Consider the following 123,245-nt stretch of genomic DNA (forward strand, 5'->3'; position numbering starts at 1 on the left):
ATATTTTAATATTTTAATATTTTAATATTTTAATATTTTAATATTTTAATATTTTAATATTTTAATATTTGAATATTTGAATATTTGAATATTTGAATATTTGAATATTTGAATATTTGAATATTTGAATATTTGAATATTTGAATATTTGAATATTTGAATATTTGAATATTTGAATATTTTAATATTTGAATATTTGAATATTTGAATATTTTAATATTTGAATATTTGAATATTTGAATATTTTAATATTTTAATATTTTAATATTTTAATATTTTATTATTTAAATATTTTAATATTTTAATATTTTAATTTTTTAATATTTTAATATTTTAATATTTTAATATTTTAATATTTTAATATTTTAATATTTTAATATTTTAATATTTTAATATTTTAATATTTTAATATTTTAATATTTTAATATTTTAATATTTTAATATTTTAATATTTTAATATTTTAATATTTTAATATTTTAATATTTTAATATTTTAATATTTTAATATTTTAATATTTTAATATTTTAATATTTTAATATTTTAATATTTTAATATTTTAATATTTTAATATTTTAATATTTTAATATTTTAATATTTTAATATTTTAATATTTTAATATTTTAATATTTTAATATTTTAATATTTTAATATTTTAATATTTTAATATTTTAATATTTTAATATTTTAATATTTTAATATTTTAATATTTTAATATTTTAATATTTTAATATTTTAATATTATAATATTTTAACATTTTAATATTTTAATATTTTAATATTTTTTAATTTCAATATTTCTGGAGTTTTTTTTGAAAAGGTCCAATAAACCAAATTTCCAGTTTTTGCTTTTTGGATGTTTTTAGAACTGCCTTGAGTCAGGGGTATTGAAAACCACCCAAAAAGCAAAAACTGAAAATTTGGTTTATTGGTCCTTTTCAAAAAAAACTCCAGATTTTAACTTTTAAATTAGGTATTTTCCAAGAGCTATGCAGGAAGAATAATTTTTTTAAATTATATAAATTTTTTATTTACATAAAACACAAATTTTTCATAAATGTACTTACCTCAAATAAATATTTAATGTTTTGAATATTTTAACATTATAATTTTGTATAATATTTTATAATATGTTAGTTCTTTAATATTTTAATATTTATTTATTTTAAATATCAGTTATTATTTTAATATTTTAATATTTTTAAAACTTCAACATTTTAATCTTTAAATATTTGGAATTGTAGAATATAAGATTGGATTTTTGGAGTTTTATAATGTTTGGAATTAGAGATTTTAAAATTTTCTCTCTCTCCCTCTCTTTCTATTTTCTCGCTCTTCCTGTTCCCTGCTATCTCTCTCTTCTCTTCCTCTCAATTCAACTTTTCTCTTTCTCTCCTACCCTCTCTCCCTTTCTTTCTCTCCCATATTTTCTCACCTCTCTCTTTCTCACTTTCTCTCTACCTCTCTTACTCTCTCCCTATCCTACTATCTCTCTCCTTTCCTACTATCTCTCCCTCTCCTACTATCTCTCCATCTCCTACTATCTCTCCAACTTTATCTCTTATCTCTCTCTTTCTTCATCTTTGCCCCTCTCACTCCCACTTTCTCTCTCTCTTACTTTCTATCTCTCTCTTCTATCCTCACCCTATCTCTCTCCCACATTTTCTTTCGCTCTTCCCTCCAGCATTCTCTCACAAACTCCCCTTTCTCTCCCTTTTCTACTTTCTCTCTCCCTTTCCCATTTTCGCTCTCTTTCACTCCCTCTTCTCTCCCACTTTTCTCTCCCTCTCCTCTTCTCTCACCCACTTTCTCTTTCTTTCTCTCTTTCTCTTCCTCTACCCCCACCCTCTCACTTTCAATCTCTCATATACACACGAGCACACACACACACACACACACACACACACACACACACACACACACACACACACACACACACACACACACACGAACACACGAACACTTTCACAAACGCATACATACACACACCCGCAACGTCCAACCAAATCACAAAAAGATAGATTTCATTCCCACAATCGCCACGGTCGCACAATCCCCACGGTTGGGGTCCGTTTATACTTCCCTTTCCAGCTCTTCCGCAAATATCCGTACCGAGATCCGTCCTCCAGAGCACGAGAGGGAAGAGGCGGTTATTTTAATTCCGCCGGGAGTTGAAGGTTCCGTCCTCCTCCTCCTCCTCTACCACAAGCACCCGAGCCACACTTCCTCTAATAAGGATGCTCCGGGTTCCGTTCTCCGTGCAGAACCGGAGAACCACTTTTCTTCTGCACACTTACCTTGCCAAAGTTCCGAAGTTTTTAGCAGCACCGCGGAACACCAACTCACAGCCACGAAATTATTTTGTTTTGACTTGTCAAAACGTGAATCGCAATTTTTGAACTAAAAAAAATACTAAAATTTAGGAATTTTTAAGAAGTACTTCAGTGTTCTAAAAAAATCCTAAATTTTAGGAAGAAAAAAATACTAATTTTTAGGTATAATTTGACAAGCTAGAACATAAGTTCAAAAAATACTAAAAATTAGGAATTTATACCTAATGTCCGTTTTGCGTGTAGAGGAGAAAATTGTGACGTCAGAAATGAACTCAAATCACTCAAAGTTCATTTTGTGAGTGACTTTAACATTTTGGCCTAGTTTGACAGTTACCTTGTCCCCAGTTTTCTGTGGGAGAGAAAAGGAGGCGAATACTTTATGAAAATCATACCTGTCAAAATTCCTAGCCTCAAAATTTTGTCGCGAGTTGCTTTTCTCCTCTATACTGGCTGGCATGAAGCAAAAGCTGGTGTAGAATCTACACTGTAGATTCCATGGACATTACTAACTTTAGCCGGAGTTGTTGGAGCAGCAAATCTGTCACAGACCAGAAAGGTAGCACATCCTGTGCTCCGGGTCGAACCACCATACGATCAAGTTCTGGGACAAGTTCAATCTCAACGCGCTGGTGGCAAGTTTGGCCGGGTTGGACGCGTGTGAGCTGGATGATCATGTGGCCATTCCTGGCATGGGGCCTGAGGGTTAGATCGACATGCCCGACAGCTTAGGAACGAATAACAATGGGTTCATTCTGGAATAGAGGAGAAAAGCAACTCGCGACAAAATGTTGAGGCTAGGAATTTTGACAGGTATGATTTTCATAAAGTATTCGCCTCTATAGAGGAGAAAATCGTGACGTCAGAAATGAACTCAAATCACTCAAAGTTCATTTTGTGAGTGACTTTAACATTTTGGCCTAGTTTGACAGCTACCTCGTTCCCAAGTTTTCTGTGGGAGAGAAAAGGAGGCGAATACTTTATGAAAATCATACCTGTCTGTCGTGACTTTCGCCCGATTTCCCTCGAATTTCAATAATTTCGGACACAAATAACAACACACGTCATTTCATGCCCAAGCAAAACACACGACTGATTTATTTCTCGTTTTCTCACGCACACATTCTCAACATCTCTCTCGGCTGACCTGCTCTCTCATTGCGCTACATGAACGCTCTCTCTTCTCACTCTCTCTCTTCTCTGCCACACTTATTCACTACATCCTCGTTCTTTCCTACTCTAAAAATTCAATCATATATTCAGATTAACATTAGCTTGGTGATCCTTTTATTCAGGAAACTCAGCTCATCTCAGAATTCGGCTTCAGCAGATGCTTCTCCGGTATCCTTGATCGTGACACATATCAGCCAGAACCCCAACGTCAACGTGGTTACCTGCAATTAAAGAATGAAAAAAAAACGACAACTTGGAAAGCTATCGTGTAATTAATTGATTGAATAATACACCTGGAAATATACCCTGCAATCTTCCCAGAAATTCTATTAGGAGCTCTAATACAAGTCGTATAGGTTACAAGCCTATCGTTTCTTAAATCATCACTTCAAAAAGATTGAAAATCTAAACAATTCCTAAAATTCTTTTGCTTCATCTTCCCTGAATCCAATCATAACCTTAAATTTAAGTTTTGCAAGTGATACCTATCGATTCTTAAACCGTCACTTTAACAATATTGAAATCTGTAAACAATTCCCAAATCTGTAAACTTCCCAAACATCGATAAAAAATTACCTCCTATTTAATCTTCCCTGAATTCCAATCATGAGCACGAATTTAAACCTGTCTATTCATAAATCATTTCTCAAAGATATCTGAAAAAAAAAGTCTTTTCAAACTTTTCCAACAATCGATAATATTTATCTATTAATATATCTTCTCTGAATCCAATTATAAACTCAAATTTTAGTCGTGTAGTCGTGTAGGTTACAAGCCTATCGTCTGTTAAATCATCACTTCAGCTTGTTCAACAATCGATAATATAATAATATACGAATTCCAATCATTGTCGTGACTTTCACCCAATTTTCCATGAATTTTGAATATTTTGGACACAACAATAAGCTCTAAATTAGGTCGTGTAGGCTATGAGCCTATCGATTCTTAAACCATAACTTTAACAATATTAAAAATCTCAAAATTCCATTCCCAACTTCTCCAATAATCGATAAAAAATATCTTTTAAAATCCAAACATGAGCTCAAATTTAAGCCGTATAGGTTATAAGCCTATCGATTCTTAAATCATCACTTCAAAAGATTTAAACTTCGTCAAAAAAGACCTACTTTTCCAACAATCGATTATATATCTTTTAATATATCTCCCCGAATCAAATCATTAACTCAAGTTTAAGTTTTAGCCTATCGCAATCATCACTTCAATAGATTGGAAATCTTAAAAATTTCTTACCCAGCTTGTTCAACAACCGATAATATACCAATACACGAATTCCAATCATTGTCGTGACTTTCGCCCGATTTTCTATTTATTTTGAATATTTTGGCCAAAAAATTAGCTCAAATTTAGGTCGTAAAGGTTATGAGAGTATTGATTTTAATTTATTTCTCAAACAATATTAAAAATCAGATTTTCTTTATTTCCAACTTCTCCAACAATCGATAAAATTTAAGTTACGGAAATTGCTTTCCGCATAATTGATCGACACCACCAACATCGTCAGCACAGCCGACAACAGTAACCCAAACTGCGAACAAAGCTAAACTGCGTTTACCTCGCCGCGATTAAAGCAAGTAGCTCGATTAATGATCAGTAAGCAAAACCTCAGTACCTCGTGTGTGAGGCTCTGGGGGACTTTTCGATCACAATAAAATCAGAACGTTTTGGACCGTCAAACTCAACACTTTGGAGTAAATAATTAAAAGAAACCACCCTTTCATAATGGACGTTTTATAACTTTTATATTTTACTAAATCTTCTCTGAAATCCAATCATGAACTCAATTTTAATCGTGCAGGTCATGAGCCTATCTATTCTTAAACCATCACTTCAACAATATTGAAAATTTGAAAGAAAAAAACTTTTCCAACTATCGATTTTTTTTTATTTTTACTATACCTTCCTTGAATCCAATCATGAGCTCAAATTTAAGTTATGTAAGTTATGAGCCTATCATTTCTAAAACAATCACGTTAAAAGATTGAAAATGTGAAAATTCTTTTACCAACTTTAATAAATCGATATCATTTATGTTATACTAAATCTTCCCGGAAATCCAATCATGAGCTCTAATTTAAGTCATGTAGGTGATTTAAAATTCTACCCTCTCAAGGAATTCACGCTAAAAAAACTCCCACATCGACGCTTTATACTCACAAAAACTCAAACATCCACGCGCTACCCTATAGGGTACTCAAGCTCAGAGATTTATCCTTCACGCTCTAACCTCACATGGGACTCGAAGTAAAAAATATATCATCTTCCATGCTCTTCCCTCGCAGGGGACTCAAGCCCACAAACTCAAAAAATTACGCTCTACACTCTCAGGGGACTCAAGCTCAAAACATCAAAAATCACAAGCTCAAAAACTTCAACGACCACGCTCTACCCTCACAGGGGATTCAAGCCCAAAAAGGCCAACAATCACGCTATACCCTCACAGGGGACTCAAGCTCAAAGTTTCTATAATCACGCTCTACCCTCACAGGGGATTCACGCTCAAAAGGCCAACAATTACGCTCTACCCTCTCAGGGGACTCAAGCTCAAAACTCAAAATATCACGCTCTACCCTCTCAGGGGATTCAAGCTAAAGAAAAATCATTTTCCACGCTCTACCCTCTCAGGGGACTCAAGCTCAACACATCAAAAATCACGCTCTACCCTCACAGGGGACTTAAGCTCAAAAACTCCAACAATCACACTCTACCCTCGCAGGGGGCTCAAGCTCAAATATTTATCATCCACGCTCTACCCTCACAGGGGATTCACGCTCAAAACTCAAAATATCACGCTCTACCCTCTCAGGGGATTCAAGCTAAAGAAAAATCATCTTCCACGCTCTACCCTCTCAGGGGACTCAAGCTCAACACATCAAAAATCACGCTCTACCCTCACAGGGGATTCAAGCTCAAAAGGCCAACAATCACGCTATACCCTCACAGGGGACTCAAGCTCAAAGTTTCTATAATCACGCTCTACCCTCACAGGGGACTTAAGCTCAAAAACTCCAACAATCACGCTCTACCCTCGCAGGGGGCTCAAGCTCAAATATTTATCATCCACGCTCTACCCTCTCAGGGGACTCAAGCTCAAAACTCAAAATATCACGCTCTACCCTCACAGAGGACTCAAGCTCAAAAACTCCAACAATCACAATCATCTTCCATGCTCTACCCTCGCAGAGAACTCAAGCTCAATATTTATCATTCACGCTCTACCCACACATGGGTCTCAAGCTAACGAGTCTGTTGGACTCAAAGATCAGCATACAGATCGTTCACAATTTTCTACTGATCAATATAACAAGAAAACCTTAAAATCGCATACGAAATCGTTGATAACTTTTATACAGCCTCCTAATTATTAAAAAAATTTAACCGCAAACTAACCGAACCAATATGGGCCACAGAAGCAGTCTAAACGTTAAGCAATAGCACAACATAAAGCAATTTAAATTATACATGATCAAATCTTATCAACGTTAATCTTGTTGTGAAACCGCAACAACATTCCAGAAATATTAGTCGTACGTAACTCTTCAATTCCAGCACCGGTACTACATCATCGAAAATTCCGTCCGACATCAGTCCGACATCGGTCCGACAGTAGTAGTAGAGTGATTACTATATAAAAGCCTTCGTGAAAATCCGGCCCACATTTATCTTTACTTTGTCCTTCTTACCTTAGCGGGGAAACGCTTCCACACAGATGGCGTCTTCTTTCTCCTTTTCACTTTTTTTCAGCAAAAGAACCAATTAAACACAGCTAGAGAAAAAAAATCGTCACTCTGCCATTCCCCACATTCGGTTGCAAACTCTTTGCTGCCGCCAAGGTCACAGGCGTCAGAATTTCAACACTGTTGCCACTCCAAGAAATCACCGACGCCATCATGGCGTACGGCAAAAATCTCGCAAACGCAGCTGCTGATAATTATCTTCTAAAACCACCCAAACACAGCTGAAGAAACTGAATAATAGCCAATCCGTTATTCCACACAATAAAGCTCGGCTGCAAATCTTCTGCTGCCACCAAGGTCAAACAAAATCCGACGCCATCATGACTGCTGCTGCACTGCAAACACATTCCGCCTAGTAACAACAAAAAAACGCAGAATTCACTTTATTTTCACAATATTACACTACACTCGCGATGGGAGCAATTGCTGCGCCATTGTCGTGACTTTCGCCCGATTTCCCTCAAATTTCAATAATTTCGGACACAAATAACAACACACGTCATTTCATGCCCAAGCAAAACACACGACTGATTTATTTCTCGTTTTCTCACGCACACATTCTCAACATCTCTCTCGGCTGACCTGCTCTCTCATTGCGCTACATGAACGCTCTCTCTTCTCACTCTCTCTCTGAATTTTGTTCATTTGTTGTCCGTTTCTTTCGAAGGTACACGCCGCGCGGCATTTCAGAATGTGCCGTAGGCACTGTTTCCAGCGATTTTTTGCATTCTTGGTGCATTATAAAGCATACCCGGCAACAATGCCATGCAATTCAAAGAAGAAGATCAACAAAAACAAAACCCGCAATATGGGATTTGACAGGGCGCATTTGCCGAAAGTGCGGTGCGTCGTTTCGAGGCTGGTATGCCGCGTGCCTTTTTCGGGAATACGCGCAATAACTCAATTTATTGTCGCCGCGGCACTAAACCGAATTGAGCAGGTTTAACTCTCGCGACGATTTTCTGTCGCGAAATATCTGTCAAGCATGTTTAGGTGATTTTGAATCAGTGTGTTTGCTTTTTTGTTTTGACGGCTTCGGATGTTGAGAAAAATTTGGCTGATTTTTTTTTCTGATTTGCCGAGGAAATGGAACGCTTTAGATTAAATTATTGTTCAAAATCTTGGTTTTAAGGTAGGAGAACTAGAACTGTTTCAATTGGGGTAATTTTTGAAGGTCAGTCGGTTTTCAGCTTCAGAAAAAGACGCAGCATGGAAAAAGTCTTGGTTAAGTTGCTGACTGCGGATGGATTCCGTCTGAATAAAACAAAAACAAGTGGCCATCATTGTCGAGGGCCTCAATCCGGTCCGTTGTGTCCTACCATCGGGAGAGTTTTGCTGATGCGGGTGCGCCGTAATTGTCTTCTCCAAGTTAGACATCATAAAATGGTCCATCTGGTTGATCGAACCCACGCTCACAGAACGCTTTCCGGTATATTTTCGTGATCGATTCCGTGCTCCGTGTGAGTCGCGGCGCGAGTCTTTTCGCAGCTCAACTGGCGACATTTCAGTTTGGTGCCGCGGCGAAATTTTGTTTTAGTTTTGCGTGTGACATTTGAGATACACTCAGAAAAGATCAACAGAAAATTGCTTCGCGAGATGAAAAGCACTCGCGCTGTTATTTCGATTTATTTCAAAAACCACAATATTGCTTCATTTCCCATTAAACAATGCAAGATTTGCAAAATATTCACTGTCAAGTTCAGAATTCTCAAAAGTTTTAAGGTTCCAATATGTTTTCAAACTGCACCTCTTCCTGATCCAGCGAAAAAATTCTAGCTAATTCTAGCGAAGCTGATCCAACAATCAGAAAGGATTTTCACTAAACCAAGTTTTCAAACGGAATCCAACAATAAAGACATCTTCTGGATGGATACAACCGCATCGACCCCACTAACAACTTCCATTCATAATTGTAAAAAAAAATACGATCTCGTTTAACTTTCTTAAGGTTTCTTGACTTTAACCCCAGGTCCTCAAAAGCCACACATTTTTCATTCTTGCAAAAAAAGTTAATAAAAAAGATTGATGATCGATCACAATACTCTCTACTTTTGGCGAACAGTAAATTGGTTCCTTTTTGACAGTTCAAAATCTGATAAATCATTCATATACGTAAATCATTTAGCATCAAATCGTGTTACCAGTGTTACGCGGAGTTTAATATTTTTTCTAATTAATTAAACATAACATTGGTTCTATCTTTCCACAGCCGGCTGCCTAAGATATAGCCATTTATATAACTCCATATCAAATAAACGGGAATTGTCTCAACAGCAGCATCCGATTGCTTGCCTTGAGAATAATATTTAAACTAATAAAAATATACGATTATTTGGGTCACATCATCATCTTCTATGATGAATCCTGACCATTACCCTTCCCTACTAACAAAATCCCAAGTAGAAGTAGTTTTCCAGCCCCCCCCCCCGTGGTGTGGATATCGTATAGAACCCATGCACCCTTGGTAGCAGCCTGCGCTAACTAACATTCCCGTCCCGTTCCCTCGAGATCTACAAACTGACATGGCGGGCGCCGTTGGTGGCCAATGACTGTTACCTATTTGCACACAATTCATGTTTCAGCGACCTTGGTGTTTTATCTTTTTGGCGCATTCATGCATGCTGTTGATAAAGAAAACACCACTAGATCGTTGAAGCGTATGATTGGTTGTGCTGATAGCATATAACGGTCCTGTTCAGCAACGGAGAAGGACAACCATGGGTGGTCTCTCATGCTCATGCTCATTAGGGTGTAATATGGTTGTATGGAAAAAAATAAAGTTGTCCAAATTTAGCGAGCACAGCAATTTTTCAGTTCCTTTTGGGGTCCTAAACAACTCCTCAAAGTTTGGGAACGATTGGTTTAGTCCTCACTTTTCGCAAAGCGATTCAATTTTCCATATAAATTTGTATGGGAAAAACCATTTTTTTGGATTTTTATATTTATAAAATCCACGTTTCACACTGTACTAAAATCGGATTCATATTCGAATGCTCTGGAATGTGCTCTACAACTTTCCCGAAGAGAGTATGGTGGTAACTTGCTCCTATAAACAGATACAGCGTTTTTAAAACTCGTCTAAAACGTGTTTTTTGATCGAAAATCACGTTTTAGACGAGTTTTGAGGACGCTGTATCTTCTTTCAGCGACAAGCTAGCACCATACTCTCTTCGGGAAAGTTGTAGAGTACATTCCAGAGCATCCGAATATGAATCCGGTTTTAGTACAGCGTGAAACGTGGATTTTATAAATATAAAAATCCAAAAAAATGGTTTTTCCCATACAAATTTATATGGAAAATTGAATCGCTTTGCGCAATGTGAGAAACCAATCGTTCTCAAACTTTGGGGAGTTGTTTAGGTCCCCAAAAGGAACTGAAAAATTGCTGTGCTGGAAAATCGATTTTCATATTACACCCTAATGCTCGTGCTCCCCTTTGACAGTTCAAAATTGAGGCCGTTTTGTGAACCACTATCATAGATTATTAATCAAGTAGATGTCCCACTAGGAATTTGCTCCATATACCCAGTTGGCGACACCCCTTTAGCGCTCCGAGCGCCACCACAGTCAAGTTACAGGTACTAAATTGCTAAACAAAATCGTAGCACTCTGCCCTTTTCGACCTAATGTTTCCTGACATCAAAAAATGCCACTAACTTGCTTTGTTTTAAAGGGTTTCCATGATACCAACGGAGGTGGTGGCTGTTTGTGGCGGTGAGTGAGTTGCAACAAACGATTTTCGAGAGGCGTAAACAGGGACTCTGCCGGGAACCGATGGTCCGTTAATGGTAAGAACAGCAACAAGGTTCTCCTATTTGATCTGTACAATTTAGAAAATCGTGTTCTCTTTTCAGTGAAGTCTGCACCAGCAAACTGGTTGCGCCAATTCATGGGATTCGCGTCGTTGAAATGTTGATGTTCGATATAAAGGACCAGGAGTTGATAGCGAAAATGGCGATTGACAAGGCCGCCACAGCAGTTCCCACCCCATGTGTCGTGTCCCAAACAACTTGAATGCAACCAGCCCCGTTCCTGGCAGAGTACCTCAGGCCCAAATAAAAGAGAAGTCGCACAAAGTTCAGTTATAATAAATAATACGCACAAAGTTCAGAATAATCAAAAAAATAGATTTTTATTTTATTCCCAAGAATTTTACATTGCATAGTATACATTTAAACCAATTGTGTTACACACAACTAGCAGTATTGGAACATGACGCTGATTTACTATCGTTTCGAACCAATTCAAAACATAGTTTCAAGATGCACTATTTTACGAGATCAGATGCAAAAGACGAACATTTCCGGTCAGGTTCGCCGTCGCACCTGTAGTTGAACACCGAAATCTGTTTTTTTTTTGTACAGGTGCCAGATGATTTGGGTAATCACAGCACTGAGCAAAAATCCCACGGTTTATCGAAGTGTTCTACACATGATCTGACCCTGCTGTACAGAGCACTCAAATATCAATCGCAAAACACTTGAATTTTGGGCACCAAAATATACTGTCAATTCAATAGCAAAACACTTGAATTTGACGTGTTGCGTCACATGAAATACAATATTATATTTATTGGTTTTAAATAGCTTTTCTTTCTATAATCAATGCATGTTTGCATGTAAAAGAAATGGATTTCGATTTTTTTTTAAATAAAGAAGATGTTGCGCAATTAAATTTTTTGGCTGCTTTTATTTTCTAACTTCAAGAACAACTTGGTGTGTAAAAATTTTGTAATTTTTTCATCCGGTTGTCCCGACACCACCACTGCTTCCTGGGAGGTTCCTCAGCGTCGGCGAGTGAAGCACCGGTGCCGGCGGAGATGGAGGCCACTGGAGAATCTTCTTGTTGATGCGGAATTCTCTTTGGTGGAACCGCGGTGGTTCCATCGACTCAAACTGTGCCTTGACCATCCGAATGACGCATAGCTTGGCCCCTGCATCCGAATCTTGCTTCTCACTGGAACCACTTCCTGGTACGGCATCTGCAGCTCTTTTGCATCCTTCCTGTGGATCATACAAAATAAATCCAAAAATCAAAACAAAACCCCACAACAAAAATTCTCTCTCCACTCACCAAATAGTTCGGAAAGGAACTTTATCACAAAAGTTGGCTTCTATCCGGGAATCCGGGAGACCAAGCCCTTCCGCTGGCCATACGGAGCCCGAGCCCGAGGACGCAGTCTTGTGGCGATGCTCATCTTCACGGTCACAATCCGGGCAGGCAATTTACTGGACTGGAACATGGCGGCAGCGAACTCACGCGGTCTGCGAAAAACGAACACACCGGACGGCCAAAACTTTCAAATGAGGAAACAAAGCAAAGTCTCATGAAGCTGTCGCGAACCTGCATTTCAAATCAAAACAAGATCAATTTCAAGTGTTTTCCTCATCACTTTGAATTGTTCAACACAGTGGGGCAAATTCATGAGCAAAACACTTGTAATTTTTGAGCCACCCGAATGAAAATAAGGTGTCAAAAAATACCAAAAAGTCAATCGCCAAAACACTTGAATTTAATAATGGATTGGATTGAAATTGATACACAAACAAATTAGATCTAAGATGCGGCTTAATTGAATCATTCAAGTGTTTGGGCACTTGGAAAAAAAGGGTGGCGTATTTTCAGTGAGGGCTTCTGTGGCAGGAGAAGCTTCTTTGGCGGGGCAGCATTTGTTCCCTTGCTTGTTCAGTAGTCGAGGTCTTAGGTTTGTCCGGATGTGTGACTGAACGTTGATTGCCATCCACCATGGATGGCTAGACAGACTTCCGCTTCATCGTTTCCGAGTTCGCTTTCACCATCATAGTTCTCCGGAATCTCACTAAGATGTGATAATCGAAACAATCTTTTTGATGGAGGATTTTTTTGTTATTTTTATTCCTCACCTGCTTTCTTGAAGAGCACAACACTTTCGATCTATTGACTGGAACATTCACGCCGCTAGAATCTGCATGGTAGAAACGGCACAACCAGCAAATTCATAAAACATTTGCGAAGGATGCTAAACTACCAGCAAAGAAAACGAAAAATAAAAATGCCTTTGTTTTGACATTTCTTGGAAACAGCAGATGCTAGTCGAAAGTTGCTTGGATATACCCACTGAGCATTGAACTGAAACTGAGGAGGATTTTTTTTAAACGTTCCCAAAGGGTAGATTAGTACCTGTGAATTGCCACCAGGTGTAATTTTGGCGTGGCGGTAGTGTCGCCAGCCCCAACAGCGGAGTGGCGTATCTATATATATTTAGTCTATGCCACTATTCAGCACCCAGAGAAGGAAGATAGGAAAGTGCGGTCAAGTTTGAATTCGGGGTGGCACGTCAGTTCGTCAGTGGATTGACTTTGTCAAACCAACGTGGTACAAACTAAAAAGTGTCAAAGGTCCGGTTAAGTGTAATTGGACTTTGTTAAATCTAGAGCAACGTAAACGAGAAATAAATTAAGAAATGTCAATTTTCCTCTTAAACATCTTTCCACAAAATATTTTTTTAAATTCTGGGCACCCTAAAGTGCACTCATTTGCTTTGCACTCATTTTCCTAATTTTTCTCCTAACTGTTATACAGCTGTCAAACAGGGTACACTCACGATTGAGCACTGATCCTGGACAAAGCTGTTTTGGATGTTCAAGGTAAGGCTAACGGCTGAATGATTTTCATTTTGCAAAAAACTAATACTTTTGCTTTCAATTTAAAAGTTTTTGGTAACATAATTCGTTCCTTCTAATATTTTCCAAACATAACGTATGTTAAAATTTCAAGGATCAGTCAATTCTTTCAAGAAATAAATAAAATATATTCCCACTCAGCCCGACCTCCCCTTCAACCTCACTGCATTTCCATATCGCACAGTTTCGTGTTCGGTCACTCAACTTCTTCACACACACACACACACTGCTGCTGCTGCCTGCCTGGCTCAACAAACGCGCCTTTTCTTCTCCAACCGGCATCTGCCACAAAATAAAGGAAGAAAAGCAACCTCTTTGGCGGTGCGCGCGTGTTTTCCTTCTGGAAAGAAACAGAATTCGATCGCGGAAGGCTTTGCCGGAAGAATTTGGTGCAAAGTTTGACGTTTTCCAGCGTGGCTTTCGTGAAATTTGTTTGATTCCGGCGAAAACAAGGCCAGGTAAGTGGGGGGAAAAGTGGTTCCATGTTTTTTGTTCTTGAAGATTCTCCGCCGCGGTGGCGGAGTCCCAAGAGTTTGTTGTTTTGGAAGGTGACGAAGATTTATTTTTTGTTTTTTTTTCTGTCTTCCGGCAGAGTTATGGACGCCATCAAGAAGAGGGGACGTCCGGGACGGAAAGCGGCCACCGAGGTTGAAGCCCCCGCGGAGAATCACGTAGTGGAGGAAACTGGCGGGAAGAAAAAAGCTCCAGCGGCGAAGGGGAAGAGCGCGAAGGAAGTGGTGACCGCGGTGGAGGTGCCGGAGAAGAAGGCTGGCCGCAAAGGAAAGGCCCCGGCCGTCGTGGAAAGTGACCCGTTGGAGTTGGATGTGGCGGAACCGGAACCGGTGGCGACATCGCCAGTGGCCGCCAAGGGAAAGAAGGGACGCAAACCGGCGGCCGCCAAGGAACCGGAGCCGGAACCAGTTGAGGAAGCAGCTGCACCCGCAGCCAAGAAGGGACGCGGCCGGAAGGTGGCGGAGAATGGCACGAGTTCACCGGTTGTCGAAGCAGCACCCGCTCCGAAGGCCAAGGGACGAGCGGCGAGGGCCAAAGAGGTGGTAGAAGAGCCAGAGCCGGAAGTGGCGGCGCCGGCCAAGCGAGGCCGCGGAAAGGCAAAGGCCGAAGCGAAGGAACCGGAGGAGGAAGTGATCGCATCGCCCGCCAAAAAGTCCAAACCCGGCAAAGAAACGGCCGCGGCGTCACCGAAGAAGGCAGCATCGCCCAAGAAGCCGGTTGAGGTGGAACCGGCCAGCGAAGAGGCAGCACCCAAAGAGACCAAAGGAGGACGGGGTCGCAAGAAGGCCGCGCCAGCACCGGTGGAAGAGAGTAAGTTGAACGTCGACGACGTGCCAACCGAGCAGCGATGCTATGAAATGGACTTGTTTTATCGAACCGTCGTTTTGTTTATTTTCAGAAGCAGCTTCCCCGGCCAAATCCCCCGCAGCGGCAGCAGCTCCGGCCAAACGAGGACGCAAGAAGGCAACAGCCGAATCTGAGGGTAATTAAGATCACCAAACCAAACACACTCTGTAGACGTTTCGCCCTGACCTAAACCTTGAATTAACACACAACCGTTAGTGTTGGCGAAACCGAAGAACTCTGAATCTTCGCCTCTTTTTTATCCTCTTCTTCTACTTATTATCGCTACGTTTCGCGCTTATTTATTCAGTATTCTTTCGCGTTAGTTAACGACCAAGTGCCAAACCAAATAAATGAAACAAAGACACACAGAGAGAGAGATTCGAGTGTAGAAAAGGACATTTTCATCTTATTACTTCGATTATAAGTTGATTGGAGAGCACCAAGATTGAACTGTTTCCATAACTAACCGTCGTCGTAACTTACAAGTTAAATAAAACACAGAAATTCAATAATACAGGAGAAACATTGTTTGGAAGGTTTTAACACTGATAGAATTAACACAACAAAAAAAAACAAACCTACGATACGGATTTTATATACTGAATAAAGGCTCTAGATATAATTCTGTAAAGAAAAAATAGTTGTCTTAACTCGTCATTCCAAATCTCAAAAAAAAAACTAAACAAAAATTATAGGTTGGAAAGATCGCAAGGTTAGTGAAATTTTCCTTATTTTTCTCTGTAAAATTGTTTGATCGTGTGTCCAGTGTGTGAACTATTTGAACCCTTTTTCCAAACTTCCCCAAAAAACGATTAAAAAGGTGGTGGAATTTCACTAATCTCTGCCTCTTTCCTCTTAAACTGCATGATTTAAATCAAAAACACATCTACTACCCTCCTGTTGTTTGTGCACCTGCATGCCTGCCTGCTGGAAATGGTTTGAAAATGTTTGCTTGTTATGTACTCAAAAAAATCATGAATTTTAGAAGTAACGAAGAAATTTCGTTCTATTTTTTTGTCGTTTTGTCATTATCATCTCTCTCTGGTGCGAAAACGCAGACAAACCGCCAGCTGCCGCTGTAAAGCCGGAAAAGCCAAAGAAAGCTACCGCTAGTAAGAAAAAGGCCGACCCGAAGACGCCCGCCGCCACCGTGCAGAAGGAGGAAGAGGACAAAGTAACGCCACCGAAAAAGGACACAGTTGATGCACCGGTTAATGGAGGTGAGTTTTGAATTTTTACCAAAGAAACCATTTTCTTTTACCAAAGAACTTTGTCGTAAGGGTTCTATTTCTGATGCGGTATCAATCCAGAAAAACGAAAATTGCTGCGACTCCTATTTAGATAGGTACATGAAGTCTCGTCCCGTGAAGTAGAGACGTGGTCTGCAACGCAACAATTTACATAGAAGATTCAATACTACGAGCAACAAAAAGTATCCATTCTAGGCCAATAAAGCTCGGCTCTGTGCAGCATTTAATGCTTCACCTTTTGACCTTCACAGATAAAAAAAATCAATTTCAACCCTGAGATATTTAAAACTCCGTTCTGACACACACTGCAAATTGCCGCTTGTGCGACAACTGGCCAAAGGAATTTAAGTCAGAACGCGTTTGACACACGTACATGCCCGACTACTGTAAACATTTTTCATTATAACTGGAGACTACGACTACCAAATTCAACCAAACTTCGAACCAATGCACAGAATGGTCAGCCAAACAAAATATGTTTGATATTGTTAACATTGTGTGCTCTGGTTTTTGTCCAGTAGGATGGCTCGAGATGGTCGAGAGCGAGTTGTGACGCTATAACCACGGCAAATAGTGTCCAGGGCATTCGTGGAAATACAATGTCCCCACGCTTTTTCCTCCCCTGTCGATTCAGAATTGTATTGTTGTTCGAACACTCTGTACTCAAACTCAACCAACTTCAAAACGAATCACGTCTTTGCGATACGGCTTTACACCCTTAAGCGGTATATGCACTTCGGAAGGAACCGGTCAAGAAAAAAAAATCAAATGGGCAACAGCGGCAGCGCAAGCAAGTCAGAGAGGGTGAAGAAAAGCCCGAAGAAATCACTCCCTCTTCTTTGTTCTGCTGTTCGTAAAGCTGTTTCTTAACCTCTTTCCTTTCGATCTGCATACTAGCCTTTACCAAAAATCATGATTTTTTGAGTTCCAAATCCTACTTTTCATACGATTTTTTGAGTTCAGGTACTACAACCATAAAAATGGTTATATGGGTTGAACTGAAAAAATCGTATGAAAAGTGGGATTTGGAACTCAAAAAATCATGATTTTTGGTAAGGGTGTACGCAGTAGGCCTTGCCGCTTTAATGCTTGTGATGCTTCAATGCATTTTAATGCAATGGCGCACTACAGATGTTAATAAATGACAAGAAGAGTGCTAGGCCTCATCTAACCTGAGGCACTCTCCAGGATCCCTTCGAAAGATTGGTTGCGCTAGGGTCTGATTAGATTAGATTAGTTTAAGAGCGAGTTTTTCACCGATGTGAAACAGGTCGTATCGAGGTTCTCCGATTTGGATGAAACTTTCAGGGTTTGTTTGTCTATACATGAGATGAACTCATGCCAAATATGAGCCCTCTACGACAAAGGGAAGTGGGGTAAAACGGGCATTGAAGTTTGAGGTCCAAAACACATGAAAATTCTTAAAATTGCTCACATTTCCGTAAAATTTCATCAATTCCAACTCTCTTAGATGCATTCGAAAGGTATTTTGAAGCACTTCAAAATGTGCCATAGACATTCAGGATTGGTTTGACTTTTTCTCTTAGGTTTTGCAAATTACTGTCAAAAATGGATTTTTTAAAACCTTAATATCTTTTTGCAACAGCCTCCAACATCCATACTTCCATAGGTCAAAAGATAGGTAATTTCATGCACTATATGCCTACGGAATTAACTTTTTGGCCAATCACAGTTTTTCTCATAGTTTTTTCGATTTTTCTATAACAAACATTTTACAGCGTTGGTTTTTTGGCCTGTAGGCCTCCAAAGAGGCACTTTTTGGTCTCAATTTTGACATATTCGGAATCCTCAGAAAATTTTACATTAGATTGAGGTGTTAGAATTTCGAATTTGATTGGAAAAAATGCCATTTAAAATTAATTAAAATATTATTTAGCAATTTGTCGAGTTAGGGCTAAAACAAGTTTTCGCCTACTTGATACAGCATTTGACGTATTGATCATAGAGTAAATAAGATCTATTTCTTTTTTCAAAAATGTTTTATTTAATTATTTTTTAAATCAAAATTACAACACCAATACTTCTAACTTACGTGAAATTGTCCGAAGATTCCGAATATGACAAAATTGAGACCAAAAAGTGCCTTCTTCTTGGCCTACAGGGCAAAAACAAACGTTGTAAAATGTTTGTTCTAGAAAAATCGTAAAACTATGAGAAATACTGCGATTGGCCAAAAAGTTAATACCATAGGCTTATAGTCCATGAAATTCCCTTACTTTTGACCTATGGGAGTATGGGTGTTGGAGGCTGTTGCCAAAAGTTATTAAGGTTTTGAAAAAATCCATTTTTAACAGTAATTTGCAAAAGCTATAAGAAAAAGTCAAACCAATCCTGGGTGTCTATAGCACATTTTGAAGGGCTTCAAAAGACCTTTCGAATGCATCTAAGAGAGTTGGAATTGATGAAGTTTTACGGAAATGCGAGCAATTTTAAGAATTTTCATGTGTTTTGGACCTCAAACTTCAATGCCCGTTTTACCCCACTTCCCTTTCCCGTAGACGGCTCATATTTGGCATGAGTTCATCTCATGTATAGACAAACAAACCCTGAAAGTTTCATCCAAATCGGAGCATCTCGATACGATCTCTAGAACAAACCGAGCAGAATCTATAAATACTGCCTCTTAAGAGCCAGATTTTCGCTAGGGGGCACGCTGCTCGCATCGATGAGCTCCGATTTTGATGAAACTTTCAGCGTTTGTTGGTCTACAAAAAATATGAACTCATGCCAAATATGAGCCCTCTACGATACGAGGAAGTGAGGTAAAATATCAATTCAAAATTTTGCAAAAATGTTAAAAATAATAGGCCAAATTTTTAAAACTCTCATAACTCAAGTTTGGCAATACGTAAACCTGCTCGCTTGGTTTCATTTGAGAGGTCTTTACATGCACTACAACTTCGACTTTGAATAACATCTGTCGGATACTTACCTCCAGAGATATTTACTTATTACTGAAAAGTCATGATTTTTTACAAAATTGTCGTATCTTTCTTTAAAACGGAGATACCACCATACCCTATGTGGCAAAATTGAGGCATGGCTAGTACTCTAAGTCTACAATAATAACTTTTTGGTACCTACGATTGTGGTAAAAAAATCAATAATTCTTTGAAAATCCTTTTTTTTTTAAATTAAATTTTACAATTCCATCAAACCCAAAACAATGTTTCGATATGAAATCGTTCTTGTTGAGTCTCAATTTTATCACCGAATATGTTTATACGCTGGAGATGTTAAATATGGCATAATTTGACATATCTTTAAGCTTTTTATGCCAAACTTATTCCAATAACTGAATTGAAAAAAATCAAGAAAAAAATAAAAAAATGCTTGTGAATACAAGCTTAAACTATTTTAAAAACTATTATCTTTATTGCTGTTGTAACAAGCAATGCGTTCGAAAAGAGATGCTGTAACTGGAGAAAAAGAGTTTTCCACACAAAAATATATTACTACAGAGCAAATTAAATCACTATTTGGCCCATTATGAACAACAGTTGGAAAGTTGAAAGGGCCCAATAACGAAAAAAAAATAAATTATGAGTTTAATTGCGAAAAACAACAAAAAATTAAAAGAAGGAGCGGCCGTGGCTGACTGGTTACGGTGTTCGCTTTGTAAGCGAATGGTTCTGGGTTCGATTCCCATCTGCTCCCAACGAGAAAGTTAAGAACATAGAAATCTGAAAGGATAAATATGAACGAAAAATCAAAGTCGCTCGAGACGGGGTTCGATCCTCCGTCCTTTGGATTGGTAAGCAAAAATGCTAACCACTAGGCCATGACGACTTGGTGAGCGTAGAAATTAGGAATACTGTTACAGAGAGCGAGTTGTGGCGCTATAACCACGGCAAATAGTGTCCAGGGCATTCGTGTAAATACAGTGTCCCATCCCAGAGGGTCCCGGAGTACCAAACCTTCTTAGCATGGTGCTCCCAACGAATACAACCAAATCTCGGAGCGTATGGTGGTGTGTCCCCACGCTTCTTCCTCCCCTGTCGATTCAGAATTGTGTTGTTGTTCGAACACTCTGTGCTCAAACTCAACCCAATTACGAGTCATCTCTGCGATACGGCTTTACGCAGTAGGCCTGGCCGCTTTAACGCTTGTGATGTTTCGATGCATTCTAATGCAATGGCGCTCTACAAATGTTAATAAATGACAAGAAGAGTGCTAGGCGTCATCTGACCTAAGGCACTCTCCAGGATCCCTTCGAAAGATTGGCTGCGCTAGGGTCTGATTAGATTAGATTAGATTAGAAAAACAACAAAAATTTAAAAGCATTTAAGCAGAGTTGAGGATAATGATGTGTTTTATCGTATCATCAGTAAAAGTACCATCAGTCAAGCTTTTTTAAATAGGAATTGAAACAAGTTGTCCACTTTTTGCAAGCGATTTTTCTCGAATCGCGGTTTTTGGTTTTGTGCCCTAATGAAATGTTTGGCTCGATATATCATATTTTTTTCAGGAAACGGCAGAAAAACAAAGTGGGCTCTGGAATTACACTTTATCTTATTATATAATGGAACAATATTGAATTTATCATACACTTATATCATACAAACTTTATTTATAAATTAAACTGTCATTAACGAAAAATAAAAAGAAATGATATGCACTTTACCTTAGTAAAGTTTATATTAATGCCCAATCTGATGACATCAAACCAAGTTCATATAATTAAAGACAGACGTATATACTTTCTTCCTAAAATAATAGTTTTTTTGAATGAAAACTGATGTAAAAAGTCTTGTATCAAAATAAGCCATATTTAACATCCTCAGCGTATAAACATATTTGGTGATAAAATTGAGACTCAACAAGAACGATTTCATATCGAAACATAGTTTTGGGTTTGATGGAATTGTAAAATTTAATTTAAAAAAAAAGGATTTTCAAAGAATTATTGATTTTTTTACCACAATCGTAGGTACCAAAAAGTTATTATTGTAGACTTAGAGTACTAGCCATGCCTCAATTTTGCCACATAGGGTATGGTGGTATCTCCGTTTTAAAGAAAGATACGACAATTTTGTAAAAAATCATGACTTTTCAGTAATAAGTAAATATCTCTGGAGGTAAGTATCCGACAGATGTTATTCAAAGTCGAAGTTGTAGTGCATGTAAAGACCTCTCAAATGAAACCAAGCGAGCAGGTTTACGTATTGCCAAACTTGAGTTAGGAGAGTTTTAAAAATTTGGCCTATTATTTTTGAACATTTTTGCAAAATTTTGAATTGATATTTTACCTCACTTCCTCGTATCGTAGAGGGCTCATATTTGGCATGAGTTCATATTTTTTGTAGACCAACAAACGCTGAAAGTTTCATCAAAATCGGAGCTCATCGATACGACCTCTAGAACAAAGCCGTGCCCCCTAGCGAAAATATGGCTCTTAACTTCACTAAAACTTGATTTGCCAAAAAACACTATTTTTTATTATTTGATATGGGACATCAAATGTCAACTTTTCAGAAATTTTCGGGTTGTGCAAAAAATCTTTGACCGAATTATGATTTTTTTAATCAATGCTGATTTTTGCCTCGAAAAATGAACGTCTTTATTCGACCTCTTAGACCCACCTTCACGTATACCTATCGACTCAGAATCAAATTCTGAAGAAATGCCTGTGCGTGTGTCTGGATGTGAGTCCGTGCAACGAAAAATGTACACACGATTATCTCCGGACTGGCCGAACCGATTTGGACCGTTTTGGTCTCATTCGATCCGTCTTGGGCTCCCACATGATCCTAGTTAATATTATGAAGTTAAGAAAAGTACTTCAAAAGTTATGCTAAAAAACGTTACTTAATCCACCCTTAGGTGGTTGGGAGGATCGAAGTAGCCATGCGCGAGATCGGACGTGAAATTTGTTCGGTGCCGAAAATTTGACGTTTTTCTTCGGTTTAGAGTTTTTTTTTTTCATTGGCAAATTCCAAGAAAGTTTCTGATGTTTTTTTTTCTCGGATTTGTTTGTGATGTAAGTGAATCTACATGCTGAAGACAAAAGTGAAGCTCTGCGAGATTTTTTTTGTGTGGCGTAACGGAAAGGATTTCCGTTTAGTTCCAGCCGTTCCGGCAAGGCCGGAAGTTGTTCACAACCCGTGGATGCCTGGATTCGATGATGTTCTAGTGAAGCAACAGCATCGTATACGATGTATATTCGGTTTGTCGAATGCATTGGAGACCCTTGGTGAGATCTTTCCATACGTTTTTTTTTTTGCTAGATAATTCATATTATATTCAATATATCAAATGAAATATCCTTCCTACTCCACCCCCTAAAATAATAATAATTACTTGCCAATTTTACACTTACACACCCAACCACAACTCATTCGGAGCGTTTGTTACGGTATGTCCACGCATCCTTCCTCCCCTTTTGATTCTGTGAAATGTGATCCGTTCTCAGAATCTGTCTCAGCGGTTAATGCAACGCAGTAGGCCTGGCCGCTTTAATTTTTGCAATACATGTTCGGGATTACACGAATGTAATGCAATCATTAATATTGACAAGAAAGGACTTGGGGCGTAATCTAACCAAAAGTTCTTCCAGGATGCTTTCTTCGAACTTGCTGCGCTTGTGTTCGATTAGATTAGATTAGATTAATCCACCCTTAGGTGGTTGGCGCCTTCCTCACATTTCAAGGGTGCTATCCAAAATCCAAATAGTGCGTTAGTAACACTTGAATGCTTATAACTTTTGATAGGGTTGTCAGATCTTCAATGTTTTGGACGCGTTGGAAAGCTCTTTTAAATACCTATTAAACGATAGGTTGCACGAGAGATCCGGACACTAGTCCGGACAACGTTTTTTTTCGACATATCTGAGATCCGGCCTCAAAAAAGCGTATAAATAACATTTAAGTGCTTATAACTTTTGATAGATTTGTGAGACGACATTGGAAAGGTCTTTTTATCACCTTTCTGAAAATGTATAGGATGACGGGTTTTCTTACAAAAACCACCCTTTTTACAATCTTCCGGACTTTCGTGAAAATGTTTTTTTAGCATAACTTTTGAAGTACTTAACTAAACTGCATAATTTTTAATAGCGACTTATGGGACCCCAAGACGGATCGAATGACGCCAAAACGGACAAAATCGGTTTAGCCAATGCAATGTCGAGATAATCGAGTGACAATTTTTTGATCAAAATCCCACCACACACACAGACAATTGCTCAGAATTTGATTCTGAGTCGATAGGTATCCATGAGAGGTCTAATTGAGAAGTTCATTTTTCGAGTGATTTTATAGCCTTTCCTCAGTAACGTGAGGAAGGCAAAAACGATTTTAGCTAAAGTCCGGAAGATTGTAAAAAGGGTGGTTTTTGTAAGAAACCCTCGAAGAAACCCCATTATGCTATATAATGTTAGAAAGGTATTTAAAAGACTTTTCCAACGCGTTCAAAAGATTGAAGATCTGACAGCCCCATCAAAAGTTATGAGCACTTAAGTGCTATTTATACACCTTTTTGATGCCGGATCTCAGAAATTTTGATGAAAACGTTGTCCGGATCTATCATGCAACCCATCGCTGGATAGGTAATCAAAAGACTTTTCCGACGAGCCCAAAAGATTGAAGATCTGACAACCCTATCATCAAATGTTATAAGTACTTTACTGCCCATGTTCGCATAAATGTCCCATATGCAAAAACAGCAAGCTGAGAAAAACGCTTTGAAGTTTGTCCCATACGTGTTAAGTTTTCGCGAAAAAACTGGATTTCCTCCTGATTTCTAGAACAAATTACTGGATGTTATAGGCTCTTTCGAAAGAGCACACAATTTTGAATCGCAACATTAGAGGCACGCTGGAATTAGATGCTGTTCCTCTTATTCTCTATATTTTGCTCTGAAAGTTCTGAACAGGTGTTTCCATAAAACTCCAACGTTCTGTTCAGGGTAGCTTCAATCTGAATCATCCAAACCGTACGAGCAATTTTCAATTTTATTCACTTGACGCCGTCGTGTTGATTCAAGTGCATGACCTAATGCAGCTTTATTTGAAACAGGCGAACTGACGCGCGTCACGAAAAGTTTGTTGATTAATCACACAAAATCGCTTCAGAAAAATCCTTCTTACCACTTTTTTTTTTCTTGTGAAACAAAAAGTAGCCAAGTGCTGAATTTCCGAAGTGTTATTTCTATTTATCTGTGAATTTGTTTACTTCTTTTGAAATTTGACAGCCCGCTACGCGTTTCGTTTCGTCGCAGGAAGCAGTACAAATCGTTTGAAATTAAATATAAAAGTGCTGCTCTTGGTGTTTTCAAAGTTTCTTTTAACGTGAAGACTTCCATCATTGTCATGATTTTTCGTTAAAAGATATAAATTTTGCGTCGCTTTCAATATTTTGACAAAATTCTTTCAACAAGTTGTTTAGAATAGTGCCCTACACATGCTGATTCCTTTTGGTAACGATTATCCCATTCCTTGTAAAGTAATGGAAATCGTCGTTAATCAATGATTGCCAACTAGGACGTCAATGACTGTGCCACAAAATTATATAAATTTTGAAGCACAATTGATTTAGATCAAAAATTCCTTCAGTGGCTTCAAGAAGGCAACAACCGGCAAATGTTGATTCCTTTTGGTGCTGAAATTCATTAAATTGAATTTAATACAGAATATTTATAGTGATGATCAAATTTGTTCCAAAATGATCAACGGCTTCACCTTAAATTGCCGTTGTTTCAGTAGGCTAGGTAATAGTTGTTAGTGTCAAATTTAAGAATTTTCCCCATCAAATTATGTGTACCTAAATTCCTATTGAATTCTTCACAATGTTTGACGAGTCATCCAAACAGAGTCAATTTGCTAGAATCCTTCCGCCAGGTAAAATGTTTCTGAAATTCAAATTAGGTAAACGATTTCTTTATCAATAAAACCAACCTGATTGTTGCGGAAAGTCAACATTACAAATTTCAAGATAATTGAAAGCATTTAAAGAATATGTTCAGCAGTACAGCATATTTCACCAACTCCACCAAACTGTTTCACCATTTTTCAGAAACGCCTAAAATGTCCACCCAAAAACGCTCGTTGTTTCAAAAGATATTGCAACGTAAGTTTGGTTTTGTTTGAATCCTATTTAAAACTCGAAGAAACTTGTTTGTGTCAAAAAATAACGAGTCATTTTTCTCTTTTCCGTTACAGTGACCCAGCGAAAGAAGAAAAAGACGGACGACGGCGGGGAGGATGGCGCTCCGAAGGCCAAAAAGACCAAGGCCACCGCAGGACCAAAGATGAACAAATCGGTCACGGACTACTCCAAGCTGAGCTTTGGCCACGAGGGTGGTGAGTTTAACGTGAAGATCTCTAGCTGGAACGTGGCCGGGCTGCGCAGCTGGGTCGAGAAGGGTTGTCTGGAGTTTTTGGAGCACGAGGCGCCGGACATTCTGTGCCTGCAGGAGACCAAGTGCACCGAGGACCAGCTGCCGGAGGAGGCACGCCACATCAAGGGTTACCATCCGTACTGGCTGTGCAAGCCGGGCGGTTACGCGGGGGTGGCAATCTACTCGAAGAAGATGCCGTTCAACGTCAGTTACGGACTCGGGGATGCCGAGCAGGATGAAGATGGTCGGCTGCTGACGGCGGAGTACGAAAAGTTTTACCTGGTTTGTGTGTACGTGCCGAACGCGGGCCGTAAGCTGGTCACGCTGCCGAAGCGGATGCGCTGGGACGAAAAGTTTCACCAATATTTGCGCGATCTGGACGCCAAAAAGCCCGTCATCCTGTGCGGCGACATGAACGTGGCCCACGCCGAGATCGACCTGGCCAACCCCAAAACGAACAAGAAAAACGCCGGCTTCACGCAGGAGGAACGGGACGGTATGACGAACCTGCTTTCGCACGGCTTTGTGGACACGTTCCGGCAGCGCTACCCCGAGCAAAAGGCCGCCTACACCTTCTGGACGTACATGGGCAATGCGCGTGCGAAGAACGTTGGCTGGCGGTTGGACTATTTTATCGCCTCGGAACGGCTGGCGGGACGCGTCGTGGACAGCGTCATCCGGCCGGGCGTGTACGGCAGCGATCACTGCCCGATCACGCTGCTGTTGAATCTTTAAGTTTTGCTATTGTTTTTCGTTTCTTTCCTAGCTTTTGACGCTCCCCGGACGATCGGCACTGCCGCGGTCAAGTTCGGTGACACTAACTTATACCTTATTTCCGTATTACCATTAACTATTATCTAATCGTATTGAATAAAAAAGAGTGAAGTGTAATTTATTTATTTCATTCTACTGAGTTTATCACAGTTCCTTAATATTTATTATTATTATTAATATAATAATATTATTTAATAATATTATTTATCACAGTTCCTTAATATTTGACTAAGTAAAATTAGTGAGTCAGGGGAATTTAAAAACACCCGTCAAGCAAAAACTGAAAATTTGGTTTATTGGACCTTTTCAAAAAAGAAACTCCAGCTCTTCGGGATTTTCGCGTATTTCTGATGAATGTTCCTGTTAGTCTGTCTCCAAGGATATAACGCAGATTTCGATGGATATTGAAAATGTTTGTGTAAATCTTGTATTTCCTGAAGAAAGAACAAAGATTTATGTCAGCGATTCTCAACCTTCTTCTAGGCCGGTACCCCCTACCATGTAAATCAAGTAGGCCCGGTACCCCCGTTGAGAATCGCTGATTTCGACGGTAACATTTCAAAAGGCATCATGTACATTTTGACACTTTCTGGGTTATTGCATATTCTGAAAGTACTCCTAATAAGCTACCTCTCCACCAAAAATGAGCAAAAGTTACTTCAGTAAAGTCTGTTTAATCATGATGTTAAATAAAGTAACATAAACAAAATCTCTGCCATCAGCAGTCCCTGTTTATATAGCCCTGTCAACCTGTCAAACAAAAGGCTACATAAACCTCGTGACGAAAAAAAAGCAACATGAACAAAGCGCCATGTACATTCGGCGAAGAAAAACGAATCATAACAAACCGCTCCCCTCAATGACAGCAGGGTGATATAGACGTTGATGATTTCAAAAGAAGTTATGTTTGTTTTTCTCAAATAAAATTACGGAAATAATGTTTTATTGAATTTGGATGATCAATTATCAATAAAAGCAACGTTTTTCATCGTTTGTTATCATTAGAACATCTTATTTTGCTTTAATATTAAAATGGGAATTGAAAATGGATGCTCAACATTGAAATGCGTTTTTCTCAAAACGCATGGTTTGTACATGATGCTTTTTGAAATGTTTGCGTCGATTTATGTGAATCCAGCTCGGTGAGAGCAATTTAGATTTCAGCGAAATTTGCGAAAATCGCGAAGATTTATCGCTTACTTTTTCAAAGGTCCTATGTACATAGGAAACCCATGGCGCATTGGTTGTTTTGAAAAAGTAATCTAGATTTAACCACCCTGGATTGGTTTATAATTAGGTTTTAAAGCGTGACGTCACGAGCGCACACGCACACACATTTTTACAGACACACGTGCAAGAAATGTAAACAGTGCAGCCAAGCTGTCAAATTTCTAACCTCAAAACCGAGTCGGCGTAAAACCTAATGGACGATGCGAAGATCTGTTCATGCGGACGAGCATGCGGAATGATTTGCTCCGTCTTCGACGGTTATACGGACGAAGGTCACCCGTTCCAGGATTTGGTTCTGGATGATCAAAAAGTCCATCCTGTTCAGGAGATTGCCGTTGTCTAAGTTCCTCTGCATGGACCCGACATTTTGGTAGCGGTGTTCGGGGCTGATTTCGTTATTCCTGTCAATGACCACCGAGACCAATGAACGGGTCTCGTCTTCGGCTGAACTGCCTGCGCCGTCCTTGGATGTCCTTGGAATGTCCTTGGAATAAAGAGAGTTACTAAAAGCACAGACAAACAGACGTAAATCTCTTTTTAATTCCATCAATCGGGAATATAACCAAAGAGTATTCCCTTCTCTCTGATATAACGGCTGATTTGAATTTAAACTTAGTTCTCGGATTATCCACCAGAATAGGATGACGCTGCAATCAAGGCACACTTTTAAATGACGTTTAAGCTAGCGCGCCAAAGTTCTGTTTTGTTTTTTTTTTCTGCTGCTACACTCAACCCCCGGTGGTTGGTCACTTTTTCGTTTGACACTTTTTTAGTTTGTACCCCGTTGGTTGGTCAAAGTCAAACTAAAAAGTGACGAACTGTCACTTTTTACACGGCGCCCACGCACACTATCAAAACAAACGTTTGGTAGTGTGTGTGAACTCCGTGTAAAAGGGGTGTCAAACTAAAAAGTGACCCCGTTCGTTTGACAACAGTTGGTGTCAAACCATCGGGGTTTGAGTGTACTTGAGTGTGAGGATGGACCAGTTTGGAGAAGATTGGTCGGTGGAATTTTTGGATCCGGACCCGGCTCCGGGTGTGGATTCCGCTGAATGGTCTGTTGAGCATTTAGATAATCCTCAATCCTTCCCGGCCGAACCGTTAGAAGAAGAGACGCCGGATTGGTTTGAAAGTTTTATCACAAAACACGAGCTACAGGATGAAGATATGCCGGATGCGAACTGCGGAAGTCTACTGCTAGACCGACACGAGCCACTGGACGAAGAAATGCCGGAAGCTACGAGTAACGATTCCGGTGTTCTGAACATCGGAAGATTCTTAGGCAATTCGAACAACGAGACGCCGTCCCTTTCAGCTGATTTTGATATTTCATCCGTCGGCATTGGTAAATTTCAACTAGATCTTGAATGAATGCAATTAGAAACTGAATTTGGTCTACATTATAGATGGTGTACCCGTGTACCCCAACTTGACCAGGTGAATGGGTTAGGCAATGCAGTGTCCACCGGAATCGCCTCGCCAACCTTGAGCACGCAAGAGACCGCGAGAATCTTGACTCCGTCGTGGTTCTCAAATCCGGCCTTCGTGAATGACGCGGTGTCCAGCGATGGCAGTTGCGCGACCCGGTCGACTTCGAGGACGCAAGTTGTTGTTGTTTATTTTATTAACGTGACTTTAACCTAGAGAGGTCATTCGTCACTTCGAGGACGCAAGAGACCGCGAGAATCTTTACTCCGTCGTGGTCCTCAAATCCGGCCTTCGTGAATGACGCGGTATCCAGCGATGGCAATTGCGTGGCCCGGCCGACTTCGAGCACGCAAGAGACCGTGATAATCTTAACTCCGTCGTGGTCCTCAAATCCGGCCGTCATGAATGACGCTGTGTCCAGCGATGGCGATTGTGCTTACCACGATTTCAGCAACTCGGTATTGACAACCCGGCCGACCTCGAGAATGTTGACTCCGTCGTGGCCCTCAAATCCGTCCCTCATGGATGAACCGGTGTCCGAATCGCCGATGTTGGTCTCCAGGAAAGCTGGATGGCAGAAACTGGCCACTGGTAAGGTTGCTGGTGCATCTTTCCATCAACCTCTGCAGCCTACACGAATGTTTCCTCGGCAAGATTTACCTAGTGCATGGCCGCAATCGGACGCGGACGTGGACCGTCTGCGTGAGTTAAGAATTTGAACTTCTTGCATTCTTCTCAAATGTTGGTAAACAAATGTAAATGTTAGTAAACAAATCTCCCTCCTCTCACTACAACAAGAGTGACCGCGTTCACTCACACACTAACCAATTCTCATATACAGTGATGCTTAATGCTAGTATTGGCCACCAGATCGAGCTACTAGCTAACCTTTTTCCATTTTTTTTTGTGATTGATGGATTTTCGTTAAATTTGTTCAATGATTTACGTCTGTTTGTCTGTGCTAAAAGTATGTCTGTATTTGACGGTTGCTAGACTAGTAGTTAGGGGAAATCTACCCATGTTAATCCTAATAAGCGGTCGTGTTTGAATGATGCTGGATAATCTAGAGTCTCCCTTGAATTTTACTAAAACCAAGTACACCAACGAGTAGAGCAAGTTTTTGTGAACATTTCTGTTTATTTTCACTTTCACTAAAAGTTATTCTATTTCTTTACCAAGCATTTAACAAAAAAAAAATCCCAAGGGTATTCTAATCGAGGCGAATGCATTGGGCCACGCCCATTTTTCTAATATCGGCTTAGTTCTTTTTTCTTCCAACACTCTGTCGAGTGTTGCCATTTGCGCTGACAGTTCAAACGAACACTCACGAAAAGTGGCATTTATAGGGAAAGTTTCCTGGCATCGCTGGCTGTGCTGGTGGTGGTGTTGACGGCCAGCCTTTGTTCTTTTTTGCCTTCGTCTCTCGCTCGGTTTTCTTCAGCCTTCGTTTGGAATGCAATGTGAAAATTGAAACGTCAAACGACTTGGCGCGTTTGTTTTTTTGATGGCGCTTGCTAATTTATTACATTTTTCGGGATTATTCTTCAAGTGAGTGCCTTTCTAATGATCAAAAGAACATGTTGCCGGTAGTTGGAAGCAATTTCATATCTTAAGCGCCGTGAAAAAGTAAGCGGAAGTGAAAAGTTAATTTTGGCGATATTCATTAAGCGTTTGAGGGATTCTCGTGTGTGTCACTGTGTGTGCCAACAAAATGATGAGAAGTGGTCTCGCAAAATACAAATTATGATCAAAAGTGCATTAAATGTGATCTTTTGGCCAGTAAGTGGCATACATTTGCGTGCTTACTCGAGGCGGTGCTGTTGCTGGTAAGTTTATAGCCCAAATAGTATTTTTGGAGCTTTAATCGAGCATCAAACTCTCCATATGACGAAGATAGGTGTTTGATTGGAAAGGGTAGATTTCCCCTATGTGCAGATACGGTTAGTCTTCAATGAATACTGTTCATGGCTTGCTGCGAATGCTGCGATCTTCTTCTTCATTATGGACTGGTACGCTGCCGCTCTAATCTAGTCCGTCCCATATGTAAACAGCAAGCCGAGAAAAACGCTTTATTTGTTTTTATTGGAGATCATCCGGGACCGTGGTGTAGGGGTAAGCGTGGTTGCCTCTCACCCAGTTGGCTTGGGTTCGCTCCCAGACGGTCCCGGTGGCATTTTTCGAGACGAGATTTGTCTGACCACGCCTTCCGTCGGATGGGGAAGTAAATGTTGGCCCCGGTCTAACCTAAAGGGTTAGGGAGTTGTCTCCCTGGGTCCTGCCTCGGTGGAGTCGCTGGTAGGCAGTTGGACTAACAATCCAAAGGTCGTTAGTTCGAATCCCGGGGTGGGATGGAAGCTTAGGTGTAAAAAGAGGTTTGCAATTGCCTCAACAATCAAGCCTTGGGACACCTAGTTTCGAGTAGGAATCTCGCAATCGAGAACGCCAAGGCAATGCTGTAGAGCAAATAATCTGTTCTAATAGGCGTGGTTTAATTGCACCTCTGCTCCAAGAGTTTTTACTCCCTTACAAACATCCTAACAATTGGTGCACAAATTACACTAGGGTGACCGTCGAAATGTTATGGCCGCAGATTCTTTCATTTCTTTTCGCAAGCGATACACCTTTTTTAAACGTTTTGTATAATACACATCCACCGAACTTTATTGCAAAGTTCAAACCATCAACTTTCCAAAACTTCACGCTTGTCCGTTAACCGGCGGAACCTCCTCCTGTAAATGATCCCAAAACGCCTGCGCCTTGCAGAAAACCTCCTCACTCTTTGCGTACTCACTGCCCTCCTGCAGATACATCGGCGTAAACTCGCGATACGCCAGGCAAACCCTTCGCTCACGGATGTCCTCCCGCAGCACGCAATGCTCCCACTGATAGCGCGGTGGTCCGTACATCACCAGCAACGATCGCCGGGGCATCGGAATCCGTACGACTGCGTTCTCGAACCGTTCCATCGAGGCATCGTCCGCCAGCTCGGTGATCAGTTTGTCCTGGTAGCGATCCACCAGGTGCAGGTTGTACCGGGTTGCGTTGCCTTCGGCACTGTACCGGGACATGGTCAGGACGGAATCGCTCAGCAGGTTCACCGTCACGATCCGTTCGCCCCAGATCCAGCAGTCGTCGATGTGCGGATCGATTGAGGCTCCCCGCTCGGGCGTGTACTCGAGCGAGCACTGCTCGATCGTCTGGAAGTTGGCCATCAGCGGAACCTGCTCGAACCGGTCCTGGACGAACTTGGAAAACTGCGGAAAGCCACGGAACTGGCCGAGCTGAAGTTTGTTCTTTTTAAAATTCGTCTTCGGTCCAAAGTTCTGCTTCCGCCGGCCACTCTGCGACCCGTCCCAGGGCATTTCGTCGATTCCCTTCATCAGCGCCCGTTCCTCGTCCTCGCTCACCCAGTCCAACGCAACCAACACTCCGGGATATTCCTCACCCGGGTGGCCATCGTGACCGCCCGCATGCGCTTCCATCACACGGTCCGTGTCCCATCCGGGATAGATTCGGTTGCAGTGCGGGCAGTACGAGTGCGCTTTGCAGGTCTACAAGCAAGAGTTAGAAATGGGTTACTGTTCCCCGACCCCGTATTGCAGATCTCACCTGAAACACGTCCCGGTAGTCGATTCGATCGATCGCAAAGTCCTTCTCGCACTGCAGACAGGTCCGGCGACCTTTGCAACCGCAGGGGCGTGGATGGTCCATGCTGGCCGATTGTGGGTGGGAATGCGTGCGGACTATCCGGATTGCACAAATCGCTGAAATTCAACCCAGCAAGCTAGCCGATGACAGTTCAACCTGTTTACCTTTTTGGAACGACAGGGTGACCCTAAAACAAGCTGTATAACAGTTTTCTAGCACACCCTTACCAAAAATCATGATTTTTTGAGTTCGAAATCCCACTTTTCATACGATTTTTTGAGTTCAGGTACTACAACCATAAAAATGGTTATATGTGTTGAACTGAAAAATTCGTATGAAAAGTGGGATTTGGAACTCAAAAAATCATGATTTTTGGTAAGGGTGCATACGACGATTCAATGACGGAGGACTACGGCATTATGCTGTATCCGGAAATATTTAATTTCAGCTATAATTCTGGAGTTTTTTTTAAAAGGTCACACCCAAAAAGCAAAAACTGGAAATTTGGTTTATTGGACCTTTAAAAAAAACTCCAGAATTTGTCTTTTAGCATAAATGACCTCTGAATGAATTTATTGTTTTATATATGGTATTTACTGCTAGGTTTGCTTACCTGATTCTTGTAAGATATGTTTATAAAATTTAGATTTAATCTTACTGTTGAGTTTTCTTGAAGGTGACGAAGCGAAGACATCACGGAAGACATATAGTTTGGAAAGTCTAACCAACATGTTCCTGCATTTAAAATTATAATTAGCATGTCTGAGATCGATCACAAATATTTTCAATTTTTGTGAAAATCAAATGTACAGCATCGTAAAAAGTTTTTTTTCGGCGAAAAAAAAATCTGTTTAATACTTGCATATTTTGAAAACTAATGATTGTAAAACAACTGGGCAAGTGTAAAATGCACTAATTAGAGTCAAGGGACATAAACATCAGAAAATATATGCAACGGCCTAAACTCAACGGCAACATTGCAGCTTTCGCCGCGCAAACTCTCAACGAAGCGTGCTCTCTTCTCTTTACTGCAATGAATGACCATCGTCTCCAGGGCAGGAAATCGAAGCACTGAATATCGGAGACAGTTTACGTCGTCAAAATGGAACAAACTATGGAATTGCATTCGCAGCTCCTTAACCAGCGGCGAGTGTTGCAAAATCCCCTCAAGAATTCCCTCATCAATGAACGAGTTTCCGGCAGCTTCGTAGCATTCCAGGTTCGGAAAGATCTTGGCGACGGCTAGCAGGTTCGGTCGGTTGTGTTCGGATATCTTTAACGAGCGAACGCTAGAGGAGCAACGGCTGTCGTCATCGGCTGGCCCGTTGAGATACGCGTTGCTGATGAGCTCAACGTGGTTCAACGATTTTATCGGCGTCAAGTCCGACAGTCGCGGCAGGGAGCAGGATTCCAGAGTAAGTTCAGACACGTTTGTTCTCTGAAGATCCGACAAAAACTGGCTTGTAAGATTGCAGCGACAAAGACTCAGGCTTCGCAAGTTTGTTAGGTTGCAGTCAGTTAACTTCAGCAGGTGATTCGCCCCGATAGGCATAAACCAACCGTCAATCCGAATCGTCAAACTTTCGATGGTCAGTAGCTTCATAAAGGAAAACGTTTTCTGGATTCCTCGGTTTACAATTGTGACTTGGAGCTTCTTAAGTTTCGGCAGAACTGAGATGATTTCGTCAAGTGTCTGCAAATGTGAGGTTGTGAATTTATTTGAAATTATGCATAAACATATGTATTTACCGAAAAGCCAATATTTCTTGAAATTTCCAGATCTTCGATAATGGGCTGCTGCTTGACAAACCGAAGAACATCGTCGGCGTCTCCATGAACAGCAAGCCGAACCAATCGCAAGTCCTCAATTACGACCAGCTCATCAACGATTTCCTTCGACACTCTGATCGTCAGTTCTTTCAGCGTTCTACTTGTGCTGCTTATAAGGGTGACGATTTCCTTCTTCAATTTCGATTTAGCACCACAGTAGTCAGGAAGCTTGAAAGCCTTAAGTTGCGGGCAAACCATTCTGCAGAAGCTTAGAATATTTGGCACAGGGTCAGTAATGCTCAGCTCATCCAGTTTGTCAAGACGAAAGTCGGGAACAACACTGCGAAACCTGTGTGATTCCACAATGAGCTTAAGCTGCTTCAGGTTGGGCAGTTCCTTCAACAGCCCGGTTAGCAGCACTTCCGTACCGCTGAACTCCAAGGTAAGCATGCGCAACGTCGTCCCCAACGGCTTTAGCCAGTTTTCCCTCGGTTTGTAAATTCCGATGAACTCAAAGTACATCTTGGCCCGCGTGTAACCGCCTCCTGTGGCCAGCAGGTTCCGCACCATCTTGCGATCATCCATGAAGTTGTCCGATGTGAGGGTGAGGATAAATTTGGACATCAGTCGGGACGAGCCCCTGATGATCTGGTCCCAGCTGCTGCAGGTGAGCCGGGCCGACCGGAGCCAATAGGCGTTCAGATTGCGGAAGATGAGCTCCCACATCTCCGGCGGAAGATCTGCCGCTGGGCGCGCTCGCTTCACCTCCGGGAACGCGTCCTCCTCTTCGACGCCGGAGGGGAGTTTGTGCTTCAGCGATTCCATCTGGCAGCGGTGCTCAAGTGGGTGCGCGGTTTCTGTTTGGTTGATAACAAAACACTAATGTAATTTCGAGCCAAACATTTCATTAGGGCACAAAACCAAAAAACGCGATTCGAGAAAATCGCTTGCAAAAAGTGCACAACTTGTTTCAATTCCTATTTAAAAAAGAAGCTTGACTGATGGTATTTTTACTTATGATACGATAAAACACATCATTTTCTTCAGCTCTGCTTGAATGCTTTTTAATTTATGTTGATTTTCGCAATAAAACTCATTATTTTAAAAAAAATCGTTATTAGGCCCTTTTAACTTTCCAACTGTTGTTCATAATGGGCCCTTTCTAGATGCAATTTCAAAGAGAATTGAAAGGGCACTAAAGCGCTGTCATCCGATTGTTGTGTTTTGTGTTGAATGATGTTTATGGGACCTTTTGTTCAGTTAGAAATAATGAGGAATTCAGCGAACATTATGTTAATTGGTGAAGTTTTGTGATCGAATGGTGAGAATAAGGCGTGTGAAACATAAAAATTCTTCAAATGTGTACTGAGCAGCATCCGCGGGACCGTATTAAATATTGTGTTTCGGCGAAGTTTTTTTCTGCAGAAATCTTTGGTGGAACGTAAACCAAACGTTGTTTTGAAGTGAATTAGTGTTAAGTATGTATGAAAAGTTCACTTTATAACATAGAAAGTTCCTCAACTACGAAAAACTAACGAAAAAGAAAAGGGTACATTTGAACTTTTTTTCTGGTTCGGAGTGAACATTCTTATGGGCCCTTTTGAGTTTTTGATTTTTTCAATAGGAAATTGTTTGTTGTCAATCTGATTCTTGGAGGGGATGTAGGGAGTGTACTAATGAATGGAATAGTGGAATAATCCCGAATGTTTACGTTTTGGTTTTGTGCCCTAATGAAATGTTTGGCTCGATTTCACTTCAAACGAAACAAAATCGAAATAGGTAATTTGAATTAAGCGCGTAAAAAATACCAAAATTTCGATGGATTCGACCGGTGGCGTTCCAAATTCCGTTGCTACCCTTTTTTGTGTAATCGCAGTCGAACTGAAAAAAATCGTATGAAAAAGTGCGAAAACGAACTCAGCAAAGTGCGATTTTCAGTTACAGTGTAAATCTGGCTGGATGTAGAACAAGGGGCTAGACATAAATGACGCTTGATTTGTAGAAATTCTATTTATCTAGGGGAAATATGCCCATTTTTAGCCTAATAAGCGGTCGTGTTTGAATGATGCTGGATAATCTGGATTGTTCCTTGAAATTCACTATTGCGAATTTCAGAGATTTTTAGACAATCGTGCAATTTGTGGAAAGCTTTCCAACAAAGTGCACACCTCAAACTACAGCAGAAAAAAACACACACCCTTGTTTGAAACTGTTCTAAAGTGGTCGAAAGCATCAAAGCTCTGTCGAGATATGCACCACTATCGAGAAATTAAAAAGAGAGATGTGAGCCGGTAACATGGAGTTAAACTTTCGCAACTGTCATGGTAAACTTCACAGAAGCTTGACAAAAAGATTAACTCCATGTTGTTTAAATTTCTCGATAGGCGAGCGGGGGGGAGAAGGGGTAAGATTTCAAGTGTGCAAATATTTGGTGTGAAGTTATGATTTGCAAGGGTGGAGAATTTGGTGCAAAGTGTGCAATAAAACCAAGTACACCAGCGAGTAGAGCAACTTTTTGCAAACATTTCTGTTTATTTTCATTTTCATTAAAAGTTGTGCTATTCCATTTAGAAGTATTTCAAAAAAATATTTCAAAAATGCATTCGAATCAGTCGAGTGCATTTTTCTATTTTCAGCTTAGTTCTTTTTTTCTTCCAACGCTCTTTTGGGTCTGCTTAGTGCTGCCAAAATTGATGAAATTTTAAGCGAACACTCACGAAAAGTAGCATTTATAGCGAAAGTTTCCTGGCAGCACTTGCTCACTCTAACAGGCGCTGCACCAGCATGTTGGTGGTGTTGGTGACCACCCTTTGTTCTTTATTTGCCTTCGCTTCCCAGTTAACTCAATCCGAATTCTGAAACGGAATCTATTTAGAATCGTATACAAAACCGGTTGTTGCGTTTGAAACGGAATTTGTGTACGATTCTAATTAGATTCCGTTTCAGAATTCGGATTGATTTGACTGGGTTCTCGCTCGGTTTTCTTTACCCTTAAGGCTAGTACGCTGATCGGAAGGAAAGGGGTCAAGAAACAGCTTTACGAACAGTAGAACAAAGGAGAGGGAGCGATTTCTTGGGGCTTTTCTTCACCCTCTCTGACTTGCTTGCTCTGCCGCTGCTGCCTATTTGATTTTTTTTCTTGACCGGTTCCTTCCGAAGTGCGTATACCGCTTTAGATTGGAATGGGTAGTCAAAATTGAAACGTCGAAAGACTTAACGCGTTTGTTTTTTTTGATGGCGCTTGCTAATTATTTACATGTATCAGGATTATTTTCAAGTGAGTGACTAACTAATGTGCAAAAGAATATGTTGCCGGTAGTTGGAAGCAATTTTATATCTCAAGCGCTTTTAAATCGTTGGCGCAAGTGAAAAGATATTGATGGCGACTTTCGTTAAGCAGTTAACCTCTCATCTTGCGTGCGGATGTATGTGCCGCCAAAATGATGAGAAATGGTCTCGCAAAATAGAAATTATGATCAAAAGTGCATTAAATTTGATTTTTTCGGCAAGTAAATGGCATGAATCTGCGTGCTTACTCGAGACGGTGCTGTTGCTGGTAAGTTTATATCTTAAATAGTATTTTTGGAGCTTTAATCGAGCATCATACTCTTCATATGACGAAGATAGGTGTTTGATTAGAAAGGGTATATTTCCCCTCTATCCTATTGATTCTTGCACTGTAACTTGGATTTAGCCCGCAATTTTTTCTCGCACTTTTGACGACAAGAGTTCAAAAAGCTAGGCAACCACGTTATGTTTATTTACCTTTTCAGTCGCAGCTTCCACCAACAGAACTTTTGGCACTTTAATAGGGCGACTGACAGGTGAAAACGAGCGAACAACCTCGGCTTGCTTTGATCGTTTTTGAAGAAAATTTAAATTTCCCAAGGCAGTTCGACAAGTTGCAATAGACAAATCCAGCGAAAGCTCAACGCTGCTTTTTGATGGTGAGATATTTGACAGCTCCCATACTAAATGTCTCGATTTTCATACTTTTTGTTAATTTTCTTCTAAAATAAAACACTTAACATATGAAAACTATATATTTTTGGTGCCCAAAATTCCTGCTGAATCGAATGGTGTACTTATCTCAATTGCAAATTTTTCGAACAGTTTTTATTTTGATAATATTCTAGACACATTTTGTGCACCTAATCAATCAATACTTTTATCATAAATAATCATTTTATTGCTTAAAAATTGAGTTTTCCTGAGCTCCCATATTCAAATACATGGAAGCTGTCATTTCTAACACCATTGGCCACCTAGCGGCCATTTCAAACTGGATACGTCTATGGTGCAATCGAATTAGGTTATACGCCGACTCGGTTTTTAGGTTAGAAATTTGACAGCTTGGGTGCACTGTTTACATTTTTTGCACGTGTGTCTCAGTAAAAATGTGTGTGCGTGTGCGCTCGTGACGTCACGCTGTAGAACCTAATAGCAATAATATCGAGCTGTCAAATCGCAACATGGAGTTAATCTTTCTGTGCAGTTTCTGTGAAGCTCTCCAAGGCTTTTCAAAAAGTTTAACTCCATGTTGCACGCACACACTCTCACTTTTAATTTCTCGATAGTGCGAAGACCAAGTTAGTGGGAATTGCGCAATATTTAGGGTATCTATTTATTTGGCCTTTCTACACTCAAAGTCAGAAGTATCCCTCAAAAGGGTACTTTCAATCCTCAAAAAGGATACTTTCCATCCTTTTTTAAAGTTCACCCGGCGTCACCCTTTTAAAAGGGTATAGAGTTATCTACGTGCGCATGTATTGCGTGTACGTACACGAAAAAGATTGAGGTTAAATTTTGTACCAGCCGGCAAAACAAATGGCGTGCTAGTGTGCGTGAGAGCAAGCTTAGATAACTCTATGTCAAATTCAGTACATTTTCGATACCCTTTTAAAGGGTGACGACGGGTGAACTTAAAAAAAAGAATACTTTTTACTTTGAGTGTACACTGTATTGCGCGTCCTAAGAAATATTAAATATTTAATCAGTTTTGGTGATTATCTTGAAGAGGTCCGTCATTTATGTCTAGACCCTTGTCCTACATCGAGTAACCTTTGCTTTTATTATGTTCTACGGAAATAATTGTCTTTGTATGCACCGGAATTTGGATCGTCAGTTGAAACCTTGGAAATTTTGGTAAGTTTTACGTGTATGATTGCAATTTGGTGGAAAAATTAAATGAAAACCACTGTTCAACCAAACAGAAACCTCGCACCCACTTGAGCACCGCCGCCAGATGGAATCGCTGAAGCACAAACTCCCCTCCGACGTCGAAGAGGAGGACGCGTTCTCGGAGGTGAAGCGAGCGCGCCCAGCGGCGGATCTTCCGCCGGAGATGTGGGAGCTCATCTTCCGCAATCTGAACGCCTATTGGCTCCGGTCGGCCCGGCTCACCTGCAGCAGCTGGAACCAGATCATCCGGGGCTCGTCCCGACTGATGGCCAAATTCGTCCTTACCCTCACAACGGGCAACTTCAAGGAAGATCGCAAACTGGTGCGGAACCTGCTGGCCACCGCAAGCGGTTACACGCGGGCCAAGTTGGAATTTGAGCAGATCGGAATTCACAAACCGAGGCAAAACTGGCTTAAGCCGTTGGGGACGACGCTGCACACGCTTAGCGTGAAGTTCAGCGGCACGGAAGTGATGTTGACCGGGCTGTTGAAGGAACTGCCCAACCTGAAGCAACTCAAGCTCATTGTGCGATCGCACTGGTTTGGTAGTGGTGTTCCCAGCATCCGGCTCGACAAGTTGGAGGAGCTGAGCATTACTGACCCCATGCCAAATATTCTGAGCTTCTGCAGGTTGATGTGCCCACAGCTAACGGTTCTCAAGCTGGATGACTACAGCAGTTATAGACCAGATTTGAAAGAGGAAATCGTCGCCTTTATAAACAGCACTCGTAGAACGCTGAAAGAACTTCAATTCCATCTGCCTGATCGAATGATTGATGACCTGGTCCGAATCAAGGAATTGTGCTTGGCCCGGCTTGCTGTGGACGGATGTGGGCGGGATATTCTTCGTTTTGTCGAACAGCAGCCCAATCTCGAAGAGCTGAATCTGCTGTGGGTTATCTCCATTGAGGTAAATATTTTGCTGTTACTAAGATCTTTAAATTAATTCCACGATTTAAATTTGCAGAACCTCGACGAAATCATCTCAGTTCTATCGAAGCTTAAGAACCTGCGGGTTGTGATTAGTGAACAAGGCAACCACCAGTCATCGTTGTCTTTGCGGAAACTGTCTAACATCGAATCGTTGAATATTTCTCACGGAAATTGGCTTATTCCGGCGAAGGAACGGCTAATCTTGACTGGATGCAATCTTACGAACCTGCGAGATCTTAGTCTTTCTCGTTGCCATCTTTCGAGCCAAGTTCTAACGGACCTTCAGGGAACTAACGTGTCCAGACTCACTCTGGAGTTCTGCTCCCTGCCACGACTGTCGGACCTGGCGCGGCTGAAATCGTTGATCCACGTTGAGCTCAACGAAAACGAATATTTCAGCAGGTCCGACGACGTCGACTCCACCAGCTCCAGCGTTCGCTCGCTAAAGATCGTCGACGCAGACCCACGAGATCTGCTTGCCGTCGTCAAAGTCTTCCCGAACCTCGAACGCTTCGAAGCTGCTGGAATCACGTACGTCGACGAAGCCGTCTTTGAAATGATGTCGCAGCACTCGCCACTGGTGAAGGAGCTACGATTTGGCAAACGCTGCTTTTTCAACATTCGCACCGCGGTCGCTCGCCTCCGTGCCCTGAAGACGATCAGTATTCAGCGCAGTGATTACGGAAGCGAAGACTACGCCGAGCAATTGCGCGCCGAAAGCTCCAACGTTGCCCTTGAGTTTTGGTAGAGTGTTCACAAGGATCTCTACATTCGAAGTTATGCCCTCTTTCTGTGTTATTTACTTGATTTTAATTTAAAGATACGCGAATAAACTGTTTCGTTTCACATCTAGCATTATTTTTAAATATTACCGAAAGCATTTTTAGAAAACGTTTTTTCACAATTAAGTCCTAAAATGAAGCTTAGATTGCTGATATTATTGTTTACAGCGATAAAGCTTATTTTTCTGAGTACAATGATCCTTTATACAACCACAAAGAGATTAAAATGGATTTTTAAATCAATTTTGAAAAGTTAACCTCGCGGTAGGAAAAGTTCCTACTTGACAGCTCGTTCCAAGGGGACCATAGTTGATCCATCGAAAACATGTTGTCTTGTCATTTTTTTTTTGCATTAAAATGAAAAATAGTGATCAGAAATGATTTTTGATCGTTTTTTTTTTACCGTTGTACATAAAAATTGACATAGGGCTTTAGTACCCAATTTGAACAGAAATTTCAACTTGATGTAGTAATACAACGCTATACTCAAAATCAGAAGTACCCTTCAAAAAGGGTTTTATCTACCCTTTATCTGTCATCCCATAGAAAAAAAACCCTTTTTGAGGGTTACTTCCACCCTTTTTTCAAGTTTACCGGTAGTAACCCTTTTCAAAAGGGTGACGACGGGTGAACTTGAAAAAAAGGGTGGAAGTAACCCTCAAAAAGGGTTTTTTTTCTTTGGGATGACAGATAAAGGGTAGATAAAACCCTTTTTGAAGGGTACTTCTGATTTTGAGTGTACAATTTTGAGTAAAAATAACTCTGAAATGAGTTGTTTGGTGTGAACGTGTAGCAATTGCATAAATTGAACATCGTCACGTAATCTCTAAATGCCCTTCTTGCTTTGTTTTGTATAACAGTTTGGACCTAACCTAACCATGAAGAAGTAAACAAATTGATAAGTGTGATGAAAGTGACTAAAAACATATATTTATTGCAAAAAATACCGGAAACAAAGTAAAAATACCATTCCGACAATGCAACGCTACACGCTGGACTTGAGCGCACTCTTCTCGGACCACCGCGCGAAGACCTTTGTCCGTAGAAGAAACAAGTGGAACCGGGTCCGGTGCCTCCAGGACCACATCCGAGCTACGTTCCAAATCGAGCCGGAATGCTACCTCACCAACGAGGCGGACGTCTTCTTCCCGGAAGCGGAAGATCTGGACGTGATCCAGGAGGGGGATTTGATAAGGTAGGAAGTTGTTTCAAAGTGCTGAAAATCGTCAGTCTCACCACGCTGAGTGACCGTAACTCACTGGCTCTCTTTTTTCGAACAGAGTTCGCGTTTCGAACAGTTGTGGCACTCAGCCGAAAAGCGCGCCAAAAAAGGTTTCCATCGATGAGGCACGTGCGCAAAACGGCAAGCGGAAGCACGCGTCGACGTCGAGTTCCGGGGACGATTCCAGCTCCGATTCCGACGATGAGACTCTGCCGAAAATATTTGCCGGGGTTGAGAAAACTTGCAAAAATAGAGATGACGAGGCGAAACTGGAAGCTGAGCCGAAACGCAAACGCGTCCGGAAGCGAAAGTCCAAGAAGAAGGTCGAAGAATCGCCACCACCGAAGGTGGTCGTCAAGACTTACGGCAAGACCAAGACGCCGCCGATCGTGGTGGCGAACGGGGACTCGAGTGGGCACGTCCGCTTTGAAGAGTCCGACAAGGACGAGAACGAAGTTGCTTCGGTAAAGGTTGAACCTTACCGTAACTTGAATCGAACCGTCACTCCACGAGTCGTGAAGGCGGTTCGCGTTGAAAACGGTCAGAGCTGGAACGATGACATTCCCGCCGTTCCAGAGTACGATAACGGTTGCGTAGAGGAAGTCAAGCAGGTCGTCAACGGGGCAAAGTCTCGTTCTCGCAAACCGCCCAAGAAATCCGTTGAAATCAAGCAAGAAACCATTCAAGCAGCCACCCAACCACAACGAGACCCTTCCCCTACCTGGGACACCGAAGTGTCCCAAGACCCCGGCAAAGAGTCCTTCATCGCCAACTACAGCGGCACCGAGTTCTGGGCCAGCCTGCGAGCCTCCGTCGAGAACTTCCCCTCCATCCCGTTTCCGAGCGCCAATGACGTGATTGCGTACAACGTTCGCGATTCCGGCGAATCTTATCTGGCGTTTGTGGAACACGTAGACGAGGGTGACGCGTCCCGGCTCACGATTCGCCGGCTGAACTGCAGCGATGCCGCAAGCACCGAATCGGCCACGTTGAAACAGCTGACGGAGATTCGGCTCGTCGCGACCTATCAGCCGGCGTAATCGTGAATCGTGAGCGTAAGCAGCTGGGTGAGGATTAGGGAGATAATTGATTGATATTTGTGTTGTGTATATTACGGTGTCTGCCAATCTGGCGAGTAAAGATGTTTCGAGGTGATTGCCAGAAAGTATGAGCTGTTTATTTTTATTGTGTCTGAACGTCCGAAAATGGCCCGCTTAATAGTTGTGTCTTTATAATTCAAAAGTAACCAACGAAAGAAGAAATTGGATTGGAAACTCGGTACTTGGAACGTACGAACTCTCCAAGATCCAGTACGTACTGGTCTTCTTCGCGCAAGAACATTCGGAAGCACCTGTCATCGGAATGGCAAATCGTGCACCCAAATCGATCACGTTTTGGGGGATTGTCGATACTTCTCGGAATGTTTTGAAAAAGTTGGTCGTCGTTGATCATGGCCGTTCATGTCAAATCATTTTTTTTTGTAGTTGTCTGCTTTACAACTTTGTAGAACATTGTTACGATCTAAAAATTAACCATGCAAAGTTAGAAAAAAAACTGGAAATTTTAAAATGAAAAAAAATGTTATAAATCTAATCTAATCTATTCGAATCAAACCAGAACCTTCGCACTTATGATGCCATTATTCAATTATAATAACCGATCGCCCCATGCACACAAACAGCGACACAAAAGAGACGAAAATCATCGCGAAAAAACAGGACTGCGCCCCCAGAAGCATTGCACTTATCTAAAATGAAAATTTTTGTTATAAATGCAAAAATGACCCTTCTGGGTTAATGTGGATTCGAAAATTTCATTAAATTTCCCTTAAAATGACATGTTCCAATTTTTTTTACAGTTAATAAACGGAAAATGGCAGAGTTTTTAAAACTTTTTTAGTGTTTTTTTCGATGAAAAATACGTTTTTTTTTCTTTTGAAAATTTGAGTACGCCATCAAATTGGGCCTCCAATTCTACATAAAAGTCCCTTTGACACCAAATTTCTATCTCATCACTATTTAAGGCTGCAAATTATTGAAAAACTCCTCTATTTTTTCGCATGTTCAAAAATGTAAGGGGTCGTACCGCACCTCCGTCACGAGATACAAAAAAACGGACCTCGGATTCGTGATCAGAGACAAAAGTTACCTCTTAGGACAAAGTTTCACGCAAATCGAAGAGGGGTCGGGGCTGTAGGGTTTTCGTCCTTCAAAATAATGTAAATAATATAAATATATTGACCGGGTAATAATAACCCGAAACAGACTATTCCTTAATGAAGCGTGTACTTGGTTTTTGACAGCGCATGAAAAGAGGCCCGTGTTTATGTTTACGCTGTGGACAGTTGAGAGTGAACGTTTGACGTGTAAGTGTGAGTGTGTTTGAATTTTGCTAGAACCGGTTGGCGGAATCCGGATCAGGACACGACGGAAGCGGACATGGGGTCAGTGGGTGGTTGGGAGGTTTATGATCGGCAGCGATGGTGCTCATTCGTGGCGCCACGATGGATTGAACGCGTTCGAGTGTGGATCGGCCCATGTTGTACTCTGCATGATTTGGACTCCGAATCCTGTAGAACCTGTGTGTGTAGAACGAAATCAGCTTGCACCTTTTATCGTTCACTTCCATTCCGTTCTGAACGCACCAGCGAGGCAGCACGTTGATGTCATCCTGAAGACAGCAACGGCCGTCGTCAGAATCACCAATTAGCCCGAAGATTTTGAGGTCGTCGGCGTGCAGCAGCTTGCATGACTGGAAACGGGAACACAGGTCATTGATAAACAGCACGAAGCAATCAACGGCCCGAGATGGCATCCCTGTGGAAAGCCGAGAGGGATTTCGCAGCAGACCGAGAGAGTACCAACTATCTTCACATAGGCGGAACGGTTGACCAGGTACGAGTAACCCAGGCAGATAGGCCAATCGCTGCTAGTTTGGCGATAGTCAGCTTGTGGGGGTCTCGATCGAAGGCCTTGGCGAAATTGATGTAGACGGCATCAACTTGTTGACGCTTCTCCATCCTCCGGATTGTCCAGTTTGTATAAGCCATCAGTTTGGACGTCGTAGACCGCTGTTTCTTGAAACCGAGCTTGCTTTTTTCTACAATGTATTCTTTATGTAAGAACTGTCATTTCTACCACTGGAATCCGGTGCAAAAAAGCAAAAACTGCTCGAATGGAAGTGCCTTATTGAAACGAATGCTTGTGACGGAACGTGCAAGCGAGCTGCAACAGTTCTTGACGACAGATGGAGTTATCCGATCCGGTCCCGGGCCTTTTCCTGCATCCACCGAGCCAAGACCCTTCATGACTTCTCTTGGGGAACCGAGAGGTTTTGTGAGTTGTGAACGGTTTCGAAAAATCGTGCTAATAGGTTGACGGCTGCCTCCGGAGAAGTCGATTTTTCTTCGCGATACGACAGCTCTGTGGGTATTTCTTCCACCTGCTTCCTCTTCTTGACATACCACCAACAAATTCTTCAGACTGGAGATTGTCCAGGACTCTTGCGATGTAATTCTGGTAGCTCGTAACCTGTTGCTAAGCAAACTCAGTGTTTTGTTGACAGTTGACAGATAAGACAGCTGTAATGACAAGGTGGAAGGAGCACTTTAAACAGCTCTTGAATGGTGAGACGCGAGAGGAAGTCGTCGAGGACAGGATAAACATTGAGGATGATGAAATAGCTTTGAACCCGCCTACCTTGGAGGACGTGGCTTAAGCCGAAGAGAAGCTAAAGAACGGCAAATCTGCGAGAGAGAGCGGACTTCTGCGCATTTGGTGCGAAGATCAGCTTCCGACCGACTGGTTAGACCAGCGATTCTCAACGGGGGTACCGAGCCTACTTGATTTACACGGTAGGGGGTACCAGCCTAGAAGAAGGTTGAGAATGGCTGGGTTAGACGGACTCGTCACCCCACGTCTTCAACTTAGCGTACAAAGTACTCTCCGGCATCCTGTGAAGCAAGCTGAGACCGTTGACCGATAACTCTGTCGACGAATACCAGTACGGTTTTCGAGCGGGTCGGTCAATTACGGATCAGATGTTCACTCTGCGACAAATCCTCAACAAGTTCCGGGAGCCTACAACCTGCAATACAGACGATTTGTTTATCGACTTCAAGGCGGCGTACGATTCAGCCCAAAAGAAATGAACTTTAGGATAGAACACGGGAACGAAAACTAATAGATCGGGAAATCGGATTGGCCATCAACATTGCCAAGACCAAGCATTTGGTTGCTGACAGAGCGCGTGGCAGTGCAGGTGAAGGTGTTTCGGAGGTGGAAATAGATGGGGAAAGATACTCGTGACGAGCAACAACGATGTGAGCTGCGAACTGAAACGGCGGAAAAGTGCTGCAAACAGTCCCGCAGCCTTAGAACGTCTACAAAAAGTACGCTGTACAGGACATTGATCTTGACCTTGATACTCCCTGCGGCTCTTTACGGTCACGAATCCTGGACGCTAAAGGAGGCTGATCAGAGACCACTTGAGGTCTTGCAGCGGGAATCCTGCGTTCTATGTTCGGTGGCAAGTTAGTAGGAGACCGGTGGCGCAGGCGCATGAACTTCAAGTTGTACCAAGACTACACACACGCTGATATCGTAAAAGTTATCAAGTACGACAGGCTGAAGTGGGCTGGACACCAGAACCAGAATGTCGGACGAGCGGGCGGCTAAAACGATATTCAGCAGCGAACCTGGACAGTAAAAACACAGGTCTAAGAGTTCCAACATGTCAACCCTTTGAAGTGCACTTATCTCGCTTATCTCTGTTCAAAGATTTGCTACTCGCCCTCAAGTGTGTGCGTATTGATTCAGCTTGATTGATCGGTCAACAACGCGATCAAACCATATTGACCGACGCCGAGAGGGAAGCGTGATATTTCACCCAAGCACAAACACAAACACTGCAAACGCGTTTAACACGAATAATTAGTGTATTTTCGATTCGAATGCCCTAACTCTCATCATTGCCTGATGTGTTCAGTGTCCAGCGTGCGCTGTCCAACGTGTCGAGGAAAACAAAAAATGACCACACGAAGAAAAACCTTCCAAGCGGATACTACAAACATTACGGGAGGAATTTTGGGCCCTAATTTCGAATTAAGCAAAAAAACGAAAACATTGCAGACCGCGCGTATCGAAAGGCAAACTCGTGTTGTTTCCTACTGTGTTTTTCTTCTGTTATCTCTCTTTCCATTAGTGTAAGTGTACATGGGACTGTTTTGTTTAACAATTAGATAAAGCAGGTGTGTTTGTGTATTTTTTGTGTTTTTTTTCTCTCTTTCTTTCAGATGAACATACAATTACATTTTAGTACTCTCGCGTAGCCCTCCTACTCCCACGTCTTATTCGCTATGCTTGGTGATGAACGACTGCAGCTTTTCGGCGTTGGCTCCGGCAAACTGGTCCACGACCTCCTTGTTCTTGATGAACAGGAACGTCGGCATGCTGGAGATGTTGTACTTGGCGGCGAGGTCCTCGCACTCGTCCACGTCCACCTTGATGATGACGATCTTCTCCGAGAACTTGTTCTGGAACTCGTCCAGCTTCGGGGCGATCACCTTGCACGGGCCGCACCAGGTGGCGAAAAAGTCCACCACGACCAGCTTCTCGCCGGCGGCCTCCAGTCGGCTGTCAAAGTCAGCCTACGAGATGGAAACAGGAAACAAAAAGAAACAGGGTTAGTTATTTGTTTACAGATGTTTGGAAATTTTATGAAAAGCATACAACATTGTAGATCCGTTCTTGGAGTATTCTTAGTCGTTCTCCTTTAATTTATCGAAGTATTAAGTTTATTGAAGTATTTGAAAAGAGTCTTAAGTCATTTTTTGCAAAATCATTTCTTTTAATAGTGAGTACAAAATAAGTTTCAGACTGCAAGCCTTATTTTCAATTTTTTGAACAATGAGTACAAAAAAAAACCTTGAAAAAAGTATCACAAAATTCATGAAAATATTGAAACGTTGCACCTATTTTTGATGAGTATGTATGTATGTATGTATGATCCCCATACCCGCAGGCAACTTGGTCCTGGAACACATGTGAGCGCTAGGTGAACAATTCGATCATCTTTTACTCCGTAATCTGTACACCCACGTGCATAAGTTTTTTTGCACGAATTTTAGTGCTACAAATACCGGCGCATAAAATAAAATGGTTTCCCTCTTCCCACCCCAAGCGCCGGAAATTTGTAGCGGGTGTAGGGACACTTTGTCCCGCCCGTGTGGATCAATCGGACCGCGCACTGGACTCACAATCCAGAGGTCGCCGGTTCGAATCCCGCGGCGGGCGCTCTAAAATTCTTTGTGTAAATATGGGTATTCGGCGCCGTCGCTCCGTGCCATACTTTCATACACTTAGGAGCCCAGGGCGGCGAAGTCCTTGTAGATAAAAGGAAGACACTAGTGGTTGGTACTAGCAATGGTGGCCGACAGCTATAAAGTCAACTTCGTAGGGACACTTTGCATAGATCTTGCACCACACGAACGACAGCTACCGGCTTGACCTTAGAAGTTTCCGGACGATGGCCATCACTAAGCACACTCAATCAAAATATTGAAGCAAATTCTCGTCCACATCCAGCAGTACTTGAATGGCGTTGGTTCAGTAAGGACATTTCTGGTACACGGGGCAGGAACAACAGGAACGTTTCATTGATGGCCACTTCGTAATTGCCTCAGCTCCCATAGTTGACACTTCGCCGAAAAGGACAGCAAAGTCTCCAAAATTATACAAATTTCACTCTTTTTAAACGAAATTTAGGGACCAAAAATGACAGAGGAAAAAAAACGCGTCCTGTCGCACGCACAGTTTACTTCGATCACCTCCGTTGCACCTATTTTTGATGAGTGCTCTCAAAATTCAAAACAGCATAGCACCCGTAGTTGCTACTCCGTTATTGACCATGACCATCAAAAATTGCTCCAGGGACCACGGATGAAAAGATGGAACCAATCATTACCACTTCGCAACTTGCTGGTCAATTACGGCGCCGGTCACGACCAATGGTAAGATCACGGGAAGGTGGATACACAGAGAACAGATGTACATCACTGAACAAAAAGCATCGAAAAACGTGTGTAAAAATTCAAACCAAGATACGTTGAAAAGAGCTAGGGTGTGCATCATCCGCCTAGATAGCGCCACTTCAAAAATCATGATGACCTACAGTAGCAGAACGTTGGACCATCCATTCACTGCACAAAACATTCCGAACGAACGACATCAGACCAATGTCTGACTGTCCTTCATCGTAGGGTATTTTAACCATTAGTGGACCCCCTAGTAGAGCCGAAGCACATTTTTCACAAATTTTCAATATTTTAAGCACTTTTTCATAATTTTTTGTACAAAACAATGAAATCTGAAGTATTTTGAACAATTTTGTCTATTTGTTTCATCCGTTTTTTTGTTTTTGAGCAGAAAAATAGCCAATTGAAAAAAAAGTTTTTTTTGCCTGTTATGGACCCCCTTTTCCTATAGTGGACCCGGGTCCATAATCCGATAGTGGACCCGGGTCCACTATAGGCAAACTGTTATTTTTATACCAAATTTAACCGATAATTGATGTTTTGATGCATGGTGTAGGTCTAATGAATGATATAATGAATAAACGATGGATTTTGCTCACTTTTCATCATAAACAAATATGTTTTGTTAACAAATTTGGCTTTAAACAATCAAAAACCTATCAGACATTCAAACACATTTATTTCCGAAAAAAAAACAGAGAAAACGTTTCAAAAACCACTGTAAACATAAAAATAATTTAAAACAAGTAATCTTGATGCAATTTTTTTCATATTAATTACATAAATGGTTGACCGAAACTAAACAATAGATTTGGTTACAGTTGCTGATAAAACCACGCATGTTTATTGGAAAAAAAATGTTTTGTTATTGATTTATTGTTATAAAATATCATTTCAAACTGCAATTATGATGCTTCAGTTAAGTACAATTAACTATAGTTTTGATTAATTATAAATTCTTACGGCTTCAGCATTTTTGGTACTTTTAACATGAAAACAGCTATATTTATACTCATAATTGAAAAAAATATGCGTTTAGGTTGATAACAACAAGCATTTATTGTATGTTTTAGAGAAACTTTTGCTTGAATACACAGTTTTCATCATTTTTGAAGGTTTAATAAACAGGGGTCCACTTTTGGAAAAGTTTGGATTTTCGTTGTCCTATATTGGACCCCCCTAATTTTTGCTCGAAAATTGCAGTTTTTTGCTTTATTTTAGTAAAGATCCTTAAACTTACATTATTTCGACTTGCTGAAGTTAAATAATCAGTCAAAAAATGAATGGATGGTTAATTCAATCATAAAATATAAATGCAGTTTTGTTGTGAAAATGCTAGTGGCCATGGCTGATTTCAGATGTCGAACTCAAAACACTTATTTTGGTGAAAAGGACAATTCAATGTCAGTCAACATTGTTCTAAATGATGCTGAACATGCCAAATAAAAGATTTGTAGACAACAACACGCTTGAAATTGTGATTTTATTGAATTTTTCACCAAAAACCCTTCAGAGGGTCCACTATAGGAAAGGGGTCCACTAATGGATAACGTACCCTAGGGGTACGATTTTACGCGCGAAAGAAAATAACAAAATCAGCTGTGAAGGTAAACAAAACGAAATCAGAGTTAACATGTGGAAAGGTACTATTTTAAGCTATCAATCAAAAAAATAATTTTTAAACAAGTTTTCTGCTATTTTTTTGTTAATGTTAATTCATTTTTGCATTATTTGCAGTCAATTGAGATTGTACTGAAATGAATTTAGGTTATAAACGAGGATAATATTATTTTTCTGAGGAAATTATTCAGCCATTCTACATTGTTAAGTCAAACAATCTCAACTGCGACGGTGGCGCCGCCAAGCGTATCCTTTACACCCTAATTTCTTTGATGCAAGATTGTATGCAACACATTTTGTGAGTGCTGCAGTGTTTACACACAAGTTCGAGCCTAGATGTACATCTGTTCTCTGTGGTGGATAGGAATGTTAGCCCGACAGAGTTGCGTAATGAAAAACGCTAAATCGAAAAAAATCGTATTTTTTATTTTCTTACTTTAAACACCAATTTCGAGATCTGCGACCCCATTTTAGTCAAATTTGAATGGTTGATTGCATTTTTCAATATTTCGTCATCGCCATTTTGGCTGCCATTTTGGATTTAAAAATTCTAAATCACTTTAGAGTTGTTTAAGGGTCATACTAAATAAGAATTTTTTTTTCGTGATTCTATTATCAGAAGTGAAATTTTTCTTAGGCCTTCGGATAATCGAGTCTGGACCAGGAAGGTGCTGTGTCCTATCCCTCGCCTAGACCAGACCAAAATCCATGATAAAGCTGTCAGACCAAATCTGTCAGACCAAAGAGCAAAAAGTAAACAATCTTGGTCTTCGACGTAGGTGCACACAAATCAAGAAAAGAAAATTTGAAAAAGAATTTTATTTTTTTCCATTTCAATGACTGGTTTTGGACTGAAAAATTTAATGTACGCCAGAAAATGATTAAACAGTGTGGCGTCCTGTACACCGATAATTAAATAAGCAGATAAAAGCGGTTTACACCTGAACAATCTTGAAATTATTTATGCGGATTTATGATTCCTCTCGTTCCATCATTCCCTTGGTCTGGACCAGTCTGAATGTTACAGAATTTATAACGCGGTCGTTTGCGAGATGGACCAACTATGGTCTCAGCAGTCGTATGACAGAAACAAAAAAAAAATAATAACACCGTCGCTGTAAAACGTCAACTTTATCTTCAAGCTCTTCTGCCAACCATCAGCTTGCTTGGATGCATAAAGGAGGTATTAGACCATAAACATCAGAAAATTGTCAGTGGAGCCAGTTCCTGGCATTTTGATCTGTAATTTTTGACAGTTAACCTCGCAGTTAACCGGCCGTGCCGAGGCGTCATAAAAAGGTTGAGTCATGGCTTAGAGCAAAAGGTGTAGTCTTTTATTAGTCTATGTATTAGACTATGGTAAACAAACAAACTCACATTTTTTTCGTGAGTTCGGCCAAACATTCAATACTACGTCCTTTTGAAATGTTAGTCTTGATATAAAAAATTGAAAATATTGTAAAGATCGGAAAATTTCACTATTGTTTCATATTTTAACTTTGAAAATCGGAAAATAGTGGGTTGAGCGGGTGAGACTTAGAAAACATCAATTTTCCTGTTTTTAATCTTTGCATGGCAATATCTCAGCAACTAAGGGTCGTATCAACAATGTTCAAAGAAGCAAAATACAGTTTAGACTCGATTATCCGAAACCTCGATTATCCGAAGGTTTGTATGAGACTTCGGATATTCGAATCACAAACAAAAAGTTTTTTTTTTCGTATTTCGTATTTCGAACATCAAATTTGAGTTCTGCGACCCAATTTTAGTCAAAATTGAATGGTTGATTGTCTATCAATTTAAAAAATGGATCTTTTAAATATTTCATTCAAACATTGAAATGAATTTTCTTCTAACTGTTTGCTCTGGGTTACTCTGTGGTTAATGGGCCATACTTAAGCTCGACAATCAAAATTAAGTCATCGATTTTTTTTTGTATTTCGATTTCCCGATGTTTTGATTATCCGAAGTGAAAGTTTGCCTAGGCCTTCGCATAATCGAGTCTGGACTGTATAGAGAATTTTCCCAGCCTTTCAAAAATATTTTTTTTGCAAAAGTGGGCAAACATGGCACTAATTTAAAATAATGAATAATCTGCGACTATGTCCAAAAAGTTTCCTAAAAATGGCTATAACTTGAAAACGGTGCACTTTATCAAAATTTCACCACAGTACTTTTTGTTTGCAAATTCGATTTTACATCGAAAAATGAAGTTGAAAAACTTTTGCGACCAATATTTCGTTTTTTTTAAAAAATCAGTATTGATTCAAAATTCATAACTCGATCAAAGATTTTTTACCCGATCTGAAAATTTCTGAAAAGTTGGCAGTTGATGTGTGTGTGTGTGTGTGGTCCAATCCAATACCCGCTAACCGGTAGCGAAATTATGGGAAAGTATAATTTGTATCAGACTGTGTACATGCCGAATGCTGATACAGCTTATCTCAGTCCCGGGTATTAGGTGGTGATAGCCCTCGCGCTGCTTCCAACGACCCATTTCAGAATGACAGAGCTCCTTGCGGTCCAATTCCGAGGTCGCTGGGCATTGTTCGGCCCCGCCTAAACATAGAAGCAAGCATCTGAAGGAAACTCGATCTATATTTAGACTTCCAATCCCCTCAGGCAAATCAGGGATCAGCGCGTATTTAATAATATGAGAAGAAGAGATAACATGTTTCAACACTACGGATCAATTCACTGCTAGAGTGTAAACCTTCTGATGGCCGACTGCTTAGCGTCCCAGACCACCACCAATCCAAAGGTGTGAGTTCGAATCCCACCTGATTCATTTTAGTTTTTATTCATATTCAAATTCCTGATTTCAAATTTCAAAGGTACCGACCGGGATTTGATCCCTGAACCTTCTGCTTGGGAGACAGAAGCCGTAACCATTAAGCCACGGAGCCGGTTGAAAGGGACGGGGTTCTCTGTATGGCTTTTTGCGAGATGAGAGCAGAGGACAACAATCATCTCAACGTTTCCACTTTACCCGGGCTAACGGCCGGCAGTTCCAGTTCACGCTGATTTCCCTTCATATGTTAAAAACCACTTATGATTTTGGCACATATTCCGTTTGTCAGCGTTTCCTGTCATTACTGGCGGGAAAAATCTACGTGGAATCAGCTGTGCAGACCTCATGTGTGACAGGAATGCAGGTTGAGCGACTCCCACGGGCTTCTGAAAAGTTGGCAGTTGATGTCCCCTAAAACATATTAGAAAAAAAAAAAATAGTGTTTTTTGCAGATCAAGTTTTAGCGACAAAAAGTGAAATTAAAAATAACCAAACAGTTTTTACCGTGTATATGTTTTTTTTTTCAGTGTAGTCCTTATCCATACCTACAAATTTGCCGGAGACACCAAATCGATCAAAAAATTCCTTCAGAAGATACAGATTTTTGAATTTTCATATATCATTTTTGTATGGGCAGCAGCCTAATTTGTATGGAAAATGATATGGACAAACTAATGATGCAAAATGGCTTCTTTGGGCATACCGAAGGCACCAACAAAGTTTCAGCCGGATTAAAAAATACAGAAATCAAAATTAAAAAAAAGACCGATTACGTAGAGAATTGCTTACAAACGAACAAAGCAGGCAAGCAGTTTGTTTGCAGCGAGTTTGTTCGTTTGTTTGCCATAGTGTAATACCGCCTTGAGCGTCGCGACGCCTACCTCAATCTTTTCTTCATAAGCACTAATTGCTGTAGTAAGATTACGAATATGTTGAAAAAACACCAAATTCATATAACTTGAAAAAAAAAATGGAATTTGTTTTCTCTAGATCCTTTAGTTAAAAAAAAATAAAACCATTTATGTATGTGTCTGAAGAATAAATTGTAAAATTTCCAGGGAAAAAAGGACTAGAGAGCAACAAAGATTACTAGTAGAAAATGGATAGTTTCACAGAATGCATCTGCTTCCCCGATCGCTATCTGAGCAACCGTATTCTTGGGAAACATAATAACGCTTTGAATTGCATTACTGAGAATAACAGTCTGTTTGTAGAATAGTCTAGAAATATTTTGTTTTTATATGGTGATTACCCCTTTGAAACCTGATCGAGAAGTAATCACAATTGATGTAAATAAGTTCCAATTGGCACACACTGTGCGGGAATGCATTTGTCTGTTTATTCGTCAAGTCCTCTACTGAAATAATGCGTGTTTATTCACGATGGGTTTTCCAACAGTAATTTGTGGCGTGTCCACCAATGTAATCCCGGTCAGTTCTGTGTCGCCATGCACGGTACTAGTCTTGGTACCCCCAAGGTGTGCTAATACCAGCAAGCCAACGCAACCTGCTGCAAAACCTCACACAGTGACTTTAAACGACTCAAAAGAGCGCATGAAAGTGGAGGGAAGAAAAATCAATGTGATGAAGTCACCTCTGCAAAAAAAAGCCGAACCAAACGGCCACTCGCCTTCGCCACTTGACTTGTGCTAATACAGGGAACCGAAAACACTGCTAGTCAATTACTAACTTAAACTAACCCGACCGCACACTCTCCATAAGGACCGGAAGCAAACGCAAATAAGTTGAGCAAACAAGTTGGTATGGCTTTATAAGTACATATAGGGATAACTAAACTTTTTTGGACCAATTATCATAATGCATCGATTTAGTGAGGTCATCTAACAAAATTTGTAGGAAAAATATCCAGGTCACGGAGACACTCACATGTCCCCCCAATAATCTGATTCTACAATGAAACAAGCGAAAAAGGATGAGAACGTGTCCTTGTAGTGGAATGAAAAAAAGTGTGTGACCTGCAAGAACGAAATGCCCCAGCAAATCGTTGGTCATTTTTATGCTCTGATGTGTTTGAATATTTGCGTGTTGATAATCGCCTTGCAGGCAAGAATCAATAGTTGGGGGTCTAGCGGACTCTCCTAGCGTCTTTTTTTTTCATTTTACCCTATTGAGGAGTTTACTAGTTTTCTACTTTGTGTCTTTTGATTTGTGTTTCTCGTCTAAAATTTTATGTTTTTTTTTTTAACATTATTTAATTTTATATTCTACTTAAGTCTTTCCTGTATTTGTGAGCGTGATCTTCTGCCTAATTTTTTGTTTCTTTCTTTTCGAGAAATTTTATTTTCAATGGTTTGCACAGAATTTTTTTTTGAAAGGTTGAAAATTTGGTAGGTTTAATATTACCTCTTTTTTGAGTTATATTACATAATATTTTTTAGATGTAAACCAGATGAAGATTAATCAAAAACCGATGAAAATTCACCAGTTCTTTATGCAATATTACACTTTTTTTTACACAAAATCTGTCACCATTCCCTGATGAATATTACCATAGTTTCTTTTTCTATGTGCTTATAAGATCCTAAATAGAGCTTTATGACGTTTCGCGTACGCACACTAGCGCACCATTTGGTTTTGCTGGCTGACAAAATTTAACCTCACTTTATTTTCGTGTACGTACACGCAATACATACGCACGTAGAATGCTCTATCGAGAAATTAAAAGTGAGAGTGTGTGCAACATGGAGTTAAACTTTCTGTGAAGTTGCTGTGAAGGTTACCATGGCACTTTGAAAAGTTTAACTCCATGTTGCACGCACACACTCTCACATTTAATTGCTCGATAGGGAGACTGGTCGAAGTGACAGACACGAGTTTGACGTACACAGTAAAAAATTGTTTAAATTTGGAAGGTTGAATATTACCTCTTTTATAATGTAATTTTATCTCAATTTAGACTGAAAAAGCGACATTACAACAGAAAAGTGGTAAAATTACACATTTTCAGAGGTAAAATTATACATTTTTTCTGTCATTAAAGATGTACCCCTTTCCAGATGTAATATTACTATTATTTTTTTTTCTGTGTATACAAACGAGCATTTGCCTTTACGCCCAGCAAAACTCATCAGTGTTGCCAAGATCAAAACATACTTTGCCAGATCGATTTAGCAAACTAAGACCAGTCTCCCTATTTAGGGTCTCTACTTATAAGTTCTTATTGACAGAATTTATTAAAAAAATAATAACTTTAGCAATTCGATGCCTCTGTGCTCTGGTGTGCTAAGTAGGTATAGGAATTCCAACAAGCTTTTGATATATTTAAGCTAATTTTGGTATGATTCTAATTCTGGTCATATTTTAATTTGTTCTTTTAGATTTAAAATCATTATGAACGAATAAAATCGACTAATCTGCACAGAACTCTGTGGCATCGATTTGTTGCCTACTTTGTTTGAAAATTGTGAAAAAAGTGTTGAAAACCCAAGCATACTCGCTTGCAAAAAATTGCTATCTATTGAACAGCCGGGTCCGGTGGCACAGTGGTTAGCGTGGTAGCCTCTCACCCCAGTATGGCCTGGGTTCAATCCCAGACGGACACGGTGGCATTTTTCGAGACGAGATTTGCCTGATCACGCCTTCTATCGGATGGGGAAGTAAAACGTCGGTCCATTAGCGTAAAAGAGGTTTTGAGTGACTCACCACACACAACATACGGACGCCTAGAAATGAGTGGAAACTTGCAACAGAGACCGCTAAAGACCCGGGGGTCGTTAAAGTGGATTTTGCTTTTTTTTAACAGTTTGTGATATTTTGTAAAATTTTCAATTACAAGTTTCAAGTACAAATTTTCTTCACAAGTTTTATTAAAGATTTGTAAAATGTCACTCAGTTTCATGACAACTATGAATAAATCTATCAAGTTTTGCAATCGTTTTGCTTTCAAGATATATTTGTCGTGTTCAATGGAAATTAACCTGAGAACCAAGGGCCCTGATTGCTCCAAAAAGACTCAATCACTCGCGAACACAAATCTAAGGCGACAAAAAACTGCTCTGACCGTTTCCTACCGTTTTTCACTTCCACACCAATCGCCACCGAATACTCTCTCTTTGCTCTCCCTCTCATTCCAATCGGGTAGTACAGCGAATGGATCAGAAATATCGATTACGCTCTATCGTTCAAAGCTGACTCGAAATAGTCTGCGATCGGTTTTTTTTTGATCATTTATTAAACAGCTTAAAATCAATGTTATCAACAAAAAAAAATGCAGTTTTGTTAGTAACAAATCATCAAAGACACATTTGACAGCCATTTCTACCATGTCAAATATAAAATTACGGCAAACTGTGGCAGTACAGGCCAAGTGAGCGCCTCTCTGGTACTTTGATAGATTCTCTCCTCTCTGAACGTATTCGTGTGTGACTCGGGTCGACTGACGGAGTAGGCAAAGAAATTCACGAAGTATTTGTTTTGCTGTGTGAAGCGATTGGCCTAGGCGCTGGCAGGTAGCGTGTCGTGTTCGCTCGCGAACGGTTGCGCGCTCCGGTCGGCAAAGATTCGTTCGGCGATGAGTGGGTGACCTTTGATCTTTGAGCCGAAAATCAGGACCCTCGCTGAGAACTCGTCTCTCTTTAAAAAGGAAAGTTGATAACAACTTGGAAAACTCAAACAAACATCAAACAATCATAAAATGATATGTATTTTTGAGCTTTTTATTATTTTCACTTTTTTTATAAACTTGTTGTTAAGTTTTTTATTTTTACTAAAATTGTCAATATTTTGTTTTTTTTTTTAAATTTATTTAGAAATTATATTCGGCGGTAGATGTTAACTTTTACATAAACAGTTTTCGGAAATATGTGGGTCAAAAATTCCTATTATTTGAAGTTCTGGAAAAGTCGGGAATTCGAAAATGGGATTTGAGTGGCCATCCTGGATTTGGAAAATTGTTAAATGACTGAGTAGTGTCTTAATTCAAAAAATAAGCTTTGCTTTAGCAATCAAATGATGCTAATTCAACGGATTTTATTTTGCTTTTGACTCTTTACGCATATTTTTTACAAATTCTGTACTTATTTTTTTCTATCCTAAATTAATATTTATCAATGTGCGACGCATATATTTTTTGACGGGGTCGATTTTTCGAAAAAAAATACCAAACTTTGAAGGTCTGTACCGAACTCCAGGGTGCTCCAAATTTCAATGTTATATATACCAAAAGATGCGCAAGGATCTGGCCTACACGCCAATGATGTTGAAAATAAACGCTTCAGTGGCCAAAATGCCTTAAAAAGCGACAAAAATCTTTTTTTTGCGGGTTAAATCCCATTTAAAATTCAAATGCAAAGCGCCAGCTCCTGTTACGACCAATCATGCTCATATTTTGAATTTGGGCTTAGTATGCCCACCGGAACAAACCCTCGAATGCCCACCAAAAAGTCATTTTTGTTACACTCTACTGTACAACCTTAACCTAGGGTATAAATAAATTGATCTTTACTAAAGAAACATTACTTAATCCACCTTTAGGTGGTTGGTGCCTTCCTCACATTCATACACGGAGAGACCGTGCCCAGAAATTTTAACAAGTAAAATTGTTGATTTTACTTTCGTAAATTTTAACATAAACGTACTTGTTACTGCCAATATTCCGTTAAAATAAATAAAATTTAGTATTAATTTAATAACCTGTTTGTTGAAAATGCTAAAGGCAAAAAGCTAACAGATTTCCCGAACTCGAATGAACGTGCTCGACTGTTAGCTTTGGTTTTAGGAAAATCAAAAATTTTGTTGGTTGAATATAATTTACATTTGGTTGAATATTTAAAAGATGAACTTGGGTTTGTTTACGTCTGTCATTTGAAGTCAGGATTCGAACGAGAGCGGTCGATTTGTTGAGTTTGTGTTGTTAATTATGAAGTGAGAAGATGTGAAAGGTGAAAATTACACTATTTGGCTAATGTTGAAGTGGCAAATCATAGTGTTGCAACTGGGGAGGTGGAATTGGTGAGTTTGTTTGTTGATGATTTCTTTGCAGGTGATAAACTATGAAGAGCAAGAGGACGACCTTCGCCATGAGGACCTCCAATGCGAGTGAGTTGAACACGTTAGAAGAATGTTTGATGGAACGAGAGGGCAAAAGAAGGGAAATGCGGGCCGACTCTTCACGGATAGAGCAGCCCGGGCAAATTTAACAAAATGTTGGTTAATCCAAGTAAGTATGGGTTTATTTTTGCACAATAATTTATCTTATGTGATTCTTATTAGAAAACTGAATCATTAAAAAGCTTCGTGCTTACGACGGATAAAATCTTAATGAACCATTATTTTTTCAGAATCATCAATTATAAAATACATAGAAATGCCATGTGTACGCAACATAAACACCATAAAAAATAGAGATGAAGTAAAATATAAAAAATATATATAAAATATAAAAAAGAAGATAATTATTATCTTGAAAGTTTTGTTGCAATACGACTGCTCAATAAACTGGTTGGTAAAACTCAAAATATTTTTTTCAGGAATCGGAGTACGTTGAATAAATTGAATCAAATGCAATGAAAGTTTGTTGCCAAAAGTAATTGTTAAATTAATGCAACCTTGGTAAGTAGCATTATTGATATTTCTTCTTTCCTCAATATAATTTCATTTATTTACGTTCCTTTTTTCAGTTTATAACCGAAATTAAGAATTTTGTATTAAATTACTAATACATTTAACATGTCTATTTGCAGCAAAAGGTTCACTTTAGTGAAAATTCTGTTTCCAACCACAAGAAAAATAACTAAACCTGAGACCATTGTAGATGATGATGACCTATCGGATGATTTCACAGTGATGGTAAGTGGATACAATACTTAATTTTATACAACATAATAAAAATATAAGCTTAAAACATGGTGAAAATTTTGCTCGATTTCTATTTTTCAGGAATTCATGTTAAATTAAACATCTTTTTTAAATATGTTTACCAAAATTTGTAATATGCTTTTTCATTATTTTTAGTTTAATGCAACGTAATTTTTTAAAACATTAATCAAACTTTACATGTTTTATAACAACAGTTAAAAAAAAGTTTTGTTTTGATGCTTTTTAACAGTAACTTAAAAACTTCATGCAAAAAAAAACAAATTAGTACAAAACGTTAAATTTTTAGGCAGAATTTCTGAGGCATTATTACAAAATTTACTGCAAATTCAATAAAATATTGCTAACAACAGCTAATTATTGACTACATGTACGAATATTTTTCTGTATTCAAGTAAGACAATAGTTAAAATATAGCTAGAAATTCGGCCCAGCCTATATCGCTAGATAATTAAAGAAAATATATATCAACACTTACATAAGTTATGTCTAATTAAGAAATGTTTTGTTATAAAAAACTAATAATTTGCTGCATGCAAAAATATTTCGGTTGAAACAACGAAAAAAAATTGTTGAAAAATAGTTGAAAAACATTTCCCAGCCAGTTTTTAACAGAATATTCCACAATATTTCAGCTGAAAACAAGAAATTTTTAGTTAATTTTCTGAAAAAAATATTCTAGCAGTCGACTGCTAGAATTTTTTTCGGCCATTTAACCAACAAAAATGGCAATTCCAAGTATTTTTTTAGTTAATTTTAATTACCGGTGGTCAGCAATTTCGGGTTAGCAAAATCAACAATCGATTGTTGAAAAAAAGCTGTGTAAAAAAATAACCCATACTTTTAGTTAAATTAACCAAGATTTTCTTAGATTTGCCCCGGCCGGTCTCTCCGTGTATCTTCTCTTGTGTAATATCTTGTTACACGTCCTATTTTTTTACAAAGGCTTGTCACAAAATCGCAAACTTGTTATAACATTTAGCCAAAAAAGAATCATTCGCCCTAAAAAATGTAAAATAATTTGAGCATCATTACCCATTTCTTTTGATATGATTGTCAGAGCTTCAATGTTTTGGGAATCCAAATACACAAATTGGAACAACTGGTGAAATGGATCGCTACATCAACATACCCGTCAAAAATGGTATAAATTGTGATCAGACCACAAGTCGAATTGAGCCTTACAATTAAGATTTAAGTGCTAATAACTTTTGTTAAGGTTATCAGATCTTCGATGTTTTAGGCTCTTTGGAAAGGTCTTTCAAGTAACAATAACATAACGAAACGGGTTCTCTTATAAAAACCTCCCTTTTCACAATCTTCCAAACTTTAGGCAAATTTTTTTTTAGCATAACTTTTGAAGTACTTTTCTAAACTTCATAATATTAAGTGCTAATAACTTTTGTTAAGGTTATCAGATCTTCGATGTTTTAGGCTCTTTGGAAAGGTCTTTCAAGTAACAATAACATAACGAAACGGGTTCTCTTATAAAAACCTCCCTTTTCACAATCTTCCAAACTTTAGGCAAATTTTTTTTTAGCATAACTTTTGAAGTACTTTTCTAAACTTCACAATATTAACTAGGGTCTTATGGGACCCCAAAATGGATCGAATGAGGCCAAAACTAACCAAAACGGTTCAGCCAGTCGGGAGATAATCGAGTGCATATTTTTGGTGCACGGACTTACATACATACTACACACGCACATACATTTGCTCAGCTCGAGATTTTGAGTCGATATGTATAAATGAAGGTGGGTCTAGGAGGTTAATTTGAGAAAAATCATTTTTCGAGTGATTTTATAGCCTTTCCTTAGTAAGGTGCGGAAGGCAAATAAGAGGTCTAAAATATTTAGCTTTAGACCTCTGTTGCTCTATGAAAACAAGTTCACATTTAGAATTTCACTTGTTAATATCAACTGAGAGTCAATAATTCCAAGAATTCCATTCTCACAGTCATGTTAAGTAGCCCTAGTTAACGACTCCGTGTATACAACAACAAGTGAGTAGTGACCCACAACTTATGAATGTTTAACCACGCTGGACACTGCAGCAAAACTCCGCACAGAACGACACAAACACGCTAGGTCGGTGTTGGTCGAACGCGCGCGCGGGCTTCCACAGCAAAAGCGAATGTTTTCTGTTAAAGTGTGTTTGTACGATTCGAAGTCGGTCGTCGTACACACATTATTGGGGTGGTAGGTACACACCGTGGTATGGTGCATTAGATAGAGGAGAGTCAGATCTCTGGCTGGTAGGCTTACACACAAACACATCGACGGAACCGGCCAAAGTGGCGGGCCGGATTGTTCCGTCCTTGAACATTCCTTTACTAAATTTTGTTGTTCGTTTAGCAAACAATTTGTTGAAATTGGGTAATTTAACTAAATTTGATCAATTATCGACCGTGAGTCATTTTCAATTGTTGTTCAAGCTTCCCCTGGTTCGGGGGAATCCGGCAGGGGTGGGTGGGGCAAACCAGGGAGTGAGTGTGAGGTAGAAATCTTGAGTTTTTTTTGATAAGGTCCTATAAACAAATGTAAACATAGAGTGTATCCCGCTTACTCCGATGGACTTTGACATAAGGTGTGAAAGGGATACACTCAATGTTTACATTTGTTTATAGGACCTTATCAAAAAAAAGTCAAGAAATGATAATTAAACCCTGCTGAAGATCGAACAACGACGACGACGACAAATGACCTCGTGCCACGCCGCGGAGGACGTCTGTCTGTGTTGGCGCGATAGAGGAGTGCCGAAATATGGTGCGTGGAAGTGGCGCTTATCTTCCGTGGGAAGAAGCAAATTTGGTTACCAAGCTAACCGCAAGTGTTGCGGTTAACCTTAACTCTCTGATTTAAGATAACCATGACTTTAGCAGTCAGAGTTTTTCCAGAAAGTCACGATGACAACAACACAAAGTCTCGTGAGCTGACATGAAAATTAGCGTTGCTTGACGTCGCCTGTACTCACAACGCTTGGGATTAGTCATCTGGCCGGAATTACACAATATCTCTCCCAGATACAACTAATTCTAAGTACAGCTACTTACGGCATCTTTCACGACGTACACCATGTTTGCGGGGAGAGTTTAACTTTCTTTTGCGCGAAACCGAAGGGAATTGAAAACGAAACTTCACTTTTTTCACGGCTGGTGAAGGGGGATGTAGAAAAAACACTGAAGAAGTAGGCACTGACACGTAACACGCGTGTTCACCGGTCGACTGACACTTGGGCAATGGATCGGGCCGCGACCGGGCTTCGCGGCATAAGTAGGCAATGACACGGCACAAACGTCGCGGCGGTGGCGATGAGAGCGGGGGCGTCCACAAGTTACGTCGAAATGGACATTGATTAGCGGAGCTAAAATGATATGCTTATCTTGAAAGTTTCAAAATCAATGCAATACGAAATGGAAAAAAAGTTTAAAGTAATCTAGGGACGACCCCGCGATTGATTCGCGATACGTGAATTGCGTGTAACGGTATTTGTACGCTGGTTCGTTGGTGTGCATGTGAGCGCGTTTGCGCGCTTGGGCCGTCCATTGACGAGGTCATGTTGCGTTGCGAGTACAAACTTTGTTCGGTTTAAATCGTTTATTTTATATTTTTTATAGCCAAATATGAGCTTTCATTCTGATTTATTATTAACGTTCAAAAAGCCGCTTGTTGGTTTTTAAATTCCCGTTTATCAATGAAGTCATTTAGGACAGTGTTGCAGTTATAACGGAAATCAGATGTTTCACATAAACATACTTCCGAACCGTGATTGTCTCACGAATACACACACATAGTGTTAGTTTGTGAAACCACATGGTGGTGTCGCTTCACTGATGTTGCATGCAAGTTTTAACACAGGGAAAGTGTGATTTTTTGAAACATGCTTTAAAACGCAAAACGTATTTAATAATATTTATAATACACAAGCTTTTCCCGGCAAACTTAGTCCTGCTCTCTTTTTTTTGTATTGTTCTAATTTGCTCTCCGTTCATCTATTTTTGAGGTCTCAAATTATTAAAAATCTAGTTTTGATGCAATTTGTTCATTAAAAAATACTTCGCAATTTTTTTGTTAAAGGTTTTAAAATATAATGAAAACAGAAGTCTAATCAACTGAAAACACTCTAAAATGCATTTTTCTGCATTGATTATCATATTTAGCATGTTTGGGCTCGTTTAAAACTGTTTTGATTTTTTTGTATGAAATTACGATGTATGAAATTACGATTTTTCGTCAATACTCTGATATTTTGGAAACTAATGATTGCAAAACAACTGGACAGGTGTATAATGCATTTTAAAACAGGTATTTCATTGCAATGTTGAAACCATGGCATGTAATTTCAATTTTAATGTTTTTTTTTTATTTATTTTTTACTTTTTTTGTTTAATGGCATTTTTCCTATTCCTTTACAGAGCCAAATCTAAATTAAATGAAAATCTCTTCAATTTTTTACTCTTTCATTAATACTTACAACTATTTTTATCATTTTGTTTTTATATTTTAATTGATGCCACATTTTATTTTTTATCACTTTATCACCGATTTGATTTGCCTGCTAAAGTGATTTCTCAGTTATATGCAATGATAGTCATTTGATATATTATAAGAATATCCAACCACGCTTAAATCTAATAGTTGAAAATAGTAGTATATGCAACAAGTTGCAAATAGAGGATATTTTTAGCACAAGTCGTACATTAGGTTCACCGAGTTGGATAAATACGAAGAGCGCTGAAAAAATCAAGTTTTGCAACGAGTTCCATACAACATTTTTTGCAATTCCGAAAAACAACCATTGAGTTAAATTTTAAGTCAAATTTTCATGTTTTTTGTCAATAAATCGATTAAATCAAAAAAAAATTGAAAAACGTTACTTTTCGAAACAAGTGCTGAAAAGTTCAACTTTTCAGCACTCATTTCAGTGCTGAAAAGTAGAACTTTTCAGCATTTATTTTGACGGGACCACAGACGAAAAAGTTTCTGAAAAAAATGATTTCTAACTACATTATTATTTCGCAACTCTAGTAATGTTCAAAGCATTTTGTGATGCTTTTGCCATTTTTTTGAAAATCCGGCTTAAAATTTGAATTAGGTATATTTTTTTTTTATCTCGACCAGAGTCGAGGGACAACAACTTTAAATTAAATTTGTACCAGCATTATCAACAGTACACACATTGTTGCAGAAAATAACACCCAATAGCATTAAGTCCGACGAATCATCATCAATTCGCATAAAAATATCTGGTTCGTAATATCCCTAGATGTGTGATTTTATCTAAAGATCTTCACACCTAAAAATCCGATGGTGAAAACGCGTGCAAAAGCATGCACATAACCTTCGTCATAAAGACACTTAATATTACTTAAGAGGTTACTTACATGTAGAAAATAACAAAATTTTATATTACAGAAAATTTACTAAATCCTCTTAAAAGATCATTTCTAGAGTTTTTTTTTATAAGGTCCAATATGCTATTGTGTTTCATATGTTTATAGGACCCTATTAAAAAAAACTCTAGATTTTCAATCAATCCTGAAAGTTTCATGACTGTCAAACTTCCCAAGTAACAATTTTAGTTTTGTTGTAGTTTTGAAGAGGTTGTACAGAATACTTCGGAAAATGTATGAGAGATGCTTTTTTGTCCCACATGCTGAGTTAAATACGAGTTAAATAAGCAATAAAGCCAAAATGGACCATTTTAGGAGGTTAGCCAGAGCAAAATGAAGAGTTTCATAAGACAGAATAATTTTATTGTATGCTTTATTGATGCTTTAAAGAGCTCTACAAGATACGAATAATGCTGTCTAGCTGGGAAATAAGTTTTGTTGTAGCCTGAAAGAATTCTTAAATTCTTATAACAGAACAAAATGCATTTTCAATTACTCTGCAAGGAAACCTAAAGCCTGTATCGTAGACTGAAAAGCATGCATAATTATTTTGTTGAAGGCAATGATTCTTCTTCTAAATGGAATCAGAAAATACTTTTGGTCGACAATAATTCACAAGTCAATAATATTAAAGCCATAAATATCACTGATTAAATCTCTCATGTAAAGCACTGTAACGGTAATGCAAAAAAAAAAATCATCGAACATTTTTTTGAGATAGTTCGAAAAAAATGGTACGCGCCTTCTCAAATCATTAGAAAAAGTTTGTAATTTTACCTGAAAAAATCATTTAAGCAAGGTCATTGCTCAAGAATTCAACATGGCTACGCCTTTCAGTAACATTATTCTTTAGGCAATATGGCGAAATTTATTAAATGTACTTTTTCTTGTTTGAAACTGTTTTAAATTCATTTCTTCTTTAAATGCTCTTTCTCAAAACTGACTAGGAATAACTTGTTTTGAGAGTGATTTATTACGGTTTCAGTCAGGATGATGTAGCTTTTTGGTGGTTTTTATTCAAGATTCAATCGCCTAAGCTGAGACCGTATCGCTTGCCTGTCATTAATTACTGCAAAAAGATCCGACTAGAGAATTCGCCAAAATTTCACAACAATTCAATACAAAAACAACAGCGTTTGTTCGTTGTAATGGAGTTTTTATTACATAATATACACTTACCAAGCCACTTTATATACAATTCATTGGAAACACAATTACCATCACAGGTTGATAAGCGCTGCACTGTCCTAACGAAAAGCTTATAGTTTCACCTTTTCATCTTGTAGTTGATTATTCCTTTGACCCCACCTGTGCAACATACACTGGACAAATAATATTACTTTTTAAACGTTTAAATTATCTGTGAAACAAAAATCTTAACTGAAATCAAAGAAAAACTCAGCTTAACTCATTCAAACAGCACCAGCAAATTGCAAATGACAGCGCGTAGCAATACACGGCATAAAATCTGGATGGTTTTGTACAAGAAAACTTGCAGAATTCAAAGTTTTATCAATTTCTTTTTGAAAACCATTAGCACTTTAAACTGTTCTGATCAAGCGTTGAAGGTTTTCATTAAAAAGTCTGCGAGATTCACTCTACAAAACAAAATGTGTAAAACGCCATGTTACGATATTATAAATTGCGAAAAAAAAAAACATAATTATGTAACTAACAGGATATTGATGCCAAATAAAATTACTATTACTATTAATTTCATAAAAATAATAATAAGCAACATCTGCACAAGCACCATTTCTGCAATAAACGAATTGTTCACAATAAAAAATTCTGGAAATAAATCGGCAATTCGGAAATCATTTCGTAGAAAAAAAAAACACAAACAAAACCACCAATTTATTCTTTTTATTATTCTCAGCACACTTTTTTAAATTTTTCATTAAGAGATCACTTGTAACTGCACTTAAAAGCAAAAAAGATCAAAACAATTCGTCTCCTTGCACTGTGTTTCTCGTTCTACAACTGAATAAATTGAAGTGACAGTTCAAATCCAACAAGATTGGTCAAATTCCTTATGAAGACGAAAAAGGTTTATTGCAGACTTCGTCAAGATAATCAAGCTTCGCCATGTATTCTTCAGGAAATCTCAAAGTGTTACTAAAAAACTGAATTAAAATTTCTAAATAGAATTCCTAATCAAGTCTGGAAGAAACCTTTAAAATATGTTGAAGGTTACGCTAGATGAAAACCTGTTGGCTTTCATAAAAGTTTTTATAAAACATTGTTGCATTTAATAAAACTGTTTTAAAACCATATAAGAATATTCAGCATTTGAATTGTTACTTGGGGTAACCTTCAACATATTTTAAAGGTTTCTTCCAGACTTGATTAGGAATTCTATTTAGAAATTTTAATTCAGTTTTTTAGTAACACTTTGAGATTTCCTGAAGAATACATGGCGAAGCTTGATTATCTTGACGAAGTCTGCAATAAACCTTTTTCGTCTTCATAAGGAATTTGACCAATCTTGTTGGATTTGAACTGTCACTTCAATTTATTCAGTTGTAGAACGAGAAACACAGTGCAAGGAGACGAATTGTTTTGATCTTTTTTGCTTTTAAGTGCAGTTACAAGTGATCTCTTAATGAAAAATTTAAAAAAGTGTGCTGAGAATAATAAAAAGAATAAATTGGTGGTTTTGTTTGTGTTTTTTTTTCTACGAAATGATTACCGAATTGCCGATTTATTTCCAGAATTTTTTATTGTGAACAATTCGTTTATTGCAGAAATGGTGCTTGTGCAGATGTTGCTTATTATTATTTTTATGAAATTAATAGTAATAGTAATTTTATTTGGCATCAATATCCTGTTAGTTACATAATTATGTTTTTTTCGCAATTTATAATATCGTAACATGGCGTTTTACACATTTTGTTTTGTAGAGTGAATCTCGCAGACTTTTAATGAAAACCTTCAACGCTTGATCAGAACAGTTTAAAGTGCTAATGGTTTTCAAAAGAAATTGATAAAACTTTGAATTCTGCAAGTTTTCTTGTACAAAACCATCCAGATTTTATGCCGTGTATTGCTACGCGCTGTCATTTGCAATTTGCTGGTGCTGTTTGAGTGAGTTAAGCTGAGTTTTTCTTTGATTTCAGTTAAGATTTTTGTTTCACAGATAATTTAAACGTTTAAAAAGTAATATTATTTGTCCAGTGTATGTTGCACAGGTGGGGTCAAAGGAATAATCAACTACAAGATGAAAAGGTGAAACTATGCTTTCGTTAGGACAGTGCAGCGCTTATCAACCTGTGATGGTAATTGTGTTTCCAATGAATTGTATATAAAGTGGCTTGGTAAGTGTATATTATGTAATAAAAACTCCATTACAACGAACAAACGCTGTTGTTTTTGTATTGAATTGTTGTGAAATTTTGGCGAATTCTCTAGTCGGATCTTTTTGCAGTAATCAATGACAGGCAAGCGCTACGGTCTCAGCTTAGGCGATTGAATCTTGAATAAAAACCACCAAAAAGCTACATCATCCTGACTGAAACCGTAATAAATCACTCTCAAAACAAGTTATTCCTAGTCAGTTTTGAGAAAGAGCATTTAAAGAAGAAATGAATTTAAAACAGTTTCAAACAAGAAAAAGTACATTTAATAAATTTCGCCATATTGCCTAAAGAATAATGTTACTGAAAGGCGTAGCCATGTTGAATTCTTGAGCAATGACCTTGCTTAAATGATTTTTTCAGGTAAAATTACAAACTTTTTCTAATGATTTGAGAAGGCGCGTACCATTTTTTCGAACTATCTCAAAAAAATGTTCGATGATTTTTTTTTGCATTACCGTTACAGTGCTTTACATGAGAGATTTAATCAGTGATATTTATGGCTTTAATATTATTGACTTGTGAATTATTGTCGACCAAAAGTATTTTCTGATTCCATTTAGAAGAAGAATCATTGCCTTCAACAAAATAATTATGCATGCTTTTCAGTCTACGATACAGGCTTTAGGTTTCCTTGCAGAGTAATTGAAAATGCATTTTGTTCTGTTATAAGAATTTAAGAATTCTTTCAGGCTACAACAAAACTTATTTCCCAGCTAGACAGCATTATTCGTATCTTGTAGAGCTCTTTAAAGCATCAATAAAGCATACAATAAAATTATTCTGTCTTATGAAACTCTTCATTTTTGCTCTGGCTAACCTCCTAAAATGGTCCATTTTGGCTTTATTGCTTATTTAACTCGTATTTAACTCAGCATGTGGGACAAAAAAGCATCTCTCATACATTTTCCGAAGTATTCTGTACAACCTCTTCAAAACTACAACAAAACTAAAATTGTTACTTGGGACGCTAGATGAAAACCTGTTGGCTTTCATAAAAGTTTTTATAAAACATTGTTGCATTTAATAAAACTGTTTAAAACCATATAAGAATATTCAGCATTTGAATTGTTACTTGGGTTTGTGAGCGTTTTTCTCTGAACACTGAGTTGATTTATGGGTGCCACGATATCTCGAGATGGGATAGACCAAATTGGCTGACATTGGGGGTGAAGACGCGTAAGATATATTCTGTGTGCATGACGAAGTCTGATTTTTAAATTTTGCTTTTCAAAACATTAAAAAAATCAAAATCTGGTGATTTTTTATATGATAAACATTAAAATATTTTTATCTTTTTTTCAAACAAACTTTTTGAAAATCGGGCTTCGTCATGCACACGGGACCATTTTAACGAGGCCTAACCAAAATTTTGAGCCGATTTGGTCAAAGCTGTATTGAGATATCGTGGCACCCGTTTTTTGAAACTGCCAACTTTAAATAGCTATATCTCGGCAAATATACAACCAAATGTCTTCAAATTTGTATTATTGATAGATGAAAATGTATATTTTAATGACCAGAAAACAGATTTAAAAAAAGTTTAAGTATGTGCTCAAACCAACCTTTGCAATTTTTGCAGATTTGCATGTATGAAACCCCTTAAACACAAAAAAAGTTGCAACCGACGGGATTCATACGCAGCATCATCAATTAGGACTGGCGCCTTAGCCTGCTCGGCTACCAGACCGAGTGGAAATGGACAAACGCGAGTGGAAAGGATAAACGCATATATGAGCATGACATCAAGTAGGTATCAAGTAGGTTTCCCATACTGGTGGGCTACATATTTCATGGTGTAATATTACATAAAATTTCATAAAATGATGTAAAATTTATTTTACACTCAGGCCTTTTACACGCAGCTGGATTACTGTTTTTTTTGCTGTGTTGTTATTGATAATTTCGGAAACAAATCAAACAAGCTGAAATTTAGTTTTAATCATTTTATTTGCGTGTTTGTGTTTTTCTATGTACAAGTACTTCTACGTGCATTTACAGAAAGTATTTAAATTATAACAGGTTAATTTTATTGCTTCTTTCATACCCTTCGTATCTCACCATTAATCACAGTTATACTTATACTTACGTTGCTGAATACGTTCTTCACATTTAACTTTATAATACCTCAACTCTCACATTCTTCGAATCACTCACTTGCTTGCTATAGCTTTGTGCAAGTACTTAACTCTACTTTCAACTTTCAACCTTAAACCTACAGCACTCTTAGCCACATTTTTAATACTTTTCCGTGTTGGTGAATCCCTGGTTGTGCTGCCCGTACACCATCGAGATGCCGTCCTTGCCCGGCTGCAGGTTGAGCGTCGAGTTGGTGGGCAGAATCGGCTTCGGGTTGAAGTACCGCACGTACAGGAACGTCCGCAGCTTGTACAGGAAGAACATCAGCACGTGGGTCATCACCGCCAGGACGATCGTGCCGACGACGGTGACCATGGACTTGCCGGGCGATCGCCAGTCCAGCACGTTGTAGATGAAGGGGCGGCCTTTTCTGGAAAATTGAGGAAGAGAAAAATTTAGATGGTAAAAAGTTTGAAGATTAAAAAGCAGGTTATTTTTTTTATCACAAAAAGGGAATGTCAACTTCCTTTGACTTCGTCAAAAATCAAGCAGTTTCCTTAAGTATATGTTTCTAGGTTGATACAGCAGATCGTGCGATGATTAAGCGGATGTCGATTAAGGTTTAATGAAAGCTTGTTGGGAGAAAAATCAATCCACACTGGCGTGACTTATGCAACGTCCTTTCGATGGAGTTTATCACTCTGCCTAAGTAATTGATACAGTAAGACACACACAGTTGGAACTGGTTTAGTGGGGTTGATTATCACGCAATTATGAATTTTCTAGAAGCTAATGATAGAGAAAAGTCTAAAAGAGGCTCCAAGATTATGCGCGAATGCGATTATGCTGTGGACTGGGTTTTACGGAAGTGTTTACATTTGGTTCAGTTCTGTTTACTATATTGAAAAATAAAATAAGGTTATCACACATATTGTACAAACAGTCCCAGTTTTTGCGGTGCTGTACATCGAAATTTTATTCAAAAAAAAAATCAAAATATTGCAAATATTAAGCTAATAAACGATAATTTTAGATTGTTTTCAGTTGATTAGACTTCCATTTCCATTAAAATTTTGAAGTTCTAAACAACTTGTAGAAGGAATGTTGTCAAAATATTGATAGCAGCGATGGAAGAATCATTATCAAAAGAAAATCTTTGAACGTTCATCAGGAGAAAAAATCCAAAGGGAACATGGATCTCCTCTTTCGCGCACGAAAGATCGGTGAAAGGAATCAAAAAATCATCATCTTGATTTTTCGGCGGAACCAGGGCTTGCGAAATTTTGACTTTGTTTGTGATACACAGAAAAAAAAATGATGGTAATATTCATCAGGAAATGGTGACAGATTTTGTGTCGAAAAAAATGATGAATTTTCATCAGTTTTTGATGAATATTCATCAGGTTCACATTTTTACACATTTTTTATGTAATATTACTCAAAAAAGAGGTAATATTCAACCTACAAAATTTTCAACATTCCAAAATTCAACTTTTTTTTTTCTGTGTAGCTGACAGAACACTCCAATCGTCTTCACCACGACAACCTGATTTTTACATTCTAATTTCGTTCGTTTCACACACAAAGGAATGAGTGCTACGCAAAGTCACTCACACAATCATTGACTTCCCTCCAGGAGAAAAATCGCTTAGAGAGCGGTCGTTTGACATTCTACCGAGATTCCGATTATCTCTCCAATAATAGCAATCATATGACTCCTGTCACCACGCAGCATACACTAGGAAGAGAGAGACAAAAACGAGAGAAAGAGAAAGAGCACGATGTCTCGTTCGGGCGGCTGCTTGAGTGGTGCTCATTTTTCGTTCGTTTCGTCTTCGTGTTTACGTTCATCGACTGTCGCCAAGCAATGACGGTCATGATAGCCGTTGTGTGTCAGCGATCAAATATCGTTTTGGGAAATGATCACTGACAGAAAGTTCTATCGAATATCGAGCAGTCCCGTTCAGTGATAGATCCCTTTTCAAGCATTGGACGGAACATCTTTTTACTACTACACTTGCAAGCAATGCTTGAAAAGGGATCTATCACTGAACGGGACTGCTCGATATTCGATAGAACTTTCTGTCAGCGATCATTTCCCAAAACGATATTTGATCGCTGAAACACAACGCATATCATGACCGTCATTGCTTGGCGACGGTCGATGAACGTGAGCACGAAGACGAAACGAACGAAAAATGAGCACCACTCAAGAAGCCGCCCGAACAAGACAACGTACTCTTTCTCTTTCTCTCGTTTTTGTCTCTCTCTTCCTAGTGTATGCTGCGTGGTGACAGAAATCATATGATTGCTATCATTGGAGAGATGATCGGAATCTCGGTAGAATGTCAAACGACCGCTCTCTAGGCGATTTTTCTCCTGGAGGGAAGTCAATGATTGTGTGAGTGACTTTGCGTAGCACTCATTCCTTTGTGTGTGAAACGAACGAAAGCAGAATGTAAAAATCAGGTTGTCGTGGTGAAGACGATTGGAGTGTTCTGTCAGCTATCACAAACAAAGTCGAAATTTCACAAGCCCTGCTTGCAAGTGTAACGTCACACGTCGAAAAATGACCTGTCAGTATTTCTAGATGGACAATGTGTGTAAACAAAGCGAAATAAATAATCTTAAGTGGTACTGACAAGGAAATTCACAAAAAATCATCAACAGATTGATTTTATTGGAGAAGTTCGGAAGCGATTTTCTTTAGCGTGATTTGCCTCCTCTCTCTTTTGCGGGCGAAGAAAACTCGCAAGCGAAAATGTTTGTTTTTGCGATTATTCCATCCCTGATTGATAGCGACGTAAAATGTATATCTTTGAACGAAAAATCATGGCAATGATGGATGTCTTCACGTTAAAACGGTTTAGTCAGTGCCAGTGTTGTAAATGAGTGATAGAAAAAACTATCAGTTGATAATTCTTGAAGCTGAAAGCTTTTTGACGGACTTTTGAGAGTTGATATCTTTGAAGAAATGGCAACAACAATTATCATTGGCCGATCAAACAAACAATTTGTCAAGAGATCGACCATTAACACCGTCTTGCAATACCTTTTGAGGAATTTGCACAAAAACGCTTCTGTACCATCATACACCGGTAAAGTACACCTCCGCATTAAGCCCCATTATCGCAAATGTCCCATTATTCATTAGTCTTTCACGCCTTGAGGCATCGCTCGTTCGTTATTAGTCGCAGGCTTCATTAGATTAAGGAGGCGGCCTCTTTCTACACTTCACGTGCCCATATCTTCGCAGCGAGGATCTCTGACAAATTTCTCATTACCGTTAGTTACATAATTCAGCACGACTGACTGTGTACGAGTCAAGTCGTCGTTGTCAGAGGTGTACAGAAAAGTCTAGAGGCCTGGGCCAGGATTAAGTAGCACACACCCAACATCTACAACACCGATCAGCCCTATTGAGCACAAGCCGTACAGCGGTGTTGTAGTGTAGCGAAGTTGATTGCCCTGGGTCTTATTGGTGTGATTAGTTTTAATTTTTACACTGGAAAACCTACAGCTAATGTTAGAGAAATTAGTCGTTTAACGAGAACGGTCGGTTGTTGAACGCATTCTGCTTCCAAGCATCATAAATCAGCTGGCTATCGGTTGAACGAACGCACTTTTAGGGTAAATTGACACTGGTTCGACATCCGTACTCGTTAGAAATGAGAGTTGACTTACTTGTCGGTGCCACCGCACAGGAAGTACACCACAGAGAACAAGCAGAACAGCAGCCCGAAGCAGATCGGCTGAATCACGTGCCAGATGCGGACCGGATAGGCCACGATCACCAGGTCCAGCAGCATGAACACACAGTTGGTGGCGTGGATCAGGATGTTGTTCGCATCGACGACCATTTCGGCTTAAAGGAGGAGAAGAAGATTAGGAATTAACGAATTTCAGTTTATTTTCAAAATATTCTCGTGTCATTGATCAATTGGAAATTACAATTAATTGATCAGAAATAACTATTGTTTCAAAAATATTTGATTTTCGTTGAAATCGGTTTTCATTGCTGTAGAAAGTGAAAAGAGCGTTCGATTTGATGACATGTTAACAAATGGATTGTTCCAAAAATAAGTTTAGAAATCTTAGTCAAAAATCTTCACAATTTCTTGGAAAATTGAAATGCAACTTATAACTTTGAGGCCATTTGACCAACAAGTATTCTTCGAGCTGCAATTTATAGAAAAATGGCCAAGAAATTCACTAACAAAATATGTGTTTGGGCTTAAATTTAAACATATTTCAAAAACATCAAAATAGTCGTGTACGGTATACCGCAAACAGTTTGTTTACGAAAAATAAATGTGTATTTTTAAAGAATCTGGTACGTTGCACCGAATGTCGTTTCACCGAATGGACATTTCGCCGAATTAAAAAAAAGATTGAAATTAAAGGTAAACAAAAATATAAAAACACCAAAATTACCAAAAGCTAAAACAAAGAACGATTCATGTTTGAAAGAATGCAATAACTCACAGAAGTACTCTTAAACCTTTCTTTAGTACCTTTTTTTTTACTTTTTTTATCCTTTTGTTTTTCTTTTTTCCTTTTTCGTTTTCTCTTTTTTTTAAATTCGGCGAAATGTCCATTCGGCGAAACGACCTTCGGCGAAATGTCCATTCGGTGAAATGTCCCGCACCCCATTTTTAAACGGTCAAGCACAAATTAAACAATTTTTAATTTTTGTTTATTTTGGAAACCGTAAACTGGGGTGACATTGACAAGTTTTTTTTCGAATGCGCCAACAGCTCAACATTTTGAGTGCTTTAAGTGTGTAAAAAGCGTCAAAAGCTAAATTATAAAAAAATGATCGTATAGGGGTCATTCCACCTGAAGTGTGCCAGAAAACATGCAAATTTGAAAATTACCATCTCCGATTCTGCTCAAATTTGGCAGAGCTGTTGAGACTATCAAAACATGCAAAAATCCCGAATTTCATCCAAATCGGACCACCCCCTCCATTTTTGTACCCTCCCAAAAAATCGACTTTTTGGCGATTTTTGAGCGAAACCTCTATATTCAAACTACAATAACTCAGGAACCACACATCTTAGAGGGTCGGTCTTAGACTCAATTTTGATGGAAATCGGACGTAGAATCCATTTCCGTGATCAAAATTTAGATTAAAATATTTTTTTCTACCTGTATTGCGCAATTGAAAACTTTAAATGGTCGTATCTCAAAACAGCCCTATTTATTTTTTAAATTTGACCTCACCATCGTATTCCCCGTCCAATTTTACATAAGAATCACTTATCGACAGAAATGAATATGTTTCGTTCCAGAGATATCGAATTTTAAAGTTTTAAGTATTTGAGATTACCTGTATTTGCTTTATCTGCCGCATCTGCTAGAAGCACTCGGGCGCGCTGATCAATAACTGCTACCTGTGTATTTATTGAAATAAGATTTCATCCGAAATAATCATTAGCAAATTAGGCAAAAAATGAATATACACCAATGTAGGAAACTGCTGTATAATCTTAAATTAAAAAAAAAAAACATAGTATACGGTGAACTTGTGTGCTAGCCCACAGGACAGAGCAAGAACGACACGCAATACAGGGCAGAATGAAATTCCCGCAGTGCTAGCAGGAAATTGCAATTGATCTTGTAAGTAACACGTTAGAAAAAGTTTACGATACATTATCGTGTTAAAAATTATGAATCAGCATGAATAAAACTCTCGTGGAGCATGATTAAGGAGGAGGATTTCTGAAAAATATAAAACTGAAAAATGTAAGAAAATCACAAAGATTAATCTGATTTATTATCTGATTAAGATCAACTTCAGTGGTGTTGATTTCGACACCGTCCGAACAATAATCTTTTTTTTTGTTTGTCAACCATTTAGAAATCTTGGAAGACGATACAGGTGCTGTCCACATGTATCAGAAGTATATGGTTTTGTTTTTGAAATTAAATGTACCAGAATTGAAAAAAAACATCAGTTATTCAGATGAAACTGGCTCACAATATAAAAATCGCTTTAATATGATCAATCTTTCAAATCAGATTTTGGGGTTTTTGCTGAATGGCACTATTTCGCTACCGCAAATGGCAAAAGTTCTAGAACCCATGAGAATTATTTCATCTACTACAGGCAGCTCTACATTTGTTCTCGCTTCAAATAAAAGAAATAATTTGATTAAGTGGGAAGGAATGAAGAATAAGGAAAAATATGAAAACAATAGAAAAATGATTTTATTTTTGCAAATAAATATTAAAAGTTCAAATTTTACTTAATATGGTTCAATGACAGTGTGATCAGGAAAAACAGTGCATTCCAAATTACCCAATAGATTTTTCAAGGTATTGATTATCTCAAAATCGTATAAAATTATAAAAATAATTCATCTTACAGAACACCAGGTAGTAATTATTGATCAGCACGACTGAGTGCTTCTAGCATATGCGGCGAGTGTAGCTAATTTAGGTAATCTCAAATACTCAAAACTTTAAAATTCGATATCTCTGGAACGAAACAAATTCCTTTCTGCCGATAAATGATTCTTATGTAAAATTGGACGGGGAATACGATGGTGAGGTCAAATTTAAAAAATAAATAGGGCTGTTTTGAGATACGGCCATTTAAAGTTTTCAATTGCGCAGTACAGGTAGAAAAAATATTTTAATCTAAAATCACGGAAATGGATTCTACGTCCGATTTCCTTCAAAATTGAGTCTAGGACCGACCCTCTAAGATGTGTGGTTCCTGAGTTATCGTCGTTTGAAGATAGAGGTTTCGCTCAAAAATCGCCAAAAAGTCGATTTTCTGGGAGGGTACAAAAATGGAGGGGGTGGTCCGATTTGGATGAAATTCGGGATTTTTGCATGTTTTGATAGTCTCAACAGCTCTGCCAAATTTGAGCAGAATCGGAGATGGTAATTTTCAAATGCTGTTCCGCTTCAGATGGAATGACCCATAGTTAATTTAGCAAAAAATCATTCAAATTTCTATCAAGTCACCCTTGGCTATCAATGTCATCCCAGTTTGCGGTACTTTTTACTAAAAAAAAAATCAAAAACCCCGAAATGGTTATTTGGATCTTTGGATCTAGAAATATTATTTCGCTAAAACTAAAAATCATTCTTCGAGTGATTTTTTGTAGAAAATTGGCCTACAAAGCAAAAAAAAAGTTGAATTTTGGAATGTTGAAAATTTGGTTGCTATGAAATTGTCTAAGAGGCATTGAAGATTGGACCTCTGGTTGTTTGAAATTGAAGTTTTCAAAGTCTCACCCAAACAACCCACAATTTTCTAATGTCGATATCTCAGTAACTAATGGTCCGATTTCCAATGTTAAAATATGAAACATTCGTGAAATCTTCCGATCTTTTCGAAAACAATATTTTGATTTTTTTTTAATCAAAGCTAACATTTTAAAAGGGCCAAACATTCAGTATTAGGCCGTTTTGAAGTGTTAGTATTGATTTAAAATTTGTTAAAAATATTGTTTTCGAAAAGATCGGAAAATTTTACGAATGTTTCATATTTTAACATTGTAAATCGGACCATTAGTTGCTGAGATATCGACATTAGAAAATGGTGGGTTGTTTGGGTGAGACTTGGAAAACATCAATTTTCCTGTTTTTAAAACTTTGCATGGCAATATCTCATCAACTAAGGGTCGTATCAACAAAGTTCAAAAAAGCAAAATATAGAGAATGCTCTTAAAAACTGTGACTATTTTCAAAAACGTAGCCTAAAAATGGCTTTAACATGAAAACGGTGCACTTTATCAAAATTTCACTAAAGGACTTTTTGATTGCAAATTTGATTTTACATCGAAAAATGAAGTTGATAAATTTTTGCGACCAATATTTGGATTTTTTGAAAAAATCTGTATTGATTAAAAAATTCATAAGTCGGTCAATGATTTTTTGCACAACCTGGAAATTTTTAAAAAGTTGGCATTTGATGTCCACTAAAAAATTTCAAAAAAAAAAATAAAGATAGCTTTTTTTTGCAAATCAAGTTTTAGTAACAAAAAAAAAATTTCAGTGTAGTCCTTATCAATACCTACAACTTTGCCCAAGACACCAAATCGATCAAAAAATTTCTTTCAAAAGATTCCGATTTTTGAATTGTCATACTAGAGTGTAACAAAAATGACTTTTTGGCGGGCATTCAGGGGTTTGTTCCGGTGGGCATACTGAGCCCAAATCCCAAATATGAGCTTGATTGGACGTAACAGGAGCTGGCGCTCCGCCCTTCAATTTTAAATGGGATTTAACCCGTAAAAAAAGATTTTTTCAAAAATGTCAATTTTTGAGGCATTTTGGCCACTGAAGCGTTTACCAAAAACATCACTGGCGTGTAGGCCAGATCCTTGCGCATCTTTTGGTATATATAACATTGAAGTTAGGAGCACCCTGGAGCTCGGTACAGACCTTCAAAGTTTGGCATTTTTTCGAAAAACCGGCCCCGGCAAAAAAGATATGCGTCGCGTCTCGCGACGCCCGAGACGCCATTTGATTTTGCTGGGACCGATTTTTCGAAAAAATGCCAAACTTTGAAGGTCTGTACCGAGCTCCAGGGTGCTACAAACTTCAATGTTATATATACCAAAAGATGCGCAAGGATCTGGCCTACACGCCAGTGATGTTTTTGGTAAACGCTTCAGTGGCCAAAATGCCTCAAAAATTGACATTTTTGAAAAAATCTTTTTTTACGGGTTAAATCCCATTTAAAATTGAAGGGCGGAGCGCCAGCTCCTGTTACGTCCAATCAAGCTCATATTTGGGATTTGGGCTCAGTATGCCCACCGGAACAAACCCCTGAATGCCCGCCAAAAAGTCATTTTTGTTACATCCTATTGTCATACATCATTTTTGTATGGACAGCTGCCAAATTTGTATGGAAAATTTTATGAATGAACTAATGATGCAAAATGGCTTCTCTGGGCATACCTAAGGCACCAAAAAAGTTTCAGCCGGATAAAAAAATACAAAAATTAAAATTTTGAAAAAAGACCGATTCCGCAGAGAACTGCTCATTCGAAAAATACTGTTGTTATCAGGCCAAAGCAAATTTCATTTCAAGTTTTCTTTCAAAATTGTCATGTATTCTAAATATTGTATGCTGTTTGTTTTTGCATTTTTATTCAATTTGGACATGTTTTATTGTTTTGGAATTATTGACTACAGATCTGGAAAGGTGTTTAACCAAAGAAAAATATATTTTTCATGAACTCATTGATGGCTGAAAATTAACAGATTTTTTGATGAATATTGTACATTTAGTGCAAATAACCAGTTCTGATTAATCTTCGTTTATCCATGAAGCATTATGTTTTACTTATTTATTTTCTTTTGAAACATAATATAAAAGCATACATTTTCTTCTAACTCGTCAACATTTGAAATGTAAGTGTCGAGTTTTAAATAAAGAAAATGTAAATTTATTTCACACCCAATCAGCAAATAACCTCCGCAGACAGCAACCACAAAAATATTATGATTAAACATCAAACTTGGCTTTTTCATCGTTATAACTCCAAAATTCGAAGTACCTACCGTTGTGCAAAATCGCCCAGTAGATGATCGTGATGCAAATCGACAGAATCAGCGTGATGTTGTGCATCATCCAGTACACCTTGAAGGCACGTGGCATTTCCTCGCAGTTGCATATTTTATCTGAAACAACAACAAAAACAATACATTTAGAAGTAGTTTACTTTAAACGACCTTTTTGAGGTTAATTAATCGTGTGACATTTTCCCACGCCCTGTATAGTACAGCGTTAGTCGCCTCTCGTTTCGTCCAAGTCTTTTTTCGCGTGCAACAAATAGCTATAGTTTTCGTCGCAAAAAGGTGCAAAGTTTAGCAGTTTTCAAGGTGCAAATTTGCGATAATTGACATTCAGGTGCAGCAGGTGGCGAAGAACAATGACCGAGCGGGGATACGAATGAGTTCCGCCCGACAAACTCGAAGGACATCTCCGGATCTTCCCACGTGACGAGACAAGATTGTAAGCTAATAAAGCGAGCCCATCAAAGAGCCTCTTTCATTGCGTTTGGACCGAGTCGAGCTCTGTTGAGTGGTTCGTCCGGGGTCATCCCAAGTACTTCCCTACCCTTGGGGGTTGGTGGTCACTTCTTTGTTGGGTGATAAATTGATACACGCTGCGGTTTGAGAGCAGAGTAAATCAAACATGTACCCTTTGCAAGACCCTCTTTAGGAGGTAAGATAACCATCATCCGGTCCAAGGTTTCGAATCGATTCAAGTGGCCAGGCCATCTCAGGTTATGTAAATATGTCGCGACGGTATTGTGCACTGTGGCCTTTGGCCTCAGCATGTAACCCGTGGTGTGATTTGTTTTTGCTCAATTCCGCACCGTTGTTAGCGGATAACGACCACTTTGCGCGTATAAAAGCGAGATTTATGGTCGCAATCAATCCGTTGAGTTCGCTGAAAGTGATAACCCAATTTCGCAGCGTCGTAGGTTCTCACGCGGGTTTCCTTTCCAAAAAACAAAACAACGCAAAAATAGTTGTGCAAAACCTTGACAAGTCATCGCTACGAAACGTTTTTTGCCTGAGGCCAACTTCTATTCGGAATAATTCAAATCAGACTCTCCGAAACGAAAATTTTGTCACAAAAGGTGAATCTCCAAGTTTTGCAAAATCCCAAAGCACGCGTGCCTGGGCGAGTTGACCTAGTTCGGACTATATTTTTGTGGCGAAAAGAGACAGATTGTCGGCCAAAAATTTATGCTAAAACCGTTTCGTGAGCCCCAGGCGGGGTTCAAATGGGCGACCCGAATGATCTTTTTCCTCTCCCGGCGGAGAGGTGACTATAGTTCGATGGGCATCGACGACTAGTGTTTTGCGAAATTTTGCGAAGATATTTATTGCTTTGAAATGTTAAACTTAGTTGTCATCCTTGTTGTTGGTGTGGGGTTGGGTGTTTTCTAAGGCAGATCTATAATAGAATAATAAAAATGAATTACCAAAACATGAACAACAAAATTACGTGAGTTTTTGATTTAAATTTGGAATCTTCAAACATCAGCAAGTTATAATAAATATTTAATTTTTCTATTCGTTTTGATGCAAGAAAACAAAAAGTCTTAAAACAATAAATTTGAATATTTGGAGAGTCTTACCCTCGATAAAAAAGGCTCATGTTGAAAAAAATGCGAAAATGGTTAATAACCAATGGATAATTTAAATTAGAGAACTGCCCATGTTACTAAAATGCAAACACTAACAAAAAATGTTTTGAAAACGGGTTCATAACTGGCTGTATTAAAATTAAAATTAAAATTTTATCATTGTTTTTTGACATTTTTGGAACGATAATTAGGCCGTTGCAAATATTTTTGAAAGTTTATGTCGAAACCCCCCCCCCCCTCCCCCCCCCGATACTTAGGAATTTTGGCAACTAATGATGGCAGAACAACTGGACAGGTGTATAATGCATTTTTTAATACTTTTTTTTATTCAAATGTTGAAGCCATGGCTCGTTAATTCAATTTTTAAACTCTTTTATTTTTGCCCCCCGTCCCCCTCAGAGTCGAGGGACATAAACTTCAAAATATATTTTCAACGGCCAGATGTTAAAAAACTATTATTATGCATGTTTTCATTTTATTATTTAATTTAATTTGAATTAATCTATATATTTAAAAAATTACGACGGTTTTGTTCGAACGCGAATCAGTTCAACACGGAGCGTCGAATCGAGGTGCTTTTTGTTGCGTTGGGTTCGTATAAGCCCAAGGAAGGTTTATATGCTAAAAAATTGTCACTTTGGCCACTCTGGGACCGATTCCGGAAATCGGCGGGTTGTATGGGAAAAGTTACGTAAACTCAAATTTAGATCACAGGAGGCTGAATTAGCAAACAATCAAGAAACGTCAGGAAATCAAAAAAGGGCAGGACGAAGTTTGCCGGGAAGAGCTTGTTTTGAAATAAATAAACTGCTTATGTTTTGTAAATTAAAACACTCATAAAAATACATTTTTAAACCTAATTATCATTCCATATATGTATGTATCCATATATGTATAATAAAGTTATAAAATTGAAAAAATGCAGTCAGTGGAGGTGAGGTTGGGTCAAAGTTTTGTTTTACGGATTACATAAATGTTTGAAAATTTCCATTTCCATTGTTGTAGCATTAGGGTGTAATAAAAAAAATCGATTTTCCAGCCCAGCAATTTTTCAGTTTCTTTTGGGGTCCTAAACAACTTCCCAAAGTATGAAAACGATTGGTTTTGTCCTCACTTTGCGCAAAGCGATTAAAATGTCGATGGAAAATTGTGTGGGAAAACCATATTTTTGGATTATGATATTTATAATATCGACGTTTCACGCTGTAAAAAATCGGACTCGTATTCGGTTGCTCCAGAAAGTGCTCTCCAACTTTCCCGAAGAGAGTATGGTTTTTACTAGCTCCTAAAAGAAGATAAAGCTTCCTCAAAACTCGTCTAAAACGTAATTTTCAAGGATAGACAAAAATGTATAACAAAAATAGCAATCCTATTTTTATACTGAAATTTATTTTCTATACATTCCCAAAGTTATTATTTGCTTTACAATTTAACTCGAAATTTGCCATTTGTCGAATTAATTTAAAAAACGACATAATGTCTGATAAGGCTTGATTGATTGTACTCTCATGAAAACACCACAGTGATCAGAGAATCCGTAACTATTAACAATTTTTCGAATCTCATACAAAGTTATTTTTAACGGCCAGCTCCCATTGGAAACAAGTATGGACGGGTTTTGGAAGTATATTAAATGGATTCTTTTGATTAAAAATTAAAAAAAAATAAAACCTGATTATTTTTGACGAATTTTCAACACTACCCATTAATGTTTTATTGTCCCTTGGCAATTTTGTCATTTTTTAGTTATTCGAACCAAATGCTTCTTTCATTATAAATTTCCGAAAAAGATTTTTTTTATTCAATAGATTGAAAAATTCCACGATACTTGAATTTTTTGACTTTGGGAATCTTACGCATATTCGCTAAGCTATCGCTACATAAAAATGCAACGCAATTTTAATTGACATTTAGAATATTGAGAAGCAATTGTGGTATCTTGCACCTGCCAAAAGATATAGAGTACTAAAAACTGGTCTAACACGCGATTTTCGTATGGCGTCATCCATAAAGTTTGTCACGCAAAAATTGGCAAAAATTTACCCCCCCCCCCCCTCTCCCCCCTATGTCACACTAGAAGACCTGGCATAACATTCAAGTATTAAAAAATCTTGAATCTGTTTTTAACAGCTTTGTATCTAATAAGTTCAAACCATTAACATCAGTTTTCTCATAAATACCCTGCTTTCAAAGCATCGAGCCAGAATTGATAAATTTTTAAAGTTCAAGCTGAATAAAAAATAAAATTGTAGCTATATAATCAATCATAAGAAAAAAGTTGTAGAGAAGTGCTTCACATTAAATTGTGCACAATTCGAATTAATATTCAAACAAAAAAAAAAAAACTAGCGAGACGTCACAGTCTCGCAAACCCCCTCCCCCCCTTCGTCGCATCTTGTCACACCAACGGTAACCCCCCCTCCCCCCTAAGAGCGGCAAATTTTTTTTTCGGATAATCGATGCTTCGGTTAATCGAGTGGGGACTGTACCACGAAAAGTTTTTTTCTGGCGAAAAACAAATTTAGTGAATACTTTGATATTTTGAAAACTAATAATTGCAAAACAACTGGACAGATGTAAAATGCAGTTTAAAACCCTTTTTTCATTCAAATGGGAATACATTGACTAGTATTTTTTTTAAAATTTTTTGCACCCCACCCCACACTCGATTTTGGTCTGCACAGCTTTTATGGTCGAACTAATGATGCAAAATGACTGCTTTGGTTTTAAAAAATAACACAAAGTTTCATCCAACTAAAAACTACAAAAAATAAATTTCCAATAATTTGTTCATTCTTGAGAGAATTGCTCATAGGAATTTTGAGCGAACACAAGCAGTATGTGGTATAGTGCTATAGCGGGTTGGCCAAAATTGGCGTCAAAAATTTTGTTTTACTTAACACTTGTAGCACCAACGGGGTCAAAACTTACGCGAAGCACCAAGGGGGTCAAAAAAGTAGGAAATGCAACTTCATCCGGCTGTATTTCGGCGAAAACTCAACCGATTTGGATTATTCTTTTTGCATTCGATCCGGAAGGATGTCAAAAATCACCTACAACAAGGTAGATCCAAAACAGATGCGTCTACCCTAAGTGACAATGGAAAAGGCATTTCCAACTTCTTTTTCCAAGGGTTCAAAGAGCCGGTGTATTCTTCTATCCTTATATGATCAGCAGATGACCTCAAAGTAAGCAGAGAACAATTTCAAAGCAGGGATACTGGAGGCTTCAGTTATGAAGGTCAAGCAGCACTTGGTCTTTCCTCAGGTGGTAATTCTCAGTCATAAACAATTATTATTTTTCAACGATTCTTAACAAGTTAATCCACCAGATCATATCTGACAGTCTTTTTACATCGTTGATTCATAAATGGCCATCGGTGTCTTTAGCAACACCACACAACACCATCTTGCTTCCTCTTCCGCAGTGATCTCAACACAACTGCTGAGCTAAAGTACCGTCCGACGAAGCAGTGCAATGCTTGTAGGTAATTATCCAATTTTCCAATTGTCCAGAACCGCTGAGATCCGCAGAAAAAAAGACATCATCCGCTGTCGTGCAACACTTCTTGCGGTAATCGACGATCCTCGCACCTTGCCATGTTTCTTTCTTTACGAATCGATTGCCGATTGCCGAGCTACTCGACAAGAACCTTGCCCGAAGCTTGAACAGCTTTTTTTTCGTGTGTGCAATTTGAGCGTTCTAGTGTTTGTGGAAGTTACGCTGTTTTTGCGATACAATTACATAATGGTTTGTTTCTTGTGCTTCCTTTCCTTTCGCTTCCATCTGGTACTCGATATCAAGATGTTGTTTTTTCCGTGTCTTTCGTTCAAAGCTTTATACTTCAAACAGCTTCTTATTCATCAGGTGATTGAGCGCTTTTCGGCCTTGAACTTGTTACCGGCTTCGTTTATTGTGCCGCCATCGCCTACTACTACTACGACTTCATTGACGTCTGACTGCTTTTTTTAGTTTCCTAGCCACCTTTCTTGTCCCCACAATTTTGTTTTTGTTTTTATCTCTTCGCGCGGAGTCCACGACGACCTAATGAATATTAATTGCCGGTGCAAACACTGAAAAACCACTGCGAAAAGATGAAAAACAATCCGTAAAACTGTTTCCACTATCAACAGCTCAAAAGTCGCGTGATTCAAGTTCAAGCTTGATGCCACCACAACATATGCGAATGGATTTAGCCGGTTGTGCCTGTTGTAACGGTCAATGTCACGAGGCTTAGCGTTGAGCTTTGCGGAAGTGGGCAAGTAGTAGTAGGTAGAAACGGTTCTGCCGAGCGCGATACAAGTTTTATATCAGTCATTAGAACACACGGCGCACCACGAGGTCACGAGGCCAACAACATGTTGGTGCTAATTCTGAATTAGCAGCGACTTTTTATTAGTGCAGGTTGGAGGGTGGTGGCACTATGAATGAAAATCAACCGACAAGGTTCATTTAGCGATATAACTGTTCATTAGTGTACGGAAAAAGTTTAAGGAAGTTTGGGGGTGATAAGTGGGTCTAACGAAGATTTTTCGAATCGTGAAGGCATCCTAAAAATATATCAACTGATGATGATTCAGCATTCTTCAACTTTATGCTTAATGTGCATGTTTTGTAATATGAACCGATATCACTTCACGTCCGATCGGGCTCAAATTTGGACTGGGCGTTCCTTGGCCGAAATTATTAGACCCGTATTTTTATATTAGCCCTACGCCGTACTAGACTGGTTAAAAAAAATGGCAATTACGCCGATTTTCGCAAGAATCACAATTTTCAAAAAAATCATACAGCAATTCCATTTGAAAAGAGCATACACTGAAAAAAGTTCTCCGATCAGGACCGAAAAATCATATCTCGGAGTCCTGCTAATGAACACCTCCCATTTTTGAGTATGTTACGTAGAATTGTCCAAGGAATTCGATAAAAATATTTTCAGACATAGGCTCTTTGGTCCAGACACCGTCAAAACGGAATTTAAAAGTTTCATTCGACCTTTTAAAATATTATGCTGAAATTAAAAGCAAACTAATCATCCTTCATTTGCGTTCAAGACAACTAAAATCGGTTTAAATGGCGTGAAGTTATGATTTTCTTAAAATGTCGTTTTTGCGAAAATTGACGAAAATGTCAATTTTTTTGACCACCCTAGCACGGTTAAGGTCACCCTAATGGCCAAACAAAAAAATATGAGTCTGATTATATTGGCTAGGGGACCCCCAGAAAAAAATTGAGCCCGATCGGAGAACTTTATTTCGGTCAAACGGAATTGCTGAATAACTCTGCGCCATTTCAACCAATTTTAGTTCTCTTAGACGCAAATGGTTGGGCTTTTAGAGAAAAAAAGTTTGGAGTTTCAAAAATCTAGCCTTACATTTGAAAAGATCGTATGAAAACTTGAAATGTGGGTTTGGAGGTCTCGGACCCAATAAGCTTATTTCTGATTTTTTCGGATTTCTCAGAAAATTTTATATCACAATATAGTGCGTCCATCCCGGGAATTCCCGGGACAAAATTCCCGGGATTTTTCCAAAACCGGGAATTCCCGAATCCCGGGATTTCTATGATTTGTCCCGAGAATTCCCGAAATTGCAAAAAAACACAAATTTTGTTCTGCAATTTCAGATTTGGTTGAGGAAATAGATGACAAGTTGAATATTTAGTAATCGATAAGAATTTTGAAGCATTCAAATTTGTATTCGGCATATATTTGGAGTTTTCTTTTAATCGGCATATATTTGGAGTTTTCTTTTAAAGGTCATACAAACAAAATTATCAATTTTTGTTTTCTGGGTGTTTTTGAATATCCCTGACTCAAGGTGGTTTTAAAAACACCCAAAAAACAAAAAAAAATTGTTTATACGACTTTTTCAAAAAAATTAAAAATAAAACCTAAGATATCAACATTTATTTGGCTTATTAGGGAAAATCGTTAAAATTTAAGTTTACAGATCCGCAAAATGCCTAGCGCTTTAAATATTTTCTATTTAATTTATACTTTTAAAAGACTGGGTATTATATTCACGTATATTTATGATATTAAATTTGAAAAAAATATATCATATTACATTATTTTTCTTCAAAACCGGAATCTAGGGCAAATCAGGACATATGTAACGAATTAAATCAGCTATTCAAGCCATTTTTTTGCATAGTGTTTTGAACGACTTCGGTTAAAACAGGAACAAACGAAAACAATCAGTTTACCGATTTCCAAATTTATTGCTCTAAAATCTTCTGTAGCTATTTAGACTGTAGTCCCGATTTTCCCTTGTTTTTTTACAATTTCAAAGAAATTTTTATTTTTTTTAGTCATGTCATATAGAAATATGTTTATAAAATAACAAGCCTTACCCGAAAAACTTCGTCTTTTCCTTTTTTCGTTTTTTGACGTTTTTAACTTTTTCCTTGTTCAGCCTCCTATGATCAAAATTTGATTTTACGCAACTTTTCCCATACAATCTGCAGATTTTCCGGAATCGGTTCCAGAGTGGCCAAAGTTGCCACTTTTTGGCGCAAGAACCTTCCTTATGCTTATACGAACCCAACGCAACAAAAAGCACCTTGATCCGACGCTCCGTATTGAACTGATTCGCGTTCGAACAAAACCGTCGAAATTTTTTATATATATAGATTATTTAATTTGAATCACATTGAATAAAAATGGTACTTCATGGAAAATATAAAGCATAAAAAAGTACAAAAACGATCAATTTTTAATTTCTTTTAAAAACTGTCATTCTTTTTTAGATTGAAGTGTAAATTATAACCAATTAATATAAGTGAGCTATTTCTATGATTTTAAACTTCTAAAACATAAAAAATAATATGAAAACATACATTTTATGACTGTTTCAAAAATTTGCCGGGATCCCGGGAATTCCCAGGATTTCAAAAATATGTTTCCCGTTTTCCGGGAAATTCAAAACCCGGGAAAATTGGACGCCCTCACAAATCACAAAATGATGAAGTTTCATTAACAGTATTCCGACATATGATTTTATGAAAAAAAAAAAAACTGCGCAAAATGACGAAAATGGGAAAAAAACAACTTTTTTTTAAATAAAAATGCGATAGCGTAATAATTTAAATTTCGAGTATTTTTTTTTTCGTAGTTCTGTGAAATGTTTAGTACTATTTCATAATCATGACTATTTGTAAAATTTATTAGAACTTGTAAATTCAAGAGCATTATTAAAGTGTTTTGATAATCAGTTTAAGTTTGATTACGAATACAGACTAGAATCTTTTAAATACCCATTTGGAGATCCAATTCCACCTTGAAAATACAGGAAAAATACGTATTTCATATAGCTTCAGTTAGGCACTGGGTGGTTCTTAACCGCGACAGATGAACAAATCATCAGGCGGGCAGTGCAAAACCGGGACAGGACTGTACTCTGTTAATGACAGCTATCAGGAATATTGTAAAAACTAAAGTTTCAAATATTACCAACAAAGAGTTACATTCAAACTGCTTTTATTACTCGATTCGTGCTAGCTTGGATGATATTTTTGGTCATTAAAAGAGTTTTTGGCTTATCTAGACACCCGTACAAACCGCTGGAAAAGATTTTTTTGCAATTCCGTCGTGAAACTACTTACTTTTCCTGTCATTCTTGAACGACGAAATAGCCAACTTTTCTGTACCAAAAATAACAGAATCGAATAGCAGCACTTTTCAAAATAAATGCTGAAAAGTTCTACTTTTCAGCACTGAAATGGGTGCTGAAAAGTTGAACTTTTCAGCACTTGTTTCGAAAAGTAACACTTTTCAACATTTTTTTGATTTAAACGATTTATTGGCAAAATACATGAAAATTTGACTTAAAATTTCACTCAATGGGTGTTTTTCGGAATTGCAGAAAATGTTGTATGGAACTCGTTGCAAAACTTGATTTTCTCAGCACTCTTCGTATTTATCCAACTCGGTGAACCTCGTTGGATAAATGTACGACTCGTGGTGAAAAAATCCTCTTTTTGCAACTTGTTGCATAAACTACTAGTTTAGATAGGTTGAGTTTTGATCGAGAACCAGCGAGCTTGCTTTCTAGTTCATCAAACACTTAATACCAAATCATACATATTCACTATCTATCATAACAAATCCCTCACACGCCCATGCGTCATTAGAACCCATTATTTCCACGTCAAGCCCATTGCCCTCACCAGACCCGACTTAAAAACCAATCAAAATTTTGGTCACGCGCACTGTTTGCTGTGCCAGTGCTTCCGTTTTTGGCTGTGGAATCACCAATGTATGCGCTTCTTCGTTGAGCATCGCTGGATTCCTCCGGCTGGTGTCGTTAACCGGCTTAACCCACTTCCTGCCGAGTGCTGAGGCCACCAACGGTGCTGGGAATCTTTGGGATGTTAGATTAGTTTTTTGTCGCTTTGTATAAAAATTATCATTAACCAACATGAGAAGCTTGAAAGAACGTTTCGGCTATGGGGCGGTGAATGGCTGAGCCTAACGACTGGTTACCAGCGAATGAGCGGATTAATCGTTCCGGCGTTCCACATTTCATGGTAATTTGGTTTTGGCTTACACTGTAGTAAGGTTAATTCTCTCAAAGTTGCAGGTTTAGAATGGTAAAGCTTGTCTGGCTGGTGACGAAAAAATAACACGGACAACGTTCAACAAATGGGGCATTGTTTGCCAATTTCGAAGCACTTTGCAATGGATTAGTAATTGTTATTTTTTTCAGGGGGCGTTTTACTGTTTCGTACACCAAGACCGATTAGCAATGATTTTTTTTGTTGAAATATGTTTTAAGTATAGAATGCAATTTTAGTTTTTTAAAAATTTCCCATAAGATCAAAGTTTTCAGTTCCTCGCTACTGATAAACACAAGCATGACTTTGCGGATTGCTAAATTCACATCGTTGGTTTATCAGAACAACAATCGGAATAATTTAACCGAGCAACTGTCAGATCAATCTAGAAGCTCAACAACAGCTGCTGTTTGCAAAATAATTGCTAAATACCCCCAGCCAGTAAATTTCCCAGAATTCATTTCTAACTGCACATTTCCAGCTGATGTTTACCGCAAATGTTTCGCCAATTCTTCCAAGCCAAGGTGGTTCACATTACGGTCATTCACACAGGCAAGTGTACAGCACAATCAAAGTCTATGCTTATCAAAAAACTCACCTGAATACTCCGGGTGGAAGTACCAGCGGGCGACGAGGGCCGCACCCACCAAACTGGTGGCCATACACATCAGGATACCCCAGTGGGTCAGATAGATGAAGTATTTGGCCCAGTCCTCGGAAGTTACGCTGACCACGATCGAGTTGGTGACGACGGCGGTGAAGAAGATGGCCAGTGCTAACCGGTACAGCAGGAAGATGGTGGACTTGGTGCGGGATTGCCACTGAGGATGGATAATTAATTATTATGAAATTATTTTTATTTTTATTGCAATGATGTTAAAGTGTATATTTTCAAATAAAATTATCACAAAAAATATATTTGTCTAAAAACGGAAAGCACTGACCTTTGCAGGTGTAGGTCGAATTCTTGAGTTAATTTTTCTGTCTATAAAATTAAAGTTTTGAGCAAAATCGATCAAAACAGTGCTTTTAAAATTGTTGCTCTGTATATCAAATTTCAATTCTAAGTAACTTTGTTAGCCACTTTTTCTTACTCATTTCAGCGAAAACAGAATAAAAAATTAATTTGTAAGGTCATATCGATCATTACCAAATAACCGTTTCATTTGAAAAAATCACAATTATATGTTTTGTTTACTTTGTTTACTAACTTTCCATAAGGTGTTAATTAATTTGAGGTTAAGTTAACAAAAAGTTTCAAGTTTGATCAAAATTCATGGAAATTTACTTTTTCATAAAAAATATGTGTTTTCCAACAAAAGCATTTTTGTAGCATGCATTTTCCGAATCAACTTAAATTTTAATCTATTGAAAATGCCTGGAAATTTGTTTTTTTCTCGAATTCTGTTTCAATAAAATTTGAAATTTAGATAAAAACCTACTGTTTTGTGAAATATTATCCAAAGAATCCTGTAATACATTCGTTTTTTTTTGTTTCGAGCTCACTTTGGTTGGAATAAATTTATTTATTTATGTTTTCATAATAAACGTTAGCTGACTTTTTAGACTAAATTGACTATTTTAGGTTTACTTTATACACTTTTCATACAAGCTTAGTATTGATTCATATTATAGTTTGCACCCGGCTATCAATGTTACCTTGGTTTACGGTAGATTTTAATAATATATTTTTCTGAAATTCGCTTCAAAAATCTTCTTGAATGATATTATAAATAAAAATCATACATATATGAACAATATTCTGCATGATTTACTAGAAATTGTTCAAACACTTGAAGTATTAATTATCTGTTCAAATTCAAAGTATTATTATCACCATAAATATCGTCAGTGGGGGAAATTTGATGAACTCTACCTTAAATGACAATTGTTTGAAAATTGACCCAATCTCACCCCTTAGAGGTGGTGACATTGAATCAAATGAAACTAAAATTATGCTCAAATAAAAAAATATGGTAAAAACAAGACACCTAACAGTGTTTCTTGTTGGAAGGAATCGTATTGACATGCTACAATGTTTGAAGCAGAGATTTTCGAACATTTAGGTACTTTTCGAGCAATTTCAACAAATACATCAAAAAGTTGATTTTTCGAGAGTTAATTTTTGGCCAAAAACGTACCTGAACTTTTGACAGTTGCCAAAATGACAGGATTTGTTCTAGCAACGAGTCATCTTAAGATGTCCCCTTAGGGTGGGTCACAAAAGCAAAAAGTTGAGCTAGATTGGATAGGCGGGCAGAATATCATAGTTTTATATCCACAGAAGCTCTCCTCAGCCAATTCGGTTAAGAATTCGAGGTGCCCACTCGATTTCAATTTTGTATTGGATTTTGGATCCGTTAGTATGGGGAAAACGACACTTTTTTCTGTGCGAGCTGTTTATAGATTTTTTTTATGGGGAAAAACTTTGTAGAACATCGCGAAACGATCTGAGCAGAACTGGCTTAGTTATAAGTGGTTTAAGTCAAATGGTTTTTCCAGGGTTAACCTCAGGAATGAAGTATACTGCCCCTGATCGCATAAATGTCCCATATGCATTTTCATCGATTTCGAGTTATTGATGCAGTTTGGTTCAAAATTGTGTGCTCTTTCAAAAGAGCCTATAACATCCAGTACTTTGTTCTAGAAATCAGGAGGAAATGCAGTTTTTTCGCGAAAACTTAACACGTAGCCTTATGTGTGGGACAAACTTCAAACGCGTTTTTCTCAGCTTGCTGTTTTTGCATATGGGACATTTATGCGAACATGGGCAGTATAGCCTTTTTATCAAAACGGTCACTATGATCAAAGAAACAAAACTGTCTGACAGGTGAAAAACTTGTTTTCATTTGTTGGAAACACAAACTGAATTCGTGTCGAAATTGAGGTAAGTGTCGATAATTTCCGGAGGATTTTCAACTTTTTGACCATCAGTTCCTTCCTTCCTTTCTTTCTAGCCACGGTTGTGATAAACGAGCTTATGGAAATGGAACAGCGTAGGGCCGGGTTGGCAGTATGGCGAGAAAGGAGATCCCGATGAAACCAACCTGGGCGAAGGTTAGCCAGGACGACCGGTTCGCGAATACCGATGGGGGCAAACAGATAAAGCCATCTCCACACAATATTATGCCAAAAAAAAATCAAAGAGATCAGGACAGGTGCGCCGACTTTGGGGGGGCACGGAACCTTTTGCTCCTCCAAATGTTAACCCTTTCCCTTGGCGAGATAGGCTGTCCCCCATGTGCAAAGGGGGGCAATTTTGGATTTTTAGGACAATAAAGTGTAAAAAGTGTCGTTTTCCCCATACTAACGGATCCAAAATCCAATACAAAATTGAAATCGAGTGGGCACCTCGAATTCTTAACCGAATTGGCTGAAATTTTCAGGAGAGCTTCTGTGGATATAAAACTATGATATTCTGCCCGCCTATCCAACCTAGCTCAACTTTTTGCTTTTGTGACCCACCCTAATGTCCCCTACATAACCCTTTTAACAGAATTTAGTTTCATTGAGAAGAACCTGAGAAATGGTAAAATCCGTAAAAAATAACTTTGACCCAATCTCACCCCAGACCCAATGTCACCTCCAATGACGGTACTTTAAAAGTTGCAACAATATTTAATTGCAAAAAAAAAAAAAAAAGATTAATCTTAATGCTTCCACATCATGCAACAAGTCCATTTCTTGTCAATTTAGAAAAATCAAAGCGACACTAAAAAGTTCTCACTTCAATAATTTGTTTTTGTTTCTCTTTTAAACTCGAACAGATGAATTGGTATTGTATGGAAAACATTACATTTACATCTGAAAAAAATAAAATTGTGTCAAAAAAATCTTTTCGAAAATCTTGTTTCGTAATGGAATCAATTTAAAATGTATCTTTGGTCAAACTGTTTACAAATTTGTATTAAAATTTTCAAACAAGGTTCGGATAAAGCTATTTATATTATTAAATTTTAATTTCTCGTTCTTATTAGATAACACTGAATTTCAGGATAAATAACTAAGTCAATGGTTAATTGTATCCACTTGTGATTGAAAGAAAATTGGGATTAACATTTTGAAAATGTAAAGATTAAAAAAAATTGTTGGTTCATTAATCTTTTCTAAACTCTTTAAAAATTGAGCCTGTGCAGTTAGTCATATATAAACTTGTTTCTTTTACAAACAAATCATTAAAGCATTCGTTAAATAAAATGTCTAAAACTCACTTAATCCCACTTGTCTAAGATGTTTCACTTTTCTTGAATTGCATATGACTCAATAAGGTTGCAGTTTTTGTTAAAATTTACAACGAAATACAAAAAATAACTTTTGACAACTTTAATACTGTAAGCGCAAAAGTAATTGTTGAAACTGTATCATTGAATTTCATATCGTGTTGATTTCTACGTTTTTATTAGGTTAGCTCAATTGATAGAACTTTCAAAATGAGAAACAATGGTTATCACATCTCAATAAATGGGTAAAACTTTTTTTTTTTTTTGCTAAGAAAATATATTCTAACCTAGGTGTAAAGTAAGAAATTGAGGCTTGGTATGTTTTCAAAATTCTACTCACTTAATCCTTCTTTACTTACTTGCGATTTGACAAACTCCTCCGCCGGCAGGTGTCCCATGCCGCAGTTCCTGAGCCTGAGCTCATCCTTGCAGACGGCCACGACCTTGCTGGGCATGGTTATCGATTAGGTGTTAACGTTCGACCCACAGGGAACAATCACTCACTTTGGCGCCACTCGTAATTACGATTAATCAATCAGCCAACGACGCTTCGAAACACGATTCGCGACATTCAAAGCTTATGCATGGGTCTCTTCAGTGGGTCATCTGTAAAGTAACGGAGAAACGGACAGCACACCGTTAATCGAGCGTTAGAATCGAACTAATTTAGTGAGAGGAAGGAAAAAAGTCGCGTTGGTTAGTGTTTGTCGCGCGGCTTTTCGGCACGAACTGAAATCGATAACGACCGAGCGAAAAAGCAACGTGTTGGAATGGAGAACTGTGGCACTTCTAGCCTAGAAAAGTGCGACATCCATCAGCTTCGCTGAAACACTGGCCGAGAACGTGCGAGTGAGTGAGGGAGATAGCCAGGTGGGGGTGAACGTTTTGTTCTATGGAGCGTAGAGCACGGTGGGGAAGTTGCGCTCAAGCAAGGTTACCGAGTTGTTTGATGCTTCAATGCGTTTTATTTATAATTATAAGAATTTTTGCTCAAATTCTACAAAAGCTGGATGTTTATTCCCAAAATTTACACAAAGATTTTTCTGCCAAATTCTACCGAAATCAGAACATGACAGATTTTGAATTTGCAAAATTATGATTTTTTTTTCTTAACAAATGCCCTTACTCTGATAACGTTTCTCTTTAGAGCAATTCTCTGAGATTTCGGTAATTCTATTTTTTTGTATTTTTTAAAACGGCTGAAACTTGTTTTGGTGCCTTCGGTATAGCCAAAGAATCCATTTTGCATCATTAGTTTGTCCATATAATTTTCTATACAAATTTGGCAGCTGTCCATACAAAAATTATATATGATAACTCAAAAATCTGTATCTTTTGAAGGATGTTTTTTGATCAATTAAAAAAAAAGATTGATTTCGTAGAGAACTGCTCTTTATCAAAATATTTGTGGTTGCAAATTTAATATTGCATCTAAACATTTTTTTAAATTTTGTTTGATTTTATTTTCAAATTAAAACAAACCAATATTTTCTCAGAAAATCATATCTTCGGACCAGATTTGGCACCATCCTACACAATTGCGTTAAAATACCTTTTTAAGTCTCGTAAAATATATTTAAAAAAAACCTAAAATAAGGAAATAAGGATTTTGGGCGTTCATTTTTCAGTATTACAAAGTCAAATAAATAAATTGAACATTTTTTCAAGTGTACCTTATTTTTCTTCTTACTCGCCTTTGAATGCATTTTCGAGACTGAAACTCATCCGAAAAATAACACAAAAAAACTCTTTTGATTTTCTCTCAGTGAGTGTTCTCTTTGTGAAGATGTTTCATCGATGGTTTACATAGAATTACATGTCCAAAAATTGTCCCCATTTTCCCGCTTTTCATTAACACAACGCGTATTTGATACTCATCAACGCGGAAATGTTTCTTTAATTACCGTACAATTCCATAAGCATGAATCAAGTAAAAAGTCGAAAAAAGTGACAATAATTGCGAGTCCGCCTCGAGCAAACGTTGAAAAAGTTAATTGCCACATTTCGAACCAGAAAGATTGCTCGTCATTTATGACAGGTAGGCGATAGGCCAAAACAGCGGTGACTTATTGATAAAATACTCCAAGCGGATTGTTATTAGTTTATTGTTTTTAGTTAAGAAAAGTATTGATTTTTCTACTGAACTCGATTGTTTTCTATAATTAAAAACAATAAAAAAAATTAGCTGAATTCTACCTAAATTTTTCATGATTTCAAAAAAAGTTCATTTTTATTACTGCTTTTGATAATGGCAACTCATTACGGAGTATATATTTACGCGTGACTATCTACCATATTTGCGAAGGTGACGTTGGATTTATGACAGTGTAAGGTATTTGATTATACTGCGAGTGATTGCGCAGATAAGTGCTTGTTGAAGTTAAAGTGTGTGATAAAGAAAGGGGGATTACAAATGTGCTGAGTCAAAGCAATTATTTTCTTAAATATTTTTATAAGCTTGCTTATAGTTATAACTTTTATTTTCAGAAACGCAAAACAATTCAACTGGGAGTTTCACGAGACTGGTTTCTATTTCCGAAGAACACCTCCAATGCATAGCACGTGAACCACTTATCGGATTTGTTTTTGTAGTGTTTCCGAAGAAAGAAAAACGTTATAAGGTGTCGCGTTAGGTCACACTAAAGAACTCGTTACATAATTGTTTGATTCTTACAGGACTAACTGTGAGCAAATCGATGCCCCTGTGCTCTCTTATGCTAACTAGATACACAGAAAAAAATATCATGGTAATATTACATCTGGGAAGGGGTACATCTTTTATGTCAGAAAAAAGGTGTAATATTACCTCTGGAAATGTGTAATTTTACCACTTTTCTGATGTAATGTCACTTTTTCAGTCTAAATTGAGGTAAAATTACATCATAAAAGAGGTAATATTCAACCTTCCAAAATTACAGCTTCCAAATTTACATTATTTTTTTCTGAGTAGGAAAACCAACAAGCTTAGTACAAGAGAGCACTGAGGCATCGAAATAGGATATAAAACGTAAATTTCAGTACAATGAAACACTTAAGATTAATATTCTTGATCATTCACAATATCCTGCTTCCGTCAATCTAAAACAAAACACTCAACTTTTCTGTAAAAATACAATTGAGTAAAGTTTACTCAGGTGAATCAGTGAAAAAAAGTCAAACCCCAAAACAAAAGATATGACGAACAGAGGAAAGCAAACAAAACAAACTGATTGTGGCTTGAGGAGCACTTCATGAAGTTCGACATAAGGTATTTACTGATAAAAAATAACTAAAATGTTTTGTTTGTTTTTTTTTTTTGTGTACAATACCTTTGAAACATATAGCTCAAAAGGGTGTTTTTTACTTCAAAAAGGTTTTTTTTTATTTTCGAGCAACCCTGTTTCTCGGATGCCCAATTCCATCCAAGTATTGATGTCGTTTCATTGGCATTCGTCTCACGCAAATTTTGCACGATACGATTGTTGTTTGGGTCGCCAAAAAATAATAATTAGCCATTCAAACGGGCGATGACACAAAACTATACGATATGCATGAAAAAAAAAAGAAAAAAAAGATAAAAGAGAAAGTTTCCGTGCTCATGATGGGAAGAGTGTTTTTTGGTTTGAAAATTTATTATGATGACCATAATAAAACTGAATAAAGAGCCTAGTTAGACATTTAATTAGGAATTTAATTTTCGTTACCATAATCTTGCTGTTATATTATGTGACTTTTGATTACCAATTTTTGCTTGCTTATGTAATTATTCAAAAGCATTAACTGCCCATGTTCGCATAAATGTCCCATATGCAAAAACAACAAGCTGAGAAAAACGCATTTGAAGTTTGTCCCATACATAAGGCTACGTGTTAAGTTTTCGCGAAAAAACTGGATTTCCTCCTGATTTCTTGAACAAAGTACTGGATGTTATAGGCTCATTCGAAAGAGCACACCATTTTGAACCAAACTGCATCAATAACTCGAAATCGATGAAAATGCATATGGGACATTAATGCGATCAGGGGCAGTTAAGCTTTTGATTATGTTTTTGCAAACTAAATTTACATTCAATTTCTTTCACTGATTGTGAAGTTCTTTCGTATGCACAAAATCAACCACGACAAACGCTTTCGAAGGGTCATAAACTCAATTACCAATTACCATGCAATTCGAAAACTACCCCGAGCTTGCCCCGGTGTGAAACGTCGTTTGACAAGCGATCTTGGCTGCTGGTTAGGAAATGCTCTCGAAGGTTCACCGCGGCGACCTACATGGAAAGTCGACTTGAACTTAACTTCTACCCCAGCCATTCAAAAACCTCTCGTGTGACAGTATGCCTCAGACAGTGCACTCAGGTTCTTGGTAAATGACAGGTTCAAAATGGGTAATAAATTAGCATGAATTAAATATTAAAGATGTGGCAACCAAAGTGGCAACCCTGTCTAGAATTACAAGCACTTAAATAAAATCTTGAAAATTGTGCATGGCTTTCGCAACCACCTATCTGTACATTTTTGGAGAGAAATTGAAGGTTTTTTTCGTTGGGATAATAGATTTGAAGATCTGGCAACTCTGCCATGTGTTATCGATTCTTAAAAAAAAGTTTTTCAAGTTGTTAGAGAACACATTTAACGAAATTGTTACTCATTATCTTATCTATGTACAGAACACAGTGAAAAATAAATTGCAAGGAATTTTAACAAGTTAGATCATGTTATGAGCTGCATTATACTGAGTGTATCCACGAGCTTTATTGCCACACTCCAGTTAACGAGTGCTTATCTGCTGTGGGCCTAATAGCACAGTTTGTGCCTCTTGTTTTATTTTTTTGCCGTCGACCAAGTCATTACACCGGATTGTAATGAGAGACATCGCATAGTTCGTACCCTCACTAACTTTCTGGTGCAAGTTTGACCCCGCGGTATATGTTACAAAGTAGCCGTCGTTGGTCTTTTCTGTTACATAACTCCAAGAACGTCCCAAAGGTTTGTTTTGAGAGACTTGATTTACAACGTTGACGGTGGCGTCATTTTGACAAAACCCTGCTGACCGATGTCCTCGAAACCTCTTTCGAATTATGATGTCTATAAAAAGTTGTGGTTTTACCATTGTTCTTGCAACTGCCGATTAAACGATGTGTGTGGTCACTGTTGTCGTTTGTAAACTGTAGTTTGACCAAATGCCGTGAGTCTCAAAAGATAATTCATTTGACATATTTGTACATTACGCTGTTGGGTGTCCTGATGGTCTTCACTACGGGGTATGATTGAAGGTTTGGGGAAATTTAGTATGCAATTTTTGGATTTACTGTTTGGTTTTCATTTGTTTGGCATTTTATAAATTTGGTAAAATCAAAAACTAACTTTGAACAAAAATGTATTTTTTTCGGTTTTTGGGAAAATTAGGGAAAAGAACCCAATGAACTAATTGCTTTCTAATGTTCATAGACAATTTTCCAACATTTTCCTAAACTATGGTGAAGGTTGACGAAGCTTCCTGATAATGTCACTATACATTATTCCATAATGTATTTCTAATCTAATCTAGCCAGTCTTTCGAAGGCATCCTGGAAAATGCCTTGAAATGGTTGATTAACGCCTAGCATCCTTTTGTCATTATTAACATTTCTGCCCATATTTGAAAATTCGGCTATTATGCCAAATCAAGTATTCCGAGAAAAACGCGTTTTAGTGTTTGTCACAAAATCTCCGTCAAGGCAATTTCCCATAAGAGTGGCATATTAGCCGTTTGGTTTTTCGCATCGGCAGCCAAGTCTAAACACTATTTCACTAAAATTCAAGTTCCAGAAGATGCGTTGGAACATTCTCTACCACCTGGTGCTAATATCTCGTGTTTGTCAAAAGTGGATATTAGCCGTTTTTTCAATGGTGGGCAGATTTGCAGTGCCCTATTGCATTAGATTGCATTGAAACATCACAAATGTTAAAGCGGCCAGGCCAACTGCGTAAAGTTTACCGCAAATTGAGTTGGATTGGATTGAGTTTGAGTTCCATAATGTATTTAACAAAAAGTTAAATAAAGGTTAATAAATAATATTACAAAACAAGAAATCTACAAAATCATTCATTGACAAAGTAAAGTTACGAAATCTTGAAATGTTAGTAATTGGAACATTTGAGTTATTTAATGCTGTTACAAGATTTATTCTAAAAATGGAATAAGCTGCATCGAGTATCGAGTCGAGCATATTACCAGCGACTCCGCTTCTGATTTAAAATCCGGCTCTGAAGATTTATCGAGTCCGACTCAGAGCTCTCCTAAATCATTCAACCCCACCAACTTCGAATTTGGCTCCGATTCAACAGTTCTTCTATTTCTAATTATAGAGTTTTTATAGAGTTAACAGATCGTGTAACTCGGTCAGTTTTCAACCGATTCAAATGCGATTTAAATTTTGCTTTTTTTACAGCAAAATTCCTTCTATAAGTTGTTTTATATATGTTTTACCCTTCACGTTTTGACACATTTTCGTAGAAATTTTCTTATTCCTTGTAAAGTTATGAAAACCTTCATTGATCAATGAATGTCAACCAGGAGGTCAATGATAGCTTCATTTATAACAAAAAAAAATAAGAGCAAAACCGGCATGTGCTGATTCATTTTGGTACAGAGTTTCATAAAATTGACATAAATAAATACAGAGCAATTTAGAGTGCCTGTATTTTTTTCTTGAAAATGATTGACAGCTTCGTGGACAAAACTAGCTGTTTTTAGGATTTTTTTCATTTCATTAAATTGTTTTTTAAGCATTACTTGTGTGAAGTTACTATCCTAAGCTGAGCTGAAGTATTTTTAACGACCCCCAGGTCTTTTGTGGTCTCTATTGCAAATTTTTGCTTGAACCTAGGAGTCCAAGTGGTAACGCTTCCGCATCGTGCAAAATTTCTTAATTTAATTACCTTTAACATGATGGGCACTGCCTACTGAGTTTTGTAATGATGCATGAATAATAATTGAATAATTTTCAGGAATTTCGTCAAAACTTGTTATAATTTTTAGGTTTCAATAAAATATTATCATCATAAAAAATATCTTAGTAGGCAGTGCCCATCATGTGAAAGGTTATAAAATTAATAAATTTATGAGAAAGGCACTATTTATTTCAGGAAATTTTTCATATCTCTGCTTATTTTGAACCAAAACTGATACTTTTTTATGGAACTTGTTCAGAAAACTGTTCTCTACAATGTGATTGATTCTAAAATGTTTTAAAATGTAATAATGTGATATGGCAGAGGATTGAAAAAAATATATTTTCGGAACCCATTGAGTAATAAACAGAATATTTATTAAATAATCCATGTTTTGCATTGTTTAATGCTCAAATTCGTATCTGGGCAGTGTGTTCCTGTAATTTCATGACAAATGGTACAAAGAAAAGATTTACTTTCGGTCGTATCGGGGTTTCCAGCTTGGATTTTGGGGTAATTTCAAAGAAAGCTAGAAATCTGGCAAATGTTCGATTTTTTTTTATTGGATGTTGGTTAGAGTCCCCAAGGCATATTAATAAGAAATGTGAGTGATATCAACATGAATGCACCGATTTTCTGTGACTTTTTTGAACAAATATCCCATAAAATCGAAAAATAATCTTCAAAAAAAAAAGCTTTTCAACTTTTCAACTTCAAGTATAGAACACAAAGTTCACTTTTAAATCGCGATATCTTAAGGAAGTTTTGCTATATATTCGAACATTGTGACTTAAACCAAAAGTTTTTCAAAGCCCCGGGCCTTTATTTTTTACAAAATCCATGATATTCGCCTTCGAAAACTTCTGTTATGATTGAGGTCTTTGCTTTTGAGTACCTCTTAAAATGCAATACCTACTGTACCTTAAGTCCCCAGTATCACTTGCAATTTAAATTATCCATGCAAGTTTGAGATCTAAGTTTTGAGTTGATTACAATTTAAATTAGGTATTCGGTACTTCCTAGCTACTAATCTAATCTAATCTAATCTAATCGAACACAAGCGCAGCCAGTCCGAAGAAAGCATCCTGGAAGAACTTGTGGTTAGATTACGCCCCAAGTCCTTTCTTGTCAATATTAATGATTGCATTACATCCGAGTAGCCCCGGATATGTATTGCAAAAATTAAAGCGGCCAGGCCTACTGCGTTGCATTAACCGCAGAGACAGATTCTGAGAACGGATCACATTTCACAGAATCAACAGGGGAGGAAGGATGCGTGGACATACCGTACCAAACGCTCCGAATGAGTTGTGGTTGGTTGTGTAAGTGTAAATTTGGAAAGTAATTATTATTTTTCAAGGAGGGGGAAGAGGGAGGAGGGGGTAGAATTTGGATTAAGGACATTGAAGATGGGGTGGGGTAGGAAGGATATTTAATTTGATAAAAAGAATATAAATTATCTGGCAAAAAAAAAGTAAGGAAAGATCTCACCAAGGTTCTTCAAAGCATTCGACAAACCGAATATACATCGAATCCAGGCATCCGCAGGTTGTGAACAGTTTCCGGCCTTGCCGGAACGGCTGGAACCAAACGGAAATCCTTTCCGTTACGCCACACGAAAAAAAAACACGCAGAGCTTCACTTTTGTCTTCAGCATTCACTTACAGCACAAACAAATCTATAAAATTATCAGAAACCTTCTTGGAATTTGCCAATGAAAACTAACTCTAATCCATAACCAATCCCACCTGTCACAAAACTCCGTATTCGGTACTTCCTAGCTACTAAGTTACTAAGTGAATTTATTTTGCATTATAGAGTATAAAACCAAGAATCGATTAAAGCTTTAATTTCATCCCGCATCATTTCGTCAATTCAAATGCAAATCAATCTACATCCGGTCGTTGCATGACCCGTTGCAATTTGATATATCCGGATCGGGTTTGCGTGCTCTAGAGAGACACAGAAAATAGTCGGTAAGCTGATCACAGTATGATGAACTGTACCTGATGCCATTAGCAGTGTTGCAAGTGAATACAAATACAGCTGGGGATGCACCGTTCGTTTAAATTGGGTGCCGCAATTTAGTTTCAAACCATCACACGGTTATACCTTTCAATTTTGAACTAACTGCAGCAGAGTAAGTACCGTATGGCAAATGAATTGGATTTTTGCACTTGCGATATCTCGCAAAAATCAGCGCACCGAAAAGGCTTTTTAAAACGCGTTGATGCAAACCGAACTAAAAACTAAGGGTGGAGGCGGACTGGCCAGTTAACGTCCGTCTAAGCCGGCTCGGACTTGGCAAGTGGCTACTTATGCTGAGGCTGGTGCATTCGTTGATGGCACGAAAAGGGGAAACTGAGGATATTAAAAAAGTGTTGCACTTTATTATATTCGCAGCAGCAGCCATCAGGTGCCGCAGAACGGTTCGTGAGATGTTGCGCCAATCAATGAGGCTTCTCATGAATTCAGCCGGACAGAACTGCCGCAACAGCAGAGAATGGCATATTTGATTTGAGCCGCCATCAATAGTGGCGGATATCCATCCATTCGTCCACATGCAATTCGATGCAATTGAAAGCGAAACGGATAGAAATAGCGAAGGCTTGGTGCGTGCAAATAAAACACAGAATTCTAACCGTTATTTGAGCAAGTGCCAGGCAACATTTATGGAATCTCATATCCGTTGGGCTGGCTGGCAAACGGCGAAGGTTCTCGACGCAAGGACGCAGGTGATTAGCTAAGATTATGGTGACGGCGATGGCGACGACGACTGGTGGCATCGACGCCGTAAAAGGTTGTAAATATTTGTTGGGAAACTATTAGTTGGCAATTTAAACGAGGGTTTTTTTGCGGTTAGAATGATTGGAAAGATTTTTTTTTGCTCTGACCTTAAAATTGCATTTGCATTCCACAAAATGCTTCTCGAGGTTGTTAGAATTGTATATCAAGAACAAAACAAGGTTTCAGATATCAATTGGATTAACTATATCCGATCATGCTCAAATTTTGTGGGACTGTTGAACACCGATTTTCATCCAAATCAGGCCCTTTTTTTCACCAGCCCAAAGCTTCATCTATCTAGTCTAGTAGTTATTACAAAACTTGAGTTCAATATCAAGAGCGATACTTATCTTTTTTTTTGCAGCCTAAAAAGTCAAATAATTTCATTTCAAAAATTGATCAAAATAACTTCACAATTTTTCTGTAACGCAATAAACAAAAAAAAACAATTTTTAATATTAATACAAAATCATTCTACATAAATTTAATTTTTAATGAGTCCTGTTTCGACTTTTTACTTGTAAATATGAAAATTCAATGATCAAGTATAAAAATCCTAATATTCGACTTAAATCATGATATATCAAACAGTGTTGTCATATCTTAACACTTCATGTCTTTGCGAAAAGGTTTTTGAAATGTGTTCAACGGTTCAACGACGTTTCGAGAGGGAATTTCTACTAAATTTCTTACATCATGCCATAAAATAATACAATATTGCCACATTATTTTCTTTTGCTCAGGACAACTTTACAAGATAAGCAAACATAATAATTTACAGGTAAGTTTTTAACATACCTATCAAATAATGCAAAGAAAGGTGGTACGGATGTATTATTCAGCCAAATAACATCATCTGGATTTGAAAAGATATATCAAGTTCACTTAGGTACTTATCCATTATGGCAGTGTTGTCAGGTTTCCGATAGTCGTAAGGAATAATTGTCCAAAACAGTTCAACAAAATTTAGTTTTTTATTTCTTAGTCTTTCAAAAATTATTAAAAAAACAGGTGACTCAGTTGTACATTTTCACGCAGTGTATGATTTTGAGAAAACGTTGGAGGAACTCAAAATTACCGTTTTGGTTTTTCTGATCGATTTTTTGTCTTGGGTAAAGTTGTAGTTATTGCTGTTAGTCAAAATTTTATTTGGCAGTGTTGCCAATTTTTCTAAATGATCTTTTTTTAAATTTTCTTTTTTTTGCAACAAGTTGCGAAAACAAGATTTTTTCAGCACGTGTCGTTCATTTATCCAATGAGGTTTACCGAGTTGGATAAATACGACGAGGGCTGAAAATATCAAGTTTTGCAACGAGTTGCTTACAACATTTTTTGCAATTCCAAAAAACGCTTTTTGAATGGAATTTTTCTGTCAAACATTCATGTGTTAACATTCCAACTCCCAAGGCTCCAAAAAAGTTAACTTAACGGTAACTTCAACTCACTGGTTCTCGGACATAACTCAACCAATCAAGATGATTCTTTTTGCCAGTAATTTTTTGAGATTTCTAGATGATCCAAGAACTTTGCAGAACTCAATTTGATCAAATCTGTAATTTTTGCGATCAAACAAATCGTTCCAATTTTTTTTTGCCCGTGAAAAAAAAATCGCCAAAATTTCCGCAGAGGCAGTCGTTTCCTAAAAAGGCGGAACGATGTTTTCGGTCGCAGAAATTACAGATTTGTCAAAATTAAGTTCTACAGAATTTTAGGATTATCTAGACATTCTTACAAATCACTGGAAACAAGAATCGTCCCAATTGGTTGAGTTATGCCCGAGAAACAGCGAGTTGAAGTTACCGTTCCAACTTTTTTGGGAGGCTTGAGCGTTCGTGTAAGTTGGACATGCGTTGGGCGTTCCAGTGTTAAGTAAATTCACCGTTCAAAACAAAACAATATTGAAAAATGTTACTTTTCGATACAAGTGTTGATAAGTTCAAATTTTCAGCACCCATTTTAGTGCTGAAAAGTAGGACTTTTCAGCACTGGTATTAAAAGGATTTGTTTTTAAATCTGTTATTTTTGGCAGTTAAAAGTAGGCCGTTTTGTTTCTTTAGAAGGGCAGGAAAAGTTGACAGTTTCACAATGGGATTGCAAAAAAAAGTAGTTTTTCAAACTTTATTTTAGATTTAAAATCAATTATGCAATCGAAAAGTACTTTACGCACATTTCGATATCGAGTACAGTTAGCAAGTTTTTTTTTTCACAAAAAATTCCTGCAAATTTGCTTAAAAACATTAATATTGGACCAATGTAATGGCCTGCTACAGCTTAGCAGATTGGACCGGGGCAAGATACATTGCTCATTCGATCTCGCTTACTTTTTTAAATGGCCCAATTTACCTAGGAAACTCAGGGTGCATTGAAAAAGTAATCTAGTACACAGCAAAAAAAATGTGTAAATTTGGAAGGTGTAATTCTAGAAGGTTGAATATTACCTCTTTTGTGATGTAATTTTACCTCAATTTAGACTGAAAAGCGACATTTCACCAGAATAGTGGTAAAATTACACATTTTCAAAGGTAAAATTAAAGCTTTTTTCTGACATAAAAGATGTACCCCTTCCCAGATGTAATATTTCCATGATTTTTTTTCAGTGTACTTGATGGAAGTTTTATTCTGACGCGGTCCAAACTGATATGCTGTAGCTATCTTGAAAAGCTCTTTTTGAACTTCTGAGACTTTTTCTTATTTTGGATATTTATGATTTAAAGTGTTTTTTTTTATAAAAACTAAAAAAAGGTAAAATTAGCAATGTTTATTTTTGTTTCATTGTTTTTTTTTTACAAGGAAACTTTAAATTAATTGTGCAATGTTCAATTCCCGCTGCAACGTGGCCAATATTTGAGTTTTTTTTCGTTTTTGTTCAGAAGTTTTCGATTTTGCAAAACTATTTTTTTGCATGAAAAACATACCCAAACATTTACAGTATTATGTACAGAGGTACTATTCACATAGAATGTGTTTTCCACATGGCAATTGCCGTGACCATGTCTCATTTGTTTGCCCACCAAAACGCATAATCACCCTCATCACATCATACATCACAAAAATAATGATATCGACCGATACCCAACATCGCATGATTTATGCATTATTTGTTGAATAAACAAACTCGCGGTCCAAAAAAATCAACCCGGCAAGGTGAATGACCAAACCCGCTTGTGGTACGGTGCCATGATATGAGGGGCTTGATGGCCGGTGGCAAGCTGCCAATTTACCTGAGGCTGTGGTTGATAAAAATGAAATCGGTTCCAGTCGAGTTGAGGAAGTTTTCCTTTTTTTTGCACCTTGCTTCGGCGCGCGCATAAAAATCAAGCAAAAGATCAAGTTCAACCACAATTGGTACCTTACTCAGGGCTAAGGTACCGAGACACCAACCAGAGCGCCGCCGTGCCTCCAACCTTGGCAATGAATCGATGTCAGGGCATCTTTTTTTAAAGCAAAACTGAGTCTGGTGTGTAGTCGTCGATCGTCTCGATCACACAGGTAACAGGTCTTGGTTTGTACGAAAATGTCGAAGAGTTGGTCATACACACAAGGTTGACTTGTTCTTTTTGTGTCCAACAACGCGTATTGAATGCTTGGCATCATGAATCCCCTCTCCAAGTTCTGGCTTGAATCGACACGGTTCACGATTCTTGAGCATGATCTCAACAACGCTTCAATTTGAACTCCACGATTCCCCACGATGTGCACCTCTGGCTGGGTGGCGTGAAGGAATGCTGACCTACTTGAACCGCGATGATGTTTTTTTGAGAACATCGCCCGGTACAGGTTTCCGTCGTATGATAAAACGATGAATGTGACCTTATGGCCAATATTGATTGAATTAGCATACTGCATCATACACGGTGTAGATTGGCTCTATTCAGCAATTATGTTCAATTAAAGGTGAATTTATTGCCTGTCAGAGATGCATTGAAGCAATTAGGTGCAGTTGTTTTGAGAAGAAATTCAATAATAATTGTCATAAAATTGAATGATGTACCTTTTGTAAGCGAATGATCCTTGGTTTGATATCTATCTTTGATCTATCTACTCGTACCTAGAGAGTTTTAGATAAATAAACACTAAACATGATTGAAGACGAAGCGATCACGTCAGAGTTCGATCCCCCATCTTTTGAATTGGTACGCAACAATTGTAACCAATCTGAAAGTTTATTTTCATTTTTTTTAAATAGGTAATGTGCCATCAACAAACAATAATCATAACTGTTGTAGCCTCTGGTTCCAATGCATTTGAGCGTTAAAAATTCCGTCCACAACATATCATTTTCCTTTACAGGTCCGAGAAGATTTCCCAGTAGAACTAAAAACAAACAAAAAATTTACACGTTCAAAAAACCGGACATTTTTTAAATTTCTAAAACTTATCTTAACAAGGCACAAGGCGAAACAATGTATGGCCCCTAGGGAGCTGATGACCAAGTACTTAACTGTGATCTTAACATCAATTTCTGAATACAGAATTCAGAACAAAATATTGTAATTTATAATACTAAACTGTTTTTTCAGAAGGTGAAAAACTGTTTCAGTATGGTTTTACAGTTCCTTACATACTTTAACCTTCCTGGGATATCAAGAAAACAGCTGACAGCTGGAACTATTCTGCCAGGGTAGCGAACTCGGGAAAAAAATTGGAAGTTTGATTCTACAAAATGTATGTGGAATTGTATGGATGATGCAAAAGGACTTTTTTTTTGTTTTGCACTCACAAAATTTCAGTCAGTTTAAGAAAAAAACAATAATTTACATATTTTTCTAAATTAAAAGAATGTGTTTTACTGAAATTGGGAAAATTAAAGGGCATGAATTATTCCAAGCTTTATAAGAACTAGGATTTTGGATTGAAAGCTTCATGAACAACTTTTACCTACCCCGAGTAGGCCGCGGGTAATCGGCTCCCCTCCCACTAACATTTACACACAAGATCCTCTGTAATTACTCTTAGCTTTAAGAAAAATGTAATTACAAAAGCCGACTCGGTCCAAGTACCGAAAAGGACCTAATAAAAATAATGTTATGAAAAAAAAACAACTTGTACCTGAGAAATGAAGGTATTTAAAAAAACCTAAACCGTAAACCGGGGTGACATTGATACGAATTAAAATTAATTTTTGGAATAATTTCCATCTGGTAAGGTTTGTCTCAAGATTATTATATATAAATCAAGTGCTGGAAAGGCTACACAAGGTCCATGCTTTATTTTATGAAAAAAGTTTATTCAATAGCGTTTAAAAAAATGTGTTGAAAATTCTTATTTTGAATTCCGGAGTCACTTTGATAGTCATAGTTTTGTCTTCCTCACCTTACTGAGGAAAGGCTATAAAATCACTCGAAAAGTGAGGGTCGTTAATTAGATAATTGAAAGACCTTTCAAATGAGCCTAAAACATGGAAGATCTGACAACCCTATCAAAAGTTATTAGCACTTAAGTGTTATTTATACACTTTTTGGAGGCCGGATTTCAGATATTGTGATAGAAATATTGTCTAAATCTTACATGCGAACTATCGTTCGATAGGTTTTTATCAGACCGTGCCGATGAGCCAGATTAATTGAAAGTCTGCGAACCCTATCAAAAGAAATGAGTAATAAAGTTGATTTGTTAAACATGTTAAGAGGGAATGTTGCTATTTTTACTGAATGTATTGACTTTATGAATGTGAGGAAGACACCAACCACCTAAAGGTGGATTAAGTAACGTTTTTCTTATTGAAATTAAATTTAAAGTGCGCATTTTTTTAACGTCAAATGTACCATCACTTAGGATTATTTTTTTTTTCAATGTTATTATTTACTAAACTAGGGGAAATTCTCGTATGTTTGGCAGGTTAAGCACTCGCTCCTAACTCCATCCCATTTGCTGATTTTCACTATTTAAACAACTAATTTTGCAAAACTTTTGATAGAAACTTGCTTGCTCACTTCTCATTGAGCTATTTATCACTCGATTTAAGTTGAAAACGCTTTTAATTAGCTTTAATTGAGTGTCAAAGTTCTGACCTGCCAACATTAGAGGCACGCTGGAATTAGATGCTGTTCCCTTATGTTTAAAAGAAGTAAAAACAATTTTATTATTCACTAAACTATGTTTAAAAGCAAACAAAACACAATTTTAGGAAAATTTGATAAAAAGTTAGAATGTTGTCCAAAATTCTTCAAATCTAGTTTTTTTTTTGAATACGACGCACGAATTAAAAGTTTTTTTTTTCCATTTTATAGGAAATTTGTTCTATAAATTTGATGATTTTTTCTATTGTGTTTGAAAAACCCATATAATTTATCATTTTAATGATAAATTTTATGGGTTTTTTAAACACAAAAAAAATTTAACTTATTTATCATCAGTGGAAAACTGTTCAAAGAATCCGAAAATACACTTTGTTTTTCGATTTGAACTCTTTTTCATTGGGACATGGATTACCTTTCACTAACTTTTTGAACTTTTTCAAATTTTGTGAACATTTCTTCTTGAAGAACTTTGAAAAATTCTCTGCCACGGTATGTATAATTTGCTGAAAAATCTCAAACCTATCAAATTCACCTCGGCTATCAATGTCACCTCTGTTTACGGTACCAAATTGAAATAAAACAAGAATAAAAAACAAACTTAATCCACCTATGTGGTTGGTGCCTTCCTCACTCTTTTCCAACAATGGGTGATATGTGAAATGATGGGTTTGGACACAAATTTGGTCCAAAAAAACACACATATCACTCATGAGCTCATAAGTGGCATCATAAGTGGTCATAGCTTGATACAGGGTTGCCAGATCTTCAATGTTGTGGACTCGTTGAAAAGGTCTCTCGATTACCTTACCAACGATGGGTCGGATGATGGATCCGGATATTGATTACATACATTTATGTGAGATCTGGCTACAAAAAAAGTACATAAATATCACTTAAGTGATCAGAACTCGAGACAGGGTTGCCAGATCTTCAATGTTTTAGACTCGTTGGAAAGGTCTTTCAATGACCTAACCAACGATGGGTCGGATGATGGATCCGGACATTGTTTACATACATTTAAGTGAGATCCAGCTACAAAAAAAGTACATAAATATCACTTAAGTGGTCAGAACTCGAGATAGGGTTGCCAGATCTTCAATGTTTTAGACTCGTTGGAAAGGTATTTCAATGACCTAACCAACGATGGGTCGGATGATGGATCCGGACATTGTTTACATACATTTAAGTGAGATCCTGCTTCAAAAAAGTACATAAATATCACTTAAGTGGTCATAACTCTAGACAGGGTTGCCAGATCTTCAATGTTGTGGACTCGTTGAAAAGGTCTCTCGATTACCTTACCAACGATGGGTCGGATGATGGATCCGGACATTGTTTACATACATTTAAGTGAGATCCGGCTACAAAAAAGTACATAAATATTACTTAAGTGGTAAGAACTCGTGACAGGGTTGCCAGATCATCAATGTTTTAGACTCGTTGGATAGGTCTTTCGATTACCTACCCAACTATGGGTCGGATGATGGATCCGGACATTGTTTACATACATTTAAGTGAGATTCGGCTACAAAAAAAGTACATAAATATCACTTAAGTGATCAGAACTCGAGACAGGGTTGCCAGATCTTCAATGTTTTAGACTCGTTGGAAAGGTCTTTCAATGACCTAACCAACGATGGGTCGGATGATGGATCCGGATATTGTTTACATACATTTAAGTGAGATCCGGCTACAAAAAAAGTACATAAATATCACTTAAGTGATCAAAACTCAAGACAGGATTGCCAGATCTTCAATGTTGTGGACTCGTTGGAAAGGTTTTTCGATTACCTAACCAACGATGGGTCGGATGATGGATCCGGACATTGTTTACATACATTTAAGTGAGATCCGGCTACAAAAAAAAGTACATAAATATCACTTAAGTGGTCAGAACTCGAGACAGGGTTGCCAGATCTTCAATGTTTTAGACTCGTTGGAAAGGTCTTTCAATTACCTTACCAACGATGAGTCGGATGATGGATTCGGACATTGTTTACATACATTTAAGTGAGATCCGGCTACAAAAAAGTACATAAATATCACATAAGTAGTCAGAACTCGAGACAGGGTTGCCAGATCTTCAATGTTTTGGACTCTTTGGAAAGGTCTTTCGATTACCTTACCAACGATGGGTTGGATGATGGATCCGGACATTGTTTACATACATTTAAGTGAGATCCGGCTACAAAAAAAGTACATAAATATCACTTAAGTGGTCAGAACTCGAGACAGGGTTGCCAGATCTTCAATGTTGTAGATTCGTTGGAAAGGTCTTTCGATTACCTAACCAACGATGCATCGGATGATGGATCCGGACATTGTTTACATACATTTAAGTGAGATCCGGCTACAAAAAAAAGTACATAAATATCACTTAAGTGATCAGAACTCGAGACAGGGTTGCCAGATCTTCAATGTTGTAGATTCGTTGGAAAGGTCTTTCGATTACCTTACCAACGATGGGTCGGATGATGGATCCGGACATTGTTTACATACATTTAAATGAGATCCGGCTACAAAAAAGTACATAAATATCACTTAAGTGGTTATAACTCGAGACAGGGTTGCCAGATCTTCAATGTTGTGGACTCGTTGGAAAGGTCTTTCAATTACCTAACTAACGATGGGTCGGATGATGGATCCGGACATTGTTTACATACATTTAAATGAGATCCGGCTACAAAAAAGTACATAAATATCACTTAAGTGGTTATAACTCAAGACAGGGTTGCCAGATCTACAATGTTGTGGACTCGTTGGAAAGGTCTTTCAATTACCTAACTAACGATGTATAACATGATGATGTTTGGTTCAGGTTACTGCCATTTATTCATCTTCCGAAAATATGCGAAAACACATTTTTATACATAACTTTTGAACTACTTATCGAAACTTCAAACAATTCAATAGCACGGTATGGGACCCTAAACCAAGTCGAATGCAACTGGTTTGGTCAAAATCGGTTCAGCCAGTGCTGAGAAAACTGAGTGACATTATTGGTCACATACACACACACATACCCACACACATGCACACACACACATACACACACACAGACATTTGTTCAGTTTTCGATTCTGAGTCGATATGTATACATTAAGGTGGGTTTTCGAGCTTTAAATAAAAAGTTCAATTTTAGAGCAGGATTATAGCCTTACCTCAGTGAGGAAGGCAAAAAAGATTACAGTCCAGACTCCATTATCCGAAAATCAAAATCTGGTGGCCACCCTGTAATTTAACATTTTCGCGACAACAGGTAAGTGTCTAACACAACCCGTAGTGTCGAATGATAGCTTGGGCAATTAGGAAGTTTGGCTTCTGCTTTGTAAAAAGTTACCAGAAAGCTTGAAAATTAGCAAAAAAAAATTAAAACTGTCAGAAGGCCTATCCACCCTTATCCCGTGTTGCCCCAGATTTTATGTGAAAACTTAGATGTTATGCATTCTATTTTAGTATAAGGTAGACCGAAACTATTTTTCACGCTTTCGCGATTTACATTATTTGACCAAAATCATTTTTCCAAAACAAGCTTTAATTTCCCTCCGCGTCACAGAGCACGATCAATCAATCAATCGTTTTAAATTTTCCGCGTCGGTACGATTAACAATTTAAACTGACTAATCCGGAGGCTGCTGATATGTACTTTTTTGTTCAACTTCTTTCTACCGAAGCTTGTTACTTGCCAAAGCCATCACCGTCGGGTATGGTCAGTAGAAAGCTGGCAGCTAACACCATAACCTATAAAAATATTCACATGAACATGCACGTGGGCTTTGCCGGCGTCAGACGCGAGCATTCAAGACGGGTGTTTGGGGCTGTCTGGTGCTGCGAGGTCTTTGAGAAAAAATGTTTTAAGCTTCATGTTTTATGTGAAAACCATTGAAATAAAAATAACTATAAATGATCGGTGGATAAGGAGAAAAACCGAATGCCGCCTCATTACCGTGAGCTGAGCCACTTTGTAATCATTATTAAATCAATACCCATATCCAATTTTCCAAATGATAAATTCTATCACAATTTTTCTTAAAAGAAACTCAAAAACTAAAGTTTCTACACACAACAGTAACTGTTTCATCAAGCCTGGTTAGGGTGATTTGTGTGACAATTGAATGCTTTCCATGTGAAAAAATGCTAAACTTTCAGAAAAACAATAATACTTCATACCTTAGGCTGTTTATCATCCAGCAATTAGACGTAACAACCCAGCGCGTGATAATACTTTACATTTAAGCATTCGCACGTGTCATTGTGCATATTATATTTAAATTTATTACCATCGTGTAAGAAGAAAACTGTTGATTTGTACAAAAAAAATACAACGGTGGATCTCGTGATTCACAGTAAGGTCGGAGGATTGTTCCTGGTCAATTAAATTTTGACGAATAAATATTTGTGTTTGAGTTTGAATTCTAACATGTAAACATTACATACGATCCACTCGCTTAAAACTGTTTGAGCTTCTTGTTTATTCCGTAGAATTGACTGTCAACAACGGTACCAAACAGCTTTATTGTCTGTTGAAGATCAAATTGAAACGTCTTGATGAAAATTTACACATCTATGAAATTATTCTAAGATTTTTGACCATAAGGAAGTAACTACATTTCAATGATATTTAAAAACCCACCCAAATTTATAATTAATTGCACTAAAAACACAAAAAGCTAAATTAACCCCCAAAAGTACGTCATTGTTTGTAACAGCTAACAAAAAACCTAGCAAATCCGCGTTCCGCGCCCGATGTAATTACCAGCGCTCGATAAAGCTCCGGTCCTTATTTGCCATGACTAAGCTTTTAGGTAGGCACACAGAACGAAAACGCGTCAATCGTTGCAGAACTGACGGAAGATCGCACAACTCGCATATGTACACAGTTCTGGACAGCGGTGGTAAATATTGAGTTGATTTTCTTGAAGTGGGAAAAGGATGACTTTGTCGGTTATTTTTGCAGTGATTAATGGTAATGCTGAGAAGTGCAATAAAAGTCATTCTGGACAGGGGAAAAACTTAAGTCATGAAATAACAAGTTGTTCACAACAGGATGAGAATGTAGTATTTTTTATATTTTCTTTGGAAAGTAAGAAAACGTTTTTGAAGAGATCGAAATCCAATAGGCTGAAATACGCTAAATTTTACTTAATTTGATTTTCACTTAAAATTTATTTAGCAAGCTCAAAAATGCTAGGATAGATTATAAATTGTTCTCAGTTGATTTTAGTATTTCAAAAAAATGGCATTTTCACCAGATTTTACAAGCTAAATTGAAAGAAGAGGACGACACAAGCTTTAAAAATAATTGCTACGACTATAGTTTCATAAATTCTATCCTGGCTTAAAGCAACTTTATTTTTATTTTCAATATGCATTTTTATGTGAAACGTAGCTGTAAAGAACTTACACTATATTATGAAGGCGAAATTAGCAATTTGTAATTTGTTTGAAATAAAACCAAATGGAAATGAAAAAAAAAAATTTCTTTACTAAAATGAATTGGTGAACATTTGAAAACGGTATCATTTAGAACAAAAACTAATCTGAAGTCTTCTTTTAATGATAATTAGATAAGATAAGTCAGTGGCAGTGCGTGGCCGAATGGTTACGCTGTCCGCTTTGTAAGCGGATGATTCTGGGTTCGATTCCCATCTTCTAACCTTCCATCGGATGAGGAAGTAAAATGTAGGTCCCGGCCTGGGTTGTTAGGCCGTTAAGTCATTCCAAGTGTAGGAGTCGTCTCCATGCCATAAGTACAAACAACACACCAAACCAAGCCTACTCCGGTAGAATCGCTGGCGGCGGTTGGACTCGCAATCCAAAGGTCGTCAGTTCAAACACTGGGGTGGAAGGTTCCTTGGAGTAGAAAGAGGTTTGGGTGCTCTCCCCATTCAAGCCTTCGGACTCCTTGGTTCGAGCAGAAACTTGCAATAGAGACCACAAAAGACCCGGGGGTCGTTAATGTGGATGGTTTGATTTTGAAGTCATTACCGACATCTTACGAAAAATTTGTAAAGTACAACATTGAAATTTTGAGCTTTCTGAAGTTCTGGACAGACCTTAGAAAATAGAAAAATACGGCTCCAATAACAAGGATAGGCATAAAAATATGAATCTTACCAAAACAATTTCCTCCGATTATTTGCTAAAGATAACGTCTAATATTTATTAACCCTCTACAGCCCAACCCCGCCTTTAGACGGGCTTTGATTTAAAAAATCGCCAAACATATAATTTTCAACCAATTTTTGATCTTTAAAAGAAAGAATTTGGAAACTCTTAAAAATTTTGAAATTTTTTGAGTTGGAAGTTTTACTTGTTTCAAGTGACTTTGCCAATGTTTTTTAAAATGTCATTTTTTAAGAGGTCAACTTTAGCAGTGTTTTTACTAACATTTCTTATATTTTGCAGTAATTTTTCTAGTTCCCCAGACTATGCCTCTACGCATTTATTTACAATTTAAATGATAATGGTGCCATTTTATAGCAAAAAATGTGAAAAACATGCAAAAAATTGCAAAAGTTACTTTAAAAACATGAAAAAATTAGATAGGCAAAATGTAATGCTAGAAGGTGGTAGAGTAGGCCAAATACTACCAAAAACAAGCATAAACAAAAACATAAAACAAGAGAAGTAAAGTTATTCGTAGAACAAAAGTTGCTCAAAATGACCTTCTGAACACGAGAAAGATAAAAATTTTCGAAAAAAAAATTGGGCAGTAGAAGGTTGAATTATTGATAAAAACACTGGGGTTTAGAATGAAAATATTTCTGATAAAAAATAATTTAAAAAATGGACTTATATTTTGGAGAGTGACCTCTTCTTCAATATCAAACACTTTGTAGAAGACGCCAAATCGATCAGATAGTCTTCTCAGATGTTCGAATATTTTAGATGTTTGCAACACTTAATTGGCATGTTTGAGAATTAGTTCATTATTTTTAATGCTGTTTCAAACAGTTTGGTATATCTTAAGATGTACTGTTTTATTTTTTAACATTACTTGAAGTTATTTCAAATATCTTAACTGCCCCTGATCGCATAAATGTCCCATATGCATTTTCATCGCTTTTGAGTTATTGATGCAGTTTGGTTCAAAATCGTGTGATTTTTTAGAAAAACCTACAATATCCAGCCTTATGTGTGGGACAAACTTCAAATGCGTTTTTCACAGTTTGCTGTTTTTGCGTATGGGACATAATTGCGAACATGGGCAGTTAACGACTTGTAGAACCGCCTCTTCCTCCCAACAAATGATTTAGTTCAATGAAAGTGTTTGTGTGCAAAATGAGCTAAGATAACCTGGAATTAGTAAACTAAAAATCATAATTATTTTTCATAATTTTTATTTTTCCCTTGTTAACTTTGAACAACTTTTGTTCCTCGACAATTATACTTTTTGGTGATTTTTTTCCCTTAAAATTAGACGTGGGCAAAACCGCTCTTTTTTAGGAGCCGCTCATTTTCGTTCGCTCACTAAAAAGAGCCGCTCTTTTGAACGGCTCTTTCGATCTTTTTTAAAATTTTGATAAAAAGGTTATTTTTAAGAATTGTGTGATTTTGCGAACTGATCAATGAAGTCTCTAAACACTGAAGTTAAATCAGGCAAGAGAATTATTTTTTTTCCATAATATTTCAGCTATTTAGTAGATTTTTGGTAATATTTTACAAGCTATGCAATTTTAAATGGTAAAATTTGTATTCGGATAATACTTTAATGTACGATCAGTTATATAAAGAAAAGCTTTTTCATTTTGTTTAGAAAATCATTTACTTTTGGAATTTCAAAGAAAAGTAGGAAACTGAAAATAAGTTTGAAAACTTTAATGTGGTGTTTGGCAGCAATGCTATTTTGGAATTAATTTTTATAAGCAATTATTTTTCAATTGAGAATTGTATTTTCAATTCTAAGAACAAATTTTGTGATGCAATTTGGCAATTTGTTCGAAATTCGATAAATTATATTTACAACAAGTTTAAAAATCATTCTATCTTGGAACGGTTCTTTCAAAAGACCGGAAATTAAAAAAGAACCGCGGTTCTTTTTTTGTGAGCCATGGTTCGTTCACTCTTTTTAGTGAACCGGCTCTTTGAGCGGCTCGCTCTTTTTTTGCCCACCTCTACTTAAAATATATGCAATGTTTGTTTTTGTTTGTTTAAGACGTTATGGCCTGTTCTACAATCTCCATTATACAATCGTCAATCAAACTCTGTTATCTCATGACTTTTCACTGTTTTTCATATTTTTAACAAAACATAAAATACACGGCCAAATTTAACCTCTGAATAATGCATACCAATGCTGGAGATCAAAAATTGGTTGAAAATTAATTGTTGATAATTTTTTGTTATCAAAGGCGAAGATTTGTGGCGAGTTAATTATTTTTTTCGTCGCTGTAGAGCTATCTTGTCGCAAGTTGCATCTTAGGCCAAATTGAGTTAAGAATTCCTCAATGCCTCAACTTTTGACATCCACAGATCCCCTAAATTCGTTTTCAATTCTGAGATATTCAATAAAAACACACCCTGAAAATGATTGATTTATGTGCGACAACTGGCCAAAGGGATTTGAGGTCAGAACGCGTTTAACACACGTACATGCCAGATTACCGTAAACTTTTGTAATTATAACTCGGGACTTTGGCAACCAAAATTCAACCAAACTTTGGGACAATGCTCAGAACGGTCAGCCAAACAAAACGTGTTTGTTATTGTTTACGTTGCGTGCTCTTGTTTTTGTTTATTCAAAGTCAAACATTAAAACGGGGTTTTCTCGGAACGCGACAAGATAACACGACAGTGTCGAAAGGTTAAATATTTGTTTTCAGGTTCACGATATATGGCACATGATAAATGTGATTTTTTTTACTGAGTTATGGTATTTGAACTAAACGTTTTGCAAAATAATTTGTTTTGACTATTAGAATTTGTCAATTGGGTGGAGAAGAACTATTAGCCTAACAAAGAATTGAATTCAAATGAATTCATCGAAGTAATTCGTTTTGGGGTAAAAACCCAAAATGGGATATTTTTGAAGAATTCAATATTCTATGCTTTCACATGATTCTTCAAAACACACTTTTTTGATTGTTAAAATCTTACAAAACGAAGCCTATGTTTCAATATATATTCTAGAAGTGTAAGATAGACGTTTGAATCATAACTGAACTTAAGAGCTAAACTGCGTTGTCCAATTCTCACCTCCAAGAACTGGTTTCCACTTAAATGCATCAACCAAAAAAAGATACCGTCCCCTGGTGCTTACCTATCTCTTTACACCCAACCCAACTTGATCGACGCAGGCAAACTCCAAGCTAAATCCAGTTGTGCATGCAACTGCATCCAACAAACGTTTGAGAAGCTTCCAGACCTGCAACAACTTTGGCCAGCTCAAGAAAGGTAATTTCGTTCTCAACTTGAGCTCAATATTCAGCTATCCGATCAAATTGGCTCGGGGACGGGTTGGCACATGTGAAGCTTTTTTTGCTGTGTTTTCCTTTTTCTACAAGCTCGAAAAAAAAACTTGTAATTACACTTTGAAATGATTGATATTTATTTCATGCTGTGGTCGACAGCTGACGATTTTTTTTTGCGTTTGCGATTCACTCGATGTTGCACTTTTCCCAGACTTGCCTAAACGTCTGCTTACAAATTGAGCTTCTTCTTCTTCTTTTCTTATGTATCGTGCACTTGACCAGCCAAGTTTGAAATTGTTTCACACCTCCAAACGTACGCACTGACTTTTTTTCACTTTCAGTGCTATTAAAATGCTGGGAAAATGCCGGTTCTTTTTCGATTTTTCATTCACAAGCCGCACACACCCACAATTTGCCAAAATCGGCGTCAGAAATCGAACAAAATCGAAAACGAAAAAAAAAAACACAAAAAAGCTCTAAAAGTACATAAAACCAGCCGCACGCCAAAGTATACAATTATATTTACTCTAGATTTTTTGTTTTGATTGCAACCGCGTGGAGCTCGCTTATACGCCTCAAGCTGTCTTGCGCATGGAGAGTACGCGATCGCGACCGTATGCGCCGAACGATGAGCGAGAACTAACGGAAGCCTCGTGTTGTTGGCCACGCTGCGCTGAGTCGAGTGCCGGTTCAGAAGGCTTCTGGGGAACTCTGTGATAAAATCGCAACACAACCGTCGGCGTCGCGACGGAGAGTTGTGCAAAAACAAACCTGTTGACTGTTAGAAGTGAGATGAGAGAGCTTTAAGTGAGTTGGGTAATGGGAGAGAAAGCGTGAAGCGTTTTTGATGGAGAGAGACTTGAACTAGCAAAGCTTTTAATGGGGAGCTTTTTTTTGTTATAAGCTATAAGAAGTAGTTGTTTGCAAGTTTTGTTTGGCTATAAAACAGCATATTTTGCGTTGAAGTTATTGAATGATTGCAATTCAGTTACTTAGGGGAAAAGACTTTCATGAAGTCTTCATTTTTAAAAATGAGGATTTGAAATACATTTTCCTTATTTTCATATGCTTATCTATAGAGCAATTCTCTACAAAACCGGCCGATTTCGACCATTTTTATTTTTTGTATTTTTTTATTTGGCTCAAACTTTGTGGGGGCCTTCCCTATGACCAAAGAAGCCATTTTGCATCATTAGTTTGTCCATATAAATTTCCATACAAATTTGGCAGCTGTTCATACAAAATGGTACGTAAATATTCGAAAATCTGTAACTTTTGAAGGAATTTTTGATCAATTTGGTGTCTTCGGCAAAGTTGTAGGTATTGTTAAGGACTATTTAGAAAAAATAGGTACACGGAAAAAAATTCCCGATTTTTTATTAACTTTTTCATAAAAACTCAAATTCCCAAAATACGTATTTTTATTTTCGAGATTTTTGATATGTTTTAGGACAAAATCCGCAACTTTTGAGCTATAGAAACATGGTCAAAAATCTGCCACCGAGTTATGATTTTGAAAAACTGGTGATTTTGGAAAAATCGAAGTTTCATACATAAAATTTTTGGACCTCATTTTTATGCAAAATTGAATTTGCAATCGAAAATTACTTTACAGATTTTTTGATAAAGGGCCCCGTTTTCAAGATATAGCCACCGAAAGATTGATTTCAGCGAAATATTTGCAGTTTTTCGATTTTTAAAAATAGTGACCATGAGTGATCATTTCTGAAAATATTTTTTTTGAAAAGTTCAGAAAATTTGCTATAAAATTGTCTAAGAGACATCGAAGATTGAACCTCTGGTTGCTGAGATACAGCGGCTTAAAGAAAAAGAAACAAGAAAATTGAAATTTTCTAATTCTCACCCAAACAACCCTCCATTTTCTAATGTCAATATCTCAGCAACTAATGGTCCGATTTTCAATGTTAGTACATGAAACATTCGTGAAATTTTCCGATCATTTCGAAAAAAAATATTTTGAAAATTTTTAAATCAATACTAGCATTTTAAATGGGCATAATATTCAATGTTTGGCCCTTTTAAAATGTTAGTCTTGATTTAATTTTTTTCAAAATATTTTTTTTCGAAAAGATCGGAAAATTTCACGAATGTTTCATGTATTAACATTGAAAATTGAACCATTTATTGCTGAGATATCGTCATTAGAAAATCGTGGGCTGTTTGGGTGAGACTTAGAAAACTTCAATTTTCGTGTTTCTTTTTCTTTAAGCCGCTGTATCTCAACAACCAGAG

At 37.8% G+C, this 123,245-nt stretch overlaps 8 protein-coding genes and 2 long non-coding RNA genes across 12 annotated transcripts; 5 read left to right on the forward strand and 5 right to left on the reverse strand.

Annotated features, from left to right (window-relative positions):
• Positions 1–8,303: 8,303 nt before the first annotated feature.
• On the forward strand, positions 8,304–11,897 carry LOC119767899. 2 transcript variants are annotated; one of them, XR_005277777.1, is made up of 4 exons: positions 8,304–8,388; positions 10,765–10,834; positions 10,930–11,044; positions 11,111–11,897. It is a non-coding gene; the product is annotated as an uncharacterized LOC119767899 (long non-coding RNA). The 2 variants fall into 2 exon arrangements; XR_005277776.1 differs by lacking the exon at positions 8,304–8,388 and having other exon boundaries at positions 10,698–10,834.
• A 7-nt stretch (positions 11,898–11,904) lies between these two features.
• LOC119767900 lies at positions 11,905–13,498 on the reverse strand. Its single transcript, XR_005277778.1, has 3 exons — positions 13,139–13,498; positions 12,330–13,074; positions 11,905–12,259 (listed from the first exon to the last, which is right to left on the reverse strand). It is a non-coding gene; the product is annotated as an uncharacterized LOC119767900 (long non-coding RNA).
• Positions 13,499–14,138: 640 nt separating this feature from the next.
• Positions 14,139–26,775, forward strand: LOC6044463 (recombination repair protein 1). 2 transcript variants are annotated; one of them, XM_038254740.1, is made up of 6 exons: positions 14,139–14,376; positions 14,511–15,241; positions 15,330–15,413; positions 16,336–16,497; positions 25,560–25,613; positions 25,706–26,775. In XM_038254740.1, the coding sequence occupies exons 2-6, from the start codon at positions 14,515–14,517 to the stop codon at positions 26,617–26,619; spliced, it is 1,941 nt and encodes a 646-aa protein (XP_038110668.1). In that variant the 5' UTR covers positions 14,139–14,376; positions 14,511–14,514; the 3' UTR covers positions 26,620–26,775. The 2 variants fall into 2 exon arrangements, with proteins under 2 accessions (XP_038110668.1, XP_001861977.2); XM_001861942.2 differs by lacking the exon at positions 25,560–25,613 and having other exon boundaries at positions 14,140–14,376.
• A 2,084-nt stretch (positions 26,776–28,859) lies between these two features.
• LOC119768031 lies at positions 28,860–30,398 on the forward strand. The gene is made up of 2 exons (XM_038258318.1): positions 28,860–29,233; positions 29,295–30,398. The coding sequence occupies exons 1-2, from the start codon at positions 28,867–28,869 to the stop codon at positions 29,327–29,329; spliced, it is 402 nt and encodes a 133-aa protein (XP_038114246.1). The 5' UTR covers positions 28,860–28,866; the 3' UTR covers positions 29,330–30,398.
• Positions 30,399–31,938: 1,540 nt separating this feature from the next.
• Positions 31,939–33,128, reverse strand: LOC6044465 (alpha-ketoglutarate-dependent dioxygenase alkB homolog 4). The gene is made up of 2 exons (XM_001861944.2): positions 32,926–33,128; positions 31,939–32,867 (listed from the first exon to the last, which is right to left on the reverse strand). Exons 1-2 carry the CDS (start codon positions 33,025–33,027, stop codon positions 32,013–32,015), a joined length of 957 nt encoding a protein of 318 aa, XP_001861979.2. The 5' UTR covers positions 33,028–33,128; the 3' UTR covers positions 31,939–32,012.
• Positions 33,129–33,830: 702 nt separating this feature from the next.
• On the reverse strand, positions 33,831–35,621 carry LOC119768040. Its single transcript, XM_038258343.1, has 2 exons — positions 34,714–35,621; positions 33,831–34,657 (listed from the first exon to the last, which is right to left on the reverse strand). Exons 1-2 carry the CDS (start codon positions 35,557–35,559, stop codon positions 33,887–33,889), a joined length of 1,617 nt encoding a protein of 538 aa, XP_038114271.1. The 5' UTR covers positions 35,560–35,621; the 3' UTR covers positions 33,831–33,886.
• Positions 35,622–39,745: 4,124 nt separating this feature from the next.
• On the forward strand, positions 39,746–41,673 carry LOC119768006. The gene is made up of 3 exons (XM_038258231.1): positions 39,746–39,879; positions 39,948–40,825; positions 40,883–41,673. The coding sequence occupies exons 2-3, from the start codon at positions 39,980–39,982 to the stop codon at positions 41,594–41,596; spliced, it is 1,560 nt and encodes a 519-aa protein (XP_038114159.1). The 5' UTR covers positions 39,746–39,879; positions 39,948–39,979; the 3' UTR covers positions 41,597–41,673.
• Positions 41,674–42,501: 828 nt separating this feature from the next.
• LOC6044468 lies at positions 42,502–44,020 on the forward strand. The gene is made up of 2 exons (XM_001861947.2): positions 42,502–42,825; positions 42,911–44,020. Exons 1-2 carry the CDS (start codon positions 42,608–42,610, stop codon positions 43,890–43,892), a joined length of 1,200 nt encoding a protein of 399 aa, XP_001861982.2. The 5' UTR covers positions 42,502–42,607; the 3' UTR covers positions 43,893–44,020.
• A 3,749-nt stretch (positions 44,021–47,769) lies between these two features.
• On the reverse strand, positions 47,770–64,389 carry LOC6044469 (thioredoxin-2). The gene is made up of 2 exons (XM_001861948.2): positions 64,182–64,389; positions 47,770–48,499 (listed from the first exon to the last, which is right to left on the reverse strand). Exons 1-2 carry the CDS (start codon positions 64,203–64,205, stop codon positions 48,200–48,202), a joined length of 324 nt encoding a protein of 107 aa, XP_001861983.1. The 5' UTR covers positions 64,206–64,389; the 3' UTR covers positions 47,770–48,199.
• Positions 64,390–71,808: 7,419 nt separating this feature from the next.
• On the reverse strand, positions 71,809–121,660 carry LOC6044470 (protein rolling stone). Its single transcript, XM_038256085.1, has 6 exons — positions 120,842–121,660; positions 96,221–96,467; positions 92,240–92,462; positions 81,485–81,604; positions 75,641–75,821; positions 71,809–72,386 (listed from the first exon to the last, which is right to left on the reverse strand). The coding sequence occupies exons 2-6, from the start codon at positions 96,314–96,316 to the stop codon at positions 72,116–72,118; spliced, it is 891 nt and encodes a 296-aa protein (XP_038112013.1). The 5' UTR covers positions 96,317–96,467; positions 120,842–121,660; the 3' UTR covers positions 71,809–72,115.
• Positions 121,661–123,245: the final 1,585 nt, after the last annotated feature.

This window comes from Culex quinquefasciatus, chromosome 2, assembly GCF_015732765.1.
Source record: "Culex quinquefasciatus strain JHB chromosome 2, VPISU_Cqui_1.0_pri_paternal, whole genome shotgun sequence".
NCBI lineage: Eukaryota > Metazoa > Arthropoda > Insecta > Diptera > Culicidae > Culex > Culex quinquefasciatus.

Bases quoted from the DNA above. Each gene is read 5' to 3' on its own strand.
- LOC6044468 (XM_001861947.2), top strand. From the start codon at position 42,608: ATGCAACGCTACACGCTGGACTTGAGCGCACTCTTCTCGGACCACCGC. The intron at 42,826-42,910 runs GTAGGAAGTTGT...TTTTTCGAACAG, and splicing joins CAGGAGGGGGATTTGATAAG to AGTTCGCGTTTCGAACAGTT.
- LOC6044469 (XM_001861948.2), bottom strand. From the start codon at position 64,205: ATGGTGTACGTCGTGAAAGATGCC. The intron at 48,500-64,181 runs GTAAGTAGCTGT...TCCATCTCGTAG, and splicing joins TGTACGTCGTGAAAGATGCC to GCTGACTTTGACAGCCGACT.
- LOC119768031 (XM_038258318.1), top strand. From the start codon at position 28,867: ATGGACCAGTTTGGAGAAGATTGGTCGGTGGAATTTTTGGATCCGGAC. The intron at 29,234-29,294 runs GTAAATTTCAAC...TCTACATTATAG, and splicing joins TATTTCATCCGTCGGCATTG to ATGGTGTACCCGTGTACCCC.
- LOC6044470 (XM_038256085.1), bottom strand. From the start codon at position 96,316: ATGCCCAGCAAGGTCGTGGCCGTCTGCAAGGATGAGCTCAGGCTCAGG. The intron at 92,463-96,220 runs GTAAGTAAAGAA...ATCCATCCTCAG, and splicing joins AGGAGTTTGTCAAATCGCAA to TGGCAATCCCGCACCAAGTC. The intron at 81,605-92,239 runs GTGAGTTTTTTG...TTGTTGTTTCAG, and splicing joins CTTCCACCCGGAGTATTCAG to ATAAAATATGCAACTGCGAG.
- LOC119768040 (XM_038258343.1), bottom strand. From the start codon at position 35,559: ATGGAATCGCTGAAGCACAAACTCCCCTCCGGCGTCGAAGAGGAGGAC. The intron at 34,658-34,713 runs GTAAATACATAT...TCACATTTGCAG, and splicing joins CAAGAAATATTGGCTTTTCG to ACACTTGACGAAATCATCTC.
- LOC6044463 (XM_038254740.1), top strand. From the start codon at position 14,515: ATGGACGCCATCAAGAAGAGGGGACGTCCGGGACGGAAAGCGGCCACC. The intron at 15,242-15,329 runs GTAAGTTGAACG...GTTTATTTTCAG, and splicing joins GCCAGCACCGGTGGAAGAGA to AAGCAGCTTCCCCGGCCAAA. The intron at 25,614-25,705 runs GTAAGTTTGGTT...TTTCCGTTACAG, and splicing joins GTTTCAAAAGATATTGCAAC to TGACCCAGCGAAAGAAGAAA.
- LOC119768006 (XM_038258231.1), top strand. From the start codon at position 39,980: ATGGAATCGCTGAAGCACAAACTCCCCTCCGACGTCGAAGAGGAGGAC. The intron at 40,826-40,882 runs GTAAATATTTTG...TTAAATTTGCAG, and splicing joins TGTGGGTTATCTCCATTGAG to AACCTCGACGAAATCATCTC.
- LOC6044465 (XM_001861944.2), bottom strand. From the start codon at position 33,027: ATGGACCATCCACGCCCCTGCGGTTGCAAAGGTCGCCGGACCTGTCTG. The intron at 32,868-32,925 runs GTGAGATCTGCA...TCTTGCTTGTAG, and splicing joins ACTACCGGGACGTGTTTCAG to ACCTGCAAAGCGCACTCGTA.